Source organism: Plecotus auritus (genome assembly GCF_963455305.1).
Source record: "Plecotus auritus genome assembly, chromosome: 6".
NCBI lineage: Eukaryota > Metazoa > Chordata > Mammalia > Chiroptera > Vespertilionidae > Plecotus > Plecotus auritus.
The window spans coordinates 108,364,405-108,469,054 of NC_137773.1; the positions used below are offsets into that span (position 1 = coordinate 108,364,405).

Sequence of the window (104,650 nt, forward strand, 5' to 3'; positions counted from 1 at the left end):
CTATGAACATTGGGGTGCATCTGTCCTTTCTGATTGGTGTTTCTAATTTCTTGGGATATATTCCTAGAAGTGGGATTACTGGGTCAAATGGGAGCTTCATTTTTAATTTTTTGAGGAAACTCCATACTGTCTTCCACAGTGACTGCACCAGTCTGCATTCCCACCAGTAGTGCAGGAGGGTTCCTTTTTCTCCACATCCTCACCAGCACTTGTTTGTTGATTTGTTAATGATAGCCATTCTGACAGGTGTGAGATGGTACCTCATTGTCATTTTGATTTGTATCTCTCCAATGATTAGTGACTTTGAGCATTTTTTCATATGCCTCTTGGCCTTCTGTATGTCCACTTTTGAAAAGTGTCTATTTAGGTCCTTTGCCCATTTTTTAATTGGATTGTTTATCTTCCATTTGTTAAGTTGTATGAGTTCCTTATAAATTTTGGAGATAAACCCTTTATCAGATGTGTCATTTTCAAATATGTTCTCCCATACAGTGGGCTCTCTTGTTGCTTTGTAGATGGTTTCTTTTGCTGTGCAGAAGCTTTTTATTTTTATGTAGTCCCATTTGTTTATTTTTTCCTTAGTTTCCATGTATCAATAAACATATTGCTATGACATATGTCTGATATTTTGATGCCTATGAATTCTTCTAGGATTTTTATGGTTTCCCATCTTACAGTTAAGTCTTTTATCCATTTTGAATTTATTCTTCCGTATGGTGTAAGTTGGTGGTCTAGTTTCATTTTTTTGCATGAATCTGTCCAATTTTCCCAACACCATTTATTGAAGAGACTGTCTTGAGTCCATTGTATGTTCCTGCCTCCTTTGTCAAATATTAATTGAGCATAATGGCTTGGGTAAATTTCTGGATTCTCTGTTCTGTTCTATCGGTCTATATGTCTATTCTTGTGCCAATACCAGGCAGTTTTGAGAATAGTGGCTTTGTAGTATACTAATAACTTGATGTCAGGGCTGACCAGCAGCCCCTGAGCGGCCAATGAACAGATTACTCCGACACATATTTCTGTGAAAGAGAGGCTACGGGGCTAGTTTACTTTAGGAGTAAATAGCCCTGATTGCCTGCCTCGTTGGCTTTTTATTGTAACAACAGCTTGAACTAAAATTAACCTCTAGATACAATCAGCAATAAGTATCCTTGAGAAAGCATATGCTTCTACAAGGTAAGGTCTTTAAAGACTAAACATAGAGATTCCAGCAAAACACCTGGGGGGATCGGACTTGTTTGGAAAAGTCAAGGTAGGGGCTGCCGCCTTCGGCAAGGTCCCCTAAGGCCCCCGACCTTTCGGAGAATCCTCCTTACAGACATTCTAACCAAGTCCCGTGCTTTCCCACATCTCCCCCCTTTTTGTTTTGCTGGCTGCAGAAGACAGAGGGAGGCGGCAAACTTTCTGCTTTGGAAGGTCGGGGTCTGAGAAGCACATTCACAGCTTGAGTTCTGATTTTGTAGACTATAAGAAAAACAAAGAGAATTATAATGACAGCAATGGTTAGTCCAATCATGTACCAATTGATTTTATGAAACTATGTGGTGGGATCTATCCACTCTAAATGCTCCTTTACCATATTCCAAGCAGTAGTCTGTTTTTCATGTTTATTGATGGCAAGTAAGGACTTTTTAATTTGTCTTTGCAACATGTTTACTTCTTCAATAAGGTTATCATGAAAGACTCCCCATAGATGCTTTTTAACATCAATCCATTGATGGTGACTACTGTTCTCTTTTAAAGGGGTGACACATATGTGCTTATGCTCCCAATCGCAGTTAAGCACTTGCCTGTATGCTATGGCGTCCTGTCTTTCCCCCAGATATTCAGTGGCTGCCTCTATTGCCTGTAGTCTAGCTAATATTTTTTGATCTATGAGTTGTTGTATAGTGAATTCCCTAGTTACATTATAGGCCATATTGTCTACAAATGTGGCAGTCTGCACAGACTCAGAAAGGCCCACCACGGCGATGCTGGTGGTAGTAAGAATAACAACAGCCGAGACAATGGCTGCAATGAGCATTCCCAAAAATCTGTTGGGCCGTAATTGGCTCCATGCTCTTTCTGAGACTTTGATAGCTGACAAGCCTTGCCATTTCCTGGTGAGATTAACAGGTATCAGGATTTCTGCTTGTCTCCTAAGTACCATAATAGTGCTGATGTTCAATGAGGTAATATTCTGGGTGGTAGTACAGGATGGAAAATAAGCTCCTTCTCCAGCCTGTACTAGAAAAGATGAACTATGGCTTATTAGTAGATTGGGGCCCATAACAAAGACAAAGGGGTGAGTGGTGCAAATCAGGCTATTGTCAGTATGATTATCAGTAAAAGTCATACTATAGCGGCCAGAGGAGTTCTGGTAGTCCTGTGCCACAATTCCAAAGGGCTGAAAGCATGACCTAATCTCCATAAAGTTTCCTGAACTGGCAAGCCTAGTACTCTGTGGGGAACTCATCCCTCCCTCAGTCCAAACCTCAGGTATGCCTGCATAACCGATGTAACTAGCATTAGACGCACGGTGTACCAGAAAGTCAATGTGGTTGGCTTGCAAATGACCATGTGGGCTCCAATCTATAACCTGTTGGTCCCCTAGGACGTCAAATGGGCATAATTTCCTCAACAAACTTCCCAATGGAATGCCTCAGCAGAGGGGTCCCACCGCTTATTTTGCTTACACAGAGGGATGGGAGGCACCATAGTATTAGTCAGATTACCGCAGGCCAGACTGCCTGCTGAGAGAAACATTTAATTTACCACATTGCTTTAAAAATGCTTCCTTATATCTGAAAAACAAAAACTTTAAGAATTAGTAACACTTTCAGTAAAAGTTACAAAAACTATATAATCATTTTCTTTTTATTTAGTTTTATAATAAAATTCTTGTTTCTTCTGATTTTTTCTGTTAGTATTTCTATAAATTTAGATACTTTATAGAGTCATGTAAATGACATGGAATCTTGTCCTTTCTACAAAATATAATATTCTACAATATTATAACTGATAACAATTAGTTATAAATGAAAGTATATTAGAATTTATTTAATATGCATATATAGATAGAATATAATTATTATTTTCTTATTTGACAGAGTTTCTCATATACCTTAAGTATAAAATTTTCTTTATGAGGAGAGAAATTAAATTTTAAAATTTAAATCCTGGAAAGGTAGTCAAATATATTATATATTATTATTATTATTAAACAGTATTAAGTAATTTATTTAAAGTAATTAAGTTTTTGATTAACATAATTATTTTAATAATCTATATTATAAAAGGCCAGTGGCCATAATGCTGTAACGACCAAATGACGGGTCACCAGGAGGTGCATGGAGCACCTCTCGGTCCCTCCCCCCAGCCCAAGAGCAGCGGCTCTTGTGGCGTGGTGGGAGGCAGGGCACCTCATACAATTTCGCACGCTGGGCCTCTAGTATATATATAAAATCTTTGCTTCTTAGGAAAATACAGGAAAAACCTTTTTTCCCCCTTACTTTTAGAAATAGTCTTATTTTTCCAATGGAAAATATACTTATATTTTTAAGAAGCATAACTGAGATAATATGACCTTGACAATTTTTAGGAGGCTGGAGAAAGGGTGGGTGTGTATGTGGGGAGATAGCAGGCCCTGGGGTTTGTTCCCAGGACTGCAGTAACTCCTGGGCCTCTAACTGCTTTAGTGTAAAAGTACCATTTTTTCTTACAAAGAGAGTGCCCCCACAACACACCTACCCCGCTGCTGCCATTTCTGCAGCCTATTCAAGGGTACTTTTGTAGCTCCAGTCCTTTAGGATGAATACTTGGGGAATTTAAATAATTATTTCCCATATTTTTTCTTTTTGAGTAGACTAACAATATGAAATCGTATATATAAGAAGAGATCTTAAAAACAGAAATAAAAAGCCCCTACAGTAAATTAATGAGTACTCACAAAAAAGAAAGACTGGGACATTAGCCTTAGAATCTTATTTTATACTAGAGGCCTGGTGCATGACATTCATGCACAGGGGTGGGGGGGATCCCTCAGCCCAGCCTGCACCCTCTGGCAGACTGGGACCCCTTGGGGGATGTCTGCCTGCCAGCTTAGGCCCGCTCCCTGCGGGGTCCTCACTCTTTGTTTCCTGGTGAGCCTGGCTAGAGGTTCAACAATCTCATTTATCCTTTCAAAGAACCAGCTCTTGGTTATATTGACCTTTTGTAATTTTTTTTTTTTGTCTCTATGTCATTTATTTCCCGTCTGGTCTTTATTATTTCCTTCCTTGTACTTTTCTGGGCTTTTCTTGCTGCTCTCTTTCTAGTTCTTTAAGTTGTAGGGTTAGATAACTTATTACCAGTTTTTCTTGTTTTTTGAGGTAGGCCTGTAATGCTATGCAGTTCCTTCTCAGGACTGCTTTCACTGTGTCCCACAGATTTTGAATTGTTGTGTTTTCATTGTCATTTGTTTCAAGGGTGTTTTTTTATTTCTACTTTGATCTCTTTGGTAACGCATTCATTGTTTAATAGCATGCTATTTAGCCTCCATGTGTTTGTTTTTTATTGTTTTTATTGGAGTTTATTTCTAATTGTATGTCGTCATGATCTGAGAAGATGCTTGATATGATTTCAATCTTCTTGAATTTGTACAGACTTAGCCTGTGTCCCAATATGTGGTCTATCTTTGAAAATGTCCCATGTGCACTTGAGAAGAATGTATATTCCATAGGTTTGGGGTGAAAAGTTCTGAAGATGTCAATTAGTTCCATCTGATGTAGTGAGTCATTTAGGATTGCTGTTTCTTTGCTGATTTTTTGACTAGAAGATTTATCCAGTGATGTCAATGGGGTTTTAAAGTCCCCTACTATGAGGATTGTATTGCTGTTAATCTCTCCCTTGATATCGTCCAGATTTTTTTTTAATGTTTTTGGGTGCTCCTGTATTGGGTGCATATATGTTTACCAGAGTTATATCTTCTTGTTGCATTGCTCCCTTTAGTATTATGAAGTGCCCCTCCTTATCTCTTGTTATGGCCTTCACTTAGAGGTCAATTTTGTCAGATATAAGTATTGCTACCCCAGCTTTTTTTTTTTTTTTTTTTTTGCCTGGAAAAATGTTTTCCCATCTCTTTACTTTCAGTCTGTGTGAATCCTTTGTTCTGAAGTGGGTCTCTTGCAGACAGCATATATATGGGTCATGTTTTCTTATCCATTCAGAAACTCTACATTTTTTGATTGGAGCATTTAATCCATTTACATTTAAGGTTATTATTGATAGATACTTGTTTGTCACCATTTTTATTCTTTATGTCTGTGTTCCTTCTTCCCTTTCTATTTCTTCTTTTCATAGCAGTCCCTTTAGCATTTCTTGCATTGCTGGCTTGGTGGTAATAAACTCCTATAGCGTTTTTTTGTTTGTTTGTTTGTTTGTTTGTTTGTTTGTTTGTTTTGGTCTGTGTAGCTCCTGATTTCACCTTCAATTTTGAATGATATCCTTGCTGGGTATAGTATTCTCGGATTCATTTTCTTGCTTTGCATGACTTTGTGTACTTCATTCCATTCCCTTCTGGCCTGATGTGTTTCTGCTGAGAAATCAGTTGATAGTCTAATGGGAGATCCCTTGTAGATAACTTTCTGTCTCTCTCTGGCAGCCTTTAAGATTCTTACTTTGTCATTTGACATTTGTCAATTTAATTACGATGTGTCTTGGTGTCAGTCTTTTTGGGTTCATCTTGTTTGGGACTCTGTGTGCTTCTTGGACTTGTGTGACTTTTTTCTTCCCAAAGTCAGGGAAGTTTTCTGTCATTATTTCTTCAAACAGGTTTTCTATTCCTTGCTCTGCTTCCTCTCCTTCTGGCACCCCTATTATGCAGATGTTGTTTCCTTTTGTGTTGTCCCAGAGCTCTCTTAGACTCTCCTCCTGCTTTTTAGTCTTTTTTCCAGTTGCTGCTCTGCTTAAGTGTTTGATTTTTAACCTTGTCTTCTAACTCATTGATTTGGTCCTCAGCTTCTTCTAGTCTACTGTTGAAATTGTGTTCTTTATTGCAGCTAGGTCATTCTTCATTTCCTCTTGATTCTTACACACGGTGACTCTTACCCACATGTTTGAGCATCCTTATAACCATTGCTCTGAATTCTTTCTCTGACAAATTGCTTGCCTCTATTTCATTTATTTCCTTTTCTGGTGATTCCTCCTTTTCTTTCATTTGGGGATTGTTTCTTTGTCTCCCCAATTTTGCTGTTCCTTTGTAATTGTTTCTGTGTATTAGATCACACTGCTATGCCATCCAGATTTTTTTAATTGGTCTCATGTTGTAGACCAAGCATGTCAAACTCAAAGGCTAACACGGGCCAAATAAACAAGGTGTAAGTTTATGTGGGCCACAAAAAAACAAAAGCTTCAATTTTCATAGATACTTAGGTTTATTTCAATAGAGACATGCTGAATAAAAAGGGCTGAAATAAATTATTAATTGTTAACATAAAGTAATAGAACATTTTAATAAAAATTCATATTTTTCTTGAACATTAACTTACCAGACATTGCATAACTGCACAAATTAATAAGCGTAATGCAAATAAACCTTTTTTCTTGTTCTCCGAAAGCAAAATATTTCCTGTTGTGCACACCAAACAAGTCAGTACAAGATTAATGACATGGCAATCGGCTGCTAAAATATTCACTGCTAGTATTAGTGGAGAGAAATGGTACGCCTGGGCATAAGGTGCATAAGGGAAATGAATGCAACACAATTATAGTAATTAGTCACTAGTGAACGTTGTAGTTCGTTATTAATAATTATGTATAACAGGATATTGTAAAAATTAAGTAACAAAATTTAAAACGTTTCTTACATCCCCTTATATTGGCTGGGCTGCAAAAACATTCTTTGTGGGTTGCATGCAGCCTGTGGGCCATGAGTTTAACATGCTTGTAGTAGAAGTTTTGTGTGACCCAGTGGTGCAGTCTCTCAGGTCTCCTGTGCTGGGAGTTCTAGGGCAGCCCCCTACTTGAGATATTTGAGTTCTCCTGATGTAGTTGGGTCTTGAATGTTATTTTCCCATTCATGGATGGAGTCTCCTCTCAGGGTATCTGATTATGTGGCTCGCTCCCTACCACATCATGCCAACTGTTGTGGAGGCACTGACCAAACAGCACAAAATACAATATGATAAGACAAGACACAGAAGGAACAGAACACAAATGTGCAAAAGACACCTATAACCCCAATAAAGTGACCACCAGAGAAAAGAGTTGGGAAATAGAAAAGAGAGCAAGAATGATAGCAAGAAAAAAAAAAGACTATGGGTTGAGAACACAACAAAACAAACAAATAAGCCAAAAAGCACAAACAAAAAACACCCAGAAAAAAAGGGTCAGAATCAGTAGATGCAGAGCTTAAATAGAGAAAATAAGGTTGAGGAATTGGATGAAGAGGGCAAGGACCATGGTTTAGAATAGAGGCGGGAGAAAAGAAATGAGAAGACAAGAAGAAAAAAATATATTTTTTCCTTTTTTTCTCTCTCTATTTTTGAAAAGGAGAATAGAGGAGAGAGTAGATAAGCCTATATTTAGGAAGTGAAACAAATTTAAAAAATTAGGAGAAGAAAAGAGCAAGAGAAGAGAGAATAAAGGGAAAAAAATGAGTAGTGAAGAGAAAGGAAAGAGAAGGGGAAATTGAGTAGGAGCAGGGAAGAGGAAATTAGATATATGAGTAAACCAACAGAGACTAGAATACTAATACATCAATAAAGCAGATAAAGAATTTCCATTTTTAAAAAGGGGAAAAGAGAAAAACTAAAATGGGGATAGGAGGAGAAAAACAGGAGGAAAGGAAGAGGAATGAGGAAGAAAAAGGTGCAAAAAAAAGTAACTGATAAAATGAAAAATAAAAAAATTAAATAATAAAAATTTAAAAATAAAATGTGAAGTGTCATTTGCTTCAGCCGAGTTGTAATGCCCCATGGGAGCTGGCTTAGGACTCCACTCTTCTGTTCTGTCTGCTAATTCTGGGCTCCCTGTTAGGTGCTTAGGTGCTGGCCACTGTTAGGCACTGTCCTTTGGCTTTTAGTGCCCTGTTGAAGCTCCGAGCGATCCACTGGTCCTCTGCTTATGTCTGTCCCCCAGGCCTTGCTGCAAGCAGGCGGGGCCAATCTGCCCTCTTTGCCTGTCTGCCAGCTGTCAGTCTTAGTCACTCAAGTGTCTGTTTCTGACAGGGCTTCAGGTAGGGTTGGTGCTGTTTCACTTTCAGGGAGTAAGGTGGGTGTTTATTCCTGACCCACAGCTACTCCTCCATGAGTGGCCCAAAGTATTACTCTGGCCTTAGCTGGTCAGAGATCCTTGTATGGAGACCAATGGGGTTGGCTGGCAACCTGGAGTTTTTATCATTCTGGTTCCTGGAATAGCAGGGCATTTGGCCCCTCTTCTACACAGTCACTGAGGGCTCTTTGGGGCTATTCAGCGCCTTTGTTTCCTTTGCACAGCTCAAAATGCAGGCAGGGTGTGGCAGGCTGTATTCTCTGCTCAAGGCTACTGGGAGGGGCTAGCTCTTCTGGGGAGAAATGGCCATTTAGATTTGGAAGCTTGAGAATGTCCCAATGCAGGATTCTTGGCCACGTCTCCCTGCCCTGCTTCCTCTCAGCCTCTCCTCAGGCACCTCAAGTCTGTGCCTTTTGCCTCTCTCCCTATGCTGAAGCCTCGGGAGAGTGTTTGCAATGGAAAAGTCCTGTGTTCTGGGTTTAGCGAATAAAAGCAAGGACAAAACAAAACCAAAACAACCAGAAACTGGATTTCTCTTTCCCCAGCATCTCGCTGCTGGGGCTGCCTTTCGGACCACCTTTCGAGGGGCAGCCTTTCGCGACTATGGGCTTAGGTACGGATTCCCCAGCCACTAGCAACCCTGCGGCTTTTCCTTTCCCCTGTTGCCAAGGGACATGGTTTTGGTGCAATGCAGCTTCCTCCTCACCCTCTCGGCCTGCTGGCCGGCTGTCCCTCTCAAGCCCAGATCCCCGTTCCTACCATTCTCTGGCTGTCCTCTGCCCTTCCTTGTAAATTGTCTCCTCAGCTGTGTCTAATTTGCTAATTCCAGGTGGATATTCTCCAATTTAGTTGTTTTTCTAGTCTGGCTCCGGGATGAGGTACATGACACAACTGCCTATTTGGGCCACCATTTTCTCTCCTCCTCTCTCAAAACCACCATCCCATTTTAGAGATAAGGAAACTGAGGCCTGTGGAGAGCCATGGCAGATGCAGAATTCAGGGCTCCTCACACCTCCCAGCTCAGCCCTGACACCTTGTCCTGCCTTTCTCCACAGGCTCTGAGTCCAAGCCATGTGTCCAGCCTTTTGACCGTGGGGCTGCAGCCTTGACCACCAACAGCATCCGTGGATCCTGGAGGCCTGAGGACCTAGACTTCTTCTCCACCATGGGGGATGAGCAGGCAGGTGTCTGACCGCTGAAACAGGCAGAAGCGAAGGCACCAGGACCAGCAAGTACACTTTATTTAGCACCTGCATGTCACCAGGCACTTTGCGTGCACTATCTCAGGGGACCTCATTATAACTTGGCAAATTAGTTATTATCCCATGTTACAGATGGGAAAACTGGAATAATTTCTGGAACAAGAAGGGAGAGGGAAGGGTGGGAGGGAGGAAGGGTGGGCAGAGAGATGAGTGGGTGGATGGACAGCTGGACAATGTATGGAAGGAAGGAAGGAAGGAAGGAAGGAAGGAAGGAAGGAAGGAAGGAAGGACAACGTATGGATGGATGGATGGATGGATGGATGGATGGAAGGAAGGAAAGAAGGAAGGGATGGAGGGGAGGGGAGGGAAGGAAGTGGGGGAAGGAAGGAAGGAAGGAAGAGATGGAGGGGGAGGGAAGGGGAGCAAGTGGGGGAAGGAAGGAAGGAAGGAAGGAAGGACAGATAGACAATGTATGGATGGATGGATGGATGGATGGATGGATGGATGGAAGGATGATTAGATGGGTGAGTGGGTATGCAGATGGATAGATGTAAAGGGAAGAAAAAGCTCACATGGGAGCTCTGAGCTAGAGCAGCCCTGCAGAGCGGTCTCAAGCCAGGCTGAGATGGCCAAGTTATTACAACCTCACATCAGTCAGTTGTAGCCTGTGGGCTTCTCAGGAAAGAGTGTGATTTCCCAGAGGGGGCTGACAGCCAGCAACCATCTGCTGACAGTCCCCGCAACATCTGGGGCAGCAGGTCCTCACTGAAGGGGGTCTGGGTAGCATTTTACACTGCCCACTACTCTAAGGAAGGGCATTCTATGTATCCGCCTCTGTCATCCTATATAATAAAAGCTTAACGTGCAAATTGTCCTTTTGACCAGGAGTTCCACCAGGGGGTGGGGTCAGCTCGCCAACCACCTGCAGCCCCTTCCCCTGGCCAGCCCCACCCCAGCCGGCGGTGGCAGCAGGCAGCCAGGAAAGGGAGGCCCCAGCCGGCAGCCAGCAGCCACTAGGGACCCTACCCATGCACAAGTTTCATGCACTGGGCCTCTAGTCTATATATATAAAAGCCAAGTGACCAAAACACCAGAACGACCGGAATGACCAGTCATTATGACGCACACTATGGCGGCCAACTGGCCCCTATCGGCGCCCCCAAGCCTCCCGTAGCCCCTCCCCCTGGCCAGCCTGGCCCCTGATCAGCCTCTCCAATGCTGATTGGGGGCAGGGCCGGCCGGCCAACCTCCCATGTTCCCTCCCCTCCAGCAGCCAGGCCCCCCCCAATCAGCCCCGATCCAGGCCAGCCAGCCGGCCGGACCCCACCCATGCACAAATTCATGCGCCGGGCCTCTAGTTTTATATAAGAGAACACTGGAGCCAAGCAGGGAACTAATTGGCTCAAGTGTCAGGGATGATCCAGGATAAACAAAAGTAGGACAGAGATGCAAATTGAGTTATGGCTCCTTCCAGGATTCTGGACCTCTTGAGTAGAAGCCATGGGTTGCAGACAGGCCAACAAGATGGTGAGGGAGAAACTGTACCTGTGGGAGCAGTGAGCACTCAGCATTGCAGGGAGGCTCTGCACCCAACACCTCCAAATAAACCCCTCCCCCTGTGTCTCAGCTGCTGGCACTCAATCACCATAGCTGGAGGCAAGGGAAGCCATTGTCCTTGCCCCTCCTTCCCATCCCCACCCCAGCCCTATGAGTGCTGCCCTGCATAGCCCTCAGTTCTGTCCACATCTCTCCCTCCTTCTCCAGACCACTGGCAGAGGCCGCCATAACCACTCTCCCAGGTGATCTGCACAGGTGTCCTCACTGCTCCACCAGCTCCTGTCTTGCCCCCCTCTCCCCCCACCCACCCACCCACCAAGCCGATCTTGGCTCTGCATCTTGCATAATCTTTCCAAAGGCAAATCACAACCCCTAACCTCCCTACCACCACTGTTTGGAGCCTGAAGATTAAATCCTTAGTTGGCCTACCAGGCCTCCTGGTCCAGCCCCCTCCCCCCTCCCTCCACACCTCCAGCCTCCAGGAACTCTTCTCTTGCCAGTTGTTGGAAGGTACTGTGAACTCTCTGGCTGTGGGCTTCTGAACGTGCTGGGTTTTGTTGCCTGAAATGCCCTCACCCAGAGCCTCTGCCTACCCAACTCCTATTCATTCCTCAGGGCTTCACTGGCTGTCACTTCCTCTAGAAAGCTGGCCTTGATTGATTGATTGATTGATTGATTATTGATTGATTCAATTTTACATTTAGTAGGACTTTTTATTGAAACTCTATGAACTGATAAGATGTAGATCGTTTTAAGATATATGAAACTTGGTCCTGGCTGGTGTGGCTCAGTTGGTTGACATTGTGCCCTGTATCAAAGGGTTGCCTGTTGGATTCCTGGTCAGGGTACATGCCCAGGTTGCAGGCTCACAGGAGGCAACCAATCAATGTTTCTCTCTCACACATTGATGTTCCCCCCCTCCTTCCTCTCTAAAAGTCAATTTAAAAAAAAAAAACAAAAACAAGTAAGTAAATAAAATGTATGAAACTTGACCAATATATGGTCAGTTAAAGAAACTATTTTTATGTCATGTGGAGACTATTTTATGTGGTTGGAACTAGGGGTTTTTTGGTTTGGTTTTGGCTATGGAAGCTGTCTAAAGATTATCTAACTTTTTTTTAACTAAGTTGCAGTTAGTAGGTCTTCATACCAATGATTACCCTGGGTCTTGTACTTTTTAAAAAAGAGATTTTTCTAAATAAAATTCCAATCTAGAATTCCTGTTCCTCCAGACTGGATCAGGGGGCCCCCTTCAGATCTTCCCCAGCCCACTTCCTGGAACATCACATATTATAATTGCTGGATTTAATCCCCAATGTTCCCCAGTTCACTCCAGGCAGCCAGGGACTGTGTGACTTGCCCGGAGAAAGGGTCCTGACTCCTGAAATATAAAACTTGGAATATAAAAACAGTAACCACCCTAATATCTGCTTCCATCAATCGAGCACTTGCAATGTGCAAACCTCATCTCATGTTACCTGCAGAGCCATCGGACTAGAAGGCAACATTACATCCATTTTAGAGATGAGAAAACTGAGGTCCTTAGGAACTTGGCCGTGGGGACACTGAGCTAGCTAATAAAGCCATAACAGGACTGCAAACCTTGAGTAAGGCCTTTCTACCAGGCTGCCATTCAAGAACCATCTGTCCTGGTATTTATTTGCTATTTTATTTAAAACAAATTCCCCTTTGCCACGATGAGATAGTACAAGGGAAACAATATGCATGAAGTCGCTTTGGTGTGCTACTTTTCCCTAATTGAAAAACAGATAAACAACTCCTTATCTTGTTAAAGACATGTTTATCGATGTGCTATTTAAATCTGCACGCAGTAAGCCCATCTGCAGAGGCGGGATCCCGGGGCTATCTCGCCTCTGGGTCTGCATGGGGAGCCCATTCCCCAAGGTTCTCCATGGTCCAGAGAGCAGAAGCCTGAGCCAGTTACAATGATTAGTCAGAGGCCTGGAAAGGCCCCCTTGGGCCAGCTCACATGTTTTCTCACCCAGGAGATGTTGGAGGAAAGGTGTAGGTCCCTAGTAAAGCCCCTGCCTGTTCCTCTAGCAGTGTACCTGCTGCACAGAGCGGGGCATCCTGTGCCCCCAGCCTGCCACCCCCAGCTCTGGCCGGGTGCCCACTGCTGCCTCCTGTGAGGGACACCAGATGCGAGAGAGGGAGAGGGTCCCGGCCCAGGCCAAGAGGCTGTCCTGATATGTTTATATTTATAGGAGGATGAAAACCAGAACCACACGGAAACGTTTGGGGCAGTGGCCGAGGAGAAAGGAGATCGCTAGAGGCTGTGCAGGCACCAGGGATGGGACTGGAGATCTGAAAGGAGGCTGCTGCCAAGGTCACAGAGACACACCACAGAAGGGGCCCTGGTGTGCCAAGGACAGAGGGACAAAGTGGAGGCAGAGAAGGAGCAGCCGGAGAGGTGGGAGGGAAACAGACCTGGGCACAAAGGAGAGATTGTGGAAGAAAGGAGGCCTGGAAAACAGTGTGGCAGGTCCTTGAAAAATCAAAAATGCAATTACCATGTGCTCCAGCAATTCCACTTCTGAATATCTACCCAAAAATATTGACAGCAGGGACTCAAACATATCAGCACACCCATGTTCAAAGCAGCATTATCCACAACAGCCAAAACTTGGAGACAACCCAAGTACCCACCAGCAGATGACGGATGTACACAATGTGCTCTGTTTACATCCATACTGTGTGGTCCACCCATACAGCGGACTGTTATGCAGCCTTAAAAAGGAATGGAATCCCGGCACATGCTAGAATACAGATACACCTTGAAAACCTCAGGTCAAATGAAATAAATCAGACACAAAAGGATAATATCATGTGGTTTCCCTTATAGGAGGTCCCTAGAGGAGTCCCCTCCACAGAGACGGTGGAGTAAAGGTCCCCAGGGGTCGGGAGAGAGCGAAAGGGAAGGGGAGTTAGTGTGGGATGGAGACAGAGTTTCTGTTTGGGAGGATGACAAGCTCTGGAGCTGGATGGTGGTGATATGATGTGAATGCACTTAATTCCACTGAACTGTACACTTATAAATGGCAGAAACTGGTAAACTTTCTTATGTATATTTTGCCATAATACCAAGAATGACAAGGGAGAGGTCAGAATGTAGAGAGCTCCAAGTGGGTGAGGTCAGCAGAAAAGGCCAGGCCCTGCATGACTCTCCCTTCCTTATTCCAAGGCAAGTGCGGCCTCCGCCTCTGCCTCCTGCCCGCCAAGATCCGTGGCTGGCCAAGAGCCTGGCTTTCGGTTAGCGGGTATTTTTCCACTTCAAACTGGAAACATCCCCACACCAAGACTTAGCCGGAATCCCTCCCTTCTCCCTTACCTGGTAAAAAGACAGGCCGTGCCAAATGGTCCAGGGGTAGGGTTGCAAGGTTGCACAAATAAAATTACAGGACACCCAGCTGGATTTAAATGTCAAACATTGCCACATTTGAGATATACCTATACTAAAAAACTTATTTGTTGTTTATCTAAAATTCAAATTTAACCAGTGTCCTGTATTTTATCTAGTAATCCTATCCTAGGGCCCTCTTGCAGAATTCATGCAGGGGGACACCTTCAGGCCACCAATTGGGACAGTCCATTAAGGGATTCCTGAGATCACATAATGCCTGAGGCAGGAGAGGCCCACCCACCCACTTACCTACCAAAAACTTATCTGGAGACAGTCCTAACAAAGGCCTGGAAAGGGATAGAGGGACACCTTGCCTAACCTCAAGGGGTGGGGTAATAGCCTGGAGGGCATGCCAAAATTGGGTTTTGAAGGATAAATAGGAGTTCACCAGGCTGACTCTAAGTGGGCTGGGAGAAAAGGGTCTCCAAGAAGAAGAAAAGGCAGGTGTCCTGGCTGGAAAAACTGACAAACAGAATGACTGGGAGGAAGAGAGAGAAGGGCAAAGGAAGCAGGGGAAAAGGAGTGGAGATCATAGAGTAAAGAAAGAACATAGAGCTTGGGTCCAGGCAGACCTGAGTTTGAGCCTAGCTCTACTGTTTATGGACTGCACAGCTCTGGGTTAGTCCTTTCTCCTCCCTGCCGCTTTGTCTCCTGATCCGGAAAATACTGCCCCCTGGTGGAGCTGCTGTGGGAGACACATCTGCGTATCTGGTGTCTAACCCTGCCTGGCATGTTGCTGCCTCCTGGGTGGGAGGGAACCTGAGGCTACCAGGAGCCAGAAGCAGGAGGCAGCTGACCCTGGAGTCTTTTGAACTGTGCGGAGGAGCTGTGGCTTCTACCCGTTGGGGAGGAAAAGGCAGTGGAAGGCCTGACCGCTCAGATGTTCCCGAGTCCTCTCTGGTAGGAGGGGGCAGAAATGGGGGAGCTGAGCGAGGAGGGTGCAGGGTCTAGTACTGTAATTCCTTAAATGCTGAGAATTTGTTCATCAGGAATCTCCTTGCATTGCTTTTGAGTTGCTTTAAAAATTACATTAAAATATTATCTTGATTCCTGAGTTTTGGGTCCCCCCTTCAGTTCTGTCCCTCAGGCAGATGCCTCACCTGCCTCACCCTAGTCCCAGCTTGGTAGGGAGACTTAGTCCCAGGAGAAGCGTGAGCCCCAAGCAGCCCTGCGACGAGGAGCCTGCACGCGCAGCAAGGACAGCACTCCTCCGTGCTGCGCTTGCCAGCTTGCATTTGCAGCCTTGATCTCCCCTGAGCCTTAAAGTGAGCAGGGTGAGCAGGCAGGGCAGGGCTACTGAAGACCATGGGTCCAACAGAAAATCAGAGGTAGGTGGAAGCCCTTTTGGGGGGAATAAGGCCTTGAAGGCCCAGGTGAGACAGAGGCCTGTGGGACTGCCCTCCATCCCAGCCCACCCACCCTGAGAAGGTGTGGGATAGGAGGGATATGGGCAGGCTGGGTCTTGGGGCCTCTGCTGCCTTCCGCCAATGTGCTCTTCTCCCCACCACCTGCAGGAGGATGCAATTCCTGGGCCGCTCGGGGACAGCACAGAGGACCTCAGCCTGGACTTGGGGGCCCTTCAGGGTAGCCAATATCTCCAGGACCTGGGCCTTGAGGCCCCTTCCTACAGCCAGACTGGAGCGGCCAGGGACAGTGATCCCCCTAGCGGAGCAGCAGGAAGCGGTTCATCCTCCTCCAGTTCAGCAGGACCCCAGGGCCGGCCTCGGAGATGCAGCTGGGCGAGGCCCCGCAGCTGCTCAGACAGCTGGCAGAGGTTGGTCCCCGCCACGGAGCCTTCTGTGACCCCTCCCAGGATCAGGGGTGTTCGCACCGGCAAAGGCAGCCCCCTTCCAAGACACACATGCATGCCCACACACAAACCCAAGTGCACGGGAAAACATGAGTGTGTACAAGCCCCAAACGACACTGTGCACACACACTGCAAGCAGATGCGATCCCAGGTGTGCATGCTTGCCCACGCACACTAGGTGTACCGCTGCCCACGTTCACCGCACAGGCTTGCACATTCACTGGCTCTGACCCATACCTATAGGCCTACATGTCTGACTTGCAGGGCAGTGGCACATGCATGCACAAAGCTACAGATGCGCTTGGAATCAAGACACATATTGCCCTGTCTGGTTTGGCTCAGTGGTTAGAGCATCGGCCTGCAGACTGAAGAGTCTCAGGTTCTATTCCAGTCAAGGGCACATGCCCGGGTTGCGAGCTCGATCCCCAGTAGGTGGTGTGCAGGAGGCAGCCGATCAATGATTCTCTCTCATCATTGATGTTTCTATCTCTCTCTCCCTCTCCCTTCCTCTCTGAAATCAATAAAAAAATATTTTTAAAAAAGACACGTATGAATGCTCGACTCCACACACACCACAGTGGCAGTCCTAAAGCGTGGAGGCAGGTGCTTTAGCCACCCCCCACCCAACCCCTCCAACCCTCTCACCCCAAATAGAAAGCCAGTCCATGTAAAAATGGGGGGTCTGTGATGCAGATGTAGCTTCAGCAAATCTACCAACCTGGCTCCTCCCCCCGCTCCCCTTCTGATACAGGGAGATCTGGTATGGCCCAGAAGTGTCATCTGCAGGTCCTCCCAACCCCCCGGATTCTGGAGCTGAGCAGCAGCAGGTGGAGAAGCCCTGCTGAAGCCCTGAATCCCTCCCTTCTCCCCCCAGGTTCAACCTCGACTCCTCAGCTGTGAATGAGGGGCCATGTCTCCCTCGGACGCTGGCTACTCTTGCTCTGAACCTTCCTGGAGAGAGTCCGCAGGCCTGGACTAAAGAGTGTCTCTCTGGGGGTGGGACCCCAGCGGAGCACCCAGGCAAGGTGGGTGCAGCCTGCAGCCACCCGGACAGTCACACACCTCTGGGCCCAGGAGCTGTGCTGCGGGCGGGAAGGAGAGCCTCACCTGCCATGGCTGGGTGGTCCGAGCTGGAGCCCACGACTGGGGAGTCTTCTGAGCCCTGAGATTGCAGCCCAGGCCTGAGGATTCTTCCCTGAGGCGGGGTCCACAGCAGGGGACCCTTGGCCAGAAGTGCAGCCCATTCGTTGGGGGCAGGGGACTCCTCGGCAGGCGGCCTTGCAGCGGGAAGGGAGCCCTGTCTTGTGCTTGGAGTCTGCAACCCAGCGGCCTCTTCTTAAGTCTGGGTCTCCAACCCACAGCTGGGAGAGAGCCTGGGCCCCTTTGCTCCTGACTGACCTGCAGACGGACTGGTACTGGAATCTGCAGCTCACTGTTTCAGGGCCGGCCCACAGCCCAGCCCTGGGCAGGGGAACTGCCGCGCATCTCTGGGGAGGGTACGGCTCCAGCGTCTGGCTGCTGGGAGACCCGCTGCCCTGTGCCTGGGGGCGCCCTGCCTGTGGCTAGAGGCTGGGGCCGAGACCTTGATCGGGAGCCTTCTTGCAGCCAAGCAGCCGCTGGCACCGCTGGCTTAGTGAGATGCTTGTTCCCCGCAGGAAGGTGCCGGCCTGGAGGAGAGAGTAAGGTCACAGTCGGTTCCCGTGACCTTGGATGAGATCAGCGCCCTGGAAAGCTCTCGGGCTTCGGAGGTGCCCGCTCAAGCTGCCCAAGGTAGCCAGGCCCGGGGGGTTCCCGCACTCAGACAGAGCAGGGCAGTGGGGCTTGGCTAGAAGGTGCCCTGGATGGGTCCCAGCTGGGCCCCCCTGAGGATGTGGAGGTCCTGGGGGAGGGGTTCCTGAGAGGGGGAGAGCCTCCAGCATCTACCCCTCCCCTCTCCTCCCCCAGGGGTCTGGAGCCAAAGTGGCCCCCACCACTGCCATGGCCTCGCCTCCCTTCTCGTTCTGACTCTGTCTCTTTCATCGCCTCCCTGCCTGTCTTGGACTCTGGGTCCTGAGAGCTGTGTCTCCCTGGTGTCAGGCAGACCTGCAGGCTAAACCCAGACCCACCACTTGCTGACAAGTCTCAGCCCTGCAGCCTTTCTATGAACTGAGATAGTGTACCTCCTCAGGGCCACTGGGGGCGCGCGCGCACACACACACACACACACACACACACACACACACACGTGCAAAGCACTTAGCACATCCTAAGCTCTTGTGAAAAGCTGGGGATACCTCCATCCCTGCTCTCTTGCCTCTTCCCGCCTCTCCTCCTGAGAGTGGCAAGGCCCCTCTGGCAGATCTCCAGTTCTGCGGGGTGGGTCAGAGGGCGCCCCCTTCAGGGCGGGGCTCCTCAGTCACTCTGCAGGAGGGGGGTGGGGGCGGGGAGCTCCTCCAGCCTGTGCTTCCTGATGTTGGGTTACTTCCAGGCCTGGAGACACCAGTGCTGGAGTGTCTGGAAAAGGACCACGTGGAACCAGATCATGTGTGAGTGTCTGCCCCATGCGGGGAGGAACCCCAGTGGATAGCCAAGGTGGCCGGTTGTGGGAGGAGGTGTGCAGGTTTCAGCACTGCTGGCAACAAGTGACCCGGCAGCCACGGTCCCTCTCAGTCCCCCACGACCTCATCTTCTCTCCCATCCCATCCTTCTCCCAGGGGAGGGACCAGGCCCCTCAGAGAGGTTCCGACAGGCCTCAGGAGGGGGCCGGGGCTCCTGGTTAGGGTCTGCTTCAGGACCCAAGGCAGGTGAGGCCATTCCCCTCACCTTGGGGAACAGGTCTGTAATCTGTGACGACTGTGGGCTATCTTATTCCCACCCAGGCTGATGGTGCAGCAGGTACTGCAAGAACTTCGACAGTACCATGGGTAAGTGGAAGGGAGACAGGCGAGGGAACGGGGGTGGGAGGACAGGTGTGGGGCAGACAGGGGAGGGGACTAGAGGGGTATGGGGGACAAGTGTGGGAAAGGACAGATGTAGTAGATGGTTGTGGAGAAGTGTGGGGAACACAGGTTTGGAGGAACAGGTGTGGAGAACAGATGTGGAGGGACAGGTATAAGAGGACAGGTGTGAGAGTAAACAGGTGTGGGAAACAGGCTGTAGAGAAGACGGGGAGAAATGGGGACAGGACAGGTGGGAGGGGAGGCCGTGGGAGCGGAGGCCGGTGGGAGGGGAAGTCATGGGAGGGGAGGCCGGTGGGGAAGGGAGCAGGGCCATGTAGGGAGGAGAGAGCCACGCTGGCCCACGAAGCCTCTGCAGATGGGAACAGATGCATCTCCTTCAAACACTGCCGTCTGTTAGAAAAGTTTCCGGGCTCGCTGATTCTGTTCCACCCGGGCGTGGCCCTGCCTTCTGTCAGAACACATGCCCCAATCACCATACATGCAAGCCCACATGTGGAGGAAGGGTGGGCTCTCGGGCCATGGCAGCGGGCAGCAGGCGCACACCTAACCACAGAAACCCTGGGGGAGAGGGCCATTGAGTGGGGGAGGGGCTGCTGACCGGTGTCTGTCCCCTCTGGTCCTGCAGGGCTCAGCAGAGGGCTCAGCAGAGGGCTCACCTGTCGGTCAGCCCCAGAGAAGCCCCCTCAAACCTCACCTGGTTTGAGTTCCTGTCTGAGTAAGTAGGCAGAGCTGCTACAGGCGGGGCTGCGGGCGGGGCAGGTGGGAGCCCAGCACTGGGTTTGCACAAGCGTGTACTGGCGGCCCTTGGTGCCTGGCCTGGGCTGGGGGCAGGAGCTGGGGTCCCCATCCTCTCGCTGGAACCACCAAGGGCAACAGCAGGGGTGAGGGTGGGGCTCCTCATACACCTGTGGTGGGGGGAGGAAGACTTCCTGGAGGAGGTGACAGCTGGAACTGGGTTCTGAGGGAAGGGTAGAGTTCGCCAGTCTGCGGAGCTGAGGATGGGAAGAGAAAACAGTGCCTTCTGGACTGGGGACCGGTGTCAAGGTGCGGCTGGGAGGAGGGACAGTGGAGGAAGTCAGCAGGGGCCGGGTCACCTCTGCAAAGCTAAGGCCACAGCTGCCTAGTGACTGAGGATGGTGAGCACAGACGGCGGGGCAGGCAGGGTATAGACTGGAGGTACAGAATCCCTCCAGGGACAGATTCTGCCCAGCTGGGCTTGTTTGTCGTTGACCTAACAAGTATTTATTAAATGAAGATGTGCCTGTGATCGGGCGAGCCAGGGTAGTGGTATGGGGAGGGAAGGAGAGCGGGGTTTGAGAGAAATCCCGCAGGAAGAATGGGCAGGATTTATAGGCTCATTAGATCTGGAGGTGGGGGAGGGGTGAATCAGAGGGAGGAGGCAGAGATGGCAGAGCCAAGATTTCCAGCCCAGGCCCATCAAGGGACCTCAACCTTGAGACCATGTCACTTGACCCCTGCAAACCCAATCACTATGGTTCCTGGAACTTTGCAAACAGCCTCAAATGTTTGATGAGTGAATAAATGAGTGAGAGAAGGAGGGAGAGAGTTGGGGACCACAGAAGAGGTGAAACAGGAGGAGGAGGCCACAGGGAAGTGGATGCAGGTCGATTCCAGGAGCGACATGCAGGACTGGCTCAGAATGGCCCTCTGACCCTGCTGCCCGCCCTCCCCCCACCCCCCATTTATCTTTCCACCCCTCAGGAGTGAAGATGGAGCCAGCAACATCGAGAGGAGTGACAGGAGCACCACCAGGTCGAAGTGCAGACTCAGCTCCCTCCGCAGTCGAGTCACCAGGCACAAGGACAAGGTCAGGGGGTAGGCACGGGGCCCCCTCTGCCTTCCTCGGCATGTCAGAGTGCCCCTGGCCCTGGAGCCCTGTGATTCTAAGCCTCACCTCTGTCCCCCCGACAGGGGAAAAGCCCCGTCCCTCTAAAGGACAAGGATCAGGATGCTCGAGAGAGAAGGGAACGTGTCAATGGCCACCAGCTGTCACGAGGAACCTTCTCTGGCCACTCCAACTGCACCCTGTACAGCACACCAGTTCTCTGCCCCAGTAAGTCAGCTGGCCCAGCCTGTCCCCTCGGATGGCAGCCACTTTCTCTACTTTTCTAAATCGCTCTTGTGGCCGCCTTCGCTCTTTGCACTCTTGGCCCATTTCACCCTTGCCAAGGGTGGGCTGACCCTGGCTCCCTGGAGAGCACCAGCATCGGTCCCCAAGGGCAGGGACCATTTGGTTAGTGAGGGGCCCCCCAAATTCCCTTTTTAGTTTCACTTTTGTTGTTGCAAAAATCCTCTTGCAAAATGTGGACTCGGACAGGGTATTAGTTAGTGAGCACTGCACAACGAAGTCCTCCGTGTGGCATGTACTCTCACAGCTCCTTCCGAAGGCACTAGGGACGGGATAGCCCAGGTCTCTCTCCTCGTGTCTGGCCGTTCCTTGGCCTGTGGCTGCAGAACTGCAGGCCTCACATTGTGTCTTCCCTGCGCGCGTGTCTGTTTCCCAAAGTCCCCTTTCTTATAAGGACACTAGTCAGCCACATTGCTTTAGGGGCCCGTCCTTCTCCAGTGTGACCTCATCTGAACATACGACATCAGCAATGACCCTATTTCCAAATAAGGCCACCTTCTGAGATACTGGGGGGGACTAGGACTGCAACCTATGAATGGCGGGTGTTACCAGAAAGGGGACCGGCCCTGAGTGGGTCTGCCTAGGGCCAGCTTGGACTGTGTGGGTTCTTGACTTCGTGCAGAAAAAATTTCACAACAGGCGTCCGGGTGACTATGAGGGACCGTTTATTAAAGCTGGGGGCAGTGAAACAAAGGGCTTAGCATAGAAGAAGCAACAGGAGAGCCCAGGCTGGGCTGCCCTAGCTCTCTGGGGAGTCAGAGAAAAGGGGGCCTTGGGGACAGGCTCAGGGATTAGCCCGGGACGAGCTGCTGCTGCCCATTGCTCCCCAGGTTGCAAGTCTCGTGGGGGCCCTTAGCGTTTAGGAGATGCATGTCTGTGGGGGAAGAAGTGGGGAAAGGGAGTGGCGGGGGCTGCTCCCCGAGGAAGAGCATGTGTTGGGTCATTTGTCTTGAGGCTTCGAGATAGAGACTCTTCCCAAAACGGTAATACAGCTAGCTGTCCAGGTGTGGGGCCTCGAACCCATGGCAGATTCTGAAGGCCTCTGACCTTCTGGGAGGCTTCAATCCCCATGTCTGTCGTGGGTAGACAAAGTCTGGCCTTTTAACTGGTTTCTAATAGTTGGGCCAGTAACCTGTCACTGTCACATTTTTCTAACAGCCTCAGTCCCTTAAGAGGCCTGGTAGCATGAGACAGCGTCCCTTCAGAAAGAAATAAGCCCAGCCAGCATTTCTGGGTTCAAATTCTATTTCCAGCAAGTTTCCAAGATCAGGTAACAAAACCCGTTTATTTCTCTGAGCACCTGTACATTTGAGGCTTTTCTCTATTAGCTATACCTGTGGAAGAGGCATTAATGACAAGCAGTGACATTGGTGTGAATTACTCCCAAGCAAGCTGCGGGCTAGGGCAGGGCTTCCCACCCTAACAAGGCTGCCAGAGCAGAATTGCAGCTCATGGCCCTGCAGCAACAGAGCAGAGGGCTACACTCCGGGGGCCGCTTTTCTGGGTGACTTTTCTCTGTCCAGGAATTCTCTGTTGGCCCTTCCCCAACCCCTGGTGTCCAGCCAGGAGGTCCAAGAGGTGCCTTGGCTGGGGAATACACAGGGGGCTTTGGGCCGCCCTAAGTCCCAGGCTAGGGGCACGAGGTCTGACTGTCCCTCCTGGGCCTAAGCAGGTGGGGGCGCTTGGGGTTTCACACCCCAGGAGTAAATTCCAAAGAATAGGGAGTGTGCCGCCGGCTCTTCACATTTGGGCTGTGAGCCTTTCCTAAGTCCTCTGCCAGGAGCCTGGGCTTTCAGTCCCCTCCCAGCCTTTCAAGAAGCTGGGGAGCCACTCTTTAGCTCCCCTCCCCCCAGGCCCCGGGGATCAGGAGCCAGCGATCACTGGGAGCCCATCACTGGGAGCCCGGGAGCTGCTGGGAAGGCATCTCCTGTGGCCGTATGCTCCGGCCCCCGCTGTGGGATTCTGTGCACCTGGCCACTAGCAGTGCAAGGCTAAGACAGGAAATGGACCAGGACAGGAGAGAAGGGCCAAGAGTGACAACCCTCCCCCTCCCCCCGCCCACCCCCAGTGCAGGCCAGATGCAGGCCAGAACAGCTGCAGGAACACAGGGTCCCGTCAGCTTCTATTTCTTCTGCGATTTTATCTTCCAAGGGCTGGTTTGGAGGCTCAAATGGGCTTCTTGAGTATCAGGGAGATGACAATGGCAGGGAGGGGTGTTTTCCACGTGTTCCACAAGTCCGTTCTCCCAGTCACGCCCCTGTTGTGGGGGGCACTCTGATGCACCATAGGATGTTGAACCACATACCTGGCCCCCACCCCCTAGATGCCATCACCCCTCCCATGGAGTCAGGACAACCAAAAATGGCCCCAGACATGGCCACGTGTTCCCTGGAGGACAGGACTGCCCTGGGTGAAAACCAGGGGGCTAGAGAGATGGAGAGCAGGACCTAGAATTACACCTCCACCCTCGGAGCAGGTTAGGGTTGATGTTTAATTTCTTGCCTTTCCTGGCTCCACATGGGGCGTTAGTTCCTTCTTCCTCATTCCTGCCTTTTTCCGAGCACCGAGCACCGCTGTGGCTTTGCCTTGTGTAGAGCCCGGGGTATCCACTGCTGGTGCTGTGGTCAGGAGCGTTCGGTTTTGAACTGTTTGCCCATCCAAGGCGCTCCAACCCGCTTTCTGACACACAACCTGTCTTTGGCTGAGGCTGGCATGGGCTTTGCAAGTGCAAAATGCACTGACAACTTCTGTGTATTAAAGTGCTTCTAAGCAGCAGGTGATTTCCTGTTTCTGCTCTTCCGGGGGTTGAGTTCGGGTGACTACAGGGGCCTTCCTGGAGGGCCAGGATCAAGCGAGCCCTATCTTAGGCATCTGATTCAAGGAGCTGGTTAGAAGTTGGCAGAAAGAAGGGTGAGATCTAGAACCATCCATAGACGGACATAAGGGAGCGGCTGCTTTCACGCTACACAGGCGAGGTGGAGTATTCTGCAGCATGATCGATCCCAAAGGTGAAAAAATTTGCTGTGAGGCTCTTGACAGAAAAAGTTTGCTGGCCTGGGAACTAACTTAGTCTGCAGCAAGGAAGACCCAAGAAGACTTGCCCAGCCAGCAGATCAATAAACCCCTTACCAATATGACCTTGGAGGAGGAGGGTTCCGACAGGGAATAATTTCCTGAACGCCACTTTATAGTCACAGAAGATTTTGCACAAATAATAGGAATAATGGGTAACATTACATCCCTGGGCACTTACACGACCCCAGACACCCTGTGCTGTCAGTGGATACCTCCTGACCCTCACACAGCTCTGTAAAACAGGCTGCCCCGTCTGCAGATGAGGGAAAGAGGCCCAAAGCAGTTAAGCTTCTGCCCAAGGTCACACAGGCAGCATTCCAGCTCAGAGCCCAGCCCCTGATCCCCAATCCACTGTCACATCACGCCATTTGATTTTTAATAATAATAAAATAATCTTGTAATTTTTTTAGTTCTACAAAAACTGAAATTTTATATTTTAAAAGAAAATAAATACCTCAATTAAAAAAAAAGACATGGAGGAAAAAAAGAAAATTTAATTACAGCTGCATGAAGAGCAGAAGTTTAATATGTCAAAGACATTTTGTTCTTTGATGTGCTTCATTGTCAATATTTGGGGGCAATTTTTAAGGTTTTTCCCACCAAAATGGTATTAATAATAACTCTGTATAATAACATTTAAAATAACAGGAAATTGAAAACACCTTTGTATCATATTTTCTCAAACTGTTCTGAAGACAGTGAACTCATAATTGTTTTTCCTTTGCTTTAAAATAAGGCACCAGTGCCCTAGCCAGTTTGGCACAGCAGTTAGAGCATGGGCCCGAGGACTGAAAGGTCCCCAGTTCGACTCCAGTCAAGGGGGTCAAGGGGATCAAGAGGGTCAAGGGGGTCAAGGACAAGTACCTTGGTTGCAGGCTGCAGCCCCAGTTGGGGTGGGAGGCAACCAATCAATGTGTCTCTGACATCAGTGTTTCTCTCTGTCTCTCACCCTCCCTTCCATTCTCTCTAAAATAAATAAGTAAATAAATAAATAAAATAAGCTACCAGTAATTCTAAACCAGGCAAAAATGCTTTGCCTGGATCGAATATAAGCATTCAAACTTGTAAAAATGTTTTGCAATGAGTTCTTGCTTTCTATAAAAGCCTAAAATAGCTAAGGAGAGACTAGAGTTTATTTTCAAATTTTATGACTGCCTTCCTATAATCTCTTACCAGTAAACTTACTAGTGAAATACTAGATATTAAGGATCAGATTTAATTCTTGGGTATAAGCATGACACTGTCATTGATTGCTTTATGTGGCTAGCAGAAACCATTGAGCAACCAAGTCTAGAATACAATGCAAGGCAGGGCAGGAGCCATAACTTAATGTTTTATTTTGTTACAGGAAAAATCAATACTAATTATATACTCTAGAGCTGTGGTCGGCAAACTGCGGCTCACGAGCCACATGCAGCTTTTTGGCCCCTTTAGTGTGGCCCTTCCACAAAATACCACAGCCTGGGCGAGTCTATTTTGAAGAAGTGGTGTTAGAAGAAGTTTAAGTTTAAAAAATTTGGCTCTCAAAAGAAATTTCAATCATTGTACTGTTGATATTTGGCTCTGTTGACTAATGAGTTTGCCGACCACTGCTCTAGAGGAACTAACTCCTATGTAGAGATTTTAACATTATAACAAACCAACAGGTCAAGCTTCAAAATGACCCAACTTGTAACTTGCAGCTGGAATATTTTGCTGCATTTTGGCAATACAGTATACCCCAACTTAAGAGTATACAAACTATCTTAGGATGCTTAACGTAACTAATTCCTCCTACCCCTCCATGGGGGGACCCCCTTCTTTCCCCTAAACTTTTAATTTTAGATGTAAAGAAAGGTGCAAAAAGAATAAAGAGGGTCCCGTTATATCTTTCACTCAGCTTCCCTTCATGTTAACCTCTTATACTAGTACTAGAGGCCCTATGCATGAAAATTTGTGCAAGAGTAGGCCTTCCTTCCCCCAGCTGACCCAGGCTGGCTTCCCTCTGGCCCTGGCTTCGTCAGAAAGAACGTCCAGTCTAATTAGAATATTACCCTTTTATTATTATAGATGACCACAGTACATTGGTCACAATTTAGCAACCAACATTGGAACAATACTACTTACCAAACTCCAATTTCAGATTCTACCGGGTTGTTGCTATTGTTGTTGTTTTGTTGTTTTCATTAGGGTGCTCTTCCTATTTTTGGATCCAGCTTAGGACATGTTATCTTTAATCATCCTACTTCCCGTCTCTCTGGTCTGTGATGGTTTCTCAGCCTCTTATTGTTCATGACCTTGACAGTCTTGAGAAGTATTAGCCATGTGTCTTGTACAGTATCCTCCAGTCTAGGTTTGTCTGATGTTTCCTCATAATTAGACACAGGGGTTATGGTTTGAGGAACCTCTTGCCTCATCATATCAGAGGGCAAGTGCTATGATCATGACATCCCTGGGGATGTTAACCTTCATCCCCTAGTTAAAGTAACGTCTGCCAGGTTCCTATTTTTCCTTCTTCCTACTCTATTGTTTAGAAGCCAGTCACTCAGTTGGGTCTATTCTCAGGTTAGAAGAAATCAAGCTCCAGCTCTTGGAGACATTTGATTTTCAAAATAACCCTTTAAGCTCAGGGAAGATTTGAGTTTGTGTGAAAGAAATTAGGTAGGTAGCACTTAGCATGGTGCCTGGTATGGAAGGGCAATAGTAGTATCTATCATCATCATCATCGTCACCATCATCAGCATCATCAGCATCATCACTATTTGTTGTTGTTAGGACAAAGCTAGCATCTAAAGCATAGCCCCTAAGCCTAGGCTTTTACCACAGCCCCCACACCTGTCTAAAGAGGCACAGGAAGCCAGAACAGCTGAGAGCAGGCACCTCCAGGTATAACTCACCACAAGCTTATCTACCATGGGAGACATGCAAAGCCACACATCACTCTGTCCCCTAGAGAAAACATCCCCACAGTAAGTGAAACAGAATAGGGAATGACTCACTCTCCAGGTAATTATAGGAGGTGGGTCTCCAGGGTAAAGCTGACATGCTTTCCCAGAGACCAACCCTCTAAAGGAATACCATTCCAAACAGTCCTGTTCCTGGCCTTGGCCTTTGAGGCTCTTCATGGTCTGACCCCGCCTACCCCTCCACCCTTTTCTCCCACTATTCAGCCACCTTGGCTCCAAAGCCCAGCCACCCTGAAGTCTTGTGGCTGACCGTGCAGAATGCTTGCTCATTCCGTGCTGTTCCTGGAACTCCCTGGGCCACCTAACTCTTACTCACCTTTTAAAACACAGTGCAGATCCACTTCTACTGTGAAGCCTGCATTAGGTGATGGTATGTATCTGAGTGTCTCAGGCCAGTTGCTGTCAGCTGAGGGTCATTCTGTCCCCCAGGGGACATTTGACAATGCCCCCTGACATTTTTGATTGTCAGGACTGGGAGTGCTACTTATATCTAATGGGTAGAGGCCAAGAATGCTATTTAACATCCTCCAATGTACAGGACAGCCCCCACAACAGAGAATTATCCAGCCCAATTGTCGATAATGCTAAGACTAAGAAATACTGCTGTGGATTTAAGCTCTCTGTGTCTCCTTAGCTCTTAGTAAAGTCCATGGCCCATGATAAAGACTCCATAAGTACAGAATGGTTGGATGGGTAAAAGACGAGAGATATCTCTCCTTGCCAGACTCTTTGAAAAAGCCAGTTTCTACTTTTAGGGGAGAGCTATGTCACCTGAAGGTTTCTATAACCAAGATGGCTACAGAAATAAGGGTTATACCACTCTTCCTGCTTAGAATCTCCAATGGCTCCCCAGGGCCTTCGGGTAAAGTCCAAAAGTCATAGCAATTCAGAGAGTGAACATTTACCAACCCTTAAGACCTCAAAAGACCCAAATTGGGGCTTCTGACCTAGACCAGAGTTGGGTGTCTGATGAAGCATGTCCTTGTACTTCTAGAGTCTCTGGTTCCCTCGACATGCTGCTTCTCTTGACCACAAAGACCAGACTTAAACTGAAGGCAGGCCATTTGAGGATTCCCCACCCTCACCCCCAGTTTCTGAAGTGAGGGCTCTTGACCACAGATTGTGTGTGTGTGTGTGTGTGTGTGTGTGTGTGTGTGTGTGTGTGTTGAATTGAATTTGATTTGGGGAGATCTTGGCCTGGTGGAGCAGCTTGAACCTTGGGTGAGAGGTACTTGGTTCCTCTTCTGGTTACTACCCAGAGGCCCCACTGTGAAGGACCTGGATTGGACCAGCAGCCTCAGGGCAAGGATGTCTGGTGGTACCTGAGGTGCTAGCACTGGGGAAGGCATATCTAAGAACACCTGTGTGAGGGTGTCTGGCATGTGTTTCAGACTCTGAACACCTGTTTCAGAGTATGTGATCACATCTGTATTGAGGGTATCTGGTTTGTGTTTTGGAAGAGGATCTAAAAGTTGCTGAGTGGGGTCTCATAGGTTTCTGGGTGCCTGAAAGCCTGTTTGGCGGTACCTGATGGCTCCTGGATGAAGGTGTGTGGTACTTTGGGGATATTTGGCATGTTTTTCAAATTCTGAATGCTAGTATTTGGGGATCTAACAGACCTAGGTGGGTGTCTAAACAATTGTCTGTCCTGAAAGTGTCTGATGGCCCCTGCCTGGGTGTCTGGCATGTGTTTGGGATAGCTGGGGTACCTATGTTAAGGTGTCAGGGACCACCTGACTTTTAGTCAATTCTGTCTGTAGTCTACACCGACCCTTCTTCATAGGTAACAAATCTGTTCTCTCCACTCTTGTACCCTTCCTTCTCCAACTCCTTGTCCTCAGACTCGCCCTTAACCCCGCCAACATCCCCAGGCGCCCGCTGACCTCCCAGCACCCGATTCCCCCTCAATGCCCCCCAGCCCCACTGTCCTCCCCACCCAGAACCCCGCCCCGCTAACTACCCGGGCCGCCGTGGACCCCGCCCCGCTGACCCGCCCCTCGAGGACCGCCCTTGCCCACCCCTCAAGTGCCCCCCGCAGCAGACCCGGCGCGCCCCCAAACAGGCGGGTGGCCAACCCCTGCATTCCAGGCTCAGCCCGGAGCAAAACTCGGCCGCGGCCCGGCCCGCCCCCTCAAGCCACACCCTCTGGCCTGCCCTGGGGCGGGGCTGCGCCTGCGCGATTCATCCGCGCGGCTTTCCGCTTCCGGCTCCGCGTAGCGAGCGGCTGTGGCTACACCGAGGGTGGGCGGCGGCGGTGCCGGGAGGCTGGCTGTGCAGCGGCCCGCGAGCGGCGTGCGAGGGGCCGCGCCGAGGTGAGGGCGGCTGGACGGGCGCTCCGGGGGGAGGCCTCGGCCCCGGGGCGGCCTCCTCCAAGCTGGCGGCGGGTCTCTGGCGAATGCAGAGGTGCAGGCGATGCCCGCCGTTCCCCTCCGAGCCCCAGCCCTTGGACGGTCCTCTTGATCGGGACGGGAAGGTCATCGGCTCCAGGTTCATGGGCACCTGGGGAAGGACCAGGGAAGTGATAATAACCATAACAGTAACCGGCACCGTGGTGCTTGAGTCCTCCGTGGAGAACTCACTTCCTGGAGCAGAGGTCCTCTGTGCCGGCGAGCGTTTGGGTAACAAGACCCCAAAGTGTATGTGTGCTTTGGGAGCATGCACTCCTCACTCCTCACTCCAGTGTCTGGCGGGAGAATTTAGATGGTGCGGTGCAGTTTTCATTGCGCGCAGAAATGTGAGGCCCTTGGCGTTTGCACGGTTTGTTGTAGCCGACTTGCTCTTTTCACCTGTTGCTCTGCTGAGACCGAAGCGCTAAAAAAGATGACTGGCCCAGAAGGTAGAATGTTTTCCTGAAGTTTTACCCACGGAGTGAAGAAAACGGCTCCACCCCCCCTCCCCCGGGCCTCTTTGGGGGAGAGCGGAACTCCAGCGGGCAGGTTAAGGGACCGTCCCTTCTGGTTGGATAGGGAGAGTTCAGGACAGTGTGACTGTCCCATGGCCAAGGGCGATTTATTTGGGGATGATCTTGCACGTATCCGGGTGAATGATTAATCCTGGAGCTATATGGAGAAGTGTCAAGAGCACAGGCAAATCAGAACTTGGTTCTGGTCCCAGTTTCTACCGCATATTAGCCAGGTAACCTCGCTGAACCTCTGTCTTCCCATCTTTAAACCGGGAATAAGGATTGGTTGAGGATTTGATGTGATAATATGTGTAAGGTGCGTAGCAGAATGCCTGGCAAATGGTGGATGCTCAATGTTATGTATTTTGTGCATATGCTCATGCCCTGTATCTTTAGGTTGTATTTTTAGGTTGCCCTTCCAGGTAACGCAAAGTCTAGAAAATTTGAGCATTTCGGTTGTTTGGACTGGGTCAGAGTTTACACTTCATCAAGAGTTTACAATTTCTACAGGTCAGGTCCTCTTGAGGAAAAAAAAAAAAGTGTTTTAAAGCAAATAAGAGCATACAGCCAGATGGCATAATAACTTAGTTCTTGTATAGGTACTTTGTTTTACTTTCAATTAGCTTTTCACTTTTAAATGCCATATGTCAAAGGAAAAGCGATTCTGTGATTCCTTTCTCTTTTCTTAAGTTGATTTGAGAATGCCCCACTGTGAAAGCTTCAGTGTACCTACATTGTTTCTGGCATAGCCAGGATATAATTTTTATTCTTGTCACACAGTAGCAATTACCATTTTCCTTGTCCCCAGCCCCGGGAACTAGGGCTGTGGTCACCAGCCGTGCCTCCCTGGGTGTTTACCTTCCACATGTTCAGCATATTTCTGACCCTTAAGTCAGAGTCTCCTTCATTCTTCCTCACTCCTCCTGGGGCCAGTTTCCATTTCTTCAAGTTCCAGCTGACTTTTGAAACATTTTCATCACAGCTTTTTAAAAAATAACTTAAAGTCCTGAGAGCTTAGTAAGTTCAAGCAATTGTGGTTTCTATGTTATTTGTTAGTTAAACTTTACTTTCCCCCTGGAAGTAGTGAAGAGCTGCTGTTTTCAAAACCCTCTCCAGGTGCAAAATAATTGCAGTCACAGCTCCAGTGCTGCCTGTGGAACCTTTTTGGAGGAGGAATGTGGGTGATGGGGGAAGGTACAAACTGATTAAAACAGTGTCCTCCCTCCCAGAGAGCTCAGTGGAAGGATCCCTGCAGCTCTGCTCATTCTTGTTGTTGAAATTGCTTTGGGTGTAAACTAAACGCAACTTGCTCCCTTCTCTGCTTTTGTTCTTAGATAGGTTCATAGTTTCAAATAAGAATAAAGTTGCAGTTGGTTATGTTCAAAGTAGCAAATACCTCCACTGATTTATATCATGTTTTGAAAAAAATATTCTAAAGGTTTAAGTGTATACATTTAACACATTGTGGGGAGGTTCTGTTTTAAAATCCTGTCACTCTTTTTCAGCATAACAATTTTACTGATATAATTCACATACCCTGTAATTCATCCTCTTAAAGTGTGCCATTCAGTGGTTTTTAGTACAGGAACAGAGTTCTACATCTGTCAACACTAATTCCAGAACATTTTATCAGCTGGTCATTCTTAGGGTTGTGGGTATGAGGAGAAGAGAAAGGTAAAACAGAGATGTGGTCTAGGCAGGTGCCTCTCCATTACAGCGTGGGTTGGATGGAGGGATGGACCACAGCCACTTATCTGGCTGGAATCAGGCAGGATCCTGCACACAAGGACAGTTCTGTGCTGTGTATGGATAACTAATTTGCTGAGATGATTTTGCAAAGTGAAAAAGAATTTAGAATAATAAATCCACGGTGCGGGTCAGCGTGCTCTCTACTAAGCGAAGCGGATAGTGACTGACCAGGCACATGTAGAGCAAAATGCTCTGCATTGTTGGGCGTCCCAAGCAGTAAGGAGTCAGCTCTGTGGCATTCACAATGCCAGGATGTGGTGATCAATGGCAGGTTCTTGTGACCCTTTGCAGTGTCCATTTGGGGGCTCCTAATCCAAGAATATAAAGAGAGATGGGAAGATGGAAACATCGAGGCCCACAACGCTATTGGCGGGACTGTAGAGTGGTGCAGCCACTTTGGAAAACAATCTGACTGCTCCTCAGTAGGCTCAGCACAGAATCACCATAAGATCCATTAATTCCACTCCTAGGTACGTGCCTAAGAAAAATGGAAACGTGAATCCTCCTCACAAAAACGCACACAGATGTTCAGAGGAGTATCGTTCACAATAGACAAAAGGTGGGAACAACCCAAATGCCCATCAGCTAATGAATGGAAAATAAGATGTGGTCTGTCCATGCAGTGGAATATTGTTCACCCACAAAAAGGAATGAAGTTCTGATATACGCTATGACGTGGATGAGCCTTGAAAACATTATGCTGAGTGAAAGAAGCCAGGCATAAAGGCCACATATTGTCTGATTCCAATTATGAGAAATATCTAGAACAGGCAAATCCATAGAGACAAAAAGTAGATTAGTGGTTGCTTGGGACTGGAGGGAGAGGTACAGGGTGTCTTTTAGGGATGTTAAAGAAATGTTCTAAAATTGATTGTATGGATGTACAATTCTGAATGTGCTAAAAGCCATCGACTGTGCACTTTAAAAAGGTGGATTACGTGGCAAGTGGGTTCATCTCACTGTCAGATAAGAGGGGGCAGGAGAGCTAGAGCTCAGTGGAAGTGGCAATGGGCGCGGGCAGAATCGTAAGAAATGGTTTGAGACGGGGACACGAGAGGCAAAGATCAGACAGCTCTGAAGAAAAGGGGACAGCTTGCCAACATCATGATTTGCAGCTGGATTATTGATATGAATAGATTCTTATTTTCCTAAAGTCAAGTATAGGCTCCCTGCCATGTAGCAGATGGTTACAAAGTCCTCTGTGCCATCCATTGTAACAGGGCTTGAGACAGAGACGTGGGGTCAGAATTTCATCATGTACGTAGCCCAGGCATAGGCAGGAAAGCCCTCTTTGTCCTGTGGAGTGATGGTTAGGCCATGCTCAGCAGCTATTGGCACTGTGGGAACAGCATGTGTGAAGGCTGTCAGGGGACAACATGCTGTTGATTGGGTAGAGCTGACACAGGCATTTTATAGACTGGTGTGTTACTTTGGGTGACTTCCTGGCTGTTTCCATCAGTGGGCTTGGAAAGGGCGGAGGCTGGAGATGGTGCAGTATTGGGAGATGACTTGGATCTAAGCAGTGTGGAAAGAGGTCAGACTTCCAGTCAATTTGGGGCTTAGTTGACAATGAGAGAAAGTTATCAGAGGTGACTGGGTAGGTGATGGGCCCTGCATCATCAGCTAGTTGAATTCTTCTTTTCAGCTACTTGAACTCTTTCTTGCACAGCATGGGCCCCCATGAGTAGATGACCAGTTCACACTTCTCTCACATTTATCTTGCAGTCGGAAACTGTTCCCTGCCCTCAGATCTGGGGTCTCTTTTCCACTACCCCCACCTCTTCCCAAGGTCTTTCTGGGTTCAAGCACAGTGAAGAGTAGCCATTCATAGGCCTTCAAGGGCCTATAGAGCGTCGGCCTGCCGACTGAAGAGTCCAGGTTTGATTCCAGCCAAGGGCACATGCCTGAGTTGTGGGCTTGATCCCCAGTGTGGGCATGCAGGGGGCAGCCGATCAATGATTCTCTCCCATCATTGATGTTTCTATCTCTCTCTCTCTCCTTCTCCCTTCCTCTCTGAAATCAATGAAAGTACATTTTTTAAAAAATATGAAGTGCAACCTGAAATTTGAGGAACAATCATATGTTACATCTTTTAAATTACTGCTTTTAAGTTTGTCATTAGCCCCACCTGGCCTATTATCAGGAAGCTAAATTTTTTTTTTAGTGTTTCCCCCTCTTCTAGAATGTTCCAAAAGCTCCTCAGGGGAAAGCCCTCCAGCTTCCCCTCTTGATGAGGAGAACCCTGCTGTCCATAGGGTCAGCCATTCTGCTTTTTAAAATTGGGATATTGTAATTCACATACCGCAATATTCAACCTTTTAAAGTGTATAATTCCATGTGTGTGTTTTTTCATTCTTATCACCCCAAAAGGAAGTCCTGTACACATTAGTAGTGACTTCCCTGTCCCCAAGCCTCTGGCAACCATGAATCTACTTCCTATCTCTATAGATTTGCCTAATCTCGACAAATTCCTATAAATGGAATTCTACAGTATGTGGCTTTTTGCACGTGGTCTCTTTTACTAATGTTTTCAAGGTTCATCCACATGGTAGCCTGAATCTAGCTATTTTTTAAAAATATATTTTTATTGATTTCAGAGAGGAAGGGAGAGGGAGCGAGAGATAGAAACATCAATAATGAGAGAATCATTGATTGGCTGCCTCCTGCACACCCCCTACTGAGGACCAAGCCTGCATCCCGGGCATGTGCCCTGCCTGGGAATTAAACCATGACCTCCTGGTTCATGGGTTGATGCTCAACCACCGAGCCACACCAGTGGAGCAACCTAACATTTTTTTAAATTCCATAACAACATGACCATTAAAGGAATAGTGACATGGGACATGCCAGCAGTGGGCACAGTCTGCCCCAGGGGCAGTGTCCTGTTTCATCAGTTGACCCGACCCGGTGTCCTCTAATGGGTGTTGATTAGTTTCCTATCCTGACTCCTTGGTTGAGGGGCATCATGGCCACTGCCTCTGCCTCTGGGTCCTACCTGTGCTGTCCCATAAATACTTAGTATATTGGACAACTGATCAACAGTCAAGGTAAGCAGAAACACAGTTAAGATGAAACATAAAGGCCTTCTAAATGGGAAGACTAACCAAACACCGAGGATCTTGGTCCCTGGAGATTTTAAAAACTAAGGTTGTTTTCCAATAGTCAGAATGTTCACCTTATAGATGGGTCCAAAGGTGAAGGCTTCTGGGACTATATAGCACAGTCCCTTAGATGGGTATATTTCGTTATGACTGTGATCATAATGAAAACTAATTCTTTATCCAGTGACCCTGCACACATGAGGGCATCCAAAGTTTTACCAAAGAATACTCATTTTCATTACTCATGATAGACACTGGTATTTTGTGTTATATTTTATTTTGTGAGAAACTGTTTTTCCAACTCACTAATGGGTCACAGTTTACAATGTCAAAATGCAGCCTCGGAATCCCAGCACACCATACAGTAGGAAATGTTTAGAAAAAAGCAAGCGCTGGCACTACAACTAATAGCTTGGACTACTGAATACCTGCCTGTGTTTCCTAGGGCTGCCGTAATAAGTTACTACCCCCTGGGTAGCTTTCAATCCCAGAAACTTGTTCTCCCGGAAGTCTGGCATCAAGGTGTCTGCAGGGCCACCTTCCCTCAGGAGGCTCTGGGAAGACCCTTCCTTACCTCTTCCAGCTTCCATAAGGTGGCCCTACGCGTTGTTCCTTTGGCTTGTGGCTTCATCTCTAGTCTCTGCCACCATATTCATTTGGCTTTCTCTTCTGTGTGTTTGTGTCTTTCTGTGTCCACAACTCTTTCTCTTTTCTCTTACAGACACACCAGTCATTGGATCTAGGGCCCACCCTGAATCCAGGATGATTTCATCTCGAAATCCTTAATTACTTCTGCAAAGACCCTAATTCCAAATAAGGCCACATTCTGAGGTTCTGAGTGGACAGAAATTTGGGGGGAACCCTATTCAACCCACGAGGAATCTTCTATATCTTGTTACTCATAAATAGAACAACTGTACAAGTAACTGGTACCCATTCCTTAGGTTCTTTGCTTTTTTTTTTTAACTCAGTCTTTTAAAAAATATATTTTTATTGATTTCAGAGAGGAAGGAAGAGGCAGGGAGAGATAGAAACATCAATGATGAGAGAGAATCATTGATCGGCTGCCTCTGCAAGGCCCCCAATGGGGATCGAGCCCACAACCCGGGCACGTGCCCTTGGCTGGAATTGAACCTGGGACCTTTCAGTGCACAGGCCAACGCTCTAGCCGCTGAGCCAGACCGGCTAGGGCTCTTAGATTCCTTTCAACACGTAGTTCTTTTCACATATTTTAAAGTTAAAATAAGTGTTCAATTTGGGCTTACTCTTGGGAACCCAGTAAGCCAAGAAAGGAAAGGGGAGAAGATCTTAAGAAGAACTAGCTTCTTGTTTGAAAAGCTTCTAAATCTGATGTGTCGCTAGGCAAACATCACAGAGGGCACTTACACAAACCTAGGTGGTGCAACCTACCACAGGCCTAGACTACTGCTCCTAGGCTACAGCCTGTACTGTATGTTACTATACTGAATACTGTAGGCAGTTGCAACATGGCGGTAAGTATTTGTATATTTAAACAGACCTAAGCGTAGGAAAGTTAAAGTAAAAATACAGTATAAATGATCAAAAATGGGCCCAGCCGGCGTGGCTCAGTGATTGAGCATTGATCTATGAACCAGGAGATCGGTTTGATTCCCAGTCAGAAAATATGCCTGGATTTCGGGCTTGATCCCCAGTGTGAGGCGTGCAGGAGGCAGCCAATCAGTATTTCTCTCATCATTGATGTTTCTATCTCACCCTCTCCCTTCTTCTCTGAAATCAATCAATCAATCAATCAATAAAAGATAAAAAAATGGTGCACTTACCACACGTGGAGCTCGCAGGCCTGGAAGTTATTCTGAGTCAATCGGTGAGTGAGAGCCTACGACCCTATTGCACACTACTGTGGACTATAAAAACTGTACACTTGGGCTACACGACATTTGTATTAATCTTTTGATAATCCTCACCCAAGGATATTTTTCCATTGATTTTTAGAGAGAGGGAAAGACAGAGAGAAATCTGTCTTTCTATCAGTGTGAGAGAAACACGTCAATTGGTTGCCTCTTGCATGCACACCAACCAGGGCTTGGGCCGTGGAGGAACCTGCAACGAAGGGACGTGCCCTTAACCGGAATTGAACACGGGACCCTTCAGTCTGCAGGCCAACGCTTTATCCACTGAGCCAAACCAGCTAGGGCAGACTACCCTACATTTATAAAACAACCTGAGATTAAATCAAGCACAAGAGAAAATGATACCATCAAGAGACAAGTATTATGTCCTGTACATAATTGCATGTGCTTTACTTTTATACAGCAAGCAGCTCAGTAGGTTTGTTTACACCAGCATCACCACAAACTTGTGAGTAATGCTTTGCACTATGACATTATGATGGCTATAGTGCCACTAGGTGATAGGAATTTTTCAACTCCATTATATACGAGACCATGGTCATGTATTTGGTCTGTCATTAACCATTATATGGCATGTGACTGTATAAAAAGATGCCTGTCAAATGTTTGCCTATACTCTATATCATAGAATATATTCCTCTGTGCATTAAAATACCACTTTCACCAAATACAAAGGTTTTATAGACTTTAAGGGGGAAGGGGGGGAATGTTCCATCTGTCTAGCCCTGCACATGACATTGTTTTCTTCCTGACCTTGAGACGTGAGTTGTAAAATAAATTCAAGTTCACACCTTTGCAGTTCTAAAAAGAATACTAATGAAGGTCTTTGCAAGGTTCTGGGATTTTCCTAATGTAGGAGCTGGTTGCTGATCTCCCTTAATAGTTATAGCCAGCATCCTTAGGATTGTAGGGATTTAGAGATACTCAGAAACCACCTCGTACCTGTTTGCTACCAGCATGTGGTATTTGGGTCTCTGGAATCCAGTAATGACTTCACAGGGTCAGTCACCACTTTACTCCATTCTCTTCTGCATGCCAGGGATTAAACGGGGGCTTCCCATGAGCCCAGCAGGCTGCATTTTGATTGTTGGGAATGTTTCTCCTTCCAGAACAAACCAATTAGATACAGTTATGAGGGATCCGCAGACTTTTTCTGTAAAAAGCCAGTAGTAAGTATGTGAGACTTTGCAGACCACAGTCCTTGTCACAGCTACTCGGTTGGAAAGAGCAGCCCCAGACCACAGGAAAAGCAGTGGGTGTGGCTATGTTCCCTTAAAACTTTATTTACAAAGCAGGTGGCTTGCCCCTATAACAGCCTATGGTTGTTACCATTCTGTTTCTAGGGCCATGACTCTGACCTTGTGAAGTTGGTGAGAAACACAGGTGAAGGGGACAGGTGTGGGTTAGCACTTAGAACTCCCCGTGGAGGATCTTTTCTAAGCCCCAAGGACACTGATACAATTTCGGTTGTCTTTTTACAGAAATGCATTGCCCTTGAATAATTTCCCAGGCCATTGAAAGCAAACAGGTTTTTTCTGGCATTGTTGTGCTTGTTTTTCTTTCCTGCCTTCCGCCTTTAACTGAATGCTTTTTATCTGCTGAAAGACAAACCCACAGGCCTCTGTCAAGTGTTTGATTTCCTCTGCCCTTCTTACAGCCACCTCTGCTAACATTTGCTATTTATTTCTCCCATCAGAGGTTTTTTTTAAAAAAGTAATAAGGCCAGTTGGGGGAGATTTCAGATGTATAGTAGCTGAATTAGTCTGTTAAAAATCATTTCTTTTCATTAAAATGTTTCTCAGCCACGTCATTTTGATTTCTGTATAGTCAGTTGAATTAACATAATTATTTTTTAAATGCCAGCGAGGAAAGTCAACTGCCCTTCCTAGCAAGGCTTTAGGGGGTGGAGCGAGGAATGTCTTGCTGGGGTCCCAGCAGTTCAGCATCCGGCCTTGTACCCAGAGTCACAAGAAACACTCACAAGGCAAGTGCTTTTTCTGGGTCGGACCTGCCTGTGTATGATGTTGAAGGTGCCTCCTTTCTGACACCAGAAAATAGTGTGAAATCGAGCAAGGGGCCCGCAGGTGACCTCAGGGACAAGCCTGAACTGTGCAGGGCGTCTGCTCTTTTGCACGTTCTTTTTCAGGTATGTTAATAAGGAAACAGAACCTGAGCTCCTCTTGTTTATCACTCACCTTCCGCTCTTGAGGCCACACCTCTGTCCTCCTGTCCGGATTTGTCCCACTTCAATTTGTCATCAAAATGCTATTTCCACTGGTGGTTGATGTCACCCTGTGGAAGTGATTCTTACTAGGTCGGCCTCCACCAGCCCCTTGTGTGGTTGTTAAACTTGTTCATCAGAGTGACTCGAAACATCAAATGGAGCCGATTCCGTTCCCATGTTTTCCATTAACCATCCTTCTGAATTGCTAAGGCAATTTTGGGGAGTGGATGCTAAGAGGCATAGACCGGGACCTTCCAGCCCTGTGTGTTAGAATTAGTCTCTTGATGAACCTCCTCAATCCTGTCACTCAGGACAATTGTCATTAGAGAAAGTGGAAAGAAGTTCCTGTTTGTGGGAAAAGTCTCAATCCACCATGGTTGAGGAGTAGCCATTCTGAAGTTCAAGTCTCCTGCAGCATTGCTTGTACCTCTTTACTCTTTTTTTTTTTTTTTAACCATTTTTAAGTGTCTAGTTCAGTGGCATTAAGTACATTCACATTGCTGTGCATCCATCCCCACCATCCATCTCTGGAACTTTCTCATCTTCCCCACCTGAAACTCTGTCCCCAGTAAATACTGACTCCCCCAATCCCCAGCCCCTGGCACCCATCTACTTTCTGTCTCTATGAATTTGACTCCTCTAGGGACCTCATATGAGTGGAATCGCACATCTTTTCCTTTGTGACCAGCTTATTTCACTGAGCATAATATTTTCAAGGATCATCCATGTTGTAGCAGGTGTCAGAATGTCCTTTTTAAGGCTGAATCCTATACACCACATTGTTTATTCATTCATTTGTCAATAGACCCTTGGATTGTTTCCACTTTTGTGAATAATGCTTCTGTGAACATGGATATACCAGTATCTGTTTGAATCCCTGCTTTCGGTTCTTTTGGGTCTACACTCAAAAGTGGAATTCCTGGGTCATATGGTAATTCCATGTTTGACATTTATTTGTTTGTTTGTTTATTTATTTATTTATTTAAATCCTTACCCGAGGATATTTTTTCCATTGATTTTTAGACAGAGTGGAAGTGGGAAGGCAGGGGGAGAGAGAAACATCTCTGTGTGAGAGATGAATCAATTGGTTGCCTCCTGTACCCCGACCAGGACTGGGGATCAAACTCACAACTGAGGTGCATGCCCTTGACCAGGAATTGAACCCGTGACCCTTTGGACCACGGGCTGATGCTCTAACCACTGAGAAACCCAGCCAGGGCCCGTGTTTGACTTTCTGCGGAATCACCAAACTTTTCCACAACAGCTGCACCATTTTACATTCCTACCAGCAATATATGAGGATTCCATTTTCTCTATATCCTCATCAACACTTATTTTCCATTTTTTAAAATTATATCATCTGGATACACCAAAGTAGTGGATTTGATCCCTGGTCAGGGAACATATAAAAATCAAACCGTGAATGCATAAATGAGTGGAACAACAAATGGATCTTTCCCTTCCTCCCTCCCTCCCTCCTTCCCTCCCTCCCTCTCTCTCTCTCTCTCTCTCTCCCTCTCCCTCCTTCATTCCCTTCTTCTCCCTCTCTAAAGTCAATACATAAAAATTAAAAGAAAAAAATTGTGTTGTGCTAGTGGGTGTGAAGTGGCATCTCATTGTGGTTTTGATTGCATTTCCCTAATGATTTGTAGTGTTTAGCATCTTTTTACATGCTTTTGGCCATTTGTATGTCTTTGGAGAAATGGCTATTCAAGCCCTTTACTCATTTTCGAATTAGATTGTTGTTTTCTATCATTGAATTCAAATGTAAGAGTACTCAGCCCAGCTGAGTTGAGTGTTGACCTATGAACCAGGAGGTCACAGTTTGATTCCCAGTCAGGACACATACCCAGGTTTTGGGCTCAGTCCCCGGGTGGGGGGGTGGGCATGTGCAGGAGGCAGCTGATCAATGATTCCCTCTCATCATTGATGTTTCTTCCTCTCTGAAATCAAATGTGTGTGTGTGTGTGTGTGTGTGTGTATACACACACACACACACACACACACACACACACACACATATATATATATATATATGAAAATATGTGTGTGTATATATATATATTTTTAAGAGTTCTCTTTACTAGTTGCATCTGACATGATAGGGTCTTGAAAGAACTTAAAAACAAGTCTCAGATACCTACAGCCTTTGACATCTCGAGGCATACCACTAGAAAGCTGGCATCTGGTGAGTGTGGTCCCAGGCCCAAGAAGGAAGCAGAATTGGATGCAGTCTCCCAACTAGAGATGGCCCACTTGTTATCATCCTCCTGTCACCCTGAAGAACGGAGTTGTTAAAGAGGCAACTGTGTTCATGAGCTTTAAAACCAGCTTGAATCACTAGGAAGAAATCATGTCACATCACCTTCATTTCCCCTTCTGGCAGGTGGTAAACATCTAGTCCAGTAGATGAGGGAAACAGGTGGAACATGTGGAATGGGAAGCACCTAATTGTCCCCCACAATGTTCTCGGGGCAGGAAGAGAAGCCCATAGGAATATTAAGGTAATTCTGAGCAAATCATTCTTCAGCCAGGCTCACAACTGAGTTGGATAAAAGTTCCCAAAGGGAGTTAATTAGGGGACTAGCGTCAGGTTAGAGGTAGACCACCCAGGGTTCCATCCTCTGCTCATCCTCATTGGCTGTTTACCGTGTAACTTAGAAAGATGGAGATGCAGGGAGTGTACTTATCAAAGCTGCTGTCACCTGGAGAGGTGGCCTTCTTCTCAGTGTCACAGAATGAGGACCCAGAAACCTCAGGACTGAACGTATTGGCTGCAGCCAGCAAGGTGTTTCCATTCCCCGCCTGGGTCTGAGTCAGCACTTCCCAGCCTTGGCAGTTCTCTGGGGGGGCCATCCTGTGGCTGAGTAGCATACTCGGTGGTGACCGACTCGATACCAGCAGCATTCCCCCAAAAGCAACTATCAAAAATGTTTCCACACTTTCCCAAATGTCCCTTGGGGAACAGACTCATCCCCAGTTGAGAACCACAGGTCTAAAAAAGCAGCCATGTAAGTGTAAGATGATGAAATAGGACCAAGTGACAGCCTATGAGAAAGCAACTTAGAGATTGCAGTTGATAATAATAATAATAACAACAATAATAATAGTTTGAGCCAGTGGTTGTGAGACAGCAGTCCTCCCCAACTCCTCCCCTCGCCCCCGCAAAACATAAAAATTAAAAAGAGTGCAGTTAGGCTGTTCTGGTACCAAGACCACTTGCAACAAGCAGGGACCCTAAGAACAGTTAATTCCATGCCTCATCCCATTCGGTCAGTCCCCAGGCAGCTCTGCAACAGTCTCTCTATCCCTGGAATCTCACCTCCTTGGCTCAGATACCTCCTATGCCCAAATGCCCATCCCTCGTCTCAACCTCTCCTGAACGCCACACTCCCATGTTCAGCTGCCACCTGCCATCGCCTTGAGTCCTCATGGGCAGCTTAGGTGACTTAGATCTGAAATGGGTCTCACCACCGCTCCATCTCCCAGTCTGAGTCTGCCCTTCCCAGGTCACCCTTGTCAGTCCTCTGTCTCCCTACATCAGTGGTCGGCAAACTCATTAGTCAACAGAGCCAAATATCAACAGTACGATTGAAATTTCTTTTGAGAGCCGAAAACGAACTTCTGCGCATGGGCCACAAAGTTTCAATCGCACTGTACATGCGCACCCACACGTGGTATTTTGTGGAAGAGCCATACTCAAGGGGCCAAAGAGCCGCATGTGGCTTGCAAGCCGCAGTTTCCCGACCACTGCCTTACATCTACCTGCCGCCCCTTCCAGTAGACTCCCCACGCTGTCCAGGGGCAAATCTGATTGAATACCTGTGCATAAACCTCTCTGTAGCTTCGTTTCAGTGGTAAACTATAAACTCCAAGTTTGAGTCACTCGACAAGCCCATGCCCAGTGGAGCGGGGGGCGGGGGCGCTGCGACATCTGCGTCTGCATCCGCCTCCTGGTTTCAGATCCAACTGTAAACAAGGGTCCTTCCTGTGGAGTACTTGGGGCCGCACTCTTCACAGTTTTGTGCTTTTTGTTGGTGATTTCATTGTAAATGGCCAAGCACTGTGCCAAAGCTCTGTCTAGCATTCCGGAGCACAGGAAGGCTCAGGGTGCCTTGCAGAGAAAACACTTGTGTTAGACAAACTTCATGTCTCAGTTATCCTGCTGTTGGCCATCAGTTCAGTGTTAATGAATCGACAGTATATATTAAATGAGGCATCTTTTAACCAAAACACGCGCAACACAGTGATGTGTTGATGGGTTGACCAAAACATGACCCTGGATTCCCTCGAGGAGCAGTGGCTCGGTATTCGCCAGTTCAGTGTTCCCAGCAACTTTATAGACATAACTACTGAGATAATGAGCATTAACTATTCGTAGTATACACGATGGGGATGGGTGCTAGGAGGAAAATAAAACCAGAGGGGGGTTGTATGTGTTGGGCTCGTGCTTCTGGGGCCTCTGAGGAAGTGGGGGACAGGCTGAAGGAACGGTGACTGCAGGAGCCCCAGTGGGGGGTGTATGTGTTTGAGGGACATGGATGAGGCCGAGGTGGCTGGAGCCAGGAGGGGTGAGATGAGGGCAGGGAGATGACAGGACCTTGGGGCCAGAGGCCAGCTGACTGTCTGTAATGCCTCATAGCAAATAAGTTAGGCTTTGTGGGCCACTTCCATCTCTGTCACATATTATTTTTCTTCTTTTCTTCACAGCCTTTTAAAAATGTAAAACATATTCTTGGCTCCCAAAGATGCTGGATTTGGCCCTGGGGCCACATTTTGTCATTCCCTCCTGGAGGCCGCAGTAAAACAGGGCTCCTGAGGGAGATGGGAGCCCTGGCAGACCCTTGATCAAGGGAGGAGTCTACTGGCTTGGTGTTACCGGCATCATTCTGGCAGCTGCTTGGGAGTGAGCAGTAGTACAAATAGGCAACACTAATGCTTACATCATGACAGACCTATTCCAGAATGTTCTCCATCCATTGCAGCCACCTTCTGAAGAGGGTGCTTCTGTTATGTCCATTCTACAGATGGGAAAATGGAGGCAGGGAGCAATTAGGTCATTGGTTCAGGATCTCATAGGATGGGATTTGAACCTGAGGAGCCTAGCTCCAGCTCCTTTATTCCTTATGCTGCCCTGAACTGCCTTGAACTCTTTGCCAGTAAAGTAAGGACTGAAATGGATTTAGAAATGTGGAGAAGAGGGAGGGGCCATCTGATCCTTGTGGATTCGAGGAAGAAAGAGGGAAAAGAGGAAGTAGAGACAGTGTGGAGAGGGGTAGTTCTTTGAGTTTCTACAAATACAGATGGTCCCTGACTTACTGTGATTTGATTTATGATTTTTCAACTTTACAGTGGTGCGCAAGCAATATGCATACTTCGAGTTTTGAATTAGGATCTGGTGATACATGCATGGTCCGATACACTTCTGTGGTGCTGGGCAGCAGCAATGAGAGGATTTGCCCAGAGGACGGGCTAAGTTGTGATGTAACTTACAATGGATTTATCAGGCATAACCCCATTGTAAGTTGAACGGCATCTGTACTTATTTAGGGGGATCTTTGCTGCAGTAGTGAATGGCGAGATTGCACCTTCTGGCACACCTTTCCCTTCACTTCTGCATTGGAGGTATGTCTTCTGTTCAACCCACATTTGTCCCCTGCACCCCAGGCACCCCTGCAATCCCTTCACCCCAGCTGGCGAGCCCTGTCTGCTTGAAGAGGACTCCTTGTCACCAGCCTGTCTCAGGAGCATGCCCTTTGTGGGCTGCCTGTAACTGGAGCCTGCCTTTGGCATCTCCCTAGTCTTCCTCTTCGATCTACCCCCTCCAAACCCCTTTCCCTTGAGATTCATCATTCCACCCCATGGAGCCACTTCAGCTTGCAACCCATCACTTGCACAGTGCCTGCCTGAGGCCACTTCTTCTACACGCCCTGGAAGATGTTGTAGTAGTTTGTACAGCACTTTGGAAAAGCAGTCTGGTGATGCATACCTAACTTTTCCCTCCATAATTCTGTCTCTCTGAGACTCATGTATGTAATTGGAAGGCAAATGATTAAACAGTACTTACAAGGACCATAGCACCATGAAACATGGGAAGCATTTGTGTAGTCACTGTGGTTATAAACATACACACCCATGCAAATAAAGGTGGGGCACAGAGACATTTGTAAGTGGTGGTAAGAATACAGTTAATTTTCATTTTATTTTAATGTTTCCCTTTTTTACATTTGAAGTTCGCTCTTGTACTGTTATTAACCAAGAGGCATCAGATTCAGGTAATAGTGACATAGACGACATGTTTTCATGTGCCCTTATCAGTGTTTCATGAGGACCGTTTCTCATCAGCCAGGAATCTCTGCAGGTGAGCATTTGGACCTGCATTTGTACTTCAGTACCACAACATGCAGCTGGCTGGATTTGTGCCTAAGAATGTTCCTTCCACCTTGTTCTTTTTTAACCCCTAAGATGACTCACCTATAGCAGTTTGCCTTAGTTTTTAAAGATTTTTTATTGAATTTTAGAGAGAGGAGGGGAGAAAAAGAGAGAGAGAGAAACATCTATGTGAGAGAGAACATTGATCAGTTGTCTCCTGTATATTGCCTACCAGGGATCAAGCCCGCAACCCAGATATGTGCCCTGACCAGGAACTGGACCACCAACACTTTGAGGCACAGGACAACGCCCAGCCAACTGAGCCACACTGGCCAGGGCACCTTACTTCTTATCTTTATTAAACAAGAATAACTTAGAGAAATGCCATCTTAGTATTAGACATTAATTTAGAGACATACCTTATTTACCAATAAAATAATTAAGTGGGCAGTCTCCCCCTCCCCCCAAAAAAGCTTTGAAGTTAAGGTTTATTAAAAATGAGAATCCAGCCCTTACCAGTTTGGCTCAGTGGCTAGATTCCATCCTGGGTTCGATTCCATCCTGGGTTCAATTCCGGCCAAGGGCACATGCCTGAGTTGCGGGCTCAATCCCCAGTGGGGTGTATGCAGGAGGCGGCCAATCAATTCTCTCTCATCATTGATGTTTCTATCTCTCTCCCTCTCCTTTCCTCTATGAAATCAATAAAAATATATTTTTTAAAAAAAAATGAGAATCCACTCCTAGGCATTATACCAGATACTTAACCAACATCTAGAGGGTTGGGCACTAAAATCCAGCTCTCTGCCTGATTCTCCCATTTCCACCTCAGTTTTCCCCTTACACAGAATCAGAATAATATTTTTTGCACATCATGTCATAGAAATGATGGTAGACTGCTTGAGGGAACATTGGTACAGAATGGATCGTTTCTGCCTGGATAAAGGTCTTACATTAATATTCTAGTTAGCAATACATATGTATTTTACCAGGAGTTGTCTCTGACTTCTAGATGTTCCAGAAGGAAAAGCAACTTCAGGTGGTTTTCATGGAGACTTGCGGTTTCTCACCATGGACCTCAAATTTTTTCTTAGTGTGCTGGCAAAACATTTTTTTAAATCCTCACCTGAGGGCAAGCATATTGATTTTAGAGCGAGGGGGAGGGGGAGAGAGAGAGAGAGAAGCCTTGATGTGAGAAACATTGATTGGTTACCTTCCCGTATGTGTCCCAACCAGAGATCGAACCTGCAACCCAGGTATATGCCCCGACTGGGAATTGAACCCACAACCTTTCAATGTACGGGACGACAATCCAACTAACTGAACCACATCAGCCAGGGCAAAACTTTTTTTGTGTGTGTTTTTTTGCTGTTAATCTTCACCCAAGGATATTTTTCCATTGATTTTTAGAGAGAGTGGAAGGGAGGGGGAGAGACATAGAGAAACATCAATGTGAGAGACACATTGATTGGTTGCCTCCTGCATGTGCCCTGACCAGGGTGAGGACTGAGCCTGCAATCGAGGTATGTATGCCCTTGATCGTAATTGAACCCGGGACCCTTTAGTCCAGCGGCCGACACTCTAACCATTGAGCCAAGCCAGCTAGGGCAAAACTTTTTTTTTTTTTTTTTTTTAATCATAAGTCACCTAGAAGTATTGAAAAGTTCTGAAGAGCCTTCTGAGTCTCAAAGAAAGATAACGCAAGAGAATTCTGGGGCCCTAACCGGTTTGGCTCAGTGAATAGAGCGTCGGCCTGCGGACTGACGGGTCCCAGGTTCGATTCTGGTCAAGGGCATGTACCTTGGTTGTGGGCACATACCCAGTAGGAGGTGTGCAGGAGGCAGCTGATCGATGTTTCTCTCTCATCGATGTTTCTAACTTTTCTATCCCTCTCCCTTCCTCCCTGTAAAAAATCAATAAAATATATTAAAAAAGAATTCTGGGTCTGTAGAGCCTGAGGGAGATCTTGGGGATTACAGATGACACCACCAGTGTCCCCTCCGTTCTATTTGTAAAAAAGTCCACCCAACAACAGCAGAATTCACATTTTTTCCAGTGTACGTGAACTATTCATTAAAATAGACAACATTGTGGACAATAAAACATACGCTTATAAATTTAAAATTATTGAAAAAAAAAACCCTGTCAGGAAGGTCCACACGTTGGGGCTGAGGGCAGGGATGTGTGCCCAGTTCCCGAGGGTGGACACGTACGGAGGAGGGTTATCCTTGTGAGATCAGCCAGGGCAGCAGGCATCCCCCCGAGACCCAAGGAGAAGAGGGGGCTGCGAGAGGTCAGCTTGCAGGGTACCCAGGACGGGTGGAGCTGGGTCAGCACATAGCATACAGTTCATTAAGATGAGACGTGAAGGTTAACAGCCACTTCCTGACCATGTCCTACCCCCACCTTCCATCAGAGTCCAGCAACCACACAATCTGTTACATAGAGATTTCTTTAACCAACGAGATAGTCCTTAAATAGCAGATTGTCTTTAAAGTGAAATAGCCAAGCCGAAACCGGTTTGGCTCAGTGGATAGAGCGTCGGCCTGCGGACTGAAGGGTCCCGGGTTCAATTCCGGTCAAGGGCATGTACATTGGTTGCGGGCACATCCCTGGTGGGAGGTGTGCAGGAGGCAGCTGATCGATGTTTCTCTCATCGATGTTTCTAGCTCTCTATCCCTCTCCCTTCCTCTCTGTAAAATATCAATAAAATATATTTTAAAAAAATAAATAAAGTGAAATAGCCAAGAATGGGCATAACCCTCACCTTTGGATGCCCTCCCTGGCAGGGACCAGAGCTGTGTACCCATGAGCGGTCTGACAGAGCACATAGGTCAAAGGCAATGCTAACACCCACAGATGAGTGGCACCAGACCCTTGCCCTCGAGAAGGTCAAGGTTCAGTGAGGCAGTGCAATTAGAAAGTCAGCAGGTGATAGGGTAAAGGAAGCACGCAGGACGGCCTAGGCTGTGGGGGTGGGGAGTAGAGGAGAGTGGCCCCGAGGGATTCTGGTCTCACCCCAAAACCAGCCAGGCCAAGGGGCGACTGGGCCGAGGTACCCAGGGACTCTGAGGTCCGTGCTGCCTATTAGTGTGTTTGGGGTTCAGGATGCAAATACTGGTGAGATGAGGCTGGGAGGGAGGGGCCTGTATCCCAAAGAGGGGCACAACCAGGCCAGGGAGACAGAACTTCACAGCAAAGCCAGGCAGACTAATCAGGTGTGTGGTGAGACATGCAGGCAGCAGGTGAGGGGTGGGAGTGGCCACCCAAGCAGGCCACAGCCCTGGCTAAATGACCAGGGCTTGTGCTGCTGGCATGAGGGAAGGGCCCTACACAGATGGGCAGTGGTCCACCAGAGAATGGGGCAGGGCCACCGTGAAAATGGGAGAGACAATGGAGTGATGCGGAGTAGGGGCACCTCTCCTGGGAAGTGAGTGTTGTGTCCGGGTGTCAAACACAAGTTGAGGGCCATGTGTTCCAGTGCACCATGGTGCTCAGTAGAGATGTGTTGAATAGATGCTACAGGGTCTGAGGACCCAGACCCCAGTATGCTCACCAGCAGCTGGAGTACAAGGCAGACCTGGCCTGTTATACGAAGCTTCTGGCCAATGGGAAATGCGACAGTCTGTGCTGTGAAGCTGGAATGTTGGGCTGTGGAGACACAGGGCAGGGAGAACTAGCCACTAATAAGAACTTATCCCAAGAAATTGTTCAATGCCTATGAAGGATTTCATGCAGATACCCATCACAGTTTTATTTATAACTACATGCAATGTTGGGAGCGTGACAGTGGAGGAATATTGCTGTTTAAAAAGAATTTTTTAATCTTCACCCAAGGATATGTTTATTGATTTTTAGAGAGAGAAAGAGAAACATTGATATGAGAGGAAAATATTGATCAGCTGCCTCCCATACACGCCCCAAATGGAGATCAAACCCACAACCTAGGTATGCGTCCTGACCGGGAATCAAACCTGCAACCTCTTGGTGCACGGGATGATGCTCCAACCAGCTGAGCCACCCAGTCAAGGAGGAATGTTGCTATTTAGTAAATGCCTCTACAGCCATTGCAAGAGATTTCTATAAGAAAGAAATATTTTGCCCTAGCCGGTTTGGCTCAGTGGATAGAGCGTCGGCCTGTGGACTGAAGGGTCCTGGGTTCGATTCCGGTCAGGGGCACGTGCCTGGGTTGCGGGCTCGATCCCCAGTGCAGGGTGTACAGGAGGCAACCAATCAATGATTCTCTCTCATCATTGATGTTTCTATCTCTCTCCCTCTCCCTTCCTCTCTGAAATCAATAAAAATATATTTTTTTAAAAAAGAAATATTTTATTTCAAACCTAGGAGAGGAGAATGGGGGGCAGGGTGGGGGAGCCCATCATAAGGCCACCCCAAAAAAACTTTTTGTGTATTCCCTTCTGGCCTTTTCTTTTTGCAGATCTTAGCACGATAGTCATGACTTAAATCCTGGATTTTTTCTCTTTCAAAAATAAAAAGCAAAAAAGAGAAAGAAATATCTTATAGTATGGCAAAATGTTTATGACACTATCTTAAACAGAAAGGCAGGGTGCAAAATTGTATATTCAGTGGGAGCTCACCCGCATAGCAGGTCAAACCTTGTGAAATGGCCATTTTTGTAGGTCGAAATTATTGTCAGTGACGGCCAACATAATTGAAATTAAGAGCAATAAGAATGGAAAGGATGTATGGCTTAGCCTTGAGTTTACTATGCTAATTAACAGGGAATTTAAAAAATAACTGAAATAGAAAATTGCTGATCATTTGCACTAGAACAAAGTAGGAGAGAAAAATCCAACTTTCTTCATATTAAAAATAAGTACAATATGAACATTGCAAAAGAAACCAAACCCACATATTTTGTAAATTTTTACACAACTAAAAATTCATCAGCTAGTTTTCAACTTCCCTTAGACTTTAATGTTGCTTGAATAGTTTTGTATTTAACTTGGACTAATTGTAGATTGTTACAGGCTGTTTAGGATTTAGCATTTTTATTTTTTATTACCAAAGTCTTTTGGGGGAAGCACCCTAACTCTTTGTTGGTAAATAAGCCTTTACTATCACTTTTATTGTAACTTCCTAAAGCCCTAGATGTAAAGGTCCCCTCATTTTCTCCACACATCCCCTAGTTAGGAATTTCAAATTCTATTTCATGCTGATCTTGTTCCTTTCAAAATTGTTTGAGGAGTTCTCATAATGACCAGATACCTACTTTTCAGGGGAATGTCCTAGGATTATTCAGACATAGAATATAGCAAAAGTATAGTTCTTCAAATTGATCATGTGAGTAAAAGGCTTATCTTTACCGTCAGTGGTGTTTTTTTGTTTTATTTTTTTTTTCTTTTGTATTTGTTTTTCCTTGAAGCTTTGAAATTAATCGATCACAAAGGAAAAGCAGAAAATTTTGTTCCGGTTTCTAAAGATTAGCACTGCTTTTGCAGCAGTATATTTCCTTTACTATTTGGAGTCATTAGGAAGAATACCTAGCTAGGTTCTAGCCAGAGAGGTGGTTTTTGTGTCTGGTATTGTTGAGTTCTCAAAGACCTGTGAACAGTTATTTTAACCAAGTTGCCTGTGTCTCTCTAATTGCATCAATGTGCACGTATTATGTAACAATATGTGGTATTTTGAATGCCTTTCTAACTTTCTTTTGAATAGATATTACCTTTATATTCTCAGCTTTTCTGGTGTTTCCTTATATGAGGTCATATGACAAGGAAATACAACTATTTTGTTTGCCCTTTCTCCATATTAGGCCATCTACATCCGTGTTCTAACTCGTCCCTGATGGTCTCTGAGATTTGTAGACAGTTCCACAAGACTCGGTAGTTACTCTGACGAAATTATGTGGAATTGGTCCTGTTAGGAGGAGACTCTTGGTGTCACCTTCATCACCTTGAAAGCTGGTCCCTTCTTTGAGGCTTTTCATTTTTTGAAAACTTGATGCTGGTCATCTGAAAAATTGGCAAGGCTATTCAAAACAAATTGAGGAGAGCTGTTTAAGTAATCGCAAACATTGGGTAATTGTGACTTTTCAGTTGTTCTGTATCGGTTGAATTTTTGTGTTCTTTACCCTGTGTGCGTGGTGGTGCTATTTTTCTCCAATAAAACTTTTATTAAAAAAAAAAAGAAGAAGAATGGAAAGGAATGTGCTAAAATAGGAGTGGTTGTTCTTTCTGATTGTGAAATACCAGTGGTTGCTATTTAATAATTACTTAAAACTAGAAATCCTCCGAGCGACATCTGCATTCTCTACCCTGCCTCTCAAGTCCTGGCTGGGGGTTCTCAGTTATTCTATCAGCCCCCTGGGCATGCTCCCCTTAGCCCCAGTTTGGCCCTGAGGGGTCCTTGATCCACCTATATCCTACCCTCCATGGCACTTGTCACAACACAGCTTTCTCCTAGTGCACTCCTGGCCAGTGAACCATCTTCTCATTGAACTTGTGCCAGGCCCGGGATGAACTCCCTGGCAGGTATGACCACCTGCAGCTTGGCTGCCCTGCGTCTTGTAATTGCCCTGATACTGATGATCTAAGGTGACCGGTCCTGTGTGCACCATACTGTTGATTTATTGAGTCTGCTGGCAGGTACCCAATAACCCTCTTGTTGTTTTCACCTCTGCTGCTGCTGCAGGTGGGAGCCCCCTACCCCACCCATCTTTGCTGACTCTCTTGAGATTTTCTTCATTGTAACCTGTCAGGATCATTTTGTGTTAACTCGTCTCCCTATCTTCATTTCCAAACATCATTTAAGGCAGCTCCTCTGCTTCGTGTCATCTGTGCATCTAATAAGAGTCTTTTGTGTTCTCATCTCAGGCAACACTGAGGACAGAGCCCTTTGGCATTCCATTGGAGCACTTTCTACCTGAGAGGAGGGACTTAAAAGAGGCAAATTCATAAAGACCGAAAGTAGATGGTGGTGTGGTTGCCACATCCTGGTGCAGAGAGGAGGATGGAGAGTTAGTGTTTAATGGAGACAGGTTTTGTTAGGGATGATGCAAAAGTCTTGGTTAGAGAAAGATAGTGGTGGTGGTTTCACAGTATAGTGAATGTATTTAATGCAAGTGGATTGTACACTTATGGATAGTCAAGATGATAAATGTGCATATTTACCACAATGTAAAAAATAAAAGATAAAGCAGTCACACATCCTACTGGATTATGCAGATTATCTTACCATGCTTTCTCATGGCTTTTTTTTAAATTATTGATTTTAGAGACAGAGGAAGGAGGGAGGGGAGAGAGAGAGAGAGATTGTTGTTCCACTTATTTATGCATTCATTGGTTGCTTCTTGGATGTGCCCTGACCAGAATTAAACCCGCAACCTTGGTGTATTGGGTCAATGTTCTAACCCAGTGGTCGGCAAACCGCGGCTCGCAAGCCACATGCGGCTCTTTGGCCCCTTGAGTGTGGCTCTTCCACAAAATACCACGGCCTGGGCGAGTCTATTTTGAAGAAGTGGCGTTAGAAGAAGTTTAAGTTTAAAAATTTTGGCTCTCATAAGAAATTTCAATCGTTGTACTGTTGATATTTGGCTCTGTTAGTCGACCACTGTATGAGTTTGCCGACCACTGTTCTAACCAACTGAGCTACCCGGCCAGGGCTTCTCATGGCTTTTTATACTCATCACAACCTTAGTTGTCTCCGCATATTAAAGTACTTCGCTGTGAGATCCCAGACATTCCTCATTTTCTCGGTAATCCTCTCTGAATGTTTTGAAGACTGTGTTCTTAAGAAGAATCATTCTCAGACCCTCCTCCTCAGCCATAAGAACATCTGCCTGAAGTCTTAGTTATGTGTCCATCACTTCTCCAGTAATCGTTCCTAAAAGGCCATGCCCTTTGGTCTTCCCACTGAGAGGTGAAGGGAAGGCAGAAAGTAAAAGCAGCTTGTTCTTTCTGCTGAGCCATCTAGTGAGCAATAAGAGAAGTTTTGGGTTTAAATGAGTTCTCGGGAAACATGGTTTTATTCATTGTTGGGTACTATAGGCTGAATTATGCCCCTCTCCCCCATTTCCCCACCAGGGTTCCTCAAACTACGGCCCGCGGGCCACATGCAGCCCGCCAAGGACATTTATCCGGCCCGCTGGGTGCTGCTGCCTGTCCTGCTTAGCAGCCGACTCGTCCCGGGCCCGCAGTGCGCATAGGAATTTGTTCATAGCTTTTTTTTAAAACTATAGTCTGGCCCTCCAATGGTCTGAGGGACAGAGAACTGGCCCCCTGTTTAAAAAGTTTGAGGACCCCTGCCCCATACTGAAGCCCTCCCAATGTGATGTATTTGGAGGTGTGGCCTTTGGGAGGTGATTAGGGTAGGTGAGGTCATGAGGGTGGCCCCATGATTGGACTAGTTCCATTAGAAAAAGGTAGCAGAGAGCTTATTCTTCTCCATGTGAGGACACAACCAGAAGGCTGCCATCTGCAAGCCAGTAAGAGAGTCCTCACCAAGGACCAAATCAGTTTTGATCTTGGACTTCGCAGCCTCCAGAACTGTAGGAAATAAATTTCTATTGTTTAAGCCACCCATTCTATGGCAGCCAGGGCTAACTAAGACAGTGGACATGAGTGTTCTATTTTTTTGTTGGTAGTACTTTTGTTTATTTCAAACTTTTCGTTTCAAAATCACTATAGATTCACAGTTAATTCAAAGGTGGGTACAGTGGGGTTACATGTCCCCTTCACCCAGTTCTCTCCAATGTTTATATTTTAGGTAACTATATAGGATATCAAAACCAGCAAGTTGTCATGGGGACAGTGTGTGAATCTAGTTCTGTGTGCAAAATGAAATCGCATGTGCAGGTTCCCATCACCACCACCGTCAAGATCAGGACTGTTCCATCACTACAAAGATCACCCTTCAACTTGCGCTTTATAGTCACACCTGCTCCCCACCATCGCTAACCCCAGGCAATCACTTATCTGTTCTCCATCTCTGTAATTTAATTTTTCTCATTTCAAGAACATTCTGCAGCCCAGGGCAGTGTGGCTCAGTTGGTTGAGCTTTGTCCTGTGCACTGAGAGATCACTGGTTCGATTCCCTGTCAGGGCACATGCCCAGGTTGCAGCCTCTATCCCCAGAAGGGGGCGTGCAAGGAGGCAGCCGATCAATGTTTCTCTCTCCCTCTCCCTTCCTCTCTCTAAAACCAATAAAAACATATTTTTTTAGAAAAGTATGTTCTGTAAATGGAATCATACAGTGACTTTTTGCTGAGTGGTGTTCGTTCCATGGACCACAGTTTGTCTAACCATTTGCCCAGTGAAAGACATCTAGGTTGTTCCAGTTTGGGGCTATTAAGAATAAAGTTGCTACCAACAGTCGTGTACAGGTTTTTGTCTAGACACAAGTTTTGCATTTCTGAGATTAATACTGAGGGGTGCAATTATTTCGTTTTCTTTACAAACTGCCCAAATGTTTTCCGAGCGGCTGCACCGTTTTATATTCCCACCAGCAAAGTGCGAATATTCCAGTTTCTCCACATCCTCGCCAGCATTTAGAATCATCACTATTTCTTATTTTCATCGTTCTGTTAGTGATAACTCAGGGTGCTTTTAATTTGCATTTCTCTAGTGGCCAATGATGTGGAACACCTCTTATACTTTTTGATCATCTATTTACTTCAGGGAAATGTATCTTCATCTCTTTTGCTCATTTTCTAAATGGGTTGTTTGTATTTTTACTCTTGAGTTTTGAGAGTTCTTTGTCAGATGGGTGGTTTGCAAATATTTCCTCCCTCACCCTAGTTTGTCATTTTATCCTCTTCACAGGGTTTTCCACAGCAAAAGTTTTTAATTATGATGAAGTCAATTTATAGATTTTTAAAATGTGGATTGGGCTCTTGGTGTCGTATCAAAAAACCCTTCACTATCCAAGTTGTAGTTCCTGAAGATCTTCTCCTGTTATCTATGGAAAGTTTTATAGTGTTACATTTTCCATATAAATCTGTGCTCCATTCTGAGTTCCTTTTTGTGAAAAGCATGAAGTTTAGGTTGAGGTTTATTTTTATGCTTACAGATATGGGTGTCGTTGTTCTTGCTATTTTAACTTCCAGAATTATCCATAGAGTAATACAGAATATGATTTTGTGGTATTGTACAGTTGATCCTTGAACAATATGGGTTTGGACTGCATGGGTACACTTAAATATATTTTTGAGATTTTCTTACTACCGTGAAGCAATTGTGTCAATTACACTAGACCAGCGGTCGCCAGCCTGTGGTCCATTGACCACTGGTGGTCCGTGAGGTCTGAAAGGTTGGCGACTGCTGCACTAGACCACATAAAGCAGTCATATTGCTGCTGCTTCATTATCAATGCCTGAATTGTTACACATGTAAATAAATATGAATGCCTTTTTCACAATATCTTTTCATGTTCGAGGTCTAGTCTTAGTAATACATAGAATATCTACAGTGTTTCTGTATCACATAGGACAATGTTGATGTAGGTGCTGACAGATAATTTATCTTATAAGCAGACAACATAAACTTATAGTATCGATAATTACAGTACAATGCTGTAAATGTATTTTCTCTTATGATTTTCTTAATGACATCTTTTCTCTAGCTTGCTTTATTGTGATAATACAGTATATAGTATATAGAACACACAAAATATGTGTTACACAACCGCTCATGTTATTAGTGAAGCTACTATCAACAGTAGGCTATTAGTCGTGAGGTTTTGGAGGAGTCAAAAGTTCTATGCAGATTTTTGACTGCCGGGGTCAGCGCCCCTAACACCCACATTGCTCAGTGAATGGCATACCCTCATGTCCTGTATGATGATTATGCAAAAAATATGTTTTTACTATTAATATTATCCTTTTGCTATTTGTGAGAGATTTTTCAACACAAATTCCCAATCATCATTACTAAACATTATTTCTCAACTTATGAAACTATTTATACCAGCAGCAATTAACTGTGGGTAGTGGCATTATGGATTATTTCAACTTTTATACCTTTTTGTAGTTTTTAAGTTTTCTGCACACATAGACAAGCAGATACCACAATTTTTTAAATGTTATTCCCTGGGTTTGCCATAATTGGGGAATAGGGGGCTCGTGTACTTTTTATTGGGTAAGATCAGGTTTAGAAAGAGTATTCTTTCTGGCTCACGTTATCTTGTGAGCCACAAGATACCCTTTTTTCCTTTGTGCCCTAAAACATGGGGTTATGGTGTTTTTCTCCTATAGTTTTATTCTTTGTTATACCATCTTACTTGTGTGACATCAAAATGAAGCAGGTCAGAGAAATCAATGAGTCATCTTGGCATTGATTTAGTCTATTCTCAGGTGTCAGAAAAGACGGGAACTGTGAACTGAAAACTTCATCTTGTATCAGAGCTTCTTAATTGACTCTCTAACACTTGCCCATAGCTCGAGCTTGCTAGAACTCTCCAGAGACAGGCGACGCTGTCAGCCTGAAAGAAAAGTTTGCTGAGATAAAGAATGGGGGCAGGGAGGGGTACATAGGACCTCACTAAGTGTGATAAAAGGAGCAGTTATTTCGAAGCCAAGCCTTGGGAACTGCTGTGTGGCTGGGCATGGCTGTTCCTGCCTAAAAATGCTGCTTGTCTGGCCCGTTTGTGTGGCTGTTTACAGAAAACCGCAGGAACCTCTGTGCCAGGATCCACCTGCCCTCCAAAGATGTTGCCAGCTGCTTTCCCATCAAACAGCAGGAGGACTCTGCCATTTAGAATATAAATTCTCGTTGAAAGTCAATTTTTCTAGAAGCCAGTGTGTTTTGAGATGATAAAGGACCATTTAAAACCAATTAGGATGATCACTTGATATGCCATATTAAGCTTTCTCGAAAAATGACTTTCAAAGGATTCGTAGCTATTAAATCTCATTGCTCTTTCTAATGAGGGTCCTTAGAATTCCTACAAAGGCTAATGGGGTCGTGTTTGTGTATTAGAGAGGAAGGTGTATGACCTAAAGGACTTGGGTGGATGCAAGATCACAGGTGGAGCATAACTGCACTAGAAAGTAGCCCCTGAACCTGAACGTGTTGTGGAGTCTGTTGTCAGGCAGGACCCTGGTATCTGTCACATGGCTTGGTCTGATTTGCTCAGAGACTCCTCTTTGGTTCAAGAAACAAAGACAAAACAGGCTTTAAAAGATCATGGGAACAGACTGCCATCTGTGTTTGTCGCTGAGAATGGGGAGTGTGTTTTCCTCCAGGCCAAGAACTTTCTCCATTTTCACTGTTCACTTCTTACCTTTTCCCTGCTGCTCCCTAGGTCCCATTAGAAACAGCTCTGTGTGCCAGTCGATGGGCCTCTCAGCGGTGAGCAGACAGTGCTAATTAGGCTCTGGAGGGCGTCCATGGCTGTGCAGACGGTGGGGGCAGCGCTCTGCGAAGTCTGTGGCACTGGACCCAGCGCCAACGTGCCCATCTGTCCCAGCGTGGCTATCTGGGTTAGGAAAGCATGATAGCAGGACACACGCGTGTTTCTGTCTCACAGCCACGAGCATGATGACTAACTCTGTGTGTTGAACTGCAAATCAAACGCCTTGTTCTACTGCAGAAGGCCGGCTGGTCCTCACCAGAGTTTATCCGTTTAATTTTCATTCCATCCAATTCACCCATTCAAGTATACAATTCAGGGCCTTTTAGTATATTCAGAGTCAGTGCAATTAATTTTAGGACCCAAAAAAATAACCCCACTCCCACCCCCCAGTCTTCCCCCAGACCTAGGCACCTCTTACTCTACTTCTGCCTCTATGGGTTCGCCTGTTCTGCACATTTCCTGTAGAGGGAACCCTGTAAAATGTAGTCTGTGGCTGACCTTTCCTTCAGCGTATTTTCAAGGTCCACCCTCATTGTAGCAAGTATCTGGGCCACACAGCGAAGCATCAGGGTCTGTGAGGAAGAAAGGGAGAGGGGAAACCTGAGCCAGGGCCTTGCCTGTGGTCTCCCTGGGGAGGAGAGGATGAGGCAGGGCTGACGGCATTAGGATTGGCGCCTGTGAATAGTCTCAGCAGGCTCTGGGGCACAGGGCCTGAGGTGATAATGCTTAAGGCAGGTGGGTAGTGGCCCTGAGTGTGAGAGCTCCATAAAGGAGGTGGTTGGGAGGTGAGCTCTGGGTTGGTTGCTTTGCTTATTTATGAATTTAACTCCTGTAGGGAAGTCCTTACATCTCTAGGAACCGGCTGCCCCTGGAGTGGGGGCAGTCCTTCCAGGTGAGTGAGGCCCCAGATGTCAGACCATCAAAAATCCTATCTAATAAAAGAGTAATATGCAAATTAACCACCACTCCGCTATACCCACAAGCCACGCCCACCAGCCAATCCAGAGCAAGTATGCAAATTAACCCCAACCAAGATGGCTGCAGCCACAGAGCGAGCAGGAGGCTTGGGTTTCCCAGGCAATGGGGGAAGCCAAGCTTTCCGCACACCCTGGCAGGCCCAGGCCTCCACTCAAGGCTACAAAGTTTCAATTATAGAAGATAAATAAACCCCAACAAAAATGGCAGCAGCCACGGAGCTGGAGAGAACAGGAGGCTTGAGTTGCCCCCGGCGATGGAGGAAGCCAAGCTCCTGCAGCCCTGGCCTGCCTTGGCCTCCACTACAAAGTTTCAATTATAGAAGATAAATAAATTCCAACAAAAATGTCTGCGACCATGGAGCGAGCAGGAGGCTTGGCTCCACTCAAGGCTACAAAGTTTCAATTATAGGAGATAAATAAATCCCAGATACCGGGGCCTCCACTTGGGTCGCCGGGGGGAATGGCTGGCCTGAAAACCACCACAGGCCCCTTGCCCAGGCCGCCCCATGCCCCAAGGGAACCCCCACCCTGATCCAGGACACCCTTCAGGGCAAACCAGCTGCCCCCCCCCCCCCCCGTGCACCAGGCCTCTATCCTATCTAATAAAAGAGTAATATGCAAATTGACCATCACTCTAATACACAAGATGGCTGCCCCCATGTGGACACAAGATGGCCAGCAGGGGAGGGTAGTTTGGAGGGACCAGGCCTGCAAGGGGGGGCAGTTGGGGGCGATCAAGCCTGCAGAGGAGGGCAGTTAGGGGTGACCAGGCCAGCAGAGGAGGAAAGTTGGGGGTGACCGGGCCTGCAGGAGAGAGCAGTTGGGGGGTACCAGGCCTGCAGGGGAGGGCAGTTAGGGGTGACCAGGCCTGCAGGAGAGGGCAGTTAGGGGTGACCAGGCCTGCAGGGGAGGGCAGTTAGGGGAAAAAAGGCTGGCAGGGGAGCAGTTAGGCATCAATCAGGCTGTCAGGGTAGTGGTTAGGGGGTGATCAGGCTGGCAGGCAGAAGCGGTTAGGGGCAATCAGGAAGGTAGGCAGGCGAGCAGTTGGGAACCAGTAGTCCTGGATTGTGAGAGGGATGTCCCAGATTGGAGAGGGTGCAGGCTGGGCTGAGGGACACACACCCCCATGCACGAATTTTGTGCACCGGGCCTCTAGTCCTATATAATAAAAGGCTACTATGCAAATTGATTGAACAGCAGAACAGTGGGTCGCTATGACCCACACTGACCACCAGGGGGCAGACGCTCAACACAGGAGCTGCCCCCTGGTGGTCAGTGCACTCCCACATGGGGAGCACCACTCAGCCAGAAGCCGGGTTCATGGCTGCAAGCCCAGCAGCGGGGAGTGGGCCTAAGCTGTTAGTCGGTCATTCCCCAAGGACTCCTGGGCTGCCAGAGGGATGTCTGATTGCCAGCTTAGGCTTGATCCCCTGGGGAGTGGGCCTCAGCCGGCAGGTGGACATCTCCCAAAGGCTCCCAGACTTCAAGAGGGCACAGGCCAGGCTGAATGACCCCTCCCCCTCCCCCGAGTGCACGAATTTCGTGCACTGGGCCTCTAGTATAGAATAAAAAGACATTCATACAGCTGATCTTTGGCATAGGTACTGATTCATGTCTTGATCAAGCCGTTATTTCCAAGGCTGTATATGTTACAGAAAGACTCGACTGGTGACTGTATATCTCATTTTAAAAGTCTTTTTTTTTTTTTTTTTTTTTTTTATTATTTTTTTTTAAATAAATCTTTATTCACATTATTACAATTATTTCTCCTTTTTCCCCCCATAGCTCCCCTCCACCCATTTCCCACCCCACCTTCTGCCCTTACCTCCCCCCCCACTGTCCTCATCCATAGGTGTATGATTTTTGTCCATTCTCTTCATGAACCCCCCATACCCCTTTCCCCCTGAGAATTATCAGTCCACTCCCTTTCTATGCCCCTGATTCTATTATATTCACCAGATTATTCTGTTCCTCAGGTTTTTAATTCACTTGATTTTTAGGTTCGCTTGTTGATAGATATGTATTTGTTGTTCATAATTTTTCTCTTTACTTTTTTCTTCTTCCTCTTCTTTAAGAATACCTTTCAGCATTTCATATAATACTGGTTTGGTGGTGATGAACTCCTTCAGCTTTTTCTTATCTGTGAAGCTCTTTATCTGCCCTTCAATTCTGAATGATAGCTTTGCTGGGTAGAGTAATCTTGGTTGTAGGTTCTTGCTATTCATCACATTGAAAATTTCTTGCCACTCCCGTCTGGCCTGCATAGTTTCTGTTGAGAAGTCAGCTGACAGTCGTATGGGTGCTCCCTTGTAGGTAATTAACTGTTTTTCTCTTGCTGCTTTTAATATTCTCTCTTTGTCTTTTGCTCTTGGCATTTTAATTATGATGTGTCTTGGTGTGGTCCTCTTTGGATTCCTTTTGTTTGGGGTTCTGTGGGCTTCCTGGACTTGTAAGTCTATTTCTTTCACCAGGTGGGGGAAGTTTTCGGTGATTATTTCTTCAAATAGGTTTTCAGTATCTTGCTCTCTCTCTTCTTCTGGCACCCCCATAATTCTGATGTTGGTACGCTTGAAGTTGTCCCAGAGTCTTCTTACATTATCTTCAACTTTTTGGATTTTTTTTTTTGCTTTTTGCTTTTTCGGTTGAGTGTTTTTTGCTTCTTTGTATTTCAATTCTTTGACTTGATTCTTGGGTTCCTCTATTCTGTTTCTGGGTCTCTGTATAATATTTTTTATTTCAGTCAGTGTATGTTTAATTTCTAGTTGGTCCTTTTTCATATCTTCGAGGGTCTCGTTATATTTATCGGCCTTTTCTAGGATATTCTTAAAAAGTCTTATAACCGTGGTTTTGAATTCTATATCCAGTCGTTTGTTTTCCTCCATTTCTTTCGTTTGTGATCTGATTCTTTGACCCCGCATTTTCACTGATTCCCTGAGTTGGTAAGGTAGATATTTGTGCTAGGTTTCCAATATGGCCCAGTGGGTCTGCTTCCCCAGTTAACCTGAGGTGGACACTCTTGGTGCACCCCTTTGTGGACTGTGTGTACAGCCTTGTTGTAATTAAGTCTTTATTGTTGTTGGTATCACTGGGAAGAATTGACCTCCGGGCCAGTTGGCTGTAAGGATCAGCTGTGTCTATGCTGGGAGAAGTTCGGTGCTGGAGACAGCCTTATAGGATTAGACTTGCCAAATTGCAATAGCCTCTGTGCTCAGCTTGGATGGGGTGGAGTCTCAGTTTTGGCTTCCTGTCAGCCTTGCCCTTGCGCGCATGTGCGCTTTCAGTCCTCTGCCTTCCCGGCTCCCGATTCTCCGCCCGAGAGTCCAGACTCCCCCCACAAGAGCGTGGGTCCCCAGGGGCTCGCCTGGAACTGGGGTTCACTGCAGTCAGAACTGGGGCTCAGTGCTGTCAGGAGCCTCTGACTCCCTTTCACTAGGGAAAGCCTGTGGCAACTTCCGCAGCCTTTGTGCTCACTGGCGCGCGTGCGCGGGCACTTTCAGTCCTCCGCCTTCCCCGGCTCCCGAGTCTCTGCCCGAGAGTCCAGACTCCCCCCGTAAGAGCGTGGGTCCCCAGGGGTTCGCCCGGAACTGGGGTTCAGTGCTGTCAGAACTGGGGTTCAGTGCGGTCGGAAGCTTCCTTCCCCCTTCCGCCAGAGAAAGTCAGCCAGGCTCTCAGCCGCCCTTCCTCTCTGCGCGCACAAAGCCCCTTTGCCGTACCTCCAATTCTCTGTGAGCTTTCCTCTTTCCTTCTAGTTGTAGAATTTTCACTCAGCCAGCTTTCCTGTGGTTCTGGATGGTGTCCGTTCTGTCTTTTAGTTGTAGTTTTGAAATTGTTGTGCGAGGCAGCAGTTTAGATGTTTACCTATGCCGCCATCTTGGTTTCTCTCTCATTTTAAAAGTCTTAAGTAGCTTGAGTGGTGTGATGGTTAGACTGCTGCAGAGGAAAAAGAATAATTTATTTCAGTAAGTCACGTTGCCACCAAATAGGCATCATTAAACTTTTCTGTAAGAAGTTCCCCCCAAATAAAAGGCCATCTCATATACTTTTTGGAAGTGTATGTATAATGAACTATAAAGAAATCAGTGCTCTATGGTGTGTGTTTCAGCAAATACAGGTGTTCTAAAATATAATAACTTCTCATTTAACACTTAATATAGTCAATCCTTATTATTCGCAGATTCTGTATTTATGAATTCACTTATTTGCTGAAATGTATTTGTAACCCCCAAATTGATACCTGGGGGCGGGGGTGGGGGTTAGAGTCTTTTGCAGACTTGTAGAACAGCCAAAAATTGAGTCGCCCAGCCTGGCCAGTGTGGTTCATTGGTTGAGCATTGACCAATGAACCAGGAGATCACGGTTTGATTCCCAATCTGGGCACATGCCCGGGTTGTGGGCTCAATTCCCAATGAGGGGCATGTGGGAGGCAGCTGATTGATGATTCTCTGTCATCATTGGTGTTTCTCTCTCTCTCCCTCTCCCTTCCTCTCTCTGAAATCAATAAAAACATTTTTTAAAATGAGTTGCCCAATGTGCATATTCCCATTGAAGATGCAACATGGCAACACTTTGCTTCCATGTGGCAGTTCATGCTGTAAACAAGTGCCCTTTGTGCAGTGTATTTAATGCAATTATTTCCCTCACTTTTGTACTCTTGATGGTGATCTCACTGTTTAAAATGTTCCGCGAGCAGTACTGTCTAGCGTTCCTGAGCACAAGAAGGCTGCAGGGTGCCTTACGTAGAAATTCATGTGACAGGCACAGCCCCTTTAGACATGAGGTACAGTGTTGTTGAGCATAAGTTCAGTGCTAATAGATTGACAATGTGTTTGAATAAGATGTCATTTAGCCCAGCCAGTGTGACTCAGTGGTTGAGTGTTAACCCATGAACCAAGAAGTCACCAGTTCAATTCCCAGTCAGGGCACATGCCCAGGTTGTGGGCTTGACCCCCAATAAGGGGTGTGCTGGAGGCAGCCGATCGACGTTTGTCTCTCATCAATGTTTTTCTCTTTCCTTCTCCCCTCCTCTCTCTCTAAAATCAATAAAAACATATTTTAAAAAATAAGGTGTCGTTTAACAGAAACACATATAATACAAGGGATGTATTGAGTGGTTGATGAAAAAGTGTAGCTAGACACTGACAGAACCCTAACCCACTATTTCTCCTATAAGCAGTATTAGGTTCAGTATTCCCTAATTCAGCATCCACTGTGACTTTTTAGAACATTGCTACTGTGAGTAATTAGAATCAACTGTAACTTTCTAAAAACACGTTTTTATTGATTTTAGAGAGAGATAGGAAGGAAGAGGGAGACAGAGATGGAAACATCGATGAGAGAAACTTTCATCAACTGCCTCCTGCACACTCCATACTGGGGATTGTGCCCACAACCCGGGCATGTGCCCTGACCGGGAATTGAACTGGCAACCTCTTGGTGCTTGGAATGATGCTCAACCAACTGAGCCACACTGCTGGACTCAGCTGTAACTTTTTATTTTGAAATAGTTTAAGAGTCAAAGAAGTTGCAAAATAGTAGAGTCCCTGTGTACCCACCACCAAGTGTCTCCCAATGATAATCTAATGTAACTATAATCCATTGTCAAAACCAGGACACTGATATGGTACAATATTAACTTGAGGATAGACCCTATTTATTTTGTCAGTAGTTACATGTACTCTTGTGGGGGAAAGGTGAGTATATAGTTCTATGAAATTTTCTCCCATGTATAGATTTAAGTAACCAACACCACAATCAAAATAAGGAAGCATTCCACCACCCCAAAGAAACAATCATTTCTTTTTTTTAATAGTGATAAAATATACATAAGTACAGTTCGTTAGTATTAGTACGTTGTCATACAACCATCCCACTGTTCATCTCCAGAACTTTCTCATCTTCCCAAACTGAAACTCTGTCCCCATTAAACACCAACTTGGCCCCCCTTCCCCAGCCCGTGGTTCCCATCATCTACTTTCTGTCTCTATGGTCTGACTCCACTAGGATAACGATTTTCAACCTTTTTCATCTTGTGGCACATATAAGCTAATTACTGTAATCCTGTGGCACACCAAAAAAATATACATTTTGCCAATCTGACAAAAAAAAATAGATATAGTTTTAATTCGTTCACACCAGATAGGTACTATTGTATTGGCCATTGTCACTTTTTTATTTAGTCAGTGCTCCTGACTAAATAGTCAGGTATTGCATGTTTTTAAAATTCTTATGTCACACTGGTTGAAAATTGTTGCTCTAGGAACCTTGGATGAGTAGAATCCTGCAATACCTGTCCTTTTATGGCTGGCTTATTTCACTGAGCATAATGGCCTCAAGGTTCGTCAATGTAGGGTGTGTTAGAATGTCCTTCCTTTTTATGACTGAATAACATTTCATGAAAAAATGATTCCTTTACCTGTTTTGTAGGAGACACTGTCCTCCATTCAATTGGGGAAACAGACTCTGATCAGAATAAATAAGTATAGTTGACCCTTGAACAACCTCTTGAACCAGTGATTCTTAGAGACTGTTTTTCTTCTACGGACTATTTGATTAAGGTAGAATCCATCCCACTTCAGGCAACACCTGGGGGGTCACAGGAATAATGTGTCAGTCCTACCAGGATGCTAGGCAAAGGATGCATTTCAGGATCTGTCTCATATTTGTACAAGAAGGTCCTAATAGCCTGGGTGGAGTTTAATGTGTTGTAGAAATGGCAGGCAATGCCTGCCCTGGACCCCAAAGGCCTCGATTTCATGGTGATTGCTAGCTGCTGATGATGGTGATGTCACTATGTTTGGGGGTCACTGCCCAGGTGGCAACCTCACCATGCTGAGCTCATTAAAGAATGAGTAGTGGGGCCCGGCCGGTGTGGCTCAGTGGTTGAGCGTCAACCTAAGAACCTGGAGGTCATGGTTCGATTCCCGGTCAGGGCACATGCCTGGGTTGCAGGCTCGATCCCCCATGTGGGGTGTGCAGGAGGCAGCCGATCAGTGATTCTCTCTCATCATTTATGTTCCTATCTCTCCCTTCCTCTCTGAAATCAATTAAAAAATATATATTTTTTAAAAAAAAAGAATGAGTAGTGGGATAGTACGCTTTCTGTGCATGTGAAGTTTCAGTTTGAGAGCTTTTTCATTCCTCCTCTATCAGAAATTTCCCCTGGACACATGCCCACCTGCACACTGGCAAGCTCCCTACATTTCCACCAAAATTAAAACTCACGCAGAAAGCTGAGCCCCTGTCCCCACCCCCACCCCCCACCCACCCATAAAGCTCCTGAAAGAAGTACAGTTTCCTCTAGGTCCAGCCCTGTGCCCTCCCCCACGTGACAGTCTCCCTGCTTCTGAGACCAGAGCTCTAGCCACTTTCTTCCAAAAACCTTGATGGGTGGGTGTGTTGGGGACCCAGAGCCAGGTCGGGAAAGCCACCGGGCAGGTTTCTTTACATGCTGCTGTTGGTCTTGGAGCAAAGCTTTCAAATGTGGCTTTCACCCTGAGAATAAATTAACCAAGCAGCCTACTCAACTAGGCTTGAGTTAAATGGTTGACCTGTTAACTAGGAAGGGGAAACCAGCCTAGTTAATGATAGATTGGTTCTCAGAGAGTTGCTTTCATCAGTGGGAAGGTAATCACCAGGGTAGGTGCTTCCTAGTAGCTCAGCTCTCAATTAATGAGCAGATGAGAGTGGGCAGCCCTTTGGTCCCCTGTTGCATGTTAGGTTGGTGTACAGTCACCATATGAAATAGGATCAGGCCTGCCTTCTACTTTGGTGGTTAGATTCTACTAGAATTCTTATGAACCGTGGTGCATGCCACTAACCGTGGTGGTCTCAGCCTCAGAGTGTGTGTGTGTGTGTGTGTGTGTGTGTGATGTCATCACAGCCACAGGAGCACAGAGCCGTGTGTGTGTGTGTGTGTGTGTGTGTGTGTGTGTGTGTGTGTGTGTGATGTCAGCACAGCCACACGAGCACGGAGCCGTGTGTGTGTGTGTGTGTGTGTGTGTGTGTGTGTGTGTGTGTGTGTCAGCACAGCCACACGAGCACGGAGCTCCGGGTTTCATGATATTAGCTTCTCTACAGTGAACAGACCTGCTCTCTGCTCTTGACTCCCAGCTGAGACGGAGGATGCTTTGTTGCTGTTATTCTACCAAAGGGTGATTTGCACCCTAAGCGGTCCCAGTAGGGACCAATTTCCTGCTTCCAGAGCGGCTGCTGCGGCCAATACAGTAAGAGCAGGCGCCACTTCACATTTCTAGAAGGATCTCACGGAGGCATAAAACTGCTAGAGTCCGGGAGCCCCAACCACGAGCATGGGGAACGCGCATTCCAAAGGCAGCGGCAGGGACAGTGGGCTGCACCGCCCCGAGCTGTCCTTCTATGGCTCCTTTCCTAGGAGATGGAGCGAGAATGTCTTTCTAAATAACGAGCTGCTAACCTCCAAGATCCTGTCCATGCTGCGGCCACAGTCAGAGCAGGGCTTCCAGACGGGCCACCTCCACTACCCTGCCCACTTTCTCAGCACCAACTCTGTCTTTGCCTCCGTCACAGCATCCGTGAAGGAGCCCCCGAGGCCCACCCTCCTGTCTGACGGCAGCCTGGCCCTCTCCAGGAATGCCGGCATGACAGTCTCGCAGAAGGGGGGTCCACAGCCAGCACCCAGCCAAGCGGGAACAGGGGCGAGACTCGGGTAAGCTGGGTGGGTCCTCCCTGCTGTCGGGTGCAGGTGGAGGGAGGGGGCTCGGGTGTGGCAGTCCACAGGGACCCTGCCGGCAGCCTCTCTGAAAAGAGACCTCGGGTGTGAGTCTGCCAGTGGGCCCCCAGCCAAGAGGTGAGTTTCCTGTGAACGCTTGTTTCAGAGACACTGCTTGTCCTTTTTAAAAACAGTGTGTTTTTGCTTCATACTCTCGAAGGACCCTCGTCCAGGGTCCCTTTCTTTACTCAAGATGAGGCTAAAAGTCCCACTGAGGTTGCCATGGAGTTTGCATCCTGTTATTTATGCCCCCACCCAGTGTTTCCAGGACTCCGAAGCAGTTCGTTTTATACCTTTCAGCAGTGTTCGGGAGAAAGCCTAATGCTAAACAATGTCATCGTGTGACCCTTGTTCGAGTGGTGGGGAAAGGAGCGGATTGTCTTTCTCTGAAGGGGTCTCCCTCCACCCCCCACTGAGTGAGGCTTTGCCCGCGAACTCTGAACTCTCGCTTGAAGGCATTTGGGGACTCCCCTGGCCAGTAAAGGAAACATACACTTACCCCACACTCTGACTGTATCTGAACATTGAAGTTTGTTATGCTGGAAGAAGTCCTGATGTTGTGTTGACAAGCTTCTAATTTTCAAAAGTGATTTGTGACAAAGTTAAGGCTTATATTAAAATCCACAAAGTTCTCAACTCGTATTTAAACAGATTGATTAACAGTCTGATTTGCCTTCATAGGACGGGGTGTGCATATTTAATTCAATATTTTGAAATAATTGTTTTTATGATTTTTCTTTAGACCAGTCATAGGAGAGATGGATGAAGCCGACTCTGTATTTTTGAAATTTAAGCAAACAGCTGACGACTCCCTTTCACTTACATCCTCGAACGCCGAGTCCATTTTTGTAGAAGGTACAGTCATCCCAATTCCTTCACTGGTGACATGTGGTCTCCACCCACCTGGGGGATGCTGGGACCACATCAGTTTGTCCATGGGATGAAGGCCAGTCAGGCTGAGGCACTGAGCAGTGGCCTCTCGCCCTTCCCCCAGACTCCTACACTGCCTCACTGCGGAGTGAGATCGAATCGGACGCCCACGAGTTCGAGGCTGAGTCCTGGAGCCTGTCTGTGGACCCGGTGTACGCAAAGGAACAAAAGAAGGAGGTGGCGAAGAGACAGGATGTGATTTATGGTAAGAAATGCTACACCCCACACTGGCACTTCCTTCTTTTCTTTCCTTTTGTCTTTTTTTCAAAATTTTCCACCTGGAATCTGGGCTCCACTGCTGACGCCCCCTGAGACTCTGTCACCCGCTCACTGCTCTCCCCAGGACAGCCCTGCCTTTGGGGCCAGGGAAGAGGTGGCCAGGAACATCCCCAAGAGTCAGGATGGCCAAATGCCCTGGCCTGACTCATCTTACCTTGTTGGTGACCCTGAGAGAGAAGAAAGGCTTGAGCATAGCTGTGATTGGGGTGTTGGGGAAGCATGTCCCTTTCTCCTCATGTGACTGTAGCACCAGCTTCATGGTAGGTGCTCCTTCCCATCGGCTGCCAGGGAACTGGGCCATGGGCAGCCACTGTCCTGAGACGGGAGGTTGTAGGTTGCAATGAAAATCCCAGCTCCTAAGGCACAGAGCCATTCCTAGGCCAGGAGCTGTGCTAGGGGCCCCAGCCCTCCAGGCCCCTCTCAACAGGGTGACAAAGGCCCAAGGCAACCCACTGGAAGGGAGAGCAGCAACAGGAGAGAGAAACATCGATTGGTTGCCTCTCATACGCACCCCAACTGAGGACTGAGCCCACACCTACGTATGTGTCCTGACAGGAATCGAACCCATGACCTTTTGGTGTACAGGATGATGCTCCAGCCAACTGAGCCAGTCCAGCCAGGGTTGTTACTGGTTCTTCTCATGGTCCTCTTCATGGGAACCATCCCCCAACAATGAGTGATGTGTCACCTGAGGGGGCACTTTCCTGTTCCTCGATGGCATTCTGGGAGGGAATTCTGGCACTTCCAGAAGCGTCTTCTCTGTATCCCACTCGGCAGGTCTAGCTCCGAGAGCCCCATGTGCCACTTGGTGGTGTCCGCTGGTACTCGCGTCCTTCTATGTTTCACATGCTGAGCTCCCTGCCTGGGCCGAGTAAGGTGGGGTGTGGCTGTGGAGGAAAACCTTGGTGGATGCTTTCCCTCAGGGTCCAGAGCCAGGCCACAGGCCACAGGTCCTGCAGAGAGGGACAGGGGGACCAGCCTAGATCCCCCTTCCATCTGGGCAGCCAGTTGCCACATGATCTATACTGCTGGGCAAACACAGACTGCTTCCAGTCCTCCTCCGGCCCCCGCTGGACACCTGGGGCCCAGCCCTGTTGACCTTGGTTTTGTCTCGAACAGCTTTAAGGTCTTGTCTTGAACATAGAAAAACTCTAACACAAAACCTGATCTTTCTTTGCCTTTTACAATGAATTCAAATCTCACTTGCCCTGGCCAGGTGGCTTAGTCTGAGTTTGGCCATTGACATGCACAAATGTGTGAGTTTCACACCCCAAGGAGTGGTGTTTATCCAAACAATCTTCTGGCTTAAACAGCCTTGAAATGTCTTTGTTCGACTCTCGGCACAAACCCTCCTGTGGCCCCAGCTGATTTGGCTCAGTGGCTAGAGCATTAGCCTGAGAACTGAAGGGTCCTGGGTTCGATTACTGTCAAGGGCATGTACCTCGGTTGCAGGCTCAATCCCCAGCCCCAGTCGGGAGGCAGCCCAAGATGTGTCTCTCACACATCAATGTTTCTCTTTCTCTGTCTCTCTTCCTCCCTTCCACTCTCCCTAAGAATCAATCGAAAACTTTCCTCAGGGTAGGATTAACAACAACAACAAAAACACCCTCCTGTGAATTTGAGGACTCAGTACACATTCTGGGTCCTCTCTGTCCTGATATCACTCCATCCCTCGCTGCTCCCTTAAGCTGGGACCCCTGCAGCTCTGGGGCGGGAAGGCCTGGCCCCTGGGCAATAAGGCCACGAGGAGGAGGATTTGGGTGGAGAACTGAGAAATCAGCCTGGTGCATGGTGGGCAGGCAGTACACACAGTGCCCCCGTGGGACACAAGAGTAGCCAAGCCAGGGTGTGCTCCCCACTCTGGGTAAGTTCTGTCGTCCATGTCCCCGCAGAGCTGATACAGACAGAGGTGCACCACGTGCGGACGCTCAAGATCATGCTGAAGGTCTACTCCAGGGCCCTGCAGGAGGAGCTGCAGTTCAGCAGCAAGGCCATCGGCCGCCTCTTCCCGTGTGTAGACGATCTGCTCGAGGTGCATGGCCACTTCCTCTCTCGGCTAAAGGAACGCCGCCAGGAGTCCCTGGAAGAGGGCAGCGACCGGAATTACATCATCCAGAAAATCGGGGACCTTCTGGTACAGCAGGTGGGCAAGGCCCGAACAAGCCCCGCCCCCTCTGTTCCTCCCAATAACAAAAACATGGCTTCCCTGCAGTATTGTAATTCATAAGAAATACACCTGGTCTTCATCCAGCTTCCTGGCTCACAGCTCCCCAACCCTGGGATTGCCTAAGTGCTGAGAGCATAAAGGTGTCTGGTATGTGAATGAGGTAACTTTTCGAAAGAGCCTAAGGATGGGAGCTGATTGCCAGGGGACCCGACCATTGATTCGAGGGTTGGAATTTCGTCCCACCCCCGACATTGGGTGGGAAGAGGGTCTAGAGGTTGAATCAATTGATAGTGGTCAGTGAGTTAATCAATAGTAACTGTGTAGTGAAGCCTCCATAAAAACCCAGTACGGTTTGGAGAGCTTGCAGGCTGTGAACACATGGAGGTTTGGGGAGTGGTGCCTGGGCAGGTCATGGAAGCTCTGTGCCCTTTTCCCATCCTGGCCCCACCCATCTCTTCCATCTGGCTGTTCCTGAGTTACATCTTTTATAACAAACCAGTGATCTAGAAAGTACCATGTCTCTCTCCGTTCTGTGAGCCGCTCTAGCAAATTCATCTAACCCAAGAAGGGGATGGTGGGAACCTCTGATTATAGCCAGTTGGTCAGGAGCTCAGGTGACAGCTGGTGTCTTGGGGAGGGATACTTTTGAGGGGCTGAATCCTTAACTGGAATCTCATGCTGTCTCCAGGTAGACAGTGTCAGACCCTGCTGTTGTCTGAGAATCATTACTATGGAGGGGACCACCCCCACATTGGAATTGGGCCCAGGAACCCTTTCCCCCAATTGGTTGAGAGCCTGCCGCTCTGGAAGACAATGATCCGGGGCCCTTCCTGCTGTGTGTGCAGCTAATGGTCTAACACCACAGACACCTAAATAGCAACACACTTGTGCAATCACTGTCCAGCTGTGAATTCTGGACTTTTCTTTGGTTGGTTGGCTGGTCTTTATTTTTTTGTCTTGGTGGCTATGTTTTGATTGTTAGAAGCATATCTATGACCCAAAGCCATTCATGGAGGAGTGGGGAGTGTTGACCCTGAATTGACTTCGGAGTCAACCTCTGAGTCTTGGCCAAGATTGACAGAAGATCTCGTTACCCCTCATCTGACCTCAGAGTGCGCCAGGATCTGAGTCAGCTCATTAGAATTAATTAGAAGATGCCCCTTTTGCTTTTAAATTTTTCTAACATTCTTTGGCTTAAATTTATTTTTTCATCTCAGATTTCAGGAAGTTGTTACAGCACGTATGATGGCATGAAGCCATGAGCACTTTGCGTTCCTTGTGCCTTGCCGTGAGGCACCTGTAATGAAGCAGTGCTGTGTTTGAGTGTGTGTTAGAGAAGGAAGTAAAATTGCAAGTGAACTTAGTATTTATTTTAGGAGAAAACAGATGAGCTGAAAGAAAACTTTCCCTGGTGGTTAACATCTCCACTGTCTTTCTTCAGTTTTCAGGTGAAAATGGAGAGAGAATGAAAAAGAAATATGGTGTCTTTTGTAGTGGACACAACGAAGCGGTCAGTCATTACAAGTTGCTGCTGCAGCAAAATAAGAAATTTCAAAACTTGATCAAGGTAAAAATTTATTATTATTTTAATTAAAAACGTATCCTCTTTGCTGTAGGTTTTTTCCCACAGAGCTGGTTGGAGATCCTTTGATGAAGGTACCTGTTATAAATCGATGATTTTCAAGTTATTTCATTCTTAATGGCACACTTATTCAGAACAAGTCAGTGGAATCTTCTGGAGAATCCCCAGGTGCATAGTAGAGTTAGAGCTTTGTTCCTCAACACACCAGGGTGACCCCTGAGATGCCCCAGCATAGAGCCCGCTGACCATCTTTCTCAAAATGTTGAGGTGACACAAGTGTGGTTTCAAGGGGCACCCTTCCCTGGAAACCACCCCCTCCAGAGTCACCTGTTAGGGCTTCAAACACTGCAGCTGATGCAAGGTGTGCCTTACTCTAAACCTTTGCCTCTTCCCCTCTCTGGTCCCCATCTGTTCCCTGATAGCCTGTGGAATGACCCACACTCATCTTTTGCCTATCAGTGTGTGGACGCTCAAACTCAGAACTAAAAATACGTCCCCAGCCGGGTCAGGCAAGGCCCACCTCCCATGTTCTAGAAAGTACACCTGGTTGAGACCGCTGGGCTCCATCAGTGTGGCTCTGCAGCAGCCCCTGCCACCTGATCCAGAAGGGTTCTACCACCTGCCACCTGCACCCTGAGGTGACATTCTCTAATGGTCATTTCACTCCATTATCATCATAGTGCATAGACATGAAAGGGAGAGGGCACTTCAGGGCCTGAATTCTTCTGTGCTGAGCGGTGGGACAGGCCACCCGACGTCATGAGCTAGAAACACCTGGAAAGTGGGAAGGTTCTGATGAATCTCACACATCCCACTGGGACTCTGCGGTCCTCTCTGCAGTGCTGGCATTTTTGAAGCAGGCGAACGGTGGGTTGGTACACTCTGGAGAGCTGCTCTCAGTCCCCACCCAGGAACAGCTTCTGAAGGCCACTTCTTGGGCTCTTACCAGAGGTGTGCATCACACACCAGCAGGGAGCGGTTCAGGAGGCCCCGGCCCAGTCGTTCTGGAAGGTTCCAACAGCCGTCAGTCAGTGGTGGGGTCTTCCCATGCAGGGGTGCGTGTGTGCATCATGCAGCTCTCCAGGTGGTTCCCATAGCCGCCTCTGGCTGGTCTAGCTTCTTCTCAGCTGGTCTCTCGGGGGCCTCTTTGCAACAGGCATGGCTGTCTTGGCCTTTGTTGCCTTTATGCATACGGCCGGGATCCCTGCTTTTAAATATCTGGTGAAGTGCAGAGAAAAGGCCCCCATCAGCCAAAAGAGGAAGGAGGTCCAGCCTTGGGATCTGATCAAGTTCAATGCACTGATTTGGCAGAAATAAAGGGTCAGTGTGTCATGCTTTCTTTCCATTCCATAGAAAATCGGCAGCTCCTCCATCGTGAGGCGCCTTGGCATGCAGGAGTGCATTCTTCTGGTCACTCAGCGCATAACCAAGTACCCCGTGCTGGTGGAGCGCATCATTCAGAACACGGAAGGTGCGGCAGCCGCCTCCCGCCTTGCCCATTGGTGCTGGGGGGTCTGTCTCCCTGCCCCCTCTTGGCAGCGGATTAGATAAGTGCCCCTCGGATTTGTCCCTGGTTCTCTGGATTCAGCTGAGCGTGGCACTTGTGAGCTGAGTGCCACCATGCGAATCCACTGTGTTGGGTGCTGGGGTTTCCAACAAAGAAAGATGGACACTGAGTCTCATTTGCCTGCTGTTACCCCTGGCCCCTGGCCCAGGCATCTGGGGAGTGAATGAATGATGGAGAAAGTGCCCTCGTTAAGGTCACTCCTGAGTGATCCATGGCCAGGGCCACGAGAGGGACTTGCCTACAACATGGAGGGCCGAGGAGAAGGCACGCAGCCCAGCTCTCCATGGCCAGGGCAGTGCTGGCCACGCTCCCTCATCTCCAGGGGATTTGAGCGTGGGAAAATGAGCACATTTCCCACCACGAGAGCCAGATCCCTAGCTTGTGGTAATGGCGGGGTACAGGGAGACTGTTCACCACACGGGGCCCACGGAGCTGGCAGGGCTGCTTTTATCCATGCGGTGTGCCTTACTTCAACAGAAACTCTGTCTTAGTAAAACCAGGCGCTGGGCTACTGCGTTTATTTTGGAGAAGCATTTATGTCTTGGGAAATTCAAGTTGGGAGGTGATTCTTGAGGGTCCTCCAAGCAGTGGCCTCAGGGAATGTCGCTCACAGACCCCATAGTGTGTCCACCTCTGTCATGTTCGTGAACGCCAACGAAGGAAAGCACTAACTCTGCTCTGTGTGGCAGCTGGCTCTAAGGACTACGAAGACCTGACCCAGGCCCTGAACCTCATCAAAGACATTATCTCCCAAGTGGACACCCAGGTCAGCGAGTGTGAGAAAGGCCAGCGCCTCAGAGAGATCGCAGGGAAGATGGACCTGAAGTCCTCCAGCAAGCTCAAGAACGGGCTTCCCTTCCGCAAGGAGGATATGCTGCAGCGGCAGCTGCACCTGGAAGGCACGCTGGCCTGGAAGACCACGGCGGGGCGCCTGAAAGGTGAAGCCCTGCCGGCGCATGGCGAGTGGCAGCACGCTGTGGGAGGGTGGCACCCTCTGCATTAGTGGTGCCATCTCGGAGTAGTGGCTCCCATCTTCGACCAGTGGCACCTTCTTGGTTTGGTGCCACCTTCTTGAATTGGTGCTGCCATCTTGGAGTGGTGCCACGACCTTGGAGTAGGGGTGCCCTCTTGGTCAGTGAGCACCATTTGGGGTGGGTGGGTGCTGGCTGGCCAGAGCCACTGCAGTCTGGCTGCTTCGTGGCTGAAGGGAGGTTGCGTGCAGAGTCGGGATGAGCACAGGCAGCCAGGAGTGGAGTGAGAATGAGATACTCACACCAGCACCCCTTCCTCCAGGGTGTGAGATGGTGTGATGCACACGAGGAGGGCAGGGGACTCAGACTTTTAAACAGAAATCCAAAGCTTCGTGAGGCCCAGGTTACTTCCAGATGGGTGGGCCTGCAGTGGGCCCAACCACCAAAGAGCCTGGTTTGGGTAGAAAACACCGCACAGACCAAGTGTCCCCAGGCATCCCAGTCACTGCTAAGGGTGTGCTCTTAGCCCAACTTTCAAAATTCATGGTCTGATCTCACGCTCGAGGTTCCCGTCCATTTCATGAGCCTCTAGAACAGGGGTGGGCAAACTTTTTGACTCGAGGGCCACAATGGGTTCTTAAACTGGACCAGAGGGCCGGAACAAAAGCATGGATGGAGTGTTTGTGTGAACTAATATAAATTCAAAGTAAAGAAGCGGAGGGGAGAGCAAGAGAACCGTCCGCTCTTTCGGCTCCGCGGGCCGGATAGAACAGCCGAACGGGCCGGATGCGGCCCGTGGGCTGTAGTTTGCCCACGGCTGCTCTAGAAGCATCCTGGCCTGTCCACTGGCATCAGCCTCTGTAAAGTTCCTAAAGGGAGTGGCAAAATCTTCAGGTGGTCAAACGACAGAATGTGTTGGTTCGTATTTTGCATAACATGCGTCCAGTAGATACAGTGTAGTGCCTCCTGTGCCAGGCCCTGCGGTGGGTGGTAGAAGCCCCCTGCCCTTATGGGGCTCTAGTCAGCGGGCAGAGAGAGAGAAGCCAGTCAGCAGAGACATAGGGAAAGTGTAGTGAGTGCTTTGGAGGAAGCCAGAGGCTGGGTTGAGGGTGTCTGGTTCTCCCTGAGAAGGCCGTGTTCAGGGCATGAGTGCTCGTGTCGGAAACACACTCATGATCTGCATCAAGTGAGATGTACCTACAGGGACAAGACACCCACCTGCTGCCCCGGGCCGGAGGCTCAGGGCCACGAGGGAACGGGAGTGCATTGCTGCGGTAGGAGGCAGGAGGCGAGGGTCCAGCACCTCAGGTCCCGGGTGGCCTGGGACAGGTAGAAGCGGGGAGGGGTGCAGAGTTCACATTTGAGAAATCATAGTGAGAGAACCTCGAATACCAGACCGGCAGGCACCATTACAACGGGACATCAGGGCACAGGGCCCGGCAGTGCAGCGGCAGAAATGTGGGAACCCAGGCAGGTGGTGGGGAGGCGTGAGGTCAAAAGGAAACCCTCGGGCTCCTGCAGAAGCATCATGGCTCTGGGCTGGGAGTGGCCCAGGCTCCTGCCATGGTGCCGAAGGCCTCCTCAGGTTCCGTGTCTCCCGGCTGCCCAGCAGGACGCACACGGCCATGCCCTCATGCATTGCCTCCTGTCCTCTCCCCTTAGATGTCCTTGCCGTTCTGTTGACCGATGTGCTGTTGCTGCTACAAGAAAAGGACCAGAAGTACATCTTCGCTTCTGTGGTATGTGTCCTCTCTTCACACCAAGAGCTGCTTTAAAGCCGACTGCGCAGAAGGCGCTGGGTGGAGAGTGGCCGGGCTGCATCCACAACGAGGCGAGAACAGCACAGAGTGAGGTGGCTAGACAAGCCCATCCATAAGTCACGTGTTGTCCCCGGTCGTGCCAGGGGTCCTGTCTAGTTGGTCTGACAAGGCTGCAAGGGCTCGTGCAGACACCCTCTGTCTGCATTTCTGTGTCTTTCTGTCACAAGCACTCAGATCCTCACAGGCCCCAGCATCCTTGCCAGGAAAGCCCCTCCGCCCTTCCCAGGGACTTTCTGGCTCATCAGGCAGCCACCACCCTTGTGTTGTGACCATGTTGATCCCACAGCAGGCTGCCCCAGGAGACCCTTGCTGTGCAGCTGGTGGGCTGGGGTCGGGCTGGGATGCCAGTCACCCTCCCGGCCCATAGCCCCCGGGATTTGGCTTCCTCCTCTGCTCACCTAGAGGGCCCCGCATCCTCAGGGTTTAACAACACAGACCTCCCTGCAGGGGAGGTGTCGGTCCCCCCGCCAGGCCTCCAGGTTCACCTGACAAGGAGGGCAGCGCTGACTCAACTATGAAATCATGTACCTTTCCCAGATTTAAAAGCCTCCCAGGTTTCCCAGCATGCAGACTGGGTCAGGTTGCTTTGTGGCCAGCCAACCACCCTCGGCCCCTCCCCTGGCCGGCCCCACCCCCAATCAAGGGCAGGGCCGGCCCACCAACCGCCAGAAGCCCCTCCGGGCCCCACCCGTGCACAAATTCATGTACTGGGCCTCTAGTTGATTATAAACACATTTGTTTAAGCCCATTAAACAGATGCATTAAAGCAGTGGTCGGCAAACTCATTAGTCAACAGAGACAAATATCAACAGTACAACAATTGAAATTTCTTTTGAGAGCCAAATTTTTTAAACTTCTTCTAATGCCACTTCTTCAAAATAGACTCGACCAGGCCATGGTATTTTGTGGAAGAGCCACACTCAAGTGGCCAAAGAGCCTCATGGGGCTTGCGAGCCACAGTTTGCCGACAACTGCATTAAAGGATGATACGAGGATGTCATTGCAATAGTGTCTTTTTCCCCCAGATGGTAAAATATTTCTACTTTGAATTGTTTGAAAATAAGTGGGGCGCCCTGCAGTAAAAGGTGACCCTCTCACCTTGTTCCACCCATGTAGGATTCGAAGCGCCCCGTCATCTCATTACAAAAGCTCATTGTGAGGGAAGTAGCCAACGAGGAAAAAGCCATGTTTCTGATCAGCGCCTCCCTGCAAGGGCCTGAGATGTACGAGATTTACACCAGTTCCAAAGAGGAGAGAAACGCCTGGATGGCCCACATCCGAAGGGCCGTTGAGAGGTGAGCAGGGCCTGTGTGTTCCACGCTGGCCATTTTTCCCTTGGCTGTGACCTTGACCTGCCCAAGAGAACACCAGAAATCACAGGCAGTTGGGAGACCTTTGCTTTCCCTCTCCCACTTTCCACCTTGGTGCTTTTTCCATCCCCTTATTTAAAAGATGCCACCATGCCGACTCCTCTAAAAGGGCCCCAAAGTGTCTCGCCAGGGGGGAACATGGAGCCAGGCAGCTCTGACTTCCGTTCTGGTGGGACACTCACCTGACACACAGGCTGTCCCCATCCTGCCACCACCCACCTCCCTGCACCCCACCCCCATCTGGGGCCAGACCTGTTGGAGCAGATAATGGCATTCTGTCCTTCCTCCTCCAGCCAGGGAATCCCTCAGGACCCCAGCCCTGTGGTTCTGTGTGATGCCTGGCTGCTGGTCCACCCAGTAGATGGGAAAAGGTGGCCCAGCCCCCGCGCCTAGGCAGCCTGCCACTTCCTCTCTCTGTGCCTGGAAAACTCCCAAAGCCTTCGCCTGCTTGGTGCTCCCTCCATCCTCGCCTCAGCTCTGCTAGCCTTGCAGCCTCCGTGCTGGGCAGGTCCCTAGGGACCGAGCTGTCCCCATCTCTTCCTCCAGCTGTGGCAGGCAGTTAAAACGTGTGGCTGGTCCTGGCCCAGTAGTTCAGTTGGTTAGAGCATCGTCCTGATACACCAAGGTTTGGGGTTTGAACCCCAGTCAAGACACATATAAAAATTAACCATTGAATGCGTAAGTGGAACAACAAATTTTTTTTTTAAATAAATCTTTATTCAGATTATTACAATTATTTCTCCTTTTTCCCCCCATAGCTCCCCTCCACCCCTTTCCCACCCCACCTTCTGCCCTTACCTCCCCCCCACTGTCCTCATCCATAGGTGTATGATTTTTGTCCATTCTCTTCATGAACCCCCCATACCCCTTTCCCCCTGAGAATTATCAGTCCACTCCCTTTCTATGCCCCTGATTCTATTATATTCACCAGATTATTCTGCTCCTCAGGTTTTTAATTCGCTTGATTTTTAGGTTCGCTTGTTGATAGATATGTATTTGTTGTTCATAATTTTTCTCTTTACTTTTTTCTTCTTCCTCTTCTTTAGGAATACCTTTCAGCATTTCATATAATACTGGTTTGGTGGTGATGAACTCCTTCAGCTTTTTCTTATCTGTGAAGCTCTTTATCTGCCCTTCAATTCTGAATGATAGCTTTGCTGGGTAGAGTAATCTTGGTTGTAGGTTCTTGCTATTCATCACATTGAAAATTTCTTGCCACTCCCGTCTGGCCTGCATAGTTTCTGTTGAGAAGTCAGCTGACAGTCGTATGGGTGCTCCCTTGTAGGTAATTAACTGTTTTTCTCTTGCTGCTTTTAATATTCTCTCTTTGTCTTTTGCTCTTGGCATTTTAATTATGATGTGTCTTAGTGTGGTCCTCTTTGGATTCCTTTTGTTTGGGGTTCTGTGGGCTTCCTGGACTTGTAAGTCTATTTCTTTCACCAGGTGGGGGAAGTTTTCAGTCATTATTTCTTCAAATAGGTTTTCAGTATCTTGCTCTCTCTCTTCTTCTGGCACCCCCATAATTCTGATGTTGGTACGCTTGAAGTTGTCCCAGAGTCTTCTTACATTATCTTCAACTTTTTGGATTTTTTTTTTTGCTTTTTGCTTTTTCGGTTGAGTGTTTTTTGCTTCTTTGTATTTCAATTCTTTGACTTGATTCTTGTGTTCCTCTATTCTGTTTCTGGGTCTCTGTATAATATTTTTTATTTCAGTCAGTGTATGTTTAATTTCTAGTTGGTCCTTTTTCATATCTTCGAGGGTCTCGTTATATTTATCGGCCTTTTCTAGGATATTCTTAAAAAGTCTTATAACCGTGGTTTTGAATTCTATATCCAGTCGTTTGTTTTCCTCCATTTCTTTCGTTTGTGATCTGATTCTTTGACCCCGCATTTTCATTGATTCCCTGAGTTGGTAAGGTAGATATTTGTGCTAGGTTTCCAATATGGCCCAGTGGGTCTGCTTCCCCAGTTAACCTGAGGTGGACACTCTTGGTGCACCCCTTTGTGGACTGTGTGTACAGCCTTGTTGTAATTAAGTCTTTATTGTTGTTGATATCACTGGGAAGAATTGACCTCCGGGTCAGCTGGCTGTAAGGATCAGCTGTGTCTATGCTGGGAGAAGCCCGGTGCTGGAGACAGTCCTATAGGATTAGACTTGCCAAATTGCAATAGCCTCTGTGCTCAGCTTGGATGGGGTGGAGCCTCAGTCTTGGTTTCCTGTCAGCCCCGCCCCTGCGCGCACCTGCGCTTTCAGTCCTCCGCCTTCCCCAGCTCGAGTCTCCGCCTGAGAGTCCAGACTCCCCCCACAAGAGCGTGGGTCCCCAGGGGCTCGCCTGGAACCGGGGTTCACTGCAGTCAGAACTGGGGCACAGTGCCGTCAGGAGCCTCTGACTCCCCTCCACCAGGGAAAGCCTGCGGCAACCTCCGCAGCCCTTGTGCGCACCGGCGCGGGCGCGCTTTCAGTCCTCTGTCTTCCCCGGCTCCCGAGTCTCCGCCCGAGAGTCCAGACTCCCCCCACAAGAGCGTGGGTCCCCAGGGGCTCGCCTGGAACTGGGGCTCACTGCAGTCAGAACTGGGGCTCAGTGCAGTCAGAATCCTCTGACTCCCCTCCACTAGGGAAAGCCTGTGGCAACCCCCGCAGCCTTTGTGCGCACCGGCGCTCGCGCGAGTGTGCACTTTCAGTCCTCCGCCTTCCCCGGCTCCCGAGTCTCCACCCGAGAGTCCAGACTCCCCCTACAAGAGTGTGGGTCCCCAGGGGTTCGCCCGGAACTGGGGTTCAGTGCAGTCAGAACTAGGGTTCAGTGCGGTCGGAGGCTTCCTTCCCCCTTCCGCCAGAGGAAGTCAGCCAGGCTTTCAGCCGCCCTTCCTCTCTGTGCGCACAAAGCCCCTTTGCCGTACCTCCAATTCTCTGTGAGCTTTTCTCCTTCCTTCTAGTTGTAGAATTTTCACTCAGCAAGCTTTCCTGTGGTTCTGGATGGTGTCCGTTCTGTCTTTTAGTTGTAGTTTTGAAATTGTTGTGCGAGGCAGCAGTTTAGGTGTTTACCTATGCCGCCATCTTGGTTTTTCCTTGGAACAACAAATTGATGTGTGTCTTTCTCTCTCAAAATCAATCAAATTTTAAAAATTTAAAAAGCGGTGACATGGCTTTCAAGGCATTTTAAGTAAACAAATAAATAAATAATAAAACCTGTGGCTGGTTATATCCCAGCACTGAGATTAGGATCATGCTAATGGCTGTTTTCTCTTCCCTGTCCTCCTTCTCCTGCAACATTGACAAGCTAATCCTACCACAAAATGAGATCCTCTTTAGCAGCTGGTTCTGCAGATAAACTTCTCGGGGCCCATTTCCGAGACCAGTCAGCTCGTGAGCATTCTCAGCCGTCTGTCCCCTTCCCCGCAGCTGTCCGGACGAGGAGGAAGGGCCCTTCAGCGAGGCTGAAGAGGAGAGGAAGGTGGTGGAGGCCCGCGCCCTGAGGCTGAGGGACTTCCAAGGTAAGAGGGAGGGAGTCTGAGCGCCCGTGCCCACAGATGTGCCCCCTAAATGGTGGTGACATAGCCCTGCAGAGCACTGCTTAGGCAGCAGGCCTGGGCCCACCAGTGCCGTTTCTATTCTGTCCCATTGGGATTGGCCGTGGCAAGAATCACTACGCAAGTGACTGGGGGTCTACTGTGGCTGCCTCGGGGTCCAGCTCTGTGGGGTGTTGCAGCGGCTGTTTGTCAGGAGGTGCAGAGTGGTCTTCCGGGGGGGTTGGCCAGCCCGTGTGTGCGTCCTGCCAGGCCTGCTTCACAAAGGGGCACTCAGTGTCCCTGAGCCCCTTCCAGACACAATTGCTTTGCCACACAATGCCCCCGCCCACAGTCCTCATTCAGGGGAGAGTTCACGATGAGTGTCCCAAGCCACATACGAAGAAGCACACGGGCCCTGTACTAGCACAGGACCCCACCGCCTCCTTCCTCAGCCAGGCAGGCCCAGACCAGCCTGGGCTGGGGACCTTGGCTTTCTCCTCCCTATTTTAATTTTTGCTAACTACTTTATTGAGATGTACTTTATTCTCACACCATACAATTCACCCATTTAAAATGTCCCGTCAATGGCTTTTAGCACAATATCACAACCATCACCACAATTAATTTCAGACCATTTTTATCACCCCAAAAGAAAAAACCTGTCCCTGGTAGCAGTCACTGCCTGTTCTTCCTCCCCCAGCTCGATAACTTCTAGCCAGTTGTCTCTATGAATGTGGCTATTCCAGGGACCCTGTATAAATGGAGTTATAGACACTTCTCCTTTTGCATCTTGCTTATTTCACTTAGCATGTTTTCAAGGTCCATCACTTTGCAGCAGGTGTCGGGATTTCCTTCCTTTTGATGACCGAGGAGTATTCCATTGTGTGAATGTAACGCGTTGTGCTTGTTCACTCTTCTCCCAGTTTCAACAGATTCCTGTGAGATTTCAGCAAGGTCATTGCCAAGAACAGTGCCTAGTACTCTGGTCTCAATCAGCTTCCCTCTTCCCGCTCACTAAGTGCATTATTTTAAATTAAGTAACATTTACACAATAAGTACATAAAATTGGGTAGTATATTTTTTATTTCTCTTTGTGAGGAAGTGCACATTTAAATATATTAATTAATAAAAATGTCCAAAAGAAAGGGGAGGAAATCTCATTGGACCCTGGAGGTATAATCCTAGCAAAGTATTCATTTCATCTAATTCTAACTCACAATTTTCTCTGATAGTAATGAAATATATGTCCTGCATGGACACTGTAGAGTCACACAGTAATGTCTCTTCATCACTCATTCCCAAGATTCCTAGTGAATTAGGACTACAAAGATATTTTTTTTTATCAAGATATTCTTTCCCATCTTGGATCAAAAGCTAAATTCACCCTTAACTTTGAGACACTCCCATCAAAACCAGAAGCCAGCCCTGGCCAGGTGGCCCAGTTAATTGGAGCGTTGTCCCCTACACCAAAAGGTTGCAGGTTCGATTCCCAGTTAGGGCACATATCTAGGTTGTGGGTTTGATCTTCGGTCAGGGTGTGTATGTAAGGCCGATTAATATTTCTCTCCCTTGCTCTTTCTCTAAAATCAATTAAAAACATATCCTCCTGGTGAGAATTTAAAAAACTGGAGCCATCCACTTTCCATTATCATCTTCATCTTGACAGTCCCAGCCAGGGAATGTTGAGAGAGACAGAAGAAAGATATGATTGGAAGGGTGGCAACAGAATTATGTTGTTGTTTTTTGGGGGGTTTTTTGTTTGTTTTTTAAGAAAACAGGAGTTGAATGTATTTAACTTAAAGAAGTGAGCAAATTCCTTGTATGAATGACAAAAAAAACAACCACAGAATCAGACAGAAGTGATTCATCAAAGCATGTGCAAAAATGGTATTAAAATATGCAGAATTATGTTTTTGCATGTGACATGATTATTTGCCTACAAAATACAATAGAATCAACTGGAAAATGTTTGGAACTGATAAGAGAGTGAGTGATTTATCTGAAGGTGATGTAGATGTACTAACAGTCACCAGTGAGGAAGTCTAAGCCAGTAAGTCGCAGTGATGGCAGCCGTACAAGCATAAAACAGGAAGACTTGTGAGAAGGCGTTTGACCTAAATGCCTGAAGGAGGACATTCATGACTAGAAAACTAAATCTTATGAGGCTTTCAGTTTGTCCCAAAATTGGCCTATTATGGTCTCACCATACCCCATTGTGTTTGCTGTTTATGATTGTGGGAAGCGATCAGAGGCAGGGCCAGTCCCTCACTGCCTCACGAAGGTTGGATGGAGGGAGCAGTGGACCTTGGGGTGAGGTGGATCAGCAGGGGTCCCCGGAGGCCAGCCCCACTCCGTGAGGCCCCCCAGTGCTGACTCCCGGGGAACAATCCTAGAGAGCCTGACCGCCACTTCCATGGCTTCGCAGAACGACTGAGCCTAAAAGACCAGCAGATTGCACAGAGCCTGCGAGAGAAGCAGCAGATCTTCCTGGAGATGGCCGAGATGAGTGGACTGGACGACTCGGCTCAGCCGCGCCTCCTCTTCCGAGGAGGGGACCTCTCAGAGAACCTGCAGGGCGAGTTCATCCTCAAGTCAGCCATGACCGAGAGTAAGTGGCCTTGCCCCAAGGTCCTCATGGGACAGTGCCTCCCTCTCCAGCACCATTCTGCCCGGGTAGTTCCTTGGGGGACTCCAGGCTGGGCACATGGCCCAGTGTGGCCAACTCGCCACCCTCTCCTGGGCACACTTCTATCTGGCTGGGGGCTGGGCACCCTCCCCAGCACCTGTTAGAGCCAGAGGGTCGTTAGACGTGACCCAGTGCAAGCCCCTGGTTGCAGACTTAGACCACTTTCTCGCACATTTGACACTCCCCAATGCCTGCCACATGAAAGGCACTGTTCCGGGCCCCAGGGATCCGAAGTCGACCAAGATGAGTTCCCACATTCAAGAGGTGACTCTTCTTTCTGAGTGTGGGTCATGGTGATATATCCAGAAACATGTACACGTACACATTTGGTGGGTCATTTCCGAGGGCTCCTGGACCCAGCAGCCCTCCTAGGAGCTGGCCCAGGGTCTGGTGGGAAAATGCACCAGCAGCCATGGGAGGACGCTAGCCGGTAGCTGGCCTGCCCCTGTGTGCGTCCTGCCAGGCCTGCTTCACGGAGCAGTCAGGGTCCATGCCAGAGCCCCTGGCAGCTTCCATGCAGCTACTGGGCCCCCACATCAGGCCAGGCATCCGGTGCTCATTCACTCCAAAGGATAGCCTGCACCCCTCTTTCAGCAGCAAACAAGGCAGACACATCCCCTCCCCTTCTCAGTGAAGGTAACAGAGCAGAGGGGCTCCCACGTGGACTCTGCCCCCATTCAGTCTGGCTTCCGCAGCCATAGTAATGTTCCTCCCATTCCTCCAGTGGCTGTTGTTCTTGGCCCCCTGAGGCCTCTCATGTCCTGGGCCTCGGCCAACCTCACCTGGCCAAAGCCTGTTTGTCCTGGAGCACTTGGTGTGACCCGCCCTGTCCCCAGGTCCTCCCTCCTGTGACCCCTAACATTCTGGAGACTGTCATCACACAAGCAGTGGCCACACAGTTCCTTCTGGACCCAGCATACCCTCAGGCCCAGGGGCCAGGATGCCCCGTCCACATGCTGCCCCGCGGGGCTGGTCTCCTTTAGACACGGAGAGGCCTGACCTGGGCAGGGCGCCTGTGCAGGGAGTGCACAGGGTCAGTGGGGCTGGAGTCCCCCACCGTCCTCTGCCCTGGCCCTGCACCACACCTGACGCGCAGTGTGACTGCACAGAGTGGCTGCATCCCTCCTGTCTCCTTCCACAGTTGAGGACATCCAGAACCTCATCTGCAGGCGGCTGGGCGGCACCCGTGGCCAGGCAGAAGATGGGGGTGCCACTGCGAGCCTGCACCAGAGGGCAGAGGCCTTTGTAGGCTCCGACGGCACCAGTGACCCTGGCAAGAGTGAGTGGTGCCTCCTCCCCCAAGGGCTGGGCCCCGGACCCTTGGGAAGGAAGGCCAGTAGCGGCAGGAGGTTCAGGTTCCTCAGATATTCCCTTTGCTCATGTCCTTGGCAAAGTCGGCATTTGCTGTTTGGCATCTCTGCTGCTACTTCCTGTCGGCGTCCGTATACTCTCTATGGTCAGGGTTTGGGACCGTCCGAGTGTTGTTGGTCATGTTTGACAGCAGCCAGGCCTGCTCCTGCCGATCTCTGCGCCACAGATGCCATGTTTCAGCACAGGCCTAAGGCAGCAGCCCCGCCACAATTTCCTACCTGGGCTCGGGCGGGGGGAAAGGGGGGCTCTAGACCCTGGGGAACCCCAAGCATCCTCATGTGCCTGGCCTGGGGTTTTTAGATGACAGTTTCAGGAAGAAGGTATGTGGCAGTGACCTCAGCCCAGGAGACTGGCAAGACCCTGTGAGCAGTCCAGATGTGAAGCTCGGCAACCCCCCAGGCGCCTCCGAGGAAGCACCGTGGGCGGTACGTTGCTTCCTTGGGCCAGTCCTGAGATCAGTACAGAGCCGGCCCAGTTCGTGTAATTGCTAGCAAGTGTGAACATCTGTTCAGCCTCTCCACCTCACAGCCAGCAGTGGCATGTGATGTTCACTTCATGGTGAATAGCCATGTCTCAGCTCAGGTCAACAAGCAGGCAGGTGAGCCCCATGTCTCTTCCTGCAGGCCCGGCATGTGGGAGGCCGGGAGGGGCAGGCTAGGGCAGCAGCCACGGCCTCCCCCACAGGTGAGGAGCACCATGCAGGGCCATGAGCTTCCAGTGTCCTCACAGCCACGGATGCCAGTCATGCTGGCTGCTCCCTCCCCTTCAACTCAGAACACCCACCCTTGCCAAGCATCAGGGTGAGAGCAGGGCCGGGCGGTGTGCCATGGCCAGGCCCATGGCAGCTGCCTCCACCTCCTGGAGCCACCCTGTGCCCTCACTGTCCAGGCAGTGAGGCAGGGCCTGCCTGTGCTAAGGCAGTCTCGTCAGCACTGGAGTCTGGCTTGCTTCCTCAGGAGCTGTGGGCTCTGACATTGTGTGTCCACAGGTGGAGGCACCGGGCACTGAGTCTGGCCCCCGTCTGCCCATTGCCCTGGAATTGGAGGTAGGCTCAGGCTTGTCCATCTCCCGGGGACTGGCATGCACACCAGGAGGGCTTCGGGCAGAAAGCCAGCACTCTGTCTCTCCACAGCTTGTCCAGCGAATCCAGACACTGTCCCAGCTGCTCCTGAGCCTCCAGGTACAGGGCTGGTAGGCAGTGACAGGCTGCACTGCCCTTCCTGTTTGAGGTTGGGATCTGGGAGAGGGCACAGCCAGCGCCTCATGAGTCCACTTCCCCAGGCGGTCATCACCCAGCAGGACAGCTACGTGGAGATGCAGAGGGCCTCCATCCAGGAGCGCGAGAAGCAGTTCCGGCTGCAGTCAACACGCGGGAACCTGCTGCTGGAGCAGGAGCGGCAGCGCAACTTCGAGAAGCAGCGAGAGGAGTTGGCAGGCGTGCAGAAACTGCAGAACCAGCTGCGGCTGGAGCAGCAGCGCTGGGAGCGCCAACGGGAGCAGCAGCAGCAGGAGCTGGACCTGGCCTCGGCCCACCTACAGCAGCGCCAGAGCGAGACAGCGCGACTACAGGAGCAGCTGGCCCAGGAGCGTGCTGAGCTGGAGCAGCAGCGCCAGGCCTACCAGCACGACCTGGAACGGCTTCGGGAGGCCCAGCGCACCGTGCAACGAGAGCGCGAGCGGCTAGAGCTGCTGCAGAGGCTCAAGAAGCAGAACACGGCGCCCGGGGCGCTGCCACCTGAGCTGCCCACAGAGGTGAGCAAGGGAGAGTGCAACCGCAGGTGTGGGTGCATTGCGGCAGCGCATGCGTGAACTCGCCAGGAGACAAAGGCATGTGTGAGTGTCACCATGCAAGTGCCCGTGTTGGGGCTGCCAGCTCCATGTGTGTGTGTGTGTGTGTGTGTGTGTGTGTGTGTGTGTGTGTGTGTGTGTGTGTGTGTGTTTGTTTGTTTATGGGGACAGGCAGTGAATGGCAGCTCCATCGGGCCCAGCTAAGAGGCTGCAAGCCACTGGCCCAGCATCTGGATGGATGGACAAGGTTCTCCCCAAAGCCCTGTGGAGTAGGCAGTGCTGAGGAGAGCACCTCCCTGTCCATCCCAGGAAGGGCTTCCCGGAGGAGCGATCTCTGGGATGTGTCTTCTGTCCCTCTTTCAGGCCCAGCCCCCAAGCCACCCCCCCAGCTTCAACGGGGAGGGGCTGGAAGGCCCTGAGCGCCCCGAGGTGGCTCGCCGGGACAGCACCCCAGCCGAGAGCCGGCCAGCCAGGAGCGACGTGCCTATCCAGCTGCTCAGCACCACCAACCAGATCCAGAGGCAGGCGGCCGTGCAGCAGCAGATCCCCACCAAGCTGGCTGCCTTCACCAAGGGTGGCAAGGACAAGGGCGGCAAGAGCAGGGGCTCCCAGCGCAGTGAAAGTTCAGGTGAGTTCTGTGCCTGAGGGCAGGTGTGGCAGGGTGGGGCCCAGCTCAGTCTTCTGGGATAGGTGATCTCTGGGAGATGGGTGACCTCCAGTGCCTGCCCAGCCCCTCCTGGACTAGGAGATCCAGTCATGTGAGCAATTAGTGACACCAAAGCACCTCCTTGTGGGCGAACCACAGGACCAGGGCGTTCCTCCTGCGGAGATGCAGGCCCCTCCCCAGCCCGTGGGGAGGTTTATCCTCTCCAAGCAACATCAGCGTGACAGACCCCAGGTCCATTCCCACCTTGGTCCTCAAACTGGACCAGGAAGGGCGTGTCTTGGCAATTCAGAAAGAAGGGCCTGGGAGGCCCTTGTGGGTGGCACCAGAGGCCAGCAGTCAGAGCACCCTAGTCACTCAGGGACACTGGTGACGATGCCAGGGGGTCTCTGGTACTGCTCCAGGGCTCCCTCAGGTGCTGAGTGTTCAGGTGCAGTCAGGGAGCCCTCCTGGACCTACAGAGCAGGGCCTGTGTCCCAGGACTAGGTCCAGAGGTTGGCTTATTCTAGGGGCTTTTTGGGGTTGGCTGGGGGTGTTCTCCCCATTTTGTAAAGTCACTGCATTTGGGGCTTACTGTCTGAGGGGGGTCCCCCTGAAACAGGGTCCTGGGAAGTGCTCAGGAGCGGGGTTGGGGGCTGCCATGTGCGGGAGCCAGGCTGAGCACCCAGGCTGCACCCTCTTCCCTTTGTCAGCCTCGTTTGACCTGAAGCAGCAGCAGCTTTTCAGCAAACTCACAGGCAAGGAGGAGCATGCCTCTCGGAGCCACAGCTCCCTGAGTCCCATCCGGCGCAGCAGCCACAGCTCCGCAGCCCCCCAAGGTGAGCCCAGCCACCCAGGCACAGGGCCTCCGCAGTGCCTGGTGGCTGCCGACACCCCACCCTCTGTCTTCCAGACCTCTTCTGCCAGGCACCCAGCCCAGCCGTGGAGGACACATCCTTTGAGTGCCCCCCCTTCCTGCCCGTGCCACGTCCCCTTACCCCACTCAACAAGGAAGAAGTGAGCAAAGAAGATGTCATCTTCTTCTAGGGCCAGCGGCTTGGGGTGCAGAGCCCGCCCCCTGCCCAGCACACCACCATGGATGACTACCTGGCCAGGCTTGGGGTCAGGGCCCAGCCCACCTGTCGTCACCAGGCTCTTGCTGTAGGGATTGATCAACAGTGATGCCTTTTTTTTATACAAAAAGGAACATTTTTAATTCAAGGTTGAACCTAAGCTAACCGAGGAGCTATTTTAATGGCAGCCCCCGTTTTGGTAGGGAGAGACCCACTCCAAGCAGTTTTTCCAAGGTAGTGACAGACTGGGGTCCCACACGGAGCCTGACGACGGGCCAGACCTCGGTCTGAGGAGGAGAGGCTGCCCACAGCCGTTAGGAGACACTGGAGCTGGACTGGTCATTAGGGCAGCAGAAGGGCCAGGGTAGTGTCAGCTGTCTCCCTTGCAGAATCAAAGCCAAGATCTACACGGGTTCACAGTGAACCTCAGGGCGAGGGCACTGGCAGACGAGAGCGCACCCAGCCCCCAGGGACAGAGGGCCCGCAGGGCAGAGTGGCTGCCAGGGATGGCCAGTTGTACTCAAGGCAAGTTCTTTAGGGCAGAACTCATCTCGAAAGGGTCTGACTGGAACCATGTTAACTTGGTGGGTGTTTTAAAACCTGCTGTAGTCAATCTCGGTGCTTTCCCAAGGCACCTCACGGAGTCCGCGTGGCTCTCAGGTGCTCGGCCTGGGGAAGCCAAATCAAGAGGTTTGGCCAGGCCAGCACACCCCAAAGTCCCGGCCCCAGGCGGAGGGCCCTCAGTCCCCATGAGATGAGCTGGTTTTCCCAGGGCCTCCAAGAGGAAGCCCCAGGGCTGTCTCCGGTACTAATGGGCTGATGCAGGTACAACACAGAGCAGAGCGGTGGCACTGCCAATGAAGGTGAAACGCTAGGAGCACACGTGGCCTGGAGACCTCCAGTGGACAGGTGGCCACCTCACAGACCCACACATCCAGTGAGCTGCTGTAGCTGGCTGTCCCCTTATCCCTGGAAGCGGGCAAGGGCCACTAGTCCACTCACAAGGCTGCCAGTGTTGGGGTGGTGTCACATGCCCAGGGTGGTGACTGAGCCAGAGCCAGGTTCCACCTCTGGCCAAACACAAGCTCGGGTGCTGGTGCAGGAAGGGGACATTACTCACTTTTCTGCATCCCAGGCTCCCTCCACGGGCCCAGAGCCCAGCACCTCCCGAAGCGTTGGCAGGATGGGCCCTGGGCTGCCCAGGAGTTGGGGCACCACAGGGTCAAAGTGACACAGCCAGTGAGTGACGAGCTGACAGCAGCTGTTCAGAACCACTCCGGCCCCGCCCCCTGATGGCCCTGACCCTCAACTCTGCTACAGGACCAGCAGCATCAGCAGGGGCCAAAGAGAAGTGTCCTCCTCCATCCCCTGGACACGAGAGCTCGTCTGTGCTGGATCTGTAATCAGTGTTTTGTGTTTTTGTACTGAGACGAATCAGAGCACTTTAGGAAATTCTCCTTTACTTCCTGTCCTTTTGTGAAGAGTGCATTCCTGGGCCTCAGGCACACAGGTCCTCGGAAGTCAAGTCCAAAGGATTCTCCTCGGCATGTGATGGGAATGGCTGCTTCCTGCCTCGGCTGAGGGGTCTCCAGTCATGCCGTGCAGTGGGGCAGGTCTTCGGCACATTCTCTGGCCAGTAGCCTGCGGTCGCTCCTGGGTAGGGCCCGGTTTCATTTGTAAAGTTGGCGGCTGAGCAATGTTACTCCTGTGGGATCTGTGTACATCTTTGGTAACTTGGACTTGATCTCGGTCCACCCAGTGATGCTACGATTGCAGTATGTCCTCGTGCAGGATGTTTCAGAACTGCCTTAGAGCTCAAGCCTGATTCTAGCAATAAAGGTGTCTGAAGACGAGCTGGCGGAGTGGCTGTCCTTCCCTGTGCTGCAGGGTTGTCTATTGGTGGGGCTCCCCCAGGCTCACCTCACCAGTGGGGCCCACACACCAGGTGCTGCAGGAGGACTTTTAGGGAGGCCTGGACAGCAGACCCAGGGCCTTGCAGGAGCCTGAGAACCAGAGTCTGATGCCCCTCCTAGTGGGCCCAGGACACCCGACGAGCCCCTTCGGCTGCTGTCCCCACTCGTGCCCTGTAGCTGGGGCGGGGAATGCAGGGAGGCGGCCTCAGGACCAGCTTGACCAGGTGCCTGTACCACACGCCTATGGTGAGCGGAGCTGTCAGGAGACCACACGGAGGAGCCTGGGCCCTTCAGCCTGCTCTGTTCCTCTGAGAAGTCCCCACACAATTCTGTTTGGACAGTCAAAGGTAGAGGCAGAAGGCCCAGAATGAACCCCCCAATCAAGGTCAGCTTTTGGGGAATGCCACCACGCCCTCCCACCCTGGCTAGCCTAGCCCTGCGGCCCTGGGGTGGTGGCCCCCTGCTCCCTGAGCCGTTTGCCACAGACATGCTCCTAGGACCAGTGACGCCTTACCCCCCACCAAGGAATTAGCCATGGCCGGGGTGTGGCCACTCCACAGGCAGGGTCATCTCAGCTGCCCAGCAGTGTGCCTGAGCTTGGCCAACGGTGACCCCTAAGCTGACCAGCAGCCAAAGCCCCGGGACCAGATGTGGCACACAGCCCAGTGTCCATGTGGCTCGCCCACTCGTGCAGCACTTACAGGTATTCCAGACGGGCAGGCGGTGCTGCTCTGATCCCACCTAGTCTCGCTGGTTCCTCGGGCGCTGGGACATGCCAGCTGCTCGGCTTTGCAATAGGGAGGGGGAGACTGAGCCAGGTGTAGGCTGGGGTTTCTCTGTTACCCCAAGCAGCCCTCCATCCCAGCTGTTCCCAGCCACTATCTTCCCTATAAAAGAGCAATCTGGCTGAAATCATTTGCGGCTTCAGAGACAGCAAGCACAGGTCTTGTTGAGTCCTTTGGGGATGTAAGGCAGAGCCAGATTCCCTTTTTCCCGCTGGGACTAGGGTGGAGGGTCCAAGGACACATCGAGATCGCCCGGCAGGCACGGGCCGGGCACCATCTGCCAATGCCACACACACGCATGCACTTCCAGCCTCAAATGTCAGACCGAAAACAAACGCACCGGTCCTGCCACATCTCCATGAGGTGGGAGACAGCCGGCATCTTCAGACACCGCTGGCCCCGTGAGGAACCTACGAGATGCGCAGGCTGGCCTGAAGGGATGATGGCCCTGGTCCGAGCTGTGGCTGAGTGTCAGCTGCTTCGACCACAAGCACCTCACAGTGACTGGGAGGAAAGGAAGCCATGTAGGCACGGCCTGGCAGGAGACAGCATGGTGGCAGCCAGCACAGCCTGCGGCCCCAGCAGCCTTCACCAGATAGGACCCCCGGCCAAAGACATTCCAGAAGGGACATGGGAGGGTGGCTTCCCACTGCAGCTCTGTCCCCTGAGGAGCCACCAGGCATATGGGCCGCCACATCCAGAGGTGGCACCCGCATGCCCTCCCTAAAATAAGGCGCAGGGAGGGGGCGTGCAATGAGCAGGCCTGTGGACGGGAGGGGCAAGGAGCTGGTGAGTTTAGGAAACAGGACTCACCCTGGGCCTCGCACCAGCACCACAGTTTTAATTTATTCTCATTTCAGCTTTCCTAAGGCCCGTTTGGTGCGTACCATCCTGGCCTCCTGCCTATCTGGATACAGGATGCCAGGGACGGAGTGAGGCTCTGCTTAGGCCGCTGTGACCTTTTCGTCTGCATGGGAGTCCCAGGTCCTCTGCTCTGGCCCTGAGAGACACCTCCTCCCAGCGGGGTGGCGGGGGTCTGGGTGGAAGGGCCCAGACCCCCAGCACCCAGGGGACCTCAGCCCACCCCACACCTGCCTCACTGAGCTTGTGCCCCAGGTCACTCCCTGTGTTCTCTGGGTTGCAGCTGCCCGCACCTAGCCTTGATTTGCTCAGAGACCCAGCCGCCTGCCTGGAGACTGCTGTGCGGGAAGGCCCTTCAGTAGGGTTCCGGTGGTGTCCATGTGCCTCTGGGCCGTGTCAGGAGGCGGCCTTGCCAGCCCAGCCACTGGCCCGGGCTGCCTGGAACACACTGAGGAGGGAGGAGATGGTGCCCAGGAGGCCCACCAGCCACGGAGGGAAGCGGCCTGCCCACAGGAAGCCTGGGGGCAGCCAGTGCACGGCGTTGGCCAGGTCGGCCAGGTTGCTCAGGAGAGTCACGAGCTCCGACTGGATCCGGGCTTCCACGGCTCCCCGCGTGCTCCGGGACCGCTGGCTGTGGGGTCAAAGAGGAGTCGTTCAGGGCGGGCCCAGGGTGCCCATGCTGGCCCAGACGGGCAGGGAGGGGAGTGACCACAGACGCTGTTTGTGAGCAAGGGGGAGTCCCTGTCACTCCCAGAGGGAGCCCACGTGACCAGGGCACAGACCTGTGTGGAAAGTCTCAAATCCACATCTGTCCTTCTGACCGCTGGAATCAGTCAGGGAGGTGGGACAGGACTGGCCAAGGGGCAGGTTCCAGGCCTACGCCAGGCACAGCGCTTTCCAGGAGAAAGTGACACTGCCCCTGGTCCTCAGGAGACTGACCCTCTCCTGTCCGGTGCTCTGCAGTGCACAGCATGAGGACTCGGCCCGGAGTCCTGGCTGTGCTGTGTCCTGCCTATGGGGCCTCAAGCAAGCCTCACTGTCTCCACAAAAGTGCTACCATCACCTGGAGGCTGTGGTAGAACCCGGTGACCCAGGCACCGCCCCCACCACGGGCCTTGTGCAGGGACAGGGCTGATAATGCTGGCAACTCAGAGCACCCCTGGGGACTGTAGAAACCTCCCGGGCCTGTGGGAGGGAAGTTGGCCTTTCTCCCCAGGAAATACCTGGTGACGGCCGCCACAGGGCTCCTCAGCTGCTGTCTCAGCTTCAGGACCACCCACAGGGACCTGCAACACCAGAGAGTATAAGGGACCCTGCCAGAGGGCAAGAGAAGCAGGGTGGGTGCAGGGGTTCGATCCCCAGTGCTGGCCCTGGGGGAAGCTCCGCCACCTGCCGTTGCGGCTGCAGGTTACCCGTAACGGGTGCCGAGCTCTGCTGTAAGTGGCTCCAACCAGCCTGTGGGAGGTGATCCTGACAACTTTCTGGGCTCTGAGGGCCGGCATCTGCAGGCTGAGGAAGCAGCCGGCAGGCAGCCCTGGTGCTCCCCCAGGACTCTCAGGCCCTGCAGAGCACCCACCCTACAGGCTGTGTGGGGGCAGGCGGGAAATGGGAACTCTATTTTCAGCTCAATTTTGCTGTGAACCTAAAACAGCCCTAAAATATAGTCTTATTTTTTTAAATGAATGGAATCGAGGCTGCCCCTAAAACAGGAATGGTAGATCTGAGCACCAGAGGTCACAGGCCCCCAGGAGCTGCAGCCTCGGGAGTATCCAGAGCCCAGCCCAGGCCCCTGTCGGGGTCCCCAAGCCCACGGGAAGGTCATAGAGTGACCATGAACGTGAGGAGAGCTCATATCAAGACAAAGCCCCATCCATGTAACAAGGAGATAAGAGCAAGGAAAACGTGTCCGAAGAGTGTAAGGTCAAAGGACAGAAGAGGCATCAGAGTATAAACAGCGGGATCTCTGGGTCCCCTCTGGTCTGTGGGTGATTGGAATCTTCCACTTTGGGTTCGTTCATTTTCCAGACTGTCTGAGATGAAGGTGTAACTAGAGCATCTGTAACGGGGAGAACAAGGGCTATTGAATGTCAGGGCCTAGCCCAGGGCGAGTGACACTGCCCACCTCCCCCAAACCCTCAAGGTCAGGGGTTGGCTGCCTCCCTTCAGGGATCCAAGAGACTGTTGCATGAAATTCTGCCACGGGAGGCCCTTCACCCCCTATGTTTTCTGGGGCAAGGGACTGAACAAACCCACTTAGCAACTGTGCAGAGAAGAAAATGTTTGGGAGGAAACCATTACTTTAAAATTCTAGAAACCTTACGGTTTTTGGAAGCTATTTTATCCGGGGCCGTTTGCTGATGACAATGTGAGCAGGACTCAGGGACCCAGGTAAAGGCAGCCACACTGGCCACTACTCTCCAGGCCACAGGTTGTTCTGATTCCACTGGGCACAATCATGGCCCCCAAGGATGCCCACGTCCTCATCCCCAGGATCCATGAGTGTGTTCCCTTGTGCGGCAGAAAGAACTCTGCCGATAGGACTGAGTGAAGGGTCTTGAGTTGGGAGTGTCCAGGTGGGCCCAATGTCATCACCAGGCGCCTCAGAAGAGGGAGGTAGGAGGGTCGGAGTCAGAGGAGGAGACAACAACAGAAGCAGAGGCTGGAGTGATGCACTTCAAAGACACAGAGGAAGGGCCCGGAGCTCAGGAATGCAGGAAGGAATTCTAGAAGCTGGAAAAGGTGGGAACATCCTCCCCGGGGGCCTCCAGAGGGTCCCAGCCCTGCCCACCCCTGAGGTGAGCCCAGGGAGACCATGTGGAGCTTCTGGCCTCCAGAACTCTAAGACAATCAGTGTGTGCTGTTCAGAGCCTTGTCTGTGTGCTATGGTGGGGTGCACACAGTGAGGTGGCAGCAACAGGAATAGCAGGGCAGCAAAGACCACACCACTCCGGCCTGTCCGCCAACCACACCAGTGATGTGAGCTCTCCCTCCCTCTAGCCTGCGGGGGCAGCGCAATGCCTACCTGGCAATGCCCAGGAGCAGCGAGAGGCCCCAGAAGGCTGTGCTCAGCATCCACCACCGGGCCGAGTCCACGTGGAGGATCCTCGCATCAGCAGCCCAGGCGATGTGCTCGCAGGGGTAGTACAGCTGGTCGGCCAGGTTGCCCAGGACAGACACACAGCGGACCAAGATGTCTTCCTCCTGCAGGACCAGGAGAGGGAGCTGGGCCGGGGGTCGACCTACCCACTGCCCATATTAGGGGCCCAGGCCATGCCATAAAAAGGCCATGACTTGGGACCCCTTGCCTCGGAGCCTTCCTGCCCTGCCACATGCTCCCAGGTCCTGGCCGGGCATCTACAGGCCCAACCCCTGCACAGTACCCTGAGGGAAGCAGGCAGGCAGGCCTGCAGAGAAGCTGGTGGGGCAGAGCTGGGTGGGGTGGTAACCCCAGGCTGCAGGACGGGTCCCTCTCCCAGACCAGAGGGGTAGTCACCATCCTGGCAAACAGGCAAACAGGTGCTCGGGGTGAGCTGCCACCTGCCGCAACTCATATAGGCTCAGGCCATGAAACTGCAGGGTTCTGCTGCACTGTACCCTGCCCTCCAACCCTGAGCTCTAAACCTCACCCCCTGCACCCAGCCAGGCAGGGCAGTTGAGGCTGCAGGTACCCTAGGGGGGCATTCCTGGGCCCCTGGCGGGGGGGGGGGGGCAAGTTCACTCACTGGTAAGGAGCACAGAGCTGGCACTCGTGTGGGATAATGCAGTACTGCTAACGCAGCTAAATATAAATAAGCTACATGCCCATCAGCAAGGGGTTGGTTACTGCATGCGAGGCCATAAAAAGGGAGGAACTCTTTTGGCCTGATAGGGAATGCCCTCCACGTTGAACTGCTAAGTGAAAAAAGCAAGTGGCCGGAGTGTCAGTGGCACACAACTATTTACGTCAAATTGTGTATTGCCACCCTAGCTGGTCTGGCTCAGTGGATAGAGCATCGGCCCTCAGACTGAAGGGTCCCGGATTCGATTCCAGTCCAAGGGCATGTACTTCGGTTGCAGGTTCGATCCCCAGCCCTGGTTGGGTGTGTGTGGGAGGCAACCAATGGATATGTCTCTCTCATATCAGTGTTTCTCTCTTTCTGTCTCTCTCCTTCCCTCCCACTCCCTCTAACAATCAATGGAAGAAATATCCTCGGATGAGGATTAACAAGTAAATAAATAAACTTGTGTATTTGCCTGTCAGAATACAGATCTCAGGAAGGAAAGAGAAGAAGCTGACAACAGTGGCTGCCTCTGAGGAGGAAAACTGGGGACTGGGAGCGTCAGGAAAGAGAGACTTCTCAATTACATAGTTTTGAGAAGTGTGTGACTGTATTCGCTACTTTTTAAATTTAGTTCAAATGAGAACGTCTTATCATATAAAAAAGAAAGTAAAATTGAAAAAAATAAACTGCCACACAGTTGCCTTTAGACAAGCCCCTGCGGGCTGCACCCTTACCTCTGCCCCCAGGCCATACTGCTTCGTGTACAGAAACATGGCCACGTCATCGAAGAGGCGCAGGATGGTCCTACAGCCGCTGAGCTGGGAGGACACTGCCAGCAGGCGCGCCCCCACGTCTGCCCGGGCTGGACCTTGTTCCACCAAGACCCCGCCAACCAGCTGGCAGCAGTACCCCAGGGTCCGGATCTGCAGGAAAGCAGACACGGTCAGCACGCTCTGCTCCTGGGCTGAGAGGGAGCACCTGGCCCTGGGGCCTGCGGGTGAGCAGGCAGGAGAGTCTAACTCCACAAAGTTTTGATAAAAGCTGAAAGTGTAAAAAGAAACGTGCAGGACGGATGGAAAACCAGGACATCGTGGTCCAGAAGGCACTGCGGTGGCTCTAACCAAGTGCTGGCCCTGAAGACAGATGTGATGGGGCAAGAAAGGGAACCCCATTTCCCACCTCCGGGGCCTCCCTTTCCTCGGCCGGCAAAGGACTAGGCAGAAATGCATAGACCAACACCCGTGGCTGGGCTGGGAAATGGGGACAGACGCAGCCTCAGCCCAGTGGACAAAGGGTCGTCTGCATAAATTATTTCAGTAAGAAGGATTTAGGGCACTGTGACCTGGGTCAGCTTCGCCACCCTTCTATCTTGATTTCACCTGCTTTCCCCGTTGGCTACACGCTGTAAGCCCCCCACCACGTGCAGAACAGCAGGGGTGAGAGCCAACCCTGCATGCCCAGCCCTGGGGCGGAGCCTACAGGCCTGGAGACCGTGGGGACACGCGGAGAGGGACTTTGGGGCTTGGAGGGAATCACCTCAATGCCAACCATAGAGGATGTGGTCAACGTCAACATCCAAACCCTAACTCCCCTGGGATTTTCCCAGACAACCCGGGCCAACTGCAGTGGCCGAGGCAGAGCCGGAGTGTGCACACATGGGGACCTGGTTGGCACCGAGCGCCCAGCGGGCTGAGCTGGCGGCACAGCCTCACGGCGCAGCCCTGCGGTCCTCTGAGCCTGGGCCAACCCGCTCCCTACTTGGGCGGCCTGGTCGGGGCATCCCCAGCCCGAGCGCTAGGGTTCGGCGGGCACTGCCCTAAAGGGCTGCTGGGGCCGAGCCGCCCAAAGGTCACCGCTCGGCTGGGCTGAGCCCCGCGGGGCAGGCCCGCGGCACGGGGATCCCAGGCGACCCGGCCTCCCGGCCTCCGCTTCCCGGGTCTGAGGTTTGGCCCAATCCCGGGGCCTCGGCTGCGCTCCGTCCCGGCCTCACCAGGCGGTCGCGGCCGCGGTACGACTCCAGCGCCGACGCCAAGCCGCTCAGCGCCGCCATGGCAACCCCGCCGTCACCTCGCAGGGGGCCCCTATCCCAGCTGCCCGGGGACCTTCTGCGCAGGCGCGGCCGCAGCCCTTTGTCCCGGAACAGGCCCTTTCTCTTTCTTGTTAATCCTCACCTTTCACCTACTTTTTAGAGAAAGTGGAAGGGAGGGGGAGAGAGAGACAGAGACAAAGAAACAGAGAGAGCAGACATGGATTGGTTGCCTCCAGGGGCGGGGGTGAACCTGCAACCCAGGTAGTGCCCTTGACCAGGAATCAACCCGCGATCCTTTGGTCTGGGGGCCCCGCTCTAACCACTGAGCAACACTGACCAGCGCCCAGACCGGGCCCTTTGCTGCAGCCACTAACCGAGTTTGCTGCGGGGCTGTGTGCCCTGCGCCCTCTGCCCGCGGCCGCGCATGTGACGCCCCCCTTGGCTCCTCTTTCCCTGGCCCACGCGCAGTGTAACCAGCCTCCACTGCCCACAGGGAACAACTATTTCAAGCAAAATCACGAAACCTGTTAGCTCGGATTCAAGGCGCTTTTCTGTGTCACCCTTTCTGCATTTTCTGCTTAAAGTTAGAAAGCGCAGATTCGTTCCAGAGAGCAGACAAGAATCTGGTAACGCTAGTCGCTCCAGAGGTGACTGGCGGCTGGGAAGAGGAGATTATGGTAAACTTCACTTTTGTACCACTTCATAGCTTTTGAATTTTGTGCAATATGCATGCACTGTCTCATCAGCAAGTCAAATACTTTTCTTTTTGTTTTCAAAAAGTTAACACGGCCTGTTTACTTTTTATTGTAATAAAAGTGTCCATTTTAAAAAGTACAATTCAAAGGCATTTAGCACATTCACAGGCTGCATAAACAGCACTCCTTTCTAATATCAAAACATTTTCATCACCCTGAAAGGACATGGTGTCACTCAAGCAGTCCCTCACCCCCCCTCCCCCACCTGGCGACCACCATCTGTTTTCTGTCTCTGGAGTTGCCTGTCCTGGGCATTTCATATAAATGGAATCACAGTGTGTGACCATTTGTGTCTGCCTTCTTGCCTTCAGCATAGTATTTTTGAGGTTCATCCACACTGGAGTTTATATCAGTACTTCATTCCTTTCGAATAATATTCCATCATATGGATGGGCCACATTTTGTTTATCTGTTGATTAGCTGATGGACATTGAGGCTGTTTCCACTTTTTGGCTGTTGTGAATAATGCTGTTGTGGACGTGTGTGCATGTACTTGTTCAAGTCCTGCTTTCAGTACCATTGGGTAGAGACCTAAGAGTGGAACTCCTAGATCATATGGTAACTCTATGGTTGAGTTTTTCTTTAATATATTCTTATTGATCTCAGGAAGGAAGGGAGAAGGGAGAGAAACAGCCTATCTAATAAAAGAGTAGTATGCAAAGCAACCATCACTCCGATACACCCACAAGCCACGCCCACAAGCCAATCAGGAGCGAATATGCAAATAAACCCAACCAAGATGGCTACCACCACAGAGAGCAGGAGGGACGCATGGGTTTCCCCGGCAATGGAGGAAGCCAAGCTTTCCGCCTGCCCTTGCCAGCCTAGGCCTCCACTCAAGGCTACAAAGTTTCAATGATAGAAGATACATAAATCCAAACAGAAATGGCAGCAGCCACGGAGCTGGAAAGAGCAGGAGGCTAGGGTTGCCCGTGGCGATGGAGGAAGCCAAGTTTCCCACACACCCTGGCCGGTCCAGGCCTCCGCTTAAGGCTACAAAGTTTCAATTATAGAAGATACATAAATCCCAACAGAAATGGCTGCTGCCACAGAGCAAGCAGAAGGCTTGGCTCCGCTCCAGGCTACAAAATTTCAATTGTAGAAGATAAATAAACCCCAGATACCAGGGCCTCCGCTTGGGTCACCAGGGGGCGTGGCTGGCCTGCAAACCACCACAGGCCCCTCGCCCAGGCTGCCCCACACCCCAAGGGAACCCCCACCCTGATCCGGGACACCCTTCAGGGCAAACCAGCTGGCCTCCACCCATGCACCAGGCTCTATCCTATCTAATAAAAGAGTAATATGCAGATTGGCCATCACTCCAACACACAAGATGGCTGCCCCCATGTGGTCAAAGATCCTGCCCCCATATGGACACAAGATGGCCACCACAAGATGGCCAGCAGGGGAGGGCAGTTAGGGGTGACCAAGCCGGCAGAGGAGGGAAGTTGGGGGCAACCAGGCCGGCAGTTGGGAGGGACCCAGGCCTGCAGGGGAGAGCAGTTGGGGGCGACCAGGGATGCAGGGGAGGGCAGTTAGGGGTGACCAGGCCTGCAGGGGAGGCCAGTTTGGGGCAACCAGGCCTGCAGGGGAAAGCAGTTGGGGGGGACCAGGCCTGCAGAGGAGGGCAGTTAGGGGTGACCAGGCCTGCAGGGGAGGGCAGTTAGGGGTGACCAGGCCTGCAGGGGAGGGCAGTTAGGGGCAAATAGGCTGGCAGGGGAGCAGTTAGGCATCAATCAGGCTGGCAAGGGAGTGGTTAGGGGGTGATCAGGCTGGCAGGCAGGCGAGCAGTTGGGAGCCAGCAGTCCTGGATTGGAGAGGGTGCAGGCTGGGCTGAGGGACACCCCCCCCCCCGTGCACGAATTTCATGCACCGGGCCTCTAGTCAATGATAAGAGGGAATCATTGATTGGCTGTCTCCTGCACGCCCCCCACTGGGGATTGAGCCCACAATCTGGGCATGGGCGGTTGACCGGAATCAAACCCGGGACCCTTCAGTCCACAGGCTTACTCAATCGAGCCAAACCAGCTAGGGCTATGGTTGACTTTTTGAGAAGTTAAAACACTGTTTTCCACAGTAGCTATACCATTTTATATTCCCACCAATGATGCACAAAATTCTCCACATTCTTGCCAACACTTTTGTTTTGCTTTTTTAAAGTTATTATTATGGTCATTCTACTGGATGTGAAGTGATATTTCACTGTAATTTTGTTTTGCCTTTTCCTAATGACTAATGATACTGACTGATTGCCTTTTGCAAAATATTTCCTCTTGATTTCAACTCCTATTACTCGTTCTGCCTCACTCACTCCTTTCCAACCACTGCCTGGTTCCTATTCCTTGAAGCTGCATCCTGCCTCAGGACCTTTACACTGGCCGTTCCCTCTGCGTGGAATGCTCGCCCTCCAGACACCCAATGGCCCTCTCCCTCGCCTCCTCCTCAGGTTTACTCAAACATCATCTTCTGGGACCTCCCCGTCACAGGGCTGCCCTTCCCACCCACGTTTCCTGCGTCTGATTTTTCTCCTTAGCTTGTAACACTATCAAGTGCAACATTATATTTTGTGTCATTAGCTAGTTGTCTACTTACTCGCCTCGCCTCAGCAGAATGCGAACTACACCAGGGCAGGGATTTTTATCTGTCTTGGTCGCAGCTATATCTCCACAGCCTGGCACAAAACCAGCTCTCAGGAAGTGTCTGCCTCTAGGGCTCAGCTGCCTGCCCAAACTCCCTTTGCTCATGCTGTACCCACACTGTCCTGGGAGGCCTGTCCACTCCCACGACTTGCCTAGCCACCTCTTCACTGCCTCTCCCCCTCCCCCAATCCTGACCAGTCTCCAGCTCCCACCTGGACATTTCCCTATGCACCCTACAAGCCCCTCACACCCAGCAAGTCCCACACTGACCACAGTGTCATCCCCACACATCTTGTTCTCCCACGTCCCCATCCCAGGGATGCCCCACAGCCACCCAGCCCTCCTGCCGCACGGCCACTCAGCCACAGGAGACCTGGACACCACGCTTCCTCTTTCCCTCCACACACGCTCCACCCATGTCCCAATAGTCACCAAAATATCCCTTGAACCCACCCGATTCATCCCAGCCCACAGCCCCCTCCATAAGGAACCCCCATCTCTCACCTGGACCCCAAGCCCCTGCTGCCCCCAGGCCTGCCTTCCCACAACACCCCAAGAGATTCTTTAATCCCCTAATCACAGCCCTCCTTGCTTAAGACTAGGGTGCAGGAGGTGGTGTGCCCCCCAACCCCCAACTGGAGACACTGTTCCTTCCCAGAAAAAAATCTAAGCCAAGCTCTGGGCCTGCAGAGGAAGAGGGCCTCTGGCTGCAGAGCCTGCCTGAGCAACGGGTCCCTTCTCTTGAACCTGTGCTGTCCCTGGCCACCTTGGAACAGCCCCGTGTGCCTGGCCCTGCACAGGCACCAAGGGCACAGCCATGAACTTCGCAGACCCTGCCCAGCCCTCCCAGCGTCCCCCACCATCTGGCTAGGGCTGAACTTGACCTTTGAGAAAGAGATAGGAGCTGGCCTGCTGTTCCCCTCTGACCTTGGCGTTGCTGAGAGCTGGCCTGGCAGTCACAGCAAGGCCCTGGCGTTCTCCGGCTCCTGCCAGGCATCCGTGCTTTCACAGTGCCATCATCAGACAGGGCCACGCAGTGACCAGGGTGGAACAACACAAAATAAGGCCCTTCACAGTCGCGTCTGACAGGTGAAACGTGAGCATTGCCCAAGAGCAACAGCGGCCAGATGCTTCTCCGGGCTAGCCTGTCACTGCTGCTCCCTGACCAATCCCAGCTTGATTCCTGCTTCACTCCTCGGACTGCTGGGTAAAAATTAAGGTCCTCAATAATAGTTCCTTCTCCCTCGCTTCCTGCAGCACCAGGATGCAACTCAGGGGCCCTACTTTCCCGCAGGCAGGGGACTCGGCTGGCCTGTGCCCTTGGACACACCGGGCTGCACCAACGCCCTGTTGGTGGGGCTCAGTGCTGGGAGCAGCGGGTGGGACCTTAACGCAGTGGACACCACAATTAGCTCAAATTTAGTGAAAAGGGACCCACTCGGTAAATGAGTCCTGGAGACCTAGTACTCCTTACTCAGCACAGGAGTTACGACAGAAAAACTGTATCCTAAACATGAGACTCCTTCAGAGACTAGATCTTGTTCCCAAACTAGAAGAAATCATAGCTATGTGACGCCACAGAGGGTTAGCTACAATGGCAATCATAATGCAATGTAAGTGATTCGGATCAATAGGTTGTAAACCTTAAACTTCCATAATGTTGGATGTCAATTATATCTCAAAAAAAGAACCCATTCAGTAGGTGATCGGGGGTATCATGAACTCAGACGGGTTTACTACATTTATATCTTTAGTTCATGTTTGTCTTCTTTTACAGATTCGTTATTGTGGTAAAATATGCATACAATATACAATTGCCATTTTAATCATCTGTAAGCGTCCAGTTCAGTGGCATTAAGTGCATTCACACTGTCGTGCCTCCTCTCCACCATTCACCGCCAGAGCTTTGCTGTCATCCCAAACTAAAGCTCTGTCCCCCTTAAACACTAACTCCCACCCGGCCGAACCTATAAACCAGGAGGTTACGGTTCGATTCCCAGTCAGGGCACATGCCCGGGTTGCGTGCTGGGGCGTGCAGGAGGCAGCCAATCCATTATTCTCTCTCAACATTAATGTTTCTCTCTCTCTCTCCCTCTCCCTTCCTCTCTGAAACCAATTAAAAAAATAAAAATAAAAACCCCACTAATTCCACATCCCCTCTTTCCTGTTGTATACATTCTTTTTATTTGTCAGATCTTCTCAAAAAGAAAGTCAAACCTCCAACCAGTAAAAGCCTGCGGTGCAGAGCAAAGCCCCACTTCTTCTTTTCCTTTTCTTTTTTCTTCTTGTTAATCCTCACCCGAGGATTTTTCATTGATTTTTTTAAAAAACATTTTTTATCTCTTGGACGGAAGGCGTGGGAGGGTGGGTGGGTGGGAGGTAATCAATCAAGGACCTTGTATGCATATGTGCATGGCCCATGGACACAGACAATGGGGCGTTGAGGGTCTGGGGTGAGGGGAGCGGGGCTGGCTGGAGGAAGTCAATGGGGGAACCAAAGGAGACAGATGTAATACTTTCAACAATAAAGAATTATTAAAAAAATAAAAATA

At 49.7% G+C, this 104,650-nt stretch overlaps 2 protein-coding genes across 6 annotated transcripts; one reads left to right on the plus strand and one right to left on the minus strand.

The window, feature by feature from the left end:
- Window positions 1-17,883: 17,883 nt before the first annotated feature.
- Window positions 17,884-91,207, plus strand: ARHGEF18 (Rho/Rac guanine nucleotide exchange factor 18). 2 transcript variants are annotated; one of them, XM_080675249.1, is made up of 25 exons: window positions 17,884-17,992; window positions 18,690-18,747; window positions 19,081-19,125; window positions 19,787-19,876; window positions 20,884-20,989; window positions 21,094-21,235; window positions 67,401-67,539; window positions 68,345-68,457; window positions 68,597-68,737; window positions 70,704-70,954; window positions 72,420-72,545; window positions 73,914-74,031; window positions 74,817-75,065; window positions 76,761-76,837; window positions 78,035-78,213; window positions 81,688-81,779; window positions 84,220-84,402; window positions 85,622-85,759; window positions 86,152-86,276; window positions 86,840-86,896; window positions 86,984-87,031; window positions 87,133-87,603; window positions 88,003-88,267; window positions 88,996-89,121; window positions 89,196-91,207. In XM_080675249.1, the coding sequence occupies exons 3-25, from the start codon at window positions 19,085-19,087 to the stop codon at window positions 89,327-89,329; spliced, it is 3,411 nt and encodes a 1,136-aa protein (XP_080531375.1). In that variant the 5' UTR covers window positions 17,884-17,992; window positions 18,690-18,747; window positions 19,081-19,084; the 3' UTR covers window positions 89,330-91,207. The 2 variants fall into 2 exon arrangements, with proteins under 2 accessions (XP_080531375.1, XP_080531376.1); XM_080675250.1 differs by lacking the exons at window positions 17,884-17,992; window positions 18,690-18,747; window positions 19,081-19,125; ... (1 more) ...; window positions 20,884-20,989; window positions 21,094-21,235 and adding an exon at window positions 29,541-29,642.
- Window positions 91,191-98,778, minus strand: PEX11G (peroxisomal biogenesis factor 11 gamma). 4 transcript variants are annotated; one of them, XM_080675251.1, is made up of 5 exons: window positions 98,666-98,778; window positions 97,410-97,598; window positions 95,937-96,115; window positions 94,138-94,200; window positions 91,191-93,545 (listed from the first exon to the last, which is right to left on the minus strand). In XM_080675251.1, exons 1-5 carry the CDS (start codon window positions 98,723-98,725, stop codon window positions 93,311-93,313), a joined length of 726 nt encoding a protein of 241 aa, XP_080531377.1. In that variant the 5' UTR covers window positions 98,726-98,778; the 3' UTR covers window positions 91,191-93,310. The 4 variants fall into 4 exon arrangements, 3 of the variants coding, with proteins under 3 accessions (XP_080531377.1, XP_080531379.1, XP_080531378.1); XR_013960943.1 differs by having other exon boundaries at window positions 92,878-93,545; window positions 94,138-94,970; window positions 98,666-98,776; XM_080675253.1 differs by lacking the exon at window positions 94,138-94,200 and having other exon boundaries at window positions 92,876-93,545; window positions 98,666-98,776.
- Between the last annotated feature and the right edge of the window lie 5,872 nt (window positions 98,779-104,650).

Bases quoted from the DNA above. Each gene is read 5' to 3' on its own strand.
- ARHGEF18 (XM_080675249.1), top strand. From the start codon at position 19,085: ATGGTGCAGCAGGTACTGCAAGAACTTCGACAGTACCATGG. The intron at 72,546-73,913 runs GTAAAAATTTAT...TCCATTCCATAG, and splicing joins AATTTCAAAACTTGATCAAG to AAAATCGGCAGCTCCTCCAT. The intron at 76,838-78,034 runs GTATGTGTCCTC...CCACCCATGTAG, and splicing joins AGTACATCTTCGCTTCTGTG to GATTCGAAGCGCCCCGTCAT.
- PEX11G (XM_080675251.1), bottom strand. From the start codon at position 98,725: ATGGCGGCGCTGAGCGGCTTGGCGTCGGCGCTGGAGTCGTACCGCGGC. The intron at 97,599-98,665 runs GTGAGGCCGGGA...GCTTTCCTGCAG, and splicing joins ACCGCGGCCGCGACCGCCTG to ATCCGGACCCTGGGGTACTG. The intron at 94,201-95,936 runs GTAGGCATTGCG...CTGGTGTTGCAG, and splicing joins CTGCTCCTGGGCATTGCCAG to GTCCCTGTGGGTGGTCCTGA.